Here is a 144,179-nt window from a genome sequence, read left to right as displayed (position 1 = left end):
TGCTAGAAATTAAATGAAGCAGTAGATCAAAGCTTAGAACAATTGCAGAGGAATTAAATTGCACAAAAAGTAAATTCAGCTCACAACAAACTCAAATGTAAAGTTGCAGAAAGTAGAATTGCGGAGAAGGAAATTGTAGCAGAGAATTGTAAAAATTAAAATTTTGCATAGAACTAAAATGTAGAAAGTGCAGAAAAATAAAAGTGTATCAAAGAGCCTTCTACTCTACTCCTACTCCTACTCCTATTGCTCTCTAGCAGAGCTAGCCTTCCTTTTTGAAATGAAACTGATGTCTTTATATAGGCTTTACAAAAAATGAAAATAAAATTGAAATTGAAAACAAATTACAATTTAAATAAAATTCCTATTCTAACTATCTCTTGTGCCTTTGAGTGATGATATTGGGCTTTGCTTGTTTGGATTTGAATGAGAGGTTGGATCCGGATTGTTTGGCTTGGTTCAAGTGGATTAGGATGCAATTGGTGCTCCCAGTGGAGCGTTCAGTTCACTTTGTGAACTCCATGTTCACTCCTTTAGTGTGCATTTGGTGCGCCAGTTGTTCCCTTTAGCGTTGCTTTAGTGAACGCTAAGTTCACTTATTGAGCGCTGGCTCTTTTGGTTCTCACTAGTGCTCTCCTTAGTGAATGCTGAGTTCACTTATTGAGCGTTTCTCTTTGATGCTTCCTCCCCAAGGCTTGAAATTCCCGAAAATGTTAAGAAAGTGAACGTTGGCCAAAATGTGTTTTTGGGGCCTTAAAGATTCCTATCACTTGTGCTTCAATTTCATGCCAAATATAGATTACTATATACTGTTGGAAATCTCTGAATATCAGCTTTCCAATGCAACTGGAAGCGCATCAATTGGACATCTGTAGCTCAAGTTATGGTCCTTTGAAGAAAGCATGGTCATGCTGGTTTGGAGGCCAAAAACGCTCAATTAGTGAGCGTGGCGTTCACTTAGTGAACGCTGCATTGGAGGCCAAAGTTAGCGCCAGCTTCTGAAGCCCAAACTTAATGTTCACCACATACTATTATATATCGTTGGAAAGCTCTGGATGTCTACTTTCCAAATCATTTGAGAGCGCATCATTTAAAGCTTTACAACTCAAGTTATCCTCCTTGGAAGGTGAAGAGGTCAGCTGGCCTTACTGCAGGTTGATACTATGTTCATCTTTGTACTTTTGGGATAAGTTTTCTTTCTCAGATTTAGTGTCCACCACGCAGTGTCATATATGCTTGGAAAGCTCTAGATTCCTGCTTTCTAATGCCACTAGAATCACCTCATTTGGAGCTTTGTAGCTCGAGTTATTCTTGTTGGAGTGTGAAGAGGTTAGGGTTGCAAATCCTCTTTGCTCCTTTTGAGCTTAATTGAGCTTAATTTGTGCTTCTTTGCTTCTTTTTCTACTTATTTCCTACAAAGTTTATCAAATCAAAAGATTAAAGAAATATACCATTTAAGCACTAATCATCAATTTTTGTATGAAAAAGTATAGAAAAATATGACATGATGACATGTCATCACCTACCCTCTTATCTCCCTTTGTTAACCACCTTTGAGCCTATTTCAATCCCCTTTTTGTTCTTAAAGTTAGCACATTACTAACCTTAAAGTGAAAGAACAATAAATGTCCTTTATTTGGATCTTTGATTAGCTTAGGCTAGTGAGAGTGTGTATCATCTAAGTGAGGGGAAGTTTGGAAACTTTGGTTAAGGTAAAAGTGGATTTTTGTGCCTTGTTAAAAATCTTGGAAATTGGGTACATGCTCAAGCATTAAATACTTAAACCATATGCATTGACACTTTTGTACATATGTTAGTTTGAAAAAAAAAAAAAAGAGAAAAGAAAATAATAGAAAGGGGACAAAGTGCCCCAAAGCAAAGTAACAATAATCATGCATATGAGTTGTGATTAAAAAGGAAACGCATTAGTGTGTAAGAAAAGTGAGGAATGGGTAGTTAGGCTTGCTTTGAGTTGTATAGGTCGTTAAGTAGGTTGGTGAGAGCTTAGGCTAATCAAAGATGAAAATATCAAGCTCGCTTTACCACATATAACCTTACCTTTACCCTAACCCCATTACAACTATGGAAAAGCCCTCATGATACTTGTATGCATGCATTGAATAATTATTGATTGTTAGATAAAAGACAAATCTTAGAAAGCATGATTAGAAGAGAAATGAGTGAATTGACCCTATACACTTTAGTGATTAGAGCGGATACACATCCGGTGAGGGTTCAATTGCTCAATTGCATGTTTCCACCTTTGATTATCTCCTTCTTGCAAGTTTATCTGTGCTTTTCAATAACTCTGATCAATTATGAATTGGACTTGATTGAGATTGTTTTATCCCTTATGTTTATATATGTATTCTTGGAAATTTATTTATTTTGACTAAGTGGTTGCATTCATATAGGTAAATTGCATATAGGTAGTTTCCTTGCTTTGAATAAAAGTTCATTCCCCTTCTCTTTTCCTTTAGTATAGCATGAGGACATGCTATTGTTTAAGTGTGGGGATGTGATGAATCCACATTTCATGATATTTATTTGCTCTATTTGGGTGGATTTCATCAACTTTTCCTACACTTATTCCTTCAAATAGCATAGTTTTGTAATTCTCCCTAGATTCGTCCTTAATTGTGAAAACATGCTTTTTAGGCCTTAAAATAGCTAATTTTATTTCACTCTTATTCCATTCGATGCCTTGATGTATTTGATGAGGGATTTCAGGTTTCCAAGGCAAGTATGGGATGGAAGAAGTGAAGAGAAAAGCATGCTAGGGGGAGAATCCTTGAAGAAATGAGCATTTGGAGCTTTTCAGCAGTGTGCGCGTGCGTACACACAAGGGAGATTTGCATGCGACGCGTATGCGTGGGTGAGATTTTGGGCAGCGACGCGTATGCGTGACCCACGCGTACGCGTGGAAAGCTGCACGTGACCTCATTAATGCAAATCGCTGGGGGCGATTTCTGGGCCTCCAGGACCCAAGTCCAGCTCGTTTTTCAAGGCTATTTCATGCAGAATTGAAGCTTGGAGAAAGGGGGGACAATTAGGTTTAGGTTTTCTATGTTTTTACTTTAGTTCTCTAGAGAGAGAAGCTCCCCCCTCTCTCTAGAATTAGGATTCTTTAGTTTAATTTCTTATAATTTCTATGTTTAATCCTTGTTTTCATTTACTTTTCCTTGTCATTTATTGTTATTACATCTTCCTTCTTCTTCATTTCCCTTGTTATTTCCTTTATTTTGCTATTTTTATGTTCATGGCTACTCTTGTTAACTTTAATTTTAATTAATGCAATTTATGTTTTCATGTCATTTATTACTTCCTTTAATTGTTATTGTCACTTTCTTGCTTTGGTAATTTTAGAATTTATTTTATTACAATTTAATATTATTTTATTCTCATGCACACCAAGTGTTTGATAAAATGCTTGGCTTAGTTTTTACATAGTTTTTTTCACTCTTGGCTTGGAATTGTTGACTTTGGTGATCCTTGAGTCATTGATGTCCATTCTTGCTTGATATATTAGAGTAGTTAGTTAATTTGGTTTCCCTTGACTCTATGTGACCCCTAGTGTTGACATAGGACTTAGGGATTGGAATTAACTATGCCTATTTGACTTATCTTCGATGTAAGGTTAACTAAGTAGGATTAACTCTTCATAATCATCATATGTTTGTGGTCAATGTCTAGGATAGGTAGTCTTAGCTCTCAATTACTTGCCAAGATGTTTTCTCGCATTTGAAGTTTCCTTTTCTTGCATTTAATTGCTTTGACTTTTATTGCTTTGATGTTTAATTTCTAGCATGTTTAGTTTTCACACTCTTGGTTGAGAAATTTGGGTGTTTGAGTTGAATTGAGTTGTAGATGTCCATTCCGCATTGTGTGAGAATAGTTAATTGGTTTGGTTTCCATTGACGCTAGTCTTTCACTAAGTAATTAGTGAATTGACTAGGACTTATGGATTGAGATCAATTACACCCTTTGACTAATTCTCAAATAGGATTGACTAGTTTGGATTGATTCCAAACTATTGCCATGTTTGTGGTCCACAACTAGGATAGTAAACCTAGATTACCCGCTTCTTGCCAAGAGTCCTTTTTAGCACTTAATTTCCATTTCCATTGCTTTAATTGCTTTCTATTTAATTCCTTGCATGTTTGTTTCAATTCTTGCTATTTACATTTCTTGCTCTCTCTTGCATTCACAATCCCCATGCTCTCTCACCTTCATAGCCAATAAATGTACATTTCATTGCAACTCCTAGGGAATAACAAACCGGGAGCTAAATACTCTCGGTTTATTTTGTATTGACTTTATTATTTGATTGATGATCAATTTGTTGGGTTTGGACTATACTTACAACGCCAATTCCATTTTGATCATCAAATTCCTAGCCCATGCAATTGCTCTTCGTCAAGGAGCGACGCGGACGCATGGCTGATGCGTGCGCGTGACTGACGCGTACACGTGACCAGCGCATAAGTTCAGATGACGCGTACGGGTGGCTAACGTATACGCGTGACAGAGCGTCACGTGCTGCACTTAATAGAACTCGCTAGGTGCGATTTTTGGGCTGATTTGGACCCAGTTTCAAGCCCGAAAACATAGACTAGATGCTGGGATGGAGCTGATAACACACTTCACTTTTCACTTTAGTTTTTTATTAGTTTTGAATTCTACTGAGAGAAACATCCATTTTTCTCTAGGTTTTTTGATATTCTTAGTTTGTTTTGAATTGGATCTTAAGAGAGCTGCTACTACCTTCAATTGGAGTCATTGTCCTTATAGTTTTCTTCTCCAATACCTCTATTACTCTTTTTCATTTGATTGCTTTGAATTTATTTTGGATCTTGTTACTTTTGAATTTTATTAATGCATTGAATTATTTTTATGGGCATTTTTATTGCTTGGTTGATCATTGTTAATTATTGTTAGTGTTAATTTTGATTTAATTAATTTCTCATAATTATCATGTCTTTTATTTACGCCCACCATGTGTTTGTGAAAATGGCATTCATGTTAATGGAATAAATCTCCCAAACTTGGGTAGGGGTTGAGTAATTGGAACCCCTTGAGTTGTTATACCCAAGTATTAATCTGTAATTGGAAATTGCTGGCTAACTCAATTCTCACCAACTCTAGTCCTCCCCATGAAGTGACTAGGACTTGTGAGCTAGAGTTAGTGAAGTCCACTTGACTTTCCTTCAATTGTTGGAGGATAACTAAGTGGGAGCAATGAACCTTTATTTTTACACTTGGAAAAGACAACAAGGATCTTCCCTGCCTAAGGCCTTTTATTTTGATTAATTATCCACTCTTGCTAGTTATCCATTGCTTTAATTTCTAGCTATTTAATTTTTCGTTCTCAATTTCAAAAAAATATTTAGGAAAATGCTAACCAATAATTTGCATCTTGTGTTAACTCTTAGGGAAACGACTCGGGATTCTACTCCTAGTTATTTATTATTAATTGTGACACATTCTAAATTGATAGTGGAAATTTTGTCGATTGAGGCTGTGCTTGCAACGCTGTTTTATAAAATACTTTTCAGAAATTCTTAATCGGCATTTCTCCACCCCCTCGAGCTACTTTCGCCGTCGTCGTGTCATCACGCAGACCACCGCCACGTTTTTGTAGTGCACTAAAAAAACATCCACTCGTATGAAAAAATATCCACATGCTACAAAAAGAAACATCCACTAATATATAAAAGAAACATCCAGTAATAAAAAGAAAAAACATCCCAAAATTTATACATCCAATTGAGAGTAAAGAAACGCCCACCGAATAAAAAAAAACATATGCAATCCTATAATAAGAAACATTCATCTACAATACAAAGAAACATCCATTTAAAGAGCAAAGAAACCTCCATCAATAAAGAAGGAACACCTGCAAACCTGCATTAAAAAATATCTAACTACAAGGGGCACAAGAAGAACAAATGCGTGGCTTGGCTGAGGGAAACAGAGGCGGTGCGACGCTTTGCTTATTTAGACGACGTGAAGTAGTGAGGAGACGGGCACGGAAGAGACGTGACGACGCAGCGTGGGGGCAGAGGCGGATGAGACATGGCCTGATGGAAGATGGAGGTTGTGGTGCGACGTTGCGGGTTTCTGAAGAGGAGGAGGTTGTGCGGCAACGTTGACGTGCATCGGAAGCGGCAACGACAGCGTTGAGATGCGTTGTTAAGGGCGACGACATGCTCACGGGCGGTGACGATGACGTTAAGTTGTGTAGGAAGTGGCAGCAGCCCGCTGAGATGTGTTGTCGACAGCGACGAAAACGGCGTGTGAGGGAGGGTGAGCGATGCTGCTTTGGTGAAAGAGGGGAGAAGTAAATGGCGTGGTTGTGGTGAAAAGGGGGGATAAAGTCTAAATTAGGGTAAGAATCGATAAATGAGGGGATTTTTTTGTAATGGACTTTGGGGTACAACCCAATAAGAGTTAAGAGGAGTTGATTGAACCCCATGTTGGTTACCTAGTGTGATTGGACTTAAAATAAGTGAAAAAAAAAGTATATGTTGCTAAATAATAGCATATTCGTGGCAAATTAGGGTAATTCACGTTATTAAACCAAACTCCATCTAATATTACACAAATCACCCAAAATGAATAACGTTACTTGAATCATCCAAAGTAGATTTCTATATAAATCGAAACAGATAGGCTAGATTTATGTTTGTACATAAATCGAAACAGCGATGTTAGAATTATATGTGCTCCTAGTAAATCTAATGAGACTGTTTCGATTTATATGTAAATGCAACGTTACCTAGTAAATCTAATTGGACCGTTTCGATTTATGCATAGGGATGGCAATACCACTCGAACCCGCGGGTACCCACCCCGCCCCTACCCGCTCGAGGCGGGTAATTACCTGCCCCGGTAGCGGGGTGGGTTCTTGGGAGGGACAGGGCGAGTCGGGTTTAGGTAATACCCGCCCCTACCTGCCCCGCTATATATATAATATATATAATTTTAATATATAATATATATAATATATGTAAAATAATTAGTAAATGATTAATAATATGGTATCATATTTAAATTTTTACTTTAATTTATGTTATGTATGTGATGATGGTTATATAAATTTTGAAATTTAATTTTATTTATTGAATTTTAATAATTATATGAGGGGGTAGGGGCGGGGCGGGTACCCGTAGGGGCGGGTTAGGTTTTAACATTTTACTACTCGCAGGTAGAAGCGGGGCGGGTTCTATGCAAGTTGTTGTACGGCGGGGCGGGGTCGGGTAGAGCAAAAACCCGTCCCTACCCTACCCGTTACCACCCCTATTTATGCATGCAATGTATGTGCAGTAAATCTACACCCACTGTTTCGATTTATTTTAAATCATGTTGTTTTGATTTATTCAGGAGCTAAACGATATACATCATGTATTTACCTAAACCACTAAAATATTACAAATTATTATAGTACTCCTAACATCTTTTAAGTCATTTTTCTAAATTATTTTTCATATGAAATAAATTTTTTTGTAGTATAACTTAAATAAATTTGTTAAAAAACGTATTTATTCAAATTTTAAATACAATACTCTTCTACATAATTTTAAAAATTAAAACAATTATTTTATTTCATGTAAAATAATTAAAAAAATATTAAATTTAAATATAAATATTTATACATATACTTAAATTTTAAATAAAATATTCTAGATAATCAATAATAATTTAAAAATTAAAAAAATTATTTTATTCTATGAAATAATTAATTAATACATCATATAACATTGGATTATTTTCGCTTCACATACATTTTCTTTAATTTATTATTATTATAATAATATAATGTTGTTGTCACTGTATATATTATTATTTTTCTTTACGTATGCCTGGAAGATGAGGTCTTGAAGGAAAATTGAAGGCTTCTTTTTCTATATTGTTTTCTAGCCAAGTGGATGAGGTCTTGAAGGAAAATTGAAGGCTTCTTTTTCTATATTGTTTTCTAGCCAAGTATTATCATAATAGTGTGTTATATATTGAATCTGTAAGTGCCCTACAACTTATTGGTAAATGGTAATGCATGAAAAAAATTTTTTTTAATTTTTAAATTATTATGAATTACGTAGAGTATTTTATTTAAAATTTGAATACATATATAAATATTTATATTTATAATCTCTACATATTCAATTAAGAGGTTGCGGGTTTGAGTCTCTTATCTTTGGTAAAAAAAAATATTTTTTTAATTATTTCGCATAAAATAAAATAATTATTTTAATTTCTAAATTATTAATTATGTAGAAAAATATTGTATTTAAAATTTGAATAAATACATTTTTCAACAACTTTTTATAATAAATTTATTTAAGTTATACTAAAAAAAATTTATTCCATGCAAAACAATTTGAAAAAATGACTTAAAAAGTATTAGGAGTACCATAAAAATTTGTAATATCCCAGTGGCTTGGGTAAATACATAATTTATATCGTTTAGCTCTTGAATAAATCAAAACAACATGATTTAAAATAAATTGAAACGGTCCAATTAGATTTATTAGGTAACATTGCATTTACATATAAATCGAAACAGTCTCATTAGATTTACTAGAAGCACATATACTTTAAACATGGCTGTTTCAATTTATGTACAAACATAAATCTAGCCTATCGATTTTGATTTATATAAAAATTTGCTTTGGGTGATTCATGTAACGTTATCTATTTTGAATGATTTGTGTAATATTGGATGGAGTTTGGTTTAATAACGTGAATTACCGGGCAAATTATTTATGGCAACTAATCTATTAATTTTATGTAATTTGAACTTATATGTGCAAGTTGTTGCATTGAAGCTACAATTGTATAAAACTCCTTATTGGTAACCTACGTGCTGCACAATTCAAACCCAATAACTTCTAAAGGTTGTGATAATCAACTGGGAACACAAACACGATATCCTTTTGGCAACTTGATTTCAAAAGTACGCAATGATTATTTACTATTGTTAAAATTAACTTGATCCAATTACCCCGCTAAATGCAATAATAGGGCTGGTAACCTGTTGTATTCCTTTCATTCCTATCTTTTCCTTTCAAATATACTTGTCACTGTTTTAGTTTATTTTAGTTTAAATTAATAAAATTTAAAATGTAATATGAAAATATGTATATAAGTAAATAAAAAATATACATCTCATACTGCATAATAAACTCGGCGGGAAAATAACATCCTGTACTGAGTTGGGTAATCATCTGCCCGAATCAGATTAGAGGGAGGCAAGTACAGCTGTAAAGGTGATGTTAGCATCTCCTAAATCAAGCTTATTTTCTATAAAATAAAAAATGCTACATGCTCTGATATACCGAATGAACACATTTAGATCCCAGTGCATCTTGATAAATGATAATCAAATATAAATACAATGGGCTGATCAACTTGTCAACTCTTCAATCAGGGACATCAGCATGGAGTAAGACGATCCATTCTCCATCAATGCTATTTTACATTTCTCACTCATTTTCTTTACCTTTCTCCTGATCTCATCAGCATCGTTCATCAAGAACCTAACACCTCGCTCCACTTCTTCTGCCCACACCAGATCCCCACCCATTCTATAATTCAATCTAATCTCAACCGCTAAACTTAACTCCTTAACCATCTCGAACGCATTCATTTGTTGTTCAGCGTACAATGGCCACGTGGCAATCGGCACACCATACCACAAGCTCTCTAATATCGAGTTCCAACCACAATGCGACACGAAACCCCCAATCGCCTTATGAGCCAATAACTTTGCTTGTGGGACCCAACCACACACTAAACCAATCCCAGCCGTTCGTTCCAAGAATCCATCTGGCAACACATTCTCGTGGTTTTCAAAATCCATTGGGTCCTCTAATTGGGACTTCGGGGGCTCCCTTAAAGCCCATAAGAATCTAACTCGGGCCCGCTCAAGCCCAATTGCAATTTGTTCAACTTGAGTTGCCTTAAGACTTCCCAAGCTACCAAAACAAAGAAGAACCACAGATGCCAGAGGCTGCTGGTCCAGCCACTCCATGATAAGCTTATATTGGGTTGGGTTTGGATTCCATTGGGCCGACCCATTAAGATCCAGAATCGGCCCAATTGGATAAACCGGTGGCAACTTTGAATCACGAGAGAGCGATTGAACTGCATGAGGCTCAAGCTCCTCAAACGTATTTACCACAATGCCCTTCGTTTCCCTGTACCTTCTGGCATGTTGTGAAATCCAAGAAAACCCATCGTTCCCCTTCATCACGAGGTTGGGCAAAACGCATCTCGGCACCGGGTTCTTGTAACTCGGGATGGACAACTCTTCCTCCGAGTCGAATTGGGAAAGGTGAAGCATAAAGCCGAGGAAGCTCGCCGGCGAGGCGAAGAAGAGGTAGCAAGGGATTGAGAGCTCGGCGGCGACGTCGATTATGTGGGTGGAGAACATGTCGACAAACAAACCGGCCAGTCGCACCGAGTCGCGTGTTGAATCGGTTGACTCAGTTGGGGTGAGTTGAAGGAGCGCGTCTCTGACGTGGCTCGTGTGTTTCTGTATGAGGAGAGAGAGGAATCCGACGGAAGATTGGTAGTCATCGGGTGCGGGAGGGTCTACGGGGGGGAGGCGGAGGAATCGGATGTTGGTTGGCGAGGTGGAAGCGAGGGATTGGGCATAGGTGTTGAGGAGTGGTCGCTGTGACATGGTTATGATGAAGAGGGTCGCAGAGAATCGAGGGTGGTGTTTAGTTAGGAGGTTAGCGAATTCGACGATTGGAACGAGGTTTCCCATGGCTGGTGCAGAAATGAAGACTAGCTCCAATCTGGTCATGTTGAGTGTTGATGACGGCCCTGTAGCTGGGAGAGAGGGATGATAATTGATGAGTTGTTGGATACTGGGATGATGGATGGCGGAAATGGATCCCAGTTTTTTTAACACAGAATAAAATGTCATCTCTAATTTTTAATCTCTAATTTTTAATTTTATAAGTGAGATCAAAAATAAATAAAAAAAAATAATAAAAAATGAGATTAATCAATAAACAATATCCAATTTTATTCCACCGAAAAAAATTCACTCCCATAGATAGGTATCAATATACAAAAACTAAAGAAAGAATTAAATAAAATAATATATTAAAAAAATATAAGATAAAATATTTTTAAAAAATTTAAGATTTTTTTATTTTAATTTAATTTATTTTTATTTTTAATATTAAAAATATGTTTTAATTTTATATTTATCGCTAATTTTTTAATAGTTAAAATAAAGTTAAATTTTTATTTTATTAAATTTTTTTTTATATTCTTCATCATCATTTAGCTCTTATTTTTTTTGTATCTGTTAATTTTTAAGAGACCATCTCACTATCCTTCTCATATTCAATTATTTGGCTATGATCATCATTGCCAACATTGTTATTGTTACGGACCCGACCATCGGATCCCGCACCTAGAACGGTCTCTGACCCAGATATCCAAGGTTGGCTCCATTCTCTCTCTCTAGAAGGCACAAATCGGCCTCCACATTTTCTAACCAATATTCAAATTCAAATACCTCTCTTAACTAAATAAGATAAGATGAGATAATTTTCACTAGCTATATAAAGGGGACGCAAAGGTCCTCTCAGGTACGTCATTCATCCCACATACTTTATATCTCTCAGATCTATTTTGACTTGGGCGTCGGAGTGTCTTTGCAGATCCATTTCCAATCCATCTCACAACCCGTACCAGAGACTTCTTGTACATTGGCGCCATCTGTGGGGAACTGAAACGTCGTGGCGGCATAGTGAATAACCCCGAGGAGCAATTCTCAAGCCACCACCACAACTCACACATACGAAACCCAACTCCCAAACACCAGGAGAGCACCCCTCCCACCCATGGAAAGATAACAAGTGATGTACATCGCCAACCAACCCCACCCCAATAACAACCAAGAGAAGACAACTGCCCACCCTCCGAAACCCGGGCCCCCGACTGCCTAGGAGAAAAGGCAGTCCAAATAATCCAAGAAATGTGCCTCCGGGTGCAAGACCTCGAAAGTCGGGTTATGACCAAGGAACGATATCACGCGGAACACGGAAGCCATGCGACTTCTAAAACCCGATCTCACCGTGAAACTAGGAATAACAGATCACCGGAACGACGACACAGCAAGAGACACCAACGTGAAGAAGACGACCGATGGCAGCACCGGAAAACCAAGCGAGCAAGAAGCAAACATATGATAATGGGAGCCACCCCTTTCACCGAAAGTATTCTAAGAGTCAAGCTTCAAAAGGGCTTTGACAAGCCTACAGACATGAAATACGACGGGACCAAAGATCTCCAGGAACACCTAACGGCCTTTGAGGCGAGGATGAATCTGGAAGGAGCCGCCGATGCAGTCCGGTGCAGGGCTTTCTGACGTTAGGATTTTTGCCCATAAAGAATGTCATAAAAACAATCGCGTTGTAGATATAGTCTCTAAACCGACGAAAATTCCTTCGTACAAACGTTTTAGTTGTCACAAGTAACAAACCCCTTTTTAAATTGATAACCGAGTATTAAACCTCGGGTCGTCTTCTCAAGGAATTGCAGGGAGGTGCTCTTTTTATTGATTATGAAAAAGTGTGTTTTTGGGGAATGTTGAGTTTGGGCAATGGACACAGATATATTTAAATGACAAGTAAAATAAATAAATAACTGTAAACTAAACTCTTGGCAAGATATTATAACTGGAAGTCCTATTTTGGTTATCCTTATCAATTGTAATGAGAATTGGATTTTTTTCCCACTTGTTAACTTTAACTATGAAGGTAAGTTAAGTGGATGAATTAATTCTGATTCCTCAGGTCCTAGTCTTTCCTTGAGAAAGGCTAGAGTTATTGGAACTTGAATTAATGAGATGAAGAAATCCAATTTTCAATCAACAATGAGTTTGATAACTCAAGTGTCTCCAATGACTCAACCAAAGCCAAAAGGGAAGAGAATCTACTTGAATGAAAATAATTTGGATAAACACAAAGCATTAACAAATTAAAGAGAGCAATCATAAGTGTGAAATACCTCAAATTATATTAAATAAAATATTTAAATCATGACATGGAAAAGTTCATAAATTAAATTGGGAAAATAAATAAAAATAAAGAACCTGGGATTGAGAGTCACTCTAAAACTAAGAGAAATCCTAAATCCTAATCCTAAGAGAGAGGAGAGAACCTCTCTCTCTCTCTCTAAAAAAACTACATCTACTCCTAAAATTATAAATATGAGAGCCTTCTCATGAATGGATGCATTCCCCCACTTTATAGCCTCTAATCTGTGTTTTCTGGGCCGCAAACTGGGTCAAAAACAGTCCAGAATTCGCTGGGTTCGAATTTTGCCACGCTGGATTTCCGTCATTGCGACGCGGCCGCATGGATCACGCGGTCGCGTTGCATAGCGTCAGGGGAACTATAGCATATTATATATCAAATCGAAGCTCCGGACGTTAGCTTTCCAACGCAACTGAAACCGCGTCGTTTGGACCTCTATAGCTAAAGTTATAGCTGTTTGAGTGCAGAGAGGTCAGACTGGACAGCTTAGCAATTTCTCCAACTTCTTGCATTCCTTCCACTTTTGCATGCTTTCTTCCCATCCTCCTAGCCATTCCTGCCTTATAATATCTGAAAACAGTTAACACACATATCAAGGCATCTAATGTTAATAAGAGAGGATTAATAATAAGCAAATATAAGATCAAAGAAGCATGTTTTCAATCAAAGCACATAATTGGGAAGGCAAATGTAAAACCATGCAATTAATATGAATAAGTGGGTAAAGAGTTGATGAAATCCACTCAATTGAGCACAAGATAAACCATAAAATAGTGGTTTATCAACTTCCCCACACTTAAACACTAGCATGTCCTCATGCTAAGCTCAAGAGAAGCTATAAAGGTGAAGAGGAATGATAGAATGTATGAAATGCAATCCTATCTATATGTATGCAACTAAATGTGAAATGATTCTACATACTTGGTTAAAAATAAACAAATCTTTCAAGAACAAATATGAACTGGATTTCACTAATTCAAATCATAAAGACGAAGCACAAATAGACTTGTAAGAAGAAAATAGCTTATGAAAGCAGGGAACAAGGAATTGAGCATCGAACCCTTACTGGTAGTGTATACACTCTAATCACTCAAGTGTTTTAGGTTCGATTCTCTGAATTCTCTACTAACCTTGCTTTCTAAGGCTTGCTCTTCATCTAACAATCAACATAAATTTAATGCATAAATACACAAATCAGGAGGTCTTTTAAGGGTTGTAATGGGGTTAGGGTCAAGGTAGGATTGTATTTGGCCAAGTGGACTAAAATCTGAATCCTTAATTAACTTAAACTTTCCACCTAACTTAAACAATCCATGTAATCATAATACAAGACCTAACTATCCATTAACCATGTTTTCCACATATTCATGCATTCTAATTCTAAATATCGTACATATGCATTGCTTTCACCACTTACTTTGGGACATTTTGTTCCCTTTCTCTTATTTGCACTTTTTCTTTTCTTTTTCTCTCTCTTTTTTTTTGTATATGTATATATATATATATATATATTTTTTCTTTTTCTTTTGTTTTTTTTTTAAATGCATATGATTAAATTATTGAATGCATGAATCATGTTCTAAACATTTCTTTCACATTTTCATAAAGATATATAATACCCATTCTTAAACCAAATATTTCCAAACCTACTTTTTCCACACTTAAATCATAAGCACTCTCACTAGTCTAAGCTAACCAAGGATTCAAATTAAGGACATTATTGTTTTTCGCTTAGAGTTAATGATGTGCTAAATAAAAAGAACAAAGGGGTACAATAGGCTCAAAATTGGTTTGCAAGGGATAATGAAGGGTTAAGGCCATATGGGTATGTAAGCTCAGTGAAACAAAGGCCTCAATCATATAAGTGCATGCATACATCAAACCATGGAAATATAGAATTAAGCAAGACAAAGATCACAATTTTAGAGAGAAAAACACACAAAAAAAAAATATTGGTTGATAAAATGCAACCAATTCAAATAGGCTCAAAATCTCACAGGTTTTGTGTGTTCGAGCTCTAAACCATGTTCCAATATAATATTTCTTCAAACAAGTGTAACAAAAAAATTTTATTCAAATTAGTGAAATACTTTAAAAGGTTTCTTGAAAAAGAAAATATTACTTCAACCAGGTGGTAAAATATGCAAAAAATCAAACAAATATGCAATCAAACATGCAAATACAACAATGAACAAACAAATAAAATAAAAATTTTGGTGTTGAGTCAGGAAATAACTAACCCATGGAGATCGGTATCGACCTCCCCACACTTAAAGATTGCACCGTCCTCGGTGCATGCTGAGATGTGCAAGTGGATGGGGGTTGTGGTTTCTCAGCTGGGCTCTTTTTTTGTTTCTTTCCTTGCCGGCGGTTTGGGAGTAGCTTTCTCCTTTCCTTCTTTGGTGGCCATCCTGAAGAAGGGAAGAGAAAGTAAATTAAAATTCAATAGATATATAGCAAGGAAGAGAATGGAAGAGTGGTGATGGATGCACATTAGGATGTAATTGACATTAACACATGCTCTCGAGTACATGTGAAAAGTCAGCAATGAAAAATAGCCAGTGCATCGAAAGATAAGTGGATGCAGGGTGTTTATTGGCATGCCGGAAAATGGCATGAGTAGCATAGTCCAAGCATTACTTGTAATAAATTACCATGTTTGTATTGACAATTATATTTAATTAAAATAGTAAAGGGAGTTTATGAAAAGCAAGCATTGAATAGTAGAATAACATAGAGAAATGCATAATGCCATATGAGCTTTTTCACAAACACATAGCATGCATGGTGAAGAAGGTATAGAAAGTATTACAGTGAACATGCAAGCAATCCTTTAAAGAAGATAATAATAATTGTCAAACATATAATGAGGAATAATGACTCAAATAAAATTCTAACACCAATGAAAATAATGCAATGAATGAAAGTATGCAAATAAATGAAATAAAATAGAATGGAAGTGAAAGAAAATAAGAAAGGAAGAAGAAAGAAATAAGAAAAGAGAAGAAAAATAAGGATTAGGGAAGAAAAGATAAGAAAATTGGCTGATCTGGATATTCTGTGCGCCGCCTGTGACGCAGACGCGTGAGTGACGCGGTCGCGTGGTGCGTGATAAGGTCAGGTGACGCGGACGCGTGGGTCACACGATTGCGTGGCCTGTTTTGTGCGATTGGCGCGAGTGCAGCCTCGTGGTCGCGCAACTCTCTGTTCGAAACTCTTTTTGCCAAAATTTTGGTTGACGCGATCGCGTGGGGCATGCGATCGCGTGAGTGACCATCATGGGGATATGATGCGGACGCGTGGGGCACGCGTTCGCGTGGTGAGGCTTGGGCTACTAGCATGAGTCCAGCCCAACTCCAGCTCAACTTTCGGCCATACACCCTTTTTACGCCGATTTCAGGTCACGCGGCCGCGTGGGTCACGCGGTCGCGTGGGAGGCCATTATTCCCATATGACGCGTTCGCGTCAGCGACACGGTCGCGTGGGGCGATTTGTGCCATTGGCACGCCTCCAGCGTTGCTCCTGTGTAACTCTCTGTTCATATTAATATTGTCTCCCATCTCCTTGCGACGCAGACGCGTCACTGATGCGGTCGCATCGCGTGCTCTTTTTTTTTTTTTTTGTAATCTGAAAAATGCAGAATGCAGTGTTAATATGAATGTGATGCAAATCTCCAGGTTCAATATAACAAAATAAAATAAAATTTAAAAACAAATAAAACTAAATAAAAATGAAAAAGGACGATCATACCATGGTGGGTTGTCTCCCACCTAGCACTTTTAGTTAAAGTCCTTAAGTTGGACATTTGATGAGCTTCCTGTTTTGGTGGCTTATGCTTGAACTCATCCAGGAATCTCCACCAGTGTTTGTGATTCCAGTAACCTTCGGGGTCCCAAACTAGGCATGTAAAACCCTTGAGCAGCTTTAAAAAGATTCTTAGGCTCCCGGGGTGCTGGATGTCAGAACAGATTCCAGGATCCCAAATCTTGCTTTTACACCCATCTTTGTCGGGATCTGTATTTTTCCAGCCGAGTGATAAGTAATTTGAATTCTCACTGCAGCTACCAAACAGCTTCCTAGACCCATTCAATTGAGCTCTACACCAACCTTTGCGTTTAAATTTAAAGCTTCCAACCATAATGAACCTTGCAGGACAATTCTTACCACTGGCCATCTTCCTCTTACTCTTAATGCCACAAAGAGCTCTAAGTTGACCATCCGTCTCCAGTAGCCCATATTCAAGTGGGATTAGAAAGCTATGGGATATGAATTTTACCCACTTGAATGTTGTGAAGGATGATGGCAACTTAGGGGGAGGTATTTTTAATGAAATTGCAAGCTCTACTCCCTTGTGCTCTTCTTTGATAATTACCACCTCTTTGCAAGCTTCTTCAATTTCAACCTCTTCCTCTTGGTAGCTCTCTTTCAATTCAATTTCTTCTTCATTGCTTTCCAGGGGCATGGGAGGTTGTGCTTCTTCTTCTTGAATCTCCATCTCTTGATCAACCTCTTCCAAGTCTTCAACTATGATATGCCTTGGAGGTTGTACACCCTCCTTAGCATCAATTTCAAATGTCTTGGAAGGGAGTCCTATGACTGGACTTTCCCATGGAGGTTCTGCATCTCCTAAGTCTTCAACCAACTCTTCTTCTTGAACAATGACAACTTCTTCTACTTGTTCTAGTACGAATTCATTCTCTGTCTTGTCCACTGGGGTTTCTGGTATCTCCTTCATGCTATGCTCTTCACTAGACTGTCCACATGGAGCTGTGGCTGATCCTTGTATATTTGAGCGTCTAGAAGCCCATTGAATTAATGCTTGCTCCAGTTGTTGAGTGGTTGCCTAAAATCGATCCACTGTTTTCTTGAAACGATCCTTTGTCTCTTGATGCACTCGGTTATCATAGGTAGGATCATAGTGCTCTTGGATTGATGGATATGGAGATGGCAAATATTGAGGTGGTGGTGGGATGGGGAGATCATTCTGTGATTGAAAAGGAAGTGCACTAGAGCTTGAGGGTTGATTGTTAAAGGTATTTGGTGGTCTGATTTGGGCGGCGAGAGCTCGTATAGTAGAGTTTAGATCGGTAAGTGCTCTCTCCATGGAGGTTTGGGGTGGATCTATGTATGGTTCATTTGGTTCATAAGGTGGTTGGTATGGTGGATGTGGGTTAGGGTCATATGGAGGTGAATGGCGGAAAGGGGCTTGTGAGTTTGGTGGTCCAAAGTTATGTTGAGGAAAGGGTTTATAGGTATATGGTGGTGGTTGTTGATAGTCCATTGGAGGTGGTTGTTGCCATGAGGGTTGATCAAGCCCTTGTGGCTCCTCCCATCTTTGATTGTTCCAACCTTGATGCCTGTTCTCATTGTAATTTCTTCTTCCTACAACATAATTGTAACCAGACTCATAGCCAAAGGGGTGAGAGTTCATAGTAGCAAAATAAAAATTAAAAATAAAAATAAATTTAAATTAAAAGGTTATTTAAATTTTGAATTTAAAAATTAAATTTTGAAATTTGAAATTTGAAATTTTGAAATTTGAATTTTGAAAATTGAATTTTAAATTTTTGAAATTTGAAATTTGAAATTTGAAAATTTTTAAATTTAAATTTTGAAAATTTTGAAAATTTTTAAATTTGTTTTTGAAATAAGATAAGATAAGATAAAAATTTAAAAATAAAAATCTGAAATTTTTTTTTCAAAAAAATTAATTAAAAATATTTTTAAATTTAATGAGGAAAGAGAAAAACAATAATATGACACCAAATTTCAAATTTTTAGATCAAAACGAAGAAAACAACTAAGAACAGCTTGAAGGTCAAGATGAACGTGAAGAACAACTTGAAGATCAAGATGAACAATAAGAACAAATTTTTGAAAATTTTTTTTTAATGACTAAATAAAAACAAATAACCTCTTAACTTAAGAAAAAAGCAAAAATAAAAATAAAAATAAAAACAAGCAAAAATAAAATATTTACAATAACCAATAATAAGGCACACGTTTGCAATTCCCCGGCAACGGCGCCATTTTGCGTTAGAATTTTTGCCCGTAAAGAATGTCATAAAAACAGTCGCGTTGTAGATATAGTCTCTAAACCGACGAAAATCCCTTCGTACAAACGTTTTGGTTGTCACAAGTAACAAACCCCTTTTTAAATTGATAACCGAGTATTAAACCTCGGGTCGTCTTCTCAAGGAATTGCAGGGAGGTGTTCTTTTTATTGATTATGAAAAAGTGTGTTTTTGGGGAATGTTGAGTTTGGGCAATGGGCACAGATATATTTAAATGACAAGTAAAATAAATAAATAACTGTAAACTAAACTCTTGACAAGGTATTATAACTGGAAGTCCTATCCTGGTTATCCTTATCAATTGTAATGAGAATTGGATTTTTCTCCCACTTGTTAACTCTAACTATGAAGGTAAGTTAAGTGGATGAATTAATTCTGATTCCTCAGGTCCTAGTCTTTCCTTGAGAAAGGCTAGAGTTATTGGAACTTGAATTAATGAGATGAAGAAATCCAATTTTCAATCAACAATGAGTTTGATAACTCAAGTGTCTCCAATGACTCAACCAAAGCCAAAAGGGAAGAGAATCTACTTGAATGAAAATAATTTGGATAAACACAGAGCATTAATAAATTAAAGAGAGCAATCATAAGTCTGAAATACCTCAAATTATATTAAATAAAATATTTAAATCATGACATGGAAAAGTTTATAAATTAAATTGGGAAAATAAATAAAAATAAAGAACTTGGGATTGAGAGTCACTCTAAAACTAAGAAAAATCCTAAATCCTAATCCTAAGAGAGAGGAGAGAACCTCTCTCTCTAAAAACTACATCTACTCCTAAAATTGTAAATATGAGAGCCTTCTCATGAATGGATGCATTTCCCCACTTTATAGCCTCTAATCTGTGTTTTCTGGGCCGCAAACTGGGTCAAAAACAGTCCAGAATTCGCTGGGTTCGAATTTTTCCACGCTGGATTTCCGTTATTGCGACGCGGCCGCATGGATCACGCGGTCGCGTCACGTAGCATCAGGGGAACTATAGCATATTATATATCAAATCGAAGCCCCGGACGTTAGCTTTTCAACGCAACTGGAACCGCATCATTTGAACCTCTGTAGCTAAAGTTATAGCCGTTTGAGTGCAGAGAGGTCAGGCTGGACAACTTAGCAATTTCTCCAACTTCTTGCATTCCTTCCACTTTTGCATGCTTTCTTCCCATCCTCCAAGCCATTCCTGCCTTATAATATCTGAAAACACTTAACACACATATCAAGGCATCTAATGGTTATAAGAGAGGATTAATAATAAGCAAATATAAGATCAAAGAAGCATGTTTTCAATCAAAGCACATAATTGGGAAGGCAAATGTAAAACCATGCAATTAATATGAATAAGTGGGTAAAGAGTTGATGAAATCCACTCAATTGAGCACAAGATAAACCATAAAATAGTGGTTTATCACTTTCCCAGTAATCTTAGCTAGTCTCGCAATCAAATGGTTCAATGCCCTCCCAAACGGCTCCATAGCCAGCTTTCATGACATCTCTAGGAAGTTTATGGCCCAATTCACCACTAGAATCACCAAAGTCAAGCACCCCATCAGCTTACTCGAAATCACTCAAAGAGAAGACGAATCTACTAGGAAATACCTCGATAGGTTCAACGATGAGTGCCTCACAGTCGACGGGCTCACGGACTCAGTCGCTAGTCTCTGCCTGACCAATGGCCTCATGAACGAAGACTTCCAAAAACACCTTACTACCAAGCTGGTTTGGACTATGCACAAAATCCAAAGCGTTGTAAGGGAATACATCAATGACGAAGAGGTGAGGCAAGTCGTGGCTGTCAATAAACGACAGCACCACAACACAGCACCTCGCAATAACCCGCCACCAAAAGAAACCCAGAAAGAACACTTCAAACCAGCAAACACCAACTGAACACCCAAGGTGGGAAAGTTATCGAGCTACACCCCCTACCCGCTCCCATCACAGAAATCTACCACCAAATAGTAGAACGGGATCCTCCCAAAAGCAGGACAACTGAAAGAGTGGACAATGGCAACAAAAGCCTGTATTACGACTATCACCAAGGATACGAGCATAAAATCGAAGGCTGCTTCGACCAGAAGGACGCCCTCGAACAAGCCATCCAAGACGACAAACTCCCCGAGTTCGCCAAAATCATTCGGGAACCCAGAAGAACGGAAAGGGAAAGAACCCCAGACCACGAAGGCCGCAACCGGAGGACATTACGACAAACACCACAGAAAAGTCCCGAGTCCAACCCTACCATAATCGTAAACATCATCACCGGAAAGCACGCGCCAAAAAAGCTAAAATCGGCACTGAAAAAGGACCTTAAAGTCCTGGCCGTAAGAAACCAAGCTCCAACACCCCCGGCCGTAGAGGCAATTACCTTCTCCCCCGATGACTGCCAACACGGCACCTCAGCAGAAGAAGCCCCATTCGTCATCTCGGCCAGGGTCGGGACCGGACTCGTAAAGAGAATACTGGTTGACACTGGAGTGGACTCCAACATCCTCTTTAGAGCAGTCTTCGACAAGCTAGGCCTCCGAATAAAATATTTGCAAACTCACCGCAACGGAGTAACCGGACTCGGGGACAACTTCCTGAAACCGGACGGATCCATAGTGTTACCACTCACTATCAGAATCGGGAACCAAAGGAAAATCATCCTTTCCGAGTTCATAGTCTTCAAAGATTCTGCTGCCTACAATATCATTCTCGGAAGGAAAACAATCAATGACCTTTCTGCCGTTATTTTTTACCAAATTTCTCCTCATGAAGTTTCCAGCCGATAATGGCACCATCGGAACAATTCATGGGGACCGAAAAGTCGTGGTAGAGTGCAACAACACCAGCCTGGCCTTTTGCAAGAAGTCCCGTGAAGGAGACTTGAAAAAATTACAAATAGGGCAAACCAAGGAATTCATCAACAAGAATTTACCCTATGACCTGAAAGGGGACCTAATCGAACTCCTAAAGCAGAACAGGGACCTGTTCGCGTTCACTTCGGCCGACATGCCGGGTATAAATCCCAACCTAATGTCCCATCATTTGGCCGTGGATCCAAAGGCCAAGCCCGTGATCTAAAGAAGAAGGAAAATGTTACCAGACCGGGCAGCCAAAGTCAGGAAACAAGTCAAAGCCCTGCTTGAAGTAGGCTTCATCCGAGAATTACCTTACGCGACCTGACTAGCCAATGTCGTATTAGTCATAAAAGCAAAGTGCAAATGGCGAACGTGTGTCGATTACACCGACTTGAACAAATCTTTCCCCAAAGACACCTTTCCCCTCTTGAACATCAACGGAATCGTCAACGCCACTTCAGGGCATCAATATCTCAACTTTATAGATGCCTACTCGGGGTATAATCAAATACCTATGCATTGTCCCAATGAAGACAAAACAACCTTGGTAACTCCTGACGGCACGTACTGCTACACAGTCATGCAATTCGGACTAAAGAACGCGGGAGTCACTTACCAAAGGCTTGTCCCCAAGATTTTCCAAGCCCTCTCCGAAAATAAGTTGGAGGTCTACATTGATAACATGCTTGCCAAAACATTAACCGGCGAAGAAATCATCTGTAACCTCGAACTCATGTTAAATACCTTAAGGAAACATCGAATGCGCCTCAATCCGACAAAGTGCACGTTCGGGATTGAAGCTGGAAAATTTCTGGGCTTCGTGATCACCCAACGGGGGTCAAAGCAAACCCAAAAAAGTGCAGAGCCATCCTTGAGATGAACATCCCAAATCTCAAGGACATCCAAAGACTAACTGGACGACTAACCGCCCTCTCCCGATTCCTCGGATCCTCGGCACAAAGGGCCATTCCTTTCTTCAAACTCATGAAAAAGGGCATCAATTTTAAGTGGAAAATTGAGCGCGAAGAAGCCTTTCGACACTTCAAAAAAGTACTGGCAGAACCCCCCGTACTCTCCAAATCCAAAATGGGGGAAACACTTTACCTCTACCTATCCATAATGGCAGAGACACTAGCTACGGCACTCGTCCGAGAAAACGACTATAAGGTACAAGAGCCAATATACTTCATAAGCAAGGTCCTCCAAAGCACGGAGACACGCTATTCTCGGCATGAAAAACTTGCCTTTGCACTACTCACGACCTTGCGATGCCTCCGACAATACTTCCAGGCCCATCCTATCACGGACCAAACCGACCAGGCAGTTAGGCAGGTGCTACAAAATTCAGACTTAGCAGGAAGGATGCTCGCGTGGTCCTTTGAACTATCACAATACCAGATTGGATTCAAATCCCAAAACGCCATCAAAGCACAAGCTATGGTCGACTTCATTGCCGAAATTACCCCGAGAAACGAACCCACAAAACTCTGGAAACTACATGTGGATAGCTCATCCAACACCAGTTCGAGAGGAGCAAGAGTGTTACTGGAAAATAAAACCAAAATCGTCATCGAAAAGTCCATTCGATACAAATTCTCGATATCTAACAATCAAGCCGAATACGAGGCCCTCCCAGCCGGACTGACATTAGCAAAAGAAGTCGGGTTGATAGCATTAGAAATCCGCAGCGACTCCCAGGTAGTCAGCTCCCAAATTATCAAAGACTACCAAACATGGGACTCCTTGCTACAACAATACCTAGTAAAAGTAAAAGAGCTAATCGCCAAGTTCGAGCGAGTAACCATCCAACCCATTTTCAGAGAATAGAACACAAGGGCGAACTTACTCTCAAAGTTAGCAAGCACCAAGCCAGGCCAGGGAAACCGGTCACTGATCCAGGAGGTCGTCAAAACACCGTCCATTTCGGTCACGACCACGGTCGACCTCTCGATCTTAAGCCAAAACTCGTGGACCTCCCCAATTCTTCAATACCTCATGAACGGAACATTACCCGAGGATCCCAAGGAAGTAAAACACTTGAAACGAAAATTCGAGAACTACACCACAATAGCGGGACAGCTTTATAAGCGCGAACTCTCGCAACCTCTCCTAATATTCGTAGAACTCGGCGACACAGACTACATACTTCGTTAAATCCACGAAGGATGTTGTGGCCACCATATAGGAAGGAAAACCTTGGCCCAAAAAGTCATCTGAGCAGGCTACTTTTAGCCTTCCATCATAAAGGACTCCCTCTAACTAGTCAAAAGATGCGGCAAGTGCGAAATCCATTCCGATTTCCACCAAGCCGCCCCACACCAGCTAAGCACCATAACGGCGGATCGGCCCTTTGGAACATGGGGAATCAACCTCGTCAGCCCCTTCCCCACGGCTCCCGGACAACTCCGACACCTCATCGTTGCCATTGACTACTACACTAAGTGGATCAAAGCCGAACCTCTGGCCTCCATCATGGCTGCCCAATGCCAAAAGTTCTTCTTGAGACATGTCATTACCCGATTTGGGATTCCCGAGGATGTAATTTCAGACAATGAAACCTAATTTGCGGACAAGTAATTCAGAGAATTCCTAGAAGGACTCCACATCTCCCACCGATCAGTTCAGTGGTACATCCACAGACAAACAGGCAAGTCGAATCCGCCAACAAAATAATAGTAAAAGGCCTTAAGAAGTGGCTCGACTAAGAAAAAGAACTTTGGGCCGACGAGCTCAAATCGGTCCTCAAATTGTACCGAACCTCCCCCCAAACTTCAACCTGAGAAACTCCCTTCCAGCTAACTTACGGCCTGGAAGCCGTCATCCCGGCTAAAGTTAGGGACCCCAGCCCACGAAGAACCATAAGGAGAAATGATGAAGAAGCAGAGCAGGACCTCACAGATGAGGTCAGAAGCATAGCCCACCTGTGAGAGCTAGCCTTAAAGCAAAGAATAAGCATAAGGTACAATCGCGGCCTAATCCGACGGGATTTCAAACCCGACAACCTCGTCTTACGACGAAACAACATCGATCCCCCCCACTCCTGGGGAAGGGAAACTCATCCCCAACTGGGAAGGCCCCTACCGGATAAAAACGGTAATCGAAAAAAGAGCCTACAAGCTCGAACGACTTGACAAAACCTAGATACCGAGAACCTGGAATGCCACCAATCTACGACACTACTTCACCTAGGAACATCAATCTCAAACTGGAAAAAATCGTATTTTAATTTCTCCTTGTTTTTCTTTTATTTCTTGTTCATTTTTTCTCATTATCGGATACTATTTCCTACCCATCTTGGGAGGTTTTAACGAGGCCCAACATCTTAATAAAAAAACTCATTTCCCCTTTTCTTTAAATACTACCCTAATCGACAGCATGAACCCCACACAGCTACCCCCAGGAATCGATCACCCTCAAGGCCAAACAAACACAGATATCCATGAAAATAAACAAGTCACAAAAAGGCTTAAACATGGCCTAAATGGCCCTATCAAAATAAACAAGTCTCAAAACCGGCTTAACACAGCTTGGACAGCCCCATCAAAACAAACAAATCACAAAACTGGCTTCACGTGGCCCGAACGGCCCTATCAATATAAACAAGTCACAAAACATGGCCCAGACGGCCCTAAAGCGAAATACACGAGTCATGAAATTGGCTTAAAAACATTAAAAAGGCAAGTATCATACAAATGGCCAAAGCAGCCCACCATAAACGAAGTCTTACAACATGAAATTGTTGAGCCAAGAAAATGGTCTACAAACTTACAAACATTAGAAAATAAGAAAATGCTCTACTCCAAATCGACGATCTGGTCATCTCAGAAGGTTTTGAACGCCCCCATCACGGACACATCCGCTTTCGGCGCAAGAACCAAAGCTTGGGCCCTCATTATCTCATCGGTAGCAGATATTGCACCTTTCACATCGGCTAGCAGCTCCCCCTTCTCCTTCCTCAAGCTCGCCACCTCAGCCCGCAGAGCCTCCCTTTGGCAAGAAAAATGGTAACTTGGGATTCAGCATCTGAAGCCTGCTTCCACTTACTCCTCCCAGCTGGGTCAAAAGCGAAGTCTCTAGCTCGGAAAGACGAAGCAACTCGGCCCTGGCACCCTCAGCATCCTTGACAGCCTTCAGCCGAGCTATCTCCAACACTTCTAGCTCCTTCTTTAGCTTGCCAATGTCAACGTGGGCCTGACGCAGCTTCGCGTCTAGAAAGCTCACTTAGGCCATTACTGACTTCGCCTGCCCGGCGACGTTGCAATCCACAAAAAATTCGTCACTACCCGGGAGGAGATGCTGATCAATGAAAGCCAGAGCATCAAAGCTCCGATCCATCACAGAGGGCACTGAACCTCCTCCTCGAAGTTCTCACTGCTACCCTCCACCGGCCTCTTCGGCTTTCAAGATGCTTCGGCAGCTGAAACCATAATGACTTACTCCTCGGTCCCCTCAACCATCAGACCAGCGGAAGCTGGACCCCCAAACGAGACCACCTCCTGAAAGATAGTCTGGGAGTCCTCCTAAGGTCGGGTAGAAGAAGTGGAATGGGAAGCATCCAAACCCGCCTCCTGGTCCATTATGGCCTTCAATCTCGCCAAGGTACTCAGACTACTGGCCATTTGAACTGAAAAAATCAAAAGGAAAAACGTAAGTCTCAATCCCAGAAAAATAAAGAAGAATAAAAGAAGAGTTATACACCGATATAAGTTTGGCACGTTGTCAGATCTCCCATGACATTCTGAGGATTCAAAGGACGCTCCCCAAAAATGTGACAAAGGACATCAACGAACCCCTCATAGGTGACCCGCGTCAAATACGACGCCCCGGCACCAAAGTTCTAATACGGTGCAAACCGACGCTCTCCTTCCAAAGTCAACCAGAAAGGATGGTGCCCCCCAGCAGAGTACACCTTAAAATACTCCCTCTTGATCCCGTGAAAAGAGTCCTCAAACAAGCCAAATATGCATCGATTAGGTTGAGTCGTAAACGACACATATCGCTCCCTGGTCACGGAGCCACTGGAGATCCGCCTCCGTTATCTGAGACGGCGTCCCCCAAACATTGGACGTCATCCAGTAGTACGTCGAGGGGACGCCACTGGCTGGGACTACTGAGCACCAACACCCTCACTCTTCTGCCGAGACATATCTAAAAAAGGAGGGAGCACCACCGTCAACCTACCAGAATCATACAGTGAAAAACGGTGGGAAAACACAAAACATCAAATCTACCATCTACCATAATCTAAAACTACGCCTAAAAACAGTGGTTCTCATCCCCTCCAAACAAACCTACTACCCCTATCTGAAACTCGATCCTAACATAAGAGCAAAATGCAAAGCACAAGTCGAACAAACAAAGCAAAAACCAAAAGATAAAGAGAAGAGCACCAACCTAATAAAAACAGAGAGTCGAAAAATGGCGCAAAGCACAGAACGAACGCCTGGAGTATTCAAGTGAAATAGTAAAATTCAAAAAATATCTAGAGAGCATGTGAAGCAAGAGAGAGCAAAGAAGAGAAACGGTTTTCCAAATGCTTTCAAAAAAGGAAAAGACAAAAGGCAAAAATGGAAGGGAAGGCCAAAACGTCCCCTCGCATTAAATGCCACATGACGCTTGGAAAAATGTAACTGACAAACTCCCCTTTAGGAACAACAACGGGCATATCATAAGATGCCCAAACCGACCAAAAGTCAAACCGGTCTCTAACACTGAACCACGGAACAACCAGAAAACTCCCACGACTCCCGACCTTGACCGGTAAAACTGGATTATGAGCCTCCCAAATCACGACTATGGAGAGCGATGACCCCAAGCCCGCTCGCTCCCTAGCTTACGGGCCCAGTTCCTAAGCCCCACAATGGAACGGCCTCTTGACCAACTTTCTGGACCCAGGCTCCTGTTCTAGCAGTATGACATAAAGCCACAAACGACAAACACAAATCCTCCAGCGACGAAATCGACCTTGCTCGCTCTCCCGCTGTGGGGGTAACTGTTATGGACCCGACCCTCGGGTCCCGCACCCAAAACGGCCTCTGGCCCGGATACCCAGGGTTGGTCCCACTCCCTCTCTCTAGAATGCCCAAACTAGCCTCCTCATGTTCTAACCAATATTCAAATTCAAATACCTCCCTTATCTTAGCTAAATAAGATAAGATGAGATAACTTTCACTAGCTATATAAAGGGGAGCCAAAGGCCCCCTCAGGTACGTCATTCATCCTACACACTTTATACCTCTTAGATCCATTCTGACTTGGGCGTCGGAGTATCTTTGCAGGTACCGCCCCCTAATTGCTCCAGTCAGATGATCCGTCAACCTCCTCAACCTGCCAGTTACCGATCCATCTCACAACCCATACCAGAGACTTCTTGTACAGTTATCAAAATAATACTTTCGCACCTCACTATCGCATCTCTCTCCCTCCTCTTTTTCTAGGATTTTTTAGGATAAAATATAAAAAAATTATTTAACCAAAAATATAATTCTCACTTTATTTTTTTAGATTTATTTTCTTTTAGCTTTTGGCATGGGTTTACCATTCACCTTGGCGAACCTTGACATTCTCACAAGGTTCACCGCTCCCTCTACAAACTTCACGAAATTCATGAAGTTTGTCGTATATCTCAACAAATTTTGAGCCACCTTGATGTGTGAGCATCTTATACCCTATTTCATAGCATTTTCTTAGTGTTTTTGGTTATATTTTATTCATTTTTAGTATGTTTTAGTACAAAATTCATCTTTTGGATGCTGCTTTGAGTTTTTGTATTATTTCTATGATTTTAGGTGGTTTTTGGATGAATTTGGTAGAATCTTGTTCAGAGACGAAGAAAGAATAGCAGATGCTGTCAATCCCGACCTCTGTGCATTCAAATGAGCATATCTTGAGGTATAGAGGTCTAATTGATGCAGTCTTAACAGCGTTGGAAAGCTAACTTTCAGAGCTTTCCAGCAATATATGATAGTTTATACTTCTTTTCCAGAATGACTGCCAAAACTGGCGTTAAACGTCCATCTCTGTGTTTAATGCCCAAGAAAGACTAACCTCCCAAGTTGAACGCCCAAAACTAGCGTTCAATGCCAGCCAGGGAGCAGAAGACAGCAAGCTAACCCCATAAGGGGCGTTTAACGCCCATTCTCCAAGTTGAACGCCAGGCTTGACCGAAGCACATGACCAAAGTGGGCCCAAAGTGGATTTTAGCACTTCTTAGCTTATCTAGTCTTATTTTTTGTAACTTTTAAATTAAAATTAACATTTTTAGGGTTAGTATTTTCCTATTTAAAGAGGAGATCACTCAGATACAGGGAGGCATTCACAGAGAAATCCTTTTAACATTTCTTTTGTTTTCTCCGTAAAGCATGAGTAACTAAACCTCCTGGTTAAGGTTAGGAGCTCTGCTTATTCCCATGGATTAATATGATTACTTTTCTATTTTAATATATGTTTGATTCTATTCTATGATGTTTTGTCATTCTTCATCTAGATGAATATGGGGTGGAATGGAAGTATAACCCCTTTTTCTACATGAGTTCTTGCGAGTCCCTCATCGGATAGTATTGAACTACAGCTTGAGAATACATCTCCTAAACTGTAAATTGCCTGGTCTAATTGGATATGTGACATGAAATCCAGTTAGGTTTGCGGTGATTGAGGTTTTGTGGTGCTAAAACTAGAATACTGAGCTTCATTCTCCAATTCAAAAGATCTGACCTTGTCTGTGGTGTTTGGTGCGGAATTTATAACCCACAATCTAACCGGCAAGTGCACCGGGCCGTACCAAGTCGTACTTCAAGTGAATGAAGGTCGATCCCACAAGGATTGATGGACTAAGTAATAATGATTGCGTGATTTACTTTGTTAGACAAACAGAAAATGGTGTTTTGAGAGTTCAAAAGTATTAACAGTAAATTCAGAATATTAGAAAGCAAGCAGTAAACGGGTTGTGAAATATATGAGTAAAATAGTTAAGGCTTCAGAGATATTTATTTTCCGGATTAACTTTTCTTACCAACTACTTTAATCATGCAAGATTCAATACTATATGTGACTAAACCCTAATTTCTTAGACCTTTTTAGTCTCTTATAACCTTCATCAACCGCCAATTCTTCGGTCACTTGATTCCAATTAGAGGGTTAAGTTCAATTCTAGTTTATATGCCACATAAAATCCTAATTACCCAAATATAAGAGGATTATATGTCACGTATCCCGTTAAGTCCAGATAATTAGAAATTCTGGAGAAATTATTTTCAAGCTGTTGTTCAAGTAAAGAGCTTTTCCAAGTTTTACAAAAACTCAAATAGAATAAGGGTCATACTTTCGTTCCACCCAGATTCATAAGATAAAGAACGAAAATAATTCTTGAAATTGAAATCAATACATGAATTAAAATAGAAAAGTAATAGTATTAATCCATAGAATAAACAGAGCTCCTAACCTTAACAGTGGATGTTTGGTTGCTCATGGTTCAGAGAGAAAACTAGGGTTCTGAAAAACTGTAAAGTGCGAAATGAGGTATGAGAGAAAAAGGAGAGCCCGAAGGGCTGATTCTTTTCCCTTTTATATCTAATCCTAGTTAATGTAAAATATATTTTCTAAAACTAAATAATATCTTTTCCTATTTGTAAATAAAATAAAGGTTTTAATCAAAATAAATAAAGATCTTCGTAGCATTTCTTTGATTGAGCACTAGGACCACCTTGATTCAATGAACTGGCACCTAACTTGGAAAATTCCAAATTAGGCGCCACCCTTGCAGCATGGTTTGGATGCCTTGAGTTTGTCTTGGTGCCTAACTTGGGAAAAGCCAAGTTAGGCGCCACCCTTGTAGCATGGTTTTGGCGTGTGGAGTCTCCTTTGGTGCCTAACTTGGGATTTTCCAAATTAGGCGCTACCAAGGCCGAATTTCTGGAGAAGAAGTGTGCACTATTATACATTGTTGGAAAGATCTAGACGTTAGCTTTCCAATGCCAGTGGAATAACGTCCATTGGACTTTTGTAACTCGAGTTATTTCTGTTGGAGTGCAGGGAGGTTAGGGTTGATAGCATCATTCACTTTCTTCTCTTTTTCTACAGAAACTCCATCAAATCCATTTGAATGCTACCTGAAATAAAAAGAATTGCACACAACTCAAAGTAGCATCCATAGTGTCTAAAAGATATTTAAATCTTGATTAAACTCAACAATTTGAATGCAAATTCACTAGGAAAAGATAGAAAAGATGCTCACGCATCACAACACCAAACTTGAATTGTTGCTTGTCCTCAAGCAACCAAAACTAATATAGGCTCCGGATTTGAATTTGCATGAGAAGTGAGTGTTCAATTAAGCTCATGTCTCTTCTTAAAGTGGGGTTTATACATTGCAATCCTGAATAGTTTTGGCATCTCACTATCCTTTGAATCAGAGGAATGTCGTTGTCATTTGGAACGAGAATTCGGATAATATTATGAATTCTTTGGCCTTTATACTTGGTTTAATCCTTGAACACAGTAAAATTTCTTTCATTCTCTTTTCTTTGGTGCTTTTTACCTTGAGCCTAGCCGTGACTTTAAATGTTTTGTCTCAAGCTTTACTTGACACAAAACACCACAAGCACTTAACTGGGGAACTTTCTTTTGGTTCTGATTTTTCTTTCAGTTACTCCGAGAAAGTGGTGTTCAAAGCCTTTGGCATACTCTGTTAAATGTACTTGATCTCGACTCTTAGTGCTCTATCTCAAGGATTACTTGACACATTTATACCACAAGCATATGACTAGGGAAACAACTCTTTGAGCTTTTAATCATGTCTGACCTCCCTAGTCATTGATGCTCAGAGCCTTGGACCTTGCTTTTATTTTTCTTTTGTTGTTTCTTTTACTTCAATGATTAAGCTTTTATTTAATTCAAAGAATTTATAATAGTTCTCTAAATTCCTGTTCCTTATGCATCAACATCCTTTGATTTAAACTCAAATATGCACTGTTCATATCATGCATTCAGAATCACAGATAATACCACCACATTTAAGTAAATAAGACTACTTTTAATATAAACTCAATTTCTCATGCAATACATCACTTCTTTTCTTTTTTTTTTAGATTCAAGCTCAATGAGCGGTACATGAGAAAACTTTTTAGAATTAAAAGCAAATAACAGAATTAAAATTAGCAAAATTAAACTAGAACCTGGGAATTGAACTAACCAAAGATCATGTAGACACTAAGACAAAATAGCAGAAAACAAGAATATAACATAATAAGAACGGAAGAAAATATAGAATGAAAGGAACTCAACCACCTCAGTTTCCATGGTGGGGATCTCTCTCCTCTGGCTGTGATCTATATGATCCTCTCAGGCGGCTATAATCCTGTCTCAGCTGGGAAATCTCCTGGCGCTGAGAGTCCTGAGCAGCTCTCATCTGATCAAGGGTGGTAGTGAGATACTCCCAACGATTATTTTGTGTCACCCTCATCTCCTCAATAGACGCAATGTACTGCTGCCAGCAGCTATCCTGCGTGATTCTCATCTGCTTAATAGAGGAAGTGAACTGTTGTCAGTATTCTTGAAGTGAAAAGTAGTGTCCTTGAGAGAAAATTTCTTTTAGTTTCCTTTTTTCTTTTGGACTGAATGAAAACGAAAAAGGATGAAGAAAAGAAAAGGGGATGGACAGAATGGGGTTGGTGGAAGGGGTGTAACGTATGTGGCTTATAGTGGGGGGGTTGGAGGGTTGTGGTGTAGAGAGAGGGGTGCAAGACGAAGGCTGCCTTTGTATGAGGAGTTGGGGAAGTATTGTGGTTGCGTGACTTGAAGTGGGATGGAGGAAGGCTTATATAGAGGAGTTGGGGTTGGGTTCCGTTGGTTGGAGTAATGGGAATGCATTGGGAATGGCATGAATCTTTGGGGAAGGGGTGGGCTCCGGACGTGTATGGGGAAGGGATAAAGGAAACAGGAAATAAGCGTGAAGGGGGGGTATAGGCAGGGATCACGGGCTAGTCTTGGGGAAGGATGAGGAAGGGGACAAGGGATTCGGACAAAGAATTTATGGGGAGGAGGGGCTGGGTTCACGGGGTTTAGGTTAATGGTTGGGAAAGGCTTGGAAAAGGGGAAAGTAGAGTTAGGAGGAGGTATCTTGGAATTGATTGGAAGGGATTTGGTGCAAAATTTGGTGATTTGGTTAGGTAATAGTGGGGGCAATGGTATGGGGCATAACTTGAGTGCAACCTCCAACCGGGCACTTAACTTGAAGCATGTGGCGCCTAGCTTCCCTTGGCATCTCAACCTTGGCGCCTAGCTTCATGCTTGTACACCACACGGCGCCTAACTTTGTGAACCTTACGCCTAACTTCACACCTCCAGTATGTAATATGATTCTATGGCTTGGTGTGGCGCCTAACTTGATGGAGCCAAGTTAGGCGCCACCCTTCCCGAGAGTAACACCAAACTTGTACGCAGCATTTGCGCCTAACTTCAAGTGGTGAAGTTAGGCGCCACCCCTCCAGTAAGCATCTTTAAATTTGGCATGAATGTGGTGCCTAACTTGAGGTTTTGAAGTTAGGTGCCACCCAGTCTGAACCTAGCTTCTCCAGAGTGTCCGAAACTCTGTCTTCAGGTACCTGTTTCTGTTCTAATTACTCTACATGATCCAAACATACGTAAAACAAAGAAAAAATAGTAGAAACTCAAATAAAACCAAACAAATAACAAAATAAAAGTAAAAGAAATCAAGCTAAAGGATACAAAAACATCGGGTTGCCTCCCCGACAAGCGCTTCTTTAACGTCACTAGCTTGACGGTCAGTTCTACTAGTTCAGCAGATGAGTGGACCTTTGGCGATCAATCTTGCCTCCAAGATAGTGCTTCAACCGCTGGCCATTAACTGTAAACCTTCTATCAGAATTCTCTTCATGAATCTCCACATGACCATACGGTGATGCTCTGGTTACCACAAATGGTCCTGACCACCGGGATTTCAGCTTCCCGCGAAAGAGTTTGAGCCTTGAATTGAACAGAAGCACTCTTTGACCTGACTCAATGACTCTGATGGCAATCTTCTTATCATGCCATATCTTAGTTCTCTCCTTATAAAGCTTGGCATTCTCATAGGCCGAATATCTGAATTCATCAAGCTCATTCAACTGAAGCATCCTCTTTATTCCTATAGCTTGAGCATCAAAGTTCAGAAACTTGATTGCCCAGTAAGCTCTATGCTCCAGCTCAACTGGCAAGTGACAGGCTTTACCATAGACCAACTGATAAGGGGACATACCAATAGGAGTCTTAAATGCTGTCCGGTATGCCCAGAGAGCATCATCAAGCTTCCTAGACCAGTCCTTCCTTGAGATACTGATGGTCTTCTCTAGAATCTTCTTGAGTTCTCTGTTAGAAACCTTAACCTGTCTACTCGTCTGAGGATGATAAGGGGTTGCCACTTTATGACGGACTCCATATCTCTGCAGAAGTGAGTCCAGCTATCTGTTACAGAAGTGACTTCCACCATCACTAATGAGTGTCCTTGGGATACCAAACCGGCTGAAAATATATCTCTGAAGAAAGCTCATCACTATTTTGGCATCATTAGTGGGCAGAGCCACAGCTTTCACACACTTGGATACATAATCAACTGCCACCAACATATAAGTGTTGGAGTATGAAGGTGGAAAAGGTCCCATAAAGTCAATACCCCACACATCAAACAATTCAATCTCAAGAATACCCTGCTGTGGCATTTCATGGTTGGCAGGGAGGTTCTCAGCTCTTTCAGATCTGTCACAGTTCTTCACAAATGCTCTTGAGTCCCGGAAGAGAGTTGGCCAGTAAAAATCGCTCTGAAGGACCTTAGTAGCTGTCATTTTACCACCAAAGTGGCCTCCATAATAAGAGCTATGACAGTGCCAAAGAATCTGCTGTATTTCCTCATCTGAGACACACCTCTGGATTATACCATCTGAGCATCTTCTAAAAAGATATTGTTCCTCCCAAAAGTAGTACTTTGCATCAGTCAGGAGTTTTTTCACTTGTTGTTTACTGTACTCTTTTGGGATGAACTTCATGGCTTTGTAATTTGCAATGTCTGCAAACCATGGAGCCTGCTGAATGACAAAAATTTGCTCATCCGGGAATGTCTCAGTCACAGTTATGGGTGGTTGCACTCCTTCTTCAGGTTCAATTCTGGAAAGGTGGTCAGCCACTTGATTTTTTGACCCCTTTCTATCCTTGATCTCAATATCAGACTCCTGAAAGAGTAGCACCCATCTGATCAATCTTGGTTTAGAGTCCTATTTGGTTAGAAGGTACTTTAAAACAGCATGATCAGTATAAACAGTAACCTTAGAACTAATTAAATAGGACCTAAACTTATCAACAGCATACACAATAGCTAATAATTCTTTTTTTGTAATTGTGTAATTCTTTTGAGCATCATTTAATACACGACTAGCATAGTAAATGACGTCCATAAGCTTGCCTTGCCTCTGTCCTAAAACAGCTCCTATAGCATAATCACTAGCATCACACATTAATTCAAATAGAAAATCCCAGTCAGGGAGAGCTATGATGAGAGCAGAGGTAAGGTTTGCTTTCAGAGTTTCAAAAGCATGCAGACATTCAGTATCGAATACAAAAGGAACATCAGCAACCAGTAGGTTGCTCAATGGTTTAGCAATTTTAGAAAAATTCTTTATAAATCTTCTATAAAATCCTGCATGACCCAAGAAACTCCTGACTGCCTTAACATTATTTGGTGGTGGTAATTTTCCAATTACCTCCACCTTGGCTCTATCAAGCTCGATTCCCTTGCATGAAATTCGGTGTCCAAGAACAATACCTTCTGTAACCATAAAATGACATTTCTCCCAATTTAAAACAAGGTTTGATTCTTGACACCGTTTCAAGACCAGAGATAAATGCTTAAGGCAGGATTCAAAAGAATTACCAAAGACAGAAAAATCATCCATAAATGCCTCAATAAACTTTTTAACCATATCAGAAAAAATTGAAAGCATACACCTCTGAAAAGTTGCTAGGGCATTACAGAGTCCAAATGGCATTCTCCGGTAAGCAAATACTCCAAAAGGACATGTGAATGCCGTCTTCTCTTGATCTTGAGGGTCCATTGCAATTTGGTTACACTACAAGAAAATGGAACACTTGTAACAAAAAATTTGTATCAAATTTAAAATTGTTACAAAAAAATAATTTTTTGTAATAATAATTAGTGATTGTTACAAAACATGATAATATTTTATAACAACTTATTTTATTTTGTTACAAATTATGTTAGTTTTGTAACGAGATGCAATATTTTGTAACAAAAAAAAAGAAGTTGCAAAAATTCGAAATATTTTGTAACAATTTTTTTTTTGTTTCAAAAACTCCAATTGTTTTGTAACAAAAAATTAATTTGTCACAAAATTTAGTATTGTTTGTAACAAGTTAATTATTTGTCATAAAATATAAGTATATTTTATATATTTATTTTATAATTTAAATTAAAAAAATATAACAACCCTAGTTTTTTAAAATCAAATAATTAGTTATTTGTGATTTTTGTTGATAATTTTATTTTAAGAAAATTCTTTTACTAATGGCAATTAAATATAATTTCATGATAATTAAAGTTTAGATTAATTAGAATTTTTATATAATTTTTATTAGATATTTGGTATAATTGAAATTATAATTTTGATAATTGAAAAATAAAAAGAATTGTATAATTTAATTTAAATAAATTCCATTTTGAATGAATTATGTTATTAATTTGAACTCTTAGGAATTAATTTATTAGAAATGATTAGATTAATTTTTATAAATACTTTAAGTTTAAGTTAGTTAATATTTATGTACAATTTTTATTATAATTAGTTATTTTATAAATTGAAATTATAGTTTCGGTGATAGAAAAATAATGAAAAGTTATATCATTTAATTTGAATAATTAATATTTTGAGTTTAAACTATATTTTATAAAATGTGATTAATATGTTCATTTTACAATATAAATTAGAAATAATTAATTGAACTTAGCAATATGTTGATAAATAATGTTATTAAATATTTTTAATGGAGTATATTTGATTTAAAATTATTCTACCTTCCAATTTATTAAAATATCTATTCATATCTATCCATATTTTTTTATAAAATTCTAATTTCTAATCCTAAATTCCCAAATTGGAAATCAGAAACCCTAACCCTGAAACCCTTAACCCAGCCTCTGAAACACACAGCCGCATCCCCACCCCTATTTCATCCCCTTCAGCGTAACACTCACCCTTAATACTTGATTCAGTGCCGTAACCCTCCTCACTCTCACTCAGCCTCACAGCCATTATCTCTCACGGAAAACACACACATACACACAATACAACTCACCCACACTCATAGACATAGAGAGGAGAAAGCTGGTCACGCCGCCGCTACCATACATCACCATCGCACCACCACGCCACCGTCGTCGCCGAGTTGGAAGAGAGGAAGCGTTCCAGCTGCCAAGTCCCCAGAGGGGAAAGTTCACGCGAAGAGAGAGCGTCCGCAAGGATAGGGAGGCCGTTCACATCCCGTCGCACCCGTCGTCGTCCAAGGAGCGCCACTGACCCGTCGCTGCTGCCAGGGCTCGTCGCCATCACCGTCGCAGGCATGAAAGGGGGGAAATTATCAGAAGGCAAGGAAGAGGAGGAGTTCTCGTCACTGTTGTGTGCCCAGTCATTGCTGCTGCTTCCAATCTCGTCGTTGATGCTGCCGCCACTACGACCGTTGAAGCTTGTCGGAAAAGGAGCTATTGATAGAAGAAACTACTACTGCTCTTACTCTATACTACACTGTGCTGCTCTGTTCAGCCTCTGCTTTAGGTTTTGTAGTTACTGGAGCCCTTTGCCACTAGGAACCAATATTGGAGCTGCCCAGAACCACTTTGGTTGCTGCCCAGGAAACAAAATGAGTCTTGGAACTGCTAACAGAGCTACTGTATTTGGCGATTTTCGTGAGTTTCGACACTCTGAGTTAGGGGATTTTATTTGAAGTTAACCATTTTTTAGCTTATGAATACCAATGAGGTTTAGTGAGTAAATGAAAATAATTCATAAATATGATGAATTGAGGTTGTGAAATTTGGATTAAGTTTGATGATGCTTTAGTGTTTCAATTAAATTATTGAATTCAGGTTTTGGCTGTGAATGTCATTGGATTTTGCTGTTGTGAGTGTTTTAAGCTGTAATTGGTATTGTTTTCTTTGATTTTGATAGAATTGTTGAAAACTCTAATTTTATTATGCTGAATTGGTTGAGTTGTGGTTGTATTATGATTATTGAGAATAAGTGCTTGTTGATTTTAGTTAGTTGATAAATCGGAATGGCTATGAAATTGACTTGTGACTGGTTGAAATTGGATTTGGTGATTATTGAAGGATTGGGATTTAAGAGATTAAACTGTCTTGAGAACCTGATTTTCTGAAGTAGAATAGCAACTTTAAGAGTATATAAATAGTTCTGTAATGGCTGGACTAATTTTCTGTGTCATGATTTATTGATTCTGATTATGGCTATGGAGTGTAACTACTATTGTTTCACATTTTTTTTGTTCTTGTTTTAATGTTTCACATTTTTCTTAAGACATTAATTTGTTATATGTTTTGTTTGCTTTTCTCAATGACCATAAACTTGTGTACAAGGCTGGATCTACTTTCTATGTTGGTTGTCATTGTTATATTTTCTTCTTCTATTTGTACTGAGATGTTGATTAGCACAAATCCTTGTTGGTTCTTTGTGAAAGGCCTCTTATGAGATGAGAAAACTTGGCCCCCTTTCTTTTTCCAGCTGAGTTAATGTTAGAAACCATTAAAAAAATAGGGAGTAGATTAGGTGATTAGGAGCAAGAAAATAAGCTGTTGCATTTGGTTTTCCAATATGTGAAATTGTAGTTTAAATTCTATCTATGTTTGAAAAAATATCAATGGTGGTATCTAGTGGATGTGGATCAAGTTGAGTAGTATAATTTTCTCCCATTGATTGCACGTATTGAACGTCTTTCTTTTATGTGTTATTTTTTAATTTTTGTTTTCATTGTTTATATTTGTAGGGGTACAAAATTAATGCCAACATACTAGACTTTATATTGACTAAAATATGCTAGAAGAGTCAAGAATTATAAATTCGATATGATACAATTTTATGTTAGGAAAAAGTTGTGTTTAGTTGAATTTGTAGAAATTATTTTATTGTAAAAGAATCTTAATGACATGTAAGATATTTTAATTATCTATATTATTATATATTATATAAATGTTGAGTTAGTGGGATTAGAAAATTAATTGATATATCAATTATTTACTTAAATATTTTAAAATCAACTTTCTATTTTTGTAACTAAGAATAAAAAATGTTACAAAAGTAAGTAGTATTTTGTAACAAAATATTATGACACAAAAATCTAAATTGTTACGAAAAATATTTTAAAAGTAAAAAAGTGTTACCACTTTTGTAACAAATTTTGGTTTTTGTATTAAAAAAAATTTGTTACAAAATATTACTTTGAATTGTAACAGTTCCATTTTTTGTTACAAAAACTTTTTGTAACGGGACATACTGCAACGGCCCCTTTTTTTGTTACAAAATTCTTTTGTTTCAAAATTCCGATTTTTTGTAACAAATTTTTTTGTTACTAATGTTGCTTTTTCTTGTAGTGTTATATCCGGAATATCCATCTAGAAAATAATAAAAAGCATGACCAGCTAACCTCTCAAGCATCTGATCATTGAAAGGCAGGGAGAAGTGTTGAGCCTCCTGTAATCTATACACATTCGCCATCCTGTGACAGTTCTTGTAGAAATTAGCTCATTCTTTTCATTCTTGATCATTGTCATCCCACCTTTCTTGGAAACTACCTGCACAAGACTCACCCAAGGGCTGTCAAAAATAGGGTATATAATACCGGTTTCCCATAGTTTCATTACCTCTTTTTGGACCACCTCTTTCATAGTTGGATTGAGTCTCCTTTGTGGTTGCACAACCGGTTTAGCATCATCTTCAAGAAGGATCTTGTGCATACACTTGGTTAGACTAATTCCCTTTAAATCACCAATGGTCCACCCAAGAGCTGTTTTATGACTCTTGAGCACTGTAATCAATGCCTCTTCTTCATCAGGCTTTAAGGAAGAATTAATAATTACTGGATATGAATCATTTTCACCTAGGAACACATATTTCAAAGAAGGAGACAAGGGCTTTAGCTCAAGCCTGGGGACTTCTCCCTCTACCTTAGGCGTGCTCACCATGTCCTTTTGAGGTGGTGAATCATCAATCTCAAGTAATTCATACTCAAAGAGACGATCCAGAATATCATCAAGTACCTCAGCTTCTAGTACCTCTTGAACAAGTGGTTCAACAACATCAACTCTCATACACCCCTCAAAATCATTAGGGTGTTTAATAGCTTCAAACACATTAAGGACCACATGTTCTTCATTGACCCTCAGGGTTAATTCACCCTTTTGCACATCAATCAGAGCTCTACCTGTAGCTAAAAAGGATCTTCTAAGAATAATAGAGGACTTTTTATCCTCTTCCATATCCAATATGACAAAATCAGTAGAAAAAATAAATGGCCCCACTTTCCCAAGTAAATCTTCAACAACCCCCATAAGAATTTTAATAGAAAGATCAGCAAGTTGAAGAGAAATACGAGTGGGTTTTACCTCCTCAATTTGGAGCTTTTTCATCACTAAAAATGGCATGAGGTTGATGCTAGCTCCAAGATCACATAAATCTCTCTGAATAGTGACATCTCCAATAGAGCAAGGAATTACAAAGCCTCCTGGATCCTGCAATTTCTCAGGAAGGTTATGTTGAATAATAGCACTGCATTCCTTAGTTAATACCACTGTCTCATTTTCTTTCCAATTTCTCTTGTTAGTCAATAGTTCTTTCATAAATTTAGCATAGAGAGGCATTTGCTCAAGAGCCTTAGCAAAAGAAATGTTAATTTGAAGCTTCTTGAAGACTTCTAAAAATCTAGAAAATTGCTTGTCTTTGGAAGCCTTTTGAAGTCTTTGAGAATATGGCATTTTAGGCTTGTACTCAGGAGCCTTAGGCAATGTAGAATGAGTGACAAGAGAGACTGGAAATGGATTATCTACACGCCTAGGAGGGACGTGCTTCACCTCTTCTTTCTTCTCCTCTGGAGCTTCTTTTCCAACTAGCTCCTCATTGACCTTAGTCTCAGAACCAGCTACTTTACCATTTTTCAATTGAATGGACTTGCAATCTTCTCTTGGGTTTACCACTGTATCACCAGGAAGTGTATTTGGAGGCCTCTCAGCTACTTGCTTGCTCAATGGTGCACGAAATTACAATCACACTTTTGTAACTCCGCACAACTAACCAGCAAGTGCACTGGGTCGTCCAAGTAATACCTTACGTGAATAAGGGTCGATCCCACGGAGATTGTCGGCTTGAAGCAAGCTATGGTTATCTTGTAACTCTTAGTCAGGATATCAATAATTCTCATATTTGATTGTAAAAAGTAAAAGAACATGAAATAAATACTTGTTATGCAGTAATGAAGAACAGGTTGAGGCTTTGGAGATGCTTTGTCCTCTGAATCTCTACTTTCCTACTATCTTCTTCTTCATGCACGCAAGGCTCCTTCCATGGCAAGCTTTATGTTGGGCATCACCGTTGTCAATGGCTACTTTCTGTCCTCTCAGTGAAAATGTTCCAAATGCACTGTCACTGCACGGCTAATCATCTGTCGATTCTCGATCATGTCGGAATAGGATCCATTGATCCTTTTGCATCTGTCACTACGCCCAACAATCGCGAGTTTGAAGTTCGTCACAGTCATCCCTTCCCAGATCCTACTCAGAATACCACAGACAAGGTTTAGACGTTCCGGATGTCAGGAATGGCTGCCAATAATTCTAGCCTATACCATGAAGGTTCCAATCTTAGATTAGAAACCCAAGAGATACACATTCAAGCTTGATTGCATGTAGAACGGAGGTGGTTGTCAGGCACGTGTTCATAGGTGAGAATGATGATGATTGTCACGGATCATCACATTCATCAGGTTGAAGTGCGAATGAATATCTTAGAATAGAAGCAAGCGTGATAGAATGGAAAACAGTAGTAATTGCATTAATTCATGAAGAACAGCAGAGCTCCTCACCCCCAACAATGGGGTTTAGAGACTCATGCCGTAGAGAATACAATAGGAAACGTGTAAAGTGTCATGAGGTACAAGATGAATCACTAAAAGTAGTTTTTATAGTAAACTGGTGACCTAGGGTTACATAAAATGAGTAAGCTAGGGTGTTTAGTGTAAAAATCCACTTCCGGGGCTCACTTGGGCTGAGCATTGAAGCTTTCTTGTGTAGAGACTTTTCTTGGAGTTAAACGCCAGCTTTTGTGCCAGTTTGGGTGTTTAACTCCAGTTTTTATGCCAGTTCCGGCGTTAAACACCAGAATTCTTGAGCTGACTTGGAACGCCTGTTTGGGCCATCAAATCTCGGGCAAAGTATAAACTATTATATATTTCTGGAAAGTCCAGGATGTCTACTTTCCAACGCAATTGAGAGCGCGCCAATTGGGCTTCTGTAGCTCCAGAAAATCCACTTTGAGTGTAGGGAGGTCAGAATCCAACAGCATCTGCAGTCCTTTTTCAGCCTCTGAATCAGATTTTTGCTCAGGTCCCTCAATTTCAGCCAGAAAATACCTGAAATCACAAAAAAACACACAAACTCATAGTAAAGTCCAGAAAAGTGAATTTTAAATAAAAACTAATAAAAATATAATAAAAACTAATTAAAATATACTAAAAACATATTAAAAACAATGCCAAAAAGCGTATAAATTATCCGCTCATCACTCAACTGGCCTACTTGCACCTCCAAGTTTCTGAGTGAAGCTCTAGTCTCTTGCATAAAACTAGCCAGTAGTGCTTCCAAATCAGTGTTCTTCTAGGGTTGAGAATTTTCCTGCTGAGGTGGTTGTTGTTGATGAGATTGAAACTGGCAGTTATTATAATTATTCTGCTGAAAACCGCCCTGAGAATTATTGTTGAAATTCTGTGGTCTCTAAGGTTGCTCTCTCCACCCCAAATTTGGGTGATTTCTCCACCCCTGATTATAGGTCTTAGCATATGGATCATTATTGGGGTTTCTAGGAGAATTCCCCATGTAGTTGACCTATTTAGAAGGAAATTGAGCATTATCATAATTCTCACCTTGCATAAAGCTATCGGTCATGTTATAAGGAGCCTCTTGAGGGGCATTTTGAGAATTAACAGCTGAAATCTGCATCCCACTCAATTGTTGAGTAATCATATTAATCTGCTGAGACATAACTTTCTGAGCAAGAAGAGCAACCAAAGCCTCTACTTCTAAAACGCCTTTCTTCTGAGGAGTCCCAGAGTTCACAAGATTCCTGTTAGATGAGTAGAGATATTGGTTGTTAGCAACCAATTCAATAAGCTCAGTAGTCTCCTCAGGCGTCTTTTTTATGTGCAATGAACCACCTACAGAATTATCTAAACACATTTTGGATATTTCACATAAGCCCTCATAAAAGATCTCCAGCTGAGTCCATTTAGAAAACATGTCAGGAGGGCATTGCCTGGTCAGCAGCTTGTACCTCTCCCAGGCATCATAGAGGGTCTCACCATCTCTCTACCTGAAGGTCTAGACCTCCACCCCTTAGCTTGGTCAGCTTCTGTGGTGGGAAGAATTTAGACAAAAATCCAGTGACTACCTTATCCCAAGTGTCCAAGCTTTCCTTGGGTTGAGAATCTAGCCATAGCTTTGCTCTATCCCTCACAGCAAATAGAAAGAGCATGAATTTGTAAGCCTGAGGATTCACTCCATTCGTTTTCACAGTATCACAAATCTGCAGAAAATTAGAAATAAACTGATTTGGATCTTCTTGCGGAAGTCCGTGATACTGACAATTTTATTGCACAAGAGTGACTAGCTGAGGCTTCAGTTCAAAATTGTTTGTAGCTATAGGAGTCACCACAATGCTTTCCCATAGAGATCTGCATTGAAGGTAGTATATGAGCCAAGTACTCTTCTAGGTTGTTCATTCTCATTCAGATTTGCCACATTAGCATTAACATCACGATTATGATCCATGGTAGACTCTGCAGCTTCCCGTTCAAAGGTCTCTGTCAGATTTTCACTAGCCTTATAAAGTTTAGCTTGTTGCAAGCGCCGCCTCAAAGTCTTTTTAGGTTCAGGATCAAAATCTGTAATAGGTTCCTTGTCTATGTTCCTACTCATAAATAGACAGAAAACAAGAAAGGTGGGATTCTCTACGTCAGAGTGTAGAGAATTCTCAATGAAGTAACCTGTGTAAAGAAATAAAATAAAACACTAAAAAATTAAACCAAGAAATTTTTGAAAATTATAAAAAAATAAGGCTAGAAATTTCGAAATATATAAAAAAAATGAACAAGACAATTAAAATAAAACTCACTAGGTAACACCAAACTTAATTTCAGAAATTAAGAAAAAATAGTAGTGCAAATTTTCAAAAATTATAGAGCAAAATTAAATAAAAGTTAAAGCTAAACGCCTAATCTAAGCACAACTAACAGTTGTCAATCACAGTCAATCTTCGGCAACAGCGCCAAAAACTTGGTGCGGACTTTATAACCCACAAACTAACCGGCAAGTGCACCCGGTCATATCAAGTAGTACCTGAAGTGAATGAGGGTTGATCCCACAAGGATTGATGGACTAAGCAACAATGATTGCGTGATTTACTTAGTTAGACAAACAGAAAATGGTGTTTTGAGAGTTCAAAAGCATTAACAGTAAATTCAGAATATCAGAAAGCAAGCAGTAAACAGGTTGTGAAATATATGAGTAAAACAGTTAAGGCTTCAGAGATGTTTATTTTCCGGATTAATAATAAACCACTATTTTATGGTTTATCTTGTATTTAATTGAGTGGTTTCATCAAGTATTTACCCACTTATTCATACTAATTGCATGATTTTACAATTCCTTCCAACTTATGTTCTATGGTTGAAAACTTGCTTCCTAGAGATCTTTAATTTGTGTATTTTAATTCTCCTCTATACCATTCGATGTCGTGATCCGTGTGTTAAGTGTTTCAGGCTTTATAGGGCAGGAATGGCTTAGAAGATGGAGAGGAAGCTTGCAAAAATGGAAGGAACACAAGAAACTAAGGAGATGACCAGTGAGCATCGACGCACACGCATGGCTCACGCGTACGCGCGATATGAAGAAATTTGCAGCGACGCATGCGCGTGCCTGATGCGTACGCGTGGATTAGAATCTGCAAGATGACGCGTGCGCGTGCTTGACGTGAACGCGTGACACGCCAAAACAACCAGCGACGCGTACGCGTGACTGACGCGTACGCGTGACATGCGCGATCTGCAGAAATAACAGAAAATGCTGGGGGCGATTTCTGGGCTATTTTTGACCCGGTTTTTGGCCCAGAAAACACAGATTAGAGGCTATAAAGTGGGGGAATCAATCTATTCATACAACATTCATAATTCATAATTTTAGGTTTTAGATGTAGTATTTAGAAAGAGAGACTCTCTCCTCTCTCTTAGGTTTTAGAATTAGGATTTCTCTTAGCTTATGGTTATTTCTTCATTCCAGGTTCAATGTTCCTTTACTTTATGTTCTCTTCTACTTTTATTTATTCTATTACTTTAGTTGATTACTTGATGTTGCCAATTTGGTTTATGGATTCCTATGTTTAATTTGATTTTCTATTTAATATAATTTGAGGTATTTCAGATTTATGATTGCTTTCTTCTATTTATGATATAAATAATTTGGATTTTTTTCCCTTTTGGCTTTGGTTGAGTAATTGGTGACACTTGAGTTGTCAAACTCAGCTGTTGATTGAAAATTGGAATTTGCTGATTGATTTGGATCCCTCTAAAGCTAGTCTTTCCATAGGAGTTGACTAGGACTTGAGGAATCAAGTTGATTAGTCCACTTGACTTTCCTTTATTTAGTAAGGGTTAACTAAGTGGGAGCAATAAACAATTCTCATCACACCTGATAAGGATAACTAGGATGGGATTTCCAGTTCTCATACCTTGCCAAGAGTTTTTCTAGTTATTAATTTACTTTCTCGCCATTCAATTTTCTTGTTCCTTATTTAAAAAACCCAAAAATATACTTTTCCATAACCAATAATAAATCATACTTCCCTGCAATTCCTTGAGAGACGACCCGAGGTTTAAATACTTTGGTTATAAATTTTATTGGGTTTGCTTAAGTGACAACCAAAATTTTTGTACGAAAGGATTCTCTGTTGGTTCAGAAACTATACTTACAACGTGATTATTTTTATGAATTTCTTTACTGGCAGAAATCTAATCGTCAAAATGGCGCCGTTGCCGGGGAATTGCAAACGTGTGCCTTATTATTGGTTATTGTAAATATTTGCTTTTTGCTTGTTTATTTGTTTTTATTTTTGCTTTTTCGTTTCTTTGTTAGTGTTTCTAGTTTTAAGAGTTTATTTTCTTTAATTTTTATTAATTTTTATTTTCCTGACTACTATGAATTCTCACCCCTCTGGTTTGAAGTTTGGTTCCAATGTTGTTGTAAGGAATGGAAACTATAATGAAAATAGGCATCAAGGTTGGAAGAATCAAAGATAGGAGGAGCCACAAGGATTTGATCAACCCTCTTGGCAACAACCCCCTAATGCGCTATAATCAACAACCATTATGTGATACATACCAAGACAATAGTTATGGTGGACCACCTCCACCAAATTACTATGGTCAAGAGCCATTCCAGGGTGCATACCAAGATGATGAATATGGCGGACCCCCTTGTCTACCAACAAGCCCCGCCATATGCTTATGAACCCCCTCCTTAACATAACTCTGAACCACCATACTCACAAGCCAATTTCCACCATTCACCTCCATATGACCCTAATCCTTATCCACCCACCACCCACCAACCACCATATGAACCACACCCAGAACCACCTCCGTATTATGAGCCCTCTCTCCCAACAAATGAACCCTCCTATCCACTCCAAACTCCATTAGATAACAACACACTCATCTCTAACATCATTGGTCTCACCTCTACACTCAAAAATCTTATATCCCGCATGAACCAACCCTCTACCTCCAATATTCAACCCTCAAGCTCTAGTGCATTTCCTTTTCAACCACATAATGATCTTTCCATTCCATCACCACCCTCCATGGAAGGGCACTCACATCCATCAATCCAAGAGCAAGATGATCCCGATTATGCTATTGATATGGAACAAGAAAGAAGAAATCATCTTCGCGAATCCATACTTCATAAGAAGCTAGAGGAGGCCCTACAGATGAAGGTAGTGGAGACCCTTGAAGTCGAGGGAGTGGTTGAAGAATTAGTGAAGGAAGACATCAAGAAGGAGTCTAATTTTGTCTTAGAGCAAGAGGAGGCCCAAAAAGCGGAGGTAGGAGAGACCCTTGCAGATGAAGGAGTAGTTGAAGGAAGTTGTCATGGAAAGGAAATCATCAAGAAGGAGTACGATTTTATACTAAAACAACTGGACAAAGCAGCAATTATTGAAGGGGAAGAAGCGGTTGCAGACTTCGGAGATTGATGACAAGTCATCTTAGCCTAGTTTCACTAGTCTTTTTCTTTTGTTTTCAATTGATTTTATGCACTTTCTTGAGCCATAAGCAAGTCAATTGGGTAGAATTTCATGTTTCCTTTGATTTAATCAACCATGGATAAATTAATGCAATTTCATGAGATTTTGTGCTATAATTGTCATATATTATGAAAGAATAACAATTTCATGATTTTGAGCATAGCTTTGATGTGCTTGGTTGATTAATGATAGGTGAAAAGAGCTTTGAAGAAGGTTGAAGAAAGAAGAAATGGTAAGGAGCAGGAGAGAACAAAAAGCTTGAGCAAAAGCTTGCCTCAAACTTTAGCTCAAACTTTTGGAAGAATTGAATTCACCCTGGAGGAGCAAAAGCTTGCGCCAACGTTTGCCCTCAAGCTTTTAGGCAAACGTTGGCGCCACAACAAAACACCCAGGAGAGCAAAAGCTTGCACCAACGTTTGACCTCAAGCTTTTAAGCAAACGTTGGCGCCACAACAAAACACCTAGGAGAGCAAAAGCTTGCGCCAACATTTGACCTCAAGCTTTTAGGCAAACATTGGCGCCGCAACAACATGAAGGGGTATACTTCCAACAAGAATAACTTGAGTTGTAGATGTCCAATTGAGGTGATTCCAATTGGGTTAGAAAGCTGACATTCAGAGCTTTCCAACCATATATAATAGTCTATAGTGGACATAAAATTGGCAACTTGACAAGAGGGTAAAGTAGTACCCCAAGAGGCATGCAAGAGGGATCCACGTTTGGCTCAAAGTTTGACCTCAAACTTTGGCTCAAACGTGGATGGCAGCAAGGAAGGCTAGCTGATATGAAAAGTTTGAGTAAAAGTTTGACCTCAAACTTTTACTCAAGCTTTTCTGGTTCATGGCCCAGTTCACAAATGGGTTTCTCTCCAACTCCAAGAGCAATCAACAGAGGCTTTTGTCAACCCAATTCCATCAAGAGCAAAGGCCCAATTTAAGGCTTGAAGATCATTTGAAGAGAGTGTATAAATAGCTTAGAATTTAAGTTTTTAGGGAGCTTTTCCGTTTTAGTTTTTACTAAGTGATTTTGGGAGAGCTTTTGGTGAGAATTTATTTTGAGATTCTGAGTCTTGGGGAAGGAGAATTGAATTCTCTTCCTCTTAGTTTTCTTGTTTTCAATTTCATTTACACTTGTCTTGAATCTTGGGTTGAAGAATTGAGGAAATTCTGTCTCAATCTCACCTTGAGATCTCTTTCTGTTTTGATTTACTGCATCATTGAGAAGTTGCGATTTCACCTCTTTTCTTCTACTGCTGGATCTTTACTTTTCTTGCAATTGAATTCTCAATTTGGATCTAGGAAGGCATTGAGATCTAGACTTGGTTATCTAGTCTCTTGAGTCCTGAGATCTACATCTTTCAATTTCAATTTCCTTGTTTCGTTGCTACACCAAGCTTATTTTCATTTTCATTTACGATCCGATTTAATTGAATCCATCTTTTACATTTCTGTTTGTTGAATTTTAATGTTCCTTGTTTAATTTCTGCAAATCACACTCCCAATTCCCTTTATAATTCAAGCCATTTACATTTCTTGCACTCTAAGAATCTGTAATTTACATTTCTTGCGTTATAAGTTTCTGCCATTTAATTTCTTATTCTTTAAGATTCAGCACATTTACTTTCCTGCTCTTTCCTTTACTGCAATTTCCCCTCTTCCCTTTTACTTTTCATGCAATTTAGTTTCTGCAAATTACAAATCACTCAACCAAATCTTGATTTGCTTGACTAAATCAACCACTAAACTAAAATTGCTCAATCCTTCAATCCCTGTGGGATCGACCTCACTCCCGTGAGTTTTATTACTTGATGCGACCCGGTGCACTTGCCGGTTAGATTGTGTGTTTGGAATTCATTTTTCCAAAAATACACATCAGAGATGCTGAACCTCCATGGAAAAGTCCAGTTATAGAGCCTCCTTCCAAGATGCTTAATGTTGATGTTGAGGAGGGTGTACAACCTTCAAGGCATATCCTGGTTGAAGACTCTGAAGAGGTTGATCAAGAGAAGGAGATTAAAGAAGAAGAAGCACAGCCTCCCATGCTCTTGGTAGGTAATGCAGAAGAGATTGAATTGGAAGAAAGCTACCAAGAGAAAACGGTTGAAGTTGAAGAGGCTTGCAAGGAGGTGGAAGAATTCAAAGAAGAGCACAAGGGAGTGGAGCTTACAAGACAATTGGAAACACCTCCCCCAAAGCCATTACCATCCAATACAACATTCAAGTGGGTAAAATCCTTATCCTTAACTTTTACTTTCCCACTTGAATATGGTTTGCTTGAGACGGATGGTCAACTTAGAGCTCTTTGTGGCTTTAAGAGTAAGAGGGAGATGGTTAGTGGTAGGAGTTGTCAGGCAAGGTTCAAAATGGTTGCACGCTCCAAGTTGAAGTGCAAGGATTGGTGTAGAGCTCGATTGAATGAGCCTAGGAAGATGTTTGGGTGCCTAAATGAGAATTCTAAGGCTGAATCACCCGGATGGAATCATCATGATCCACTTGAAGACGGGTGTAGAAACAAGATTTGGGATCTGAGAATATATGAGGATCAACTTTGGGAGCTCAAAGCTTGTGAGGAACTCCCTCAAGGCTTGGCAAATTCACTTGAGAATGATGAAGATTATTGGAAGTCCAAGCATTGGTGGAAGTTTCAGGATGAGTTCAAGCACAAGCCACCATGACAAGGAGCTCACCGAATGTCCAACTTAAGGACTATAACTAAAAGTGCTAGGTAGGAGACAACCCACCATGGTATGATCGTTCCCTTTCAGTCTTAGTTTTATTTATTTTATTCTACTTTATTTTTTTTTTTGTTAATGACTCTTCTCATAATCTCTGCATATAGCCTGCATTTGCATTTGCATTCCACATATAAAAAAAAAAGCAAGCACGCGACGCGCAAGCGTCGTTGACGCGTTCGCGTCATAAGTGCTTTCGAAACAAGAAGAAAAGAAGCAGAGAGTGGCTGAAGGCGTGCCTTAGGCACAAAACACGCCCACGCTTACTCGTCCCTGACACGTCCGCATCACTTGCAAAAAATAGCCTTCCACGCATGCGCATCACCCACGCGCACGCGTGACTCTGCAAAATCGACGTAAATGGGTGTATGGCAGAGAGTTATGATGGAGTGGGGCTGGAATGATGCTAGAAGCACAAGCCCTATCACGCGAACGCGTCACCCACGCGTACGTGTCATTTTTCAAAATTAGGCCATTCACGTGTGCGCATCACTCACGTGCACGCGTCACCCAAAATTTTGGCAATGTGCATATAATACAGAGAGTTGTGCGTACGCGAGGCCGCACTCACGCCAATAGCACAAAATCAGGTCACGCGTGCGCGTCACCCATGCGTACGCGTCACCTGAAATTATCACAAACCATGCGAACGCGTGGAGCGTCCACGCGAACGCGTGGAACATCCACGCGTCCGCATCGCCTGCACCGCACTGCTTATCCAGATCAGCGCCAGATATCTTATCTTTTCTTCCCCAATCCTAATCTTTTCTTTTCCCTACTTATTTCTTTCTTCTCCCTTCTTTATTCTTTATTCTTTCTCACTTTTTACTTTCTCCTCCCTTATTTTTCACATCGATTATCAAGGTTCTTTTCTTTCTTTCTTCCCTTTTTACTTTTCCATTATTATTTTTATTTTTATTTATGATTTCTTCTTCTTTTTCTTTTTATTTTTACATTCTTTTGATTGGTGTTAGATATTAAATTGGGTGATTATTTTCTTCTATAATTGCTTGTGGATTATTTAGAATTGTTTGACAATTAATATTACTTCTTAAAGGGTTGCTTGCATGTTTAATTTAATACTTTCGATAACATATTTACCATGCATGCTATGTGTTTGTGAAAAAGCCCGTATGGCATTGCACATTATTTTAAATTATTCTATTCTACTACACTAATGCCAGTTTTTCACAAAACTCCTTTTTATATTTTATTGATTGAATATAATTTTCAATACAAATAGATGGTTCATTTGAATGACTTGATAATCAAATTGAGAATTTAATGCTTGATCTATACTACTCATGCCTTTGCCTGCATGCCAAAAAATATCTTGCATCTACTTGCCAAAACATGCACTTGCTATATTTCCATTGATAAACTTTTCACATGTAGTCATGACCATGTGTTAACGACATCCTTCTTTACCATGCATTGATTATCACTTGTACCATCCTCTTCCTTGCTCAAACCCTTAGCTTTACATGGTACTTTCTTTTTTCCTTTTTCAGGATGGCCACCAAGAAGGGTAAAGAGAAAGCTACTCCCAAACAACCGGCAAGGAAAGGAACAAAAAGAGCACTAGTGGCATGGTGCACAGAAATTGTGATTACACTTTGATTATGTAGAATTCATCGCTCTTTCTTTCCCTGGTAATGGCGCCAAAAACATGATGCCAATACAATGGTTCACAACTTCGCACAACTAACCAGCAAGTGCACTGGGTCGTCCAAGTAATACTTTACGTGAGTAAGGGTCGAATCCCACGGAGATTGTTGGTATGAAGCAAGCTATGGTCACCTTGCAAATCTCAGTCAGGTAGGGTTAAATGTGATTGGATTAGATAATTAAAAGATAAATAATAAAGGATAGAAATACTTATGTAATTTATTGGTGAGAATTTCAGATAAGCGAATAGAGATGCTTTCGTTCCTCTGAACCTCTGCTTTCCTGCTATCTTCATCCAATCAGTCTTACTCCTTTCCATGGCTGGCTTTATGTGATACATCACCATTGTCAATGGCTACTTTCGGTCTTCTCTCGGGAAAATGATCCAAATGCCCTGTCACGGCACGGCTAATCGTCTGGAGGCATCACCCTTGTCAATGGTTTCATCTTATCCTCTCAGTGAAAATGGTCAACGCACCCTGTCACAGCACGACTATTCATCTGTCAGTTCTCGATCATGCTGGAATAGGATTTACTATCCTTTTGCGTCTGTCACTACGCCCGGCAATCGCGAGTTTGAAGCTCGTCACAGTCATTCAATCATTGAATCCTACTCGGAATACCACAGACAAGGTTTAGACTTTCCAGATTCTCTTGAATGCCGCCATCATTCTAGCTTACACCACGAAGATTCCGATTAAGAGATCTAAGAGATACTCATTCAATCTAATGTAGAACGGAAGTGGTTGTCAGGCACGCGTTCATGGGGAATGATGATGATTGTCACGTTCATCACATTCAGGTTGAAGTGCGAATGAATATCTTAGAAGCGAAATAAGATGAATTGAATAGAAAACAGTAGTACTTTGCATTAATCTTTGAAGAACAGCAGAGCTCCACACCTTAATCTATGGAGTGCAGAAACTCTACCGTTAAAAATACATAAGTGAAAGGTCCAGGCATGGCCGAATGGCCAGCCCCTCTGATCTAAGAACCAGGCGTCCAAAGATGATCAAAAGATCAAAAGATGATCCAAAGATCAAAAGATGATCAAAAGATGTCTAATACAATAGTAAAATATCCTATTTATAATAAACTAGCTACTAGGGTTTACAGAAGTAAGTAATTGATGCATAAATCCACTTCCGGGGCCCACTTGGTGTGTGCTTGGGCTGAGCTTTGAGTGTTGCACGTGTAGAGGTCCTCCTTGGAGTTGAACGCCAGCTTTTGTGCCAGTTTGGGCGTTCAACTCTGGTTTTGGCTCCTTTTCTGGCGCTGGACGCCAGATTTGGGCAGAAAGCTGGCGTTGAACGCCAGTTTGCGTCATCTATTCTTGGCCAAAGTATGGACTATTATATATTGCTGGAAATCCCTGGATGTCTACTTTCCAACGCAATTGGAAGCGCGCCATTTCGAGTTTTGTAGCTCCAGAAAATCCACTTTGAGTGCAGGGAGGTCAGAATCCAACAGCATCAGCAGTCCTTCTTCAACCTCTGAATCTGATTTTTGCTCAAGTCCCTCAATTTTAGCCAGAAAATACCTAAAATCACAGAAAAACACACAAACTCATAGTAAAGTCTAGAAATATGAATTTAACATAAAAACTAATGAAAACATCCCTAAAAGTAACTAGATCCTACTAAAAACATACTAAAAACAATGCCAAAAAGCGTATAAATTATCCGCTCATCACAACACCAAACTTAAATTGTTGCTTGTCCCCAAGCAACTGAAAATCAAATAGGATAAAAAAAAGAGAATATACTATAAATTCCAAACTATCAATGAAACATAGCTTCAATCATATGAGCGGGACTTATAGCTTTTTGCCTCTTGAATAGTTTTGGCATCTCACTTTATCCATTGAGGTTCAGAATGATTGGCATCTATAGGAACTCAGAGTTCAGATAGTGTTATTGACTCTCCTAGTTGAGTATGATGATTCTTGAACACAGTTATTTTATGAGTCTTGGCCGTGGCCCTAAGCACTTTGTTTTCCAATATTACCACCGGATACATAAATGCCACAGACACATAATTGGGTGAACCTTTTCAGATTGTGACTCAGCTTTGCTAAAGTCCCCAATTAGAGGTGTCCAGGGTTCTTAAGCACACTCTTTTTTTTTTTGCTTTGGACCTTGACTTTAACCGCTCAGTCTCAAGTTTTCACTTGACACCTACACGCCACAAGCACATGGTTAGGGACAGCTTGGTTTAGCCGCTTAGACCAGGATTTTATTCCTTTAGGCCCTCCTATCCACTGATGCTCAAAGCCTTGGAATTCTTTTTATTTACCCTTGCCTTTTGGTTTTAAGGGTTATTGGCTTTTTGCTCTTGCCTCTTGGTTTTAAGAGCTTTTGGCTTTTTCTGCTTGCTTTTTCTTTCTATTTTTTTTTCTATTTTTTTTGCCCCTTTTTTTTTTCTGCAAGCTTTGTTCTTTGCTGCTTTTTCTTGCTTCAAGAATCATTTTTATGATTTTTTAGATTATCAAATAACATGTCTCCTAGTCATCATTCTTTCAAGAGCCAACATATTTAACATTCTTAAACAACAACTTCAAAAGACATATGCACTGTTCAAGCATACATTCAGAAAACAAGAAGCATTGTCACCACATCAATATAATTAAGCTAAGTTCAAGGATAAATTCGAAACTTATGTACTTCTTGTTCTTTTGAATTAAAACATTTTTCATTTAAGAGAGGTGATGGATTCATAGGAAATTCATAACTTTAAGACATAAGTACTAACTACTAATGATCATGTAATGAAGACACAAACATAGATAAGCACATAACATAGAAAATGAAAAACAGAAGAAATAAGAACAAGGAATGAATCCACCTTAGTGATGGTGGCGTTTCCTTCTTGAGGAACCAATGATGTCCTTGAGCTCTTCTATGTCTCTTCCTTGTCTTTGTTGCTCCTCCCTCATTGTTTTTCGATCTTCTCTTATTTCATGAAGCATGATGGAGTGCTCTTGATGTTCCACCCTTAGTTGTCCCATATTGGAACTCAATTCTCCTAGGGAGGTGTTGATTTGCTCCCAATAGTTTTGTGGAGGAAAGTGCATTTGAGGCATCTCCGGGATCTCATGGTGATGAGCTTCATACGCCTCTTGAGCTCCATGAATGGGCTCTCTTGCTTGCTCCATCTTTTTCTTAGTGATGGGCTTGTCCTCTTTAATGAGGATATCTCCCTCTATGTCAATCCCAGCTGAATTGCATAGGTGGCAAATAAGGTGAGGAAAGGCTAACCTTGCCATAGTGGAAGACTTGTCAGCCACCTTGTAGAGTTCTTGAGGTATAATCTCATGAACTTCCACCTCTTCTCCAATCATGATGCTATGGATCATGATGGCCCGGTCTATAGTAACTTCAGACTGGTTGCTAGTGGGAATGATTGAGCATTTGAATGAACTCCAACCATCCTCTAGCTACAGGCTTGAGGTCCAATCTTCTTAGTTGAACCGGCTTGCCTTTGGAGTCAATCTTCCACTGAGCTCCTTCTACACATATGTCCATAAGGACTTGGTCCAACCTTTGATCAAAGTTGACTCTCCTTGTGTAGGGGCGTGCGTTCTCTTCCATGTTTGGTAAGTTGAATGCCAACCTCACATTTTCCGGACTAAAATCCAAGTATTTCCCCCGAACCATTGTAACATAGTTCTTTGGATCCGGGTTCTTACTTTGATCATGGTTCTTGGTGATCTATGCATTAGCATAGAACTCTTGAACCATTAGGATGCCGACTTGTTGGATGGGATTTGTTAGAACTTCCCAACCTCTTCTTTGAATTTCATGTCGGATCTACGGATATTCATTTCTTTTGAGTTTGAAAGGGACCTCAGGGATCACCTTCTTCTTGGCCACAACATCATAGAAGTGGTCTTGATGGACTTTGGAGATGAATCTTTCCATCTCCTATGACTCGGATGTGGAAGCTTTTGTCTTCCCTTTCCCCTTTCTAGAGGATTCTCCGGTCTTAGGTGCCATCAATGGTAATGGAAAAACAAAAATCTTATGCTTTTACCACACCAAACTTAGAATTTTGCTCGCCGTCGAGCAAGAGAAGAAAGAATAGATGAAGAAGAAGAAGAAATGGAGGAGAGGGAGAAGGTGATGTGGTTCGGCCAAGAAGGGTATAAAGGGGTTGTGTTGTGTGAATTTGAAGAAGAATGGAGGGCTTTATATAGGGAAGGGAGGGGGGAAAGGTTTCGGCCATATGGGTGGGTTTGGGTGGGAAATTGGTTTTGAATTTTGAAGGTAGGTGGGGTTTATGAGGTAGGTTTATAGGGAAGAGTGGATGGATGTGAGTGGTGAAGAGGTGATGGGGAAGAGAGATTGAGGTGATTGGTGAAGAGTTTTGGGGAAGAGTGTTTATGGGATTGTGTGAAAGAGGGGTGAGAAGAAGTGAGTGGAGGTAGGTGGGGATCCTGTGGGGTCCACAGATCCTGAGGTGTCAAGGATTTGCATCCCTACACCAATTAGGCATGTAAAATGCCTTTGCACACAACTCTGGGCGTTCAGCGCCAGGTTGGTGCCCATTTTGGGCGTTCAATGCCCATTTGTTGCCATTTCTGGCGTTGAACGCCAGAACCATACTTGTTCTGGGCGTTCAGTGCCAGGATGCTGCCCATTTTGGGCGTTCAGCGCCAGAACCATGCTCTGTTCTGGCGTTGAACGCCAGGCAGATGCTCCTCCAGGGTGTGATTTTTCTTCTGCTGTTTTTGATTCCGTTTTCAATTTTTATATTTATTTTGTGACTCCACATGATCATAAACCTATAAAGACATATAACTAAGAAAAATATTGTTAGATAAATAAAAATTGGGTTGCCTCCTAACAAGCGCTTCTTTAATGTCAATAGCTTGACAGTGGGCTCTCATGGAGCCTCACAGATGTTCAGAGCATTGTTGAGACTCTCCAACACCAAACTAGTTTGGATATGGGAGTTCAACACCAAACTTAGAGTTTGGTTGTGGCCTCCCAACACCAAACTTAGAGTTTGATTGTGGGAGCTCTGGTTGACTCTGTTTTGAGAGAAGCTTTTCATGTTTCCTCTCCATGGTTGCAAAGGGAGATCCTTGAGTTTTAAACACAAGGGAGTCCTCATTCCATTGAAGGACTAGTTCACCTCTGTCAACATTAATCACAACTCTTGCTGTGGCTAGGAAAGGTCTTCCTAGGATGATGGATTCATCCTCTTCCTTTCCAGTATTCAGGACTATGAAATCAGCAGGGATGTAAAGGCTTTCAAACTTTACTAACACGTCCTCTACTTTTCCATAAGCCTGTTTTCTTGAATTGTCTTCCATTTCTAATGAGATTTTAGCAGCTTGCACCCCATAGATTCCCAGTTTCTCTATTACAGAGAGGGGCATGAGGTTTATTCCTGAACCAAGGTCACACAGAGCCTTAAAGATCATGGTGCCTATGGTACAAGGTATTATGAACTTTCCAGGATCCTGTCTCTTCTGAGGCAATGTCAGTTGTTCCAGATCACTTAGTTCATTGGAGAACAAGGGAGGTTCATCTTCCCAAGTATCAATGCCAAATAATTTGGCATTTAGCTTCATGATTGCACCAAGGAACTTGGCAGCTTGCTCTTCAGTAACATCCTCATTCTCTTCAGAAGAGGAATACTCATCAGAGCTCATGAATGGCATAAGGAGGTTCAATAGAATCTCTATGGTCTCTAGATGAGCCTCAGAGTCCTTTGGTTCCTCAGAGGGAAGCTCCTTATTGATCACTGGATGTCCCAGGAGGTCTTCCTCCTTGGGATTCACGTCCTCCTCTCCCTCATTGGGTTCGGCCATGGTGCTTATGTCAATGGCCTTGCACTCTCCTTTTGGATTCTCTTCTGTATTGCTTGGCAGAGTACTAGGAGGGATTTCAGTGATCCTTTTACTCAGCTGGCCCACTTGTGCTTCCAAATTTCTAATGGAAGACCTTGTTTCATTCATGAAACTTACAGTGGCCTTGGATAGGTCAGAGACTAAGTTTGCTAAGCTAGATAGATTCTGCTCAGAATTCTCTGTCTGTTGCTGAGTAGATGATGGAAAAGGCTTGCTATTGCTAAACCTGTTTCTTCCACCATTATTAAAGCCTTGTTGAGGCTTTTGATCCTTCCATGAGAAATTTGGATGATTTCTCCATGATGAGTTATGGGTGTTTCCATAAGGTTCACCTAAGTAATTCACCTCTGCTATTGCAGGGTTCTCAGGATCATAAGCTTCTTCTTCATAAGAAGCCTCTTGAGTACTGTTAGATGCAGTTTGCATTCCATTCAGACTCTGAGAAATCATATTGACTTGCTGAGTCAATATTTTGTTCTGAGCCAATATGGCATTCAGAGTATCAACTTCAAGAACTCCCTTCTTCATAGGCGTCCCATTACTCACAGGATTCCTCTCAGAAGTGTACATGAACTGGTTATTAGCAACCATGTCAATGAGTTCTTGAGCTTCTGCAGGCGTTTTCTTTAGGTGAATGGATCCACCTGCAGAAGTATCCAATGACATCTTTGATAACTCAGACAGACCATCATAGAATATATCCAGGATGGTCCATTCTGAAAGCATGTCAGAAGGACACTTTTTGGTCAACTGTTTGTATCTTTCCCAAGCTTCATAGAGGGATTCACCTTCTTTCTGTTTGAAGGTCTGAACATCCACTCTAAGCTTGCTCAGCTTTTGAGGAGGAAAGAACTTGGCTAAGAAAGCCGTGACCAGCTTATCCCAAGAGTTCAGGCTGTCTCTGGGTTGAGAGTCCAACCAGATTCTAGCTCTGTCTCTTACAGCAAAAGGGAAAAGCATGAGCCTGTAGACTTCAGGATCTACTCCATTAGTCTTAACAGTATCACATATTTGCAAGAATTCAGTTAAGAACTGAAAAGGATCTTCAGATGAAAGTCCATGAAACTTACAGTTCTGCTGCATCAGAGAAACTAATTGAAGTTTCAGCTCAAAGTTGTTTGCTCCAATGGCAGGAATGGAGATGCTTCTTCCATGTAACTTGGAATTAGGTGCAGTAAAGTCACCAAGCATCCTCCTTGCATTATTATTATTTTCGGCTGCCATCTCCTCTTCCTGTTCGAAAATTTCTGAAAGGTTATCTCTGGATTGTTGTAATTTAGCTTCTCTTAATTTTCTCTTCAGAGTCCTTTCAAGTTCTGGATCTGCTTCAACAAGAATATTCTTGTCCTTGCTCCTGCTCATATGACAAAGAAGAGGGCACAGAAAAAATACTAATAATAATATGGATCCTTTATACCACAGTATAGAGGTCCTTGTGTTAGTAGAAAAAAAGAAGAAGAAAATCTGAACTCAGAGAGAGAGAGAGAGAGGGAGTTCGGATTTTTGGTGGGTGAGGGAGAGATGTTAGTAGATAAATTAAATAAATATAAGGAGATGAGAGAGAAGGAATTTTCGAAAATAATTTTTTTGAAAAAGAGTTAGTGATTTTTGAAAATAGTTTTTGAAGAATGTTAGTAATTTTCGAAAATTAAGATTTAAAATTTGAAATAATTAGTTAATTAAAAAGAAATTTTTAAAAAAGAGGAGAGATATTTTCGAAAATTAGAGAGAGGGAGTTAGTTAGGTAGTTTTGAAAAAGATAAGAAACAAACAAAAAAGTTAGTTAGTTAGTTGAAACAAGTTTTGAAAAGATAAGAAGTTAGGAAGTTAGAAAAGATATTTTGAAATCAAATTTTTGAAAAAGATAAGATAAGAAGATATTTTAAAAAGATATGATTGAAATTAGTTTTGAAAAAGATTTGATTTTTAAAATCACAATTAATGACTTGATTCACAAGAAATCACAAGATATGATTCTAGAACTCAAAGTTTGAATCTTTCTTAACAAGCAAGTAACAAACTTGAAATTTTTGAATCAAAACATTAATTGTTATTATTATTTTTGAAAATTTGATATAAAATTAAGAAAAATATTTTTTGAAAAATATTTTTATAATTTTCGAAAATAACTAAGAAATTTGAAAAAGATTTGATTTTTGAAAAAGATTTTGAAAAAGATGAGATTTTTAAATTGAAAATTTGATTTGACTCATAAAAACAACTAGATTTTAAAAATTTTTGAAAAAGTCAAATCTAATTTTCGAATTTATGAGAGAGAAAAAGGGAAAGATATTTTTTTTTATTTTTGAATTTTTAATGAAGAGAGAGAAAAACAAGAAAAATGATGCAATGCATGAGAATTTTAGATCAAAACATGTGATGCATGCAAGAATGCTATGAATGTCAAGATGAACACCAAGAACACTATGAATATTAAGATGAACACCAAGAACATATTTTTGAAAAATTTTTAATGCAAGGAAAATATGCAAGACACCAAACTTAGAATTCTTTAATGCTTAGGCACTAAGAAGTCAAGAATGCATATGAAAAACAAGAAAAGGCACAAAACATGCAAATGCAAAGATCAAACAAGAAGACTTACCAAGAACAACTTGAAGATCATGAAGAACACTATGAATGCATGAGAATTTTCGAAAAATGCAAGATGCACATGCAATTGACACCAAACTTATAACATGACTCAAGACTCAAACAAGAAACACAAAAAATATTTTTGATTTTTATGATTTTCTAATTTTTTTGGATTTTTTTTGAAAATTATTTTGTAAAAGAAAAATAAGGATTCTAAAATTTTTAATATGAATTCCAGGAATCTTGCATTCTTAGTCTAAAGCTTCAGTCCAGGAATTAGACATGGCTCACTAGCCAGCCAAGCTTTCAATGAAAGCTCCGGTCCAAAACACTAGACATGGCCAATGGCCAGCCAAGCTTCAGCAAGATATCAGAATATACTGCTCATTACTTATCAAATATGTAACTTGCCTCTATGCTGATGGTTTGAAAGCCTCAGTCCAAAAGAATTTAGACATGGCTTTGCAGCCTGCCAGGCTTCACATGCTTCATGAAACACTAGAATTCATTCTTAAAAATTTTGAATCTAATTTTTTTCGAAAACAGATGAGAAATTTTTGAAATATTTTTTTGCAAAATTTTGAAAAGAAAACAAAAAGAAAATTACCTAATCTGAGCAACAGGATGAACCGTCAGTTGTCCATACTCGAACAATCCCCGGCAACGGTGCCAAAAACTTGGTGCGCAGAAATTGTGATTACACTTTGATTATGTAGAATTCATCGCTCTTTCTTTCCCTGGTAATGGCGCCAAAAACATGATGCCAATACCATGGTTCACAACTTCGCACAACTAACTAGCAAGTGCACTGGGTCGTCCAAGTAATACCTTACGTGAGTAAGGGTCGAATCCCACGGAGATTGTTGGTATGAAGCAAGCTATGGTCACCTTGCAAATCTCAGTCAGGTAGGGTTAAATGTGATTGGATTAGATAATTAAAAGATAAATAATAAAGGATAGAAATACTTATGTAATTCATTGGTGAGAATTTCAGATAATCGAATAGAGATGCTTTCGTTCCTCTGAACCTCTGCCTTCCTGCTATCTTCATCCAATCAGTCTTACTCCTTTCCATGGCTGGCTTTATGTGATACATCACCATTGTCAATGGCTACTTTCGGTCTTCTTTCGGGAAAATGATCCAAATGCCCTGTCACGGCACGGCTAATCGTCTGGAGGCATCACCCTTGTCAATGGTTTCATCTTATCCTCTCAGTGAAAATGGTCAATGTACCCTGTCACGGCACGGCTATTCATCTATCGGTTCTCGATCATGCTGGAATAGGATTTACTATCCTTTTGCGTCTGTCACTACGCTCGGCAATCGCGAGTTTGAAGCTCGTCACAGTCATTCAATCATTGAATCCTACTCGGAATACCACAGACAAGGTTTAGACTTTCCGGATTCTCTTGAATGCCGCCATCATTCTAGCTTACACCACGAAGATTCCGATTAAGAGATCTAAGAGATACTCATTCAATCTAATGTAGAACGGAAGTGGTTGTCAGGCACGCGTTCATGGAAAATGATGATGATTGTCACGTTCATCATATTCAGGTTGAAGTGCAAATGAATATCTTAGAAGCGAAATAAGATGAATTGAATAGAAAACAGTAGTACTTTGCATTAATCTTTGAGGAACAGCAGAGCTCCACACCTTAATCTATGGAGTGCAGAAACTCTACCGTTAAAAATACATAAGTGAAAGGTCCAGGCATGGCCGAATGGCCAGCCCCTCTGATCTAAGAACCAAGCGTCCAAAGATGATCAAAAGATCAAAAGATGATCCAAAGATCAAAAGATGATCAAAAGATGTCTAATACAATAGTAAAATGTCCTATTTATAATAAACTAGCTACTAGGGTTTACAGAAGTAAGTAATTGATGCATAAATCCACTTCCGGGGCCCACTTGGTGTGTGCTTGGGCTGAGCTTTGAGTGTTGCACGTGTAGAGATCCTCCTTGGAGTTGAACGCCAGCTTTTGTGCCAGTTTGGGCATTCAACTCTGGTTTTGGCTCCTTTTCTGGCGCTGGACGCCAGATTTGGGCAGAAAGCTGGCGTTGAACGCCAGTTTGCGTCATCTATTCTTGACCAAAATATGGACTATTATACATTGCTGGAAAGCCCTGGATGTCTACTTTCCAACGCAATTAAAAGCGCACCATTTCGAGTTCTGTAGCTCCAGAAAATCCACTTTGAGTGCTGGGAGGTCAGAATCCAACAGCATCAGCAGTCCTTCTTCAACCTCTGAATCTGATTTTTGCTCAAGTCCCTCAATTTCAGCCAGAAAATACCTGAAATCACAGAAAAACACAAAAACTCATAGTAAAGTCTAGAAATATGAATTTAACATAAAAACTAATGAAAGCATCCCTAAAAGTAACTAGATCCTACTAAAAACATACTAAAAACAATGCCAAAAAGCGTATAAATTATCCGCTCATCATGGCAGAGCCATCTTCAACAACAGTAAAGCCCTCAACAAAGCGAATCAAGAGGATCATCAAGGTCGATGAAAAAGAAAAAGCCTTTCCAGCAAAGGATACTGCACGGTTCACTAACCGCTACTGTGAGCAGATGTTCCCCATCCTGGCTGAGAGAAACTATAACTATGAGCACCTTCTCATCCTCCCAACCCACATTGTTGAATTTGTTGAGCCCCGCATTGAGCGAAGACAATGAGATTCCTACGAAGACAGCCACGGCAGGTTAATCTATCATGGGTAGTTGAATTCTACTCCAATTTTCACATACCAACCCTGCAGTCTGTCTATGTCCGTCAGAAGCAAGTCCCCATAACTGAAGAGGCCATTCAGCGAGCTTTAGATCTTTCCCCTGCTCCAAAAGGATTAGACGCATTCCAAAAAGCCTCATTCAAGCGCCAGACATACCAATTTGACTGGGACGCCGTTCTAAGAGTTATAGCACAACCTGGCAGCAGATGGATCTATGGATACCATCGATCCAGACCTAAGAGCATATTGGCTTCAGCACTCACCTTGGAGGCTCGAGTATGGGCACAGATTATGTCCCATTACGTCTTTCTGAGCACTTACGAGTCCTCCTTCACTGCAGACATGGCTGTTCTACTCTGGTGTATCCTTACAGACCAGCCTCTAAACTTACCAAGACACATCCGGCATGACATAGGACACGTACAGATTGCGGGCAACCTACCTTTTCCCGCCCTGGTTTCAGATCTAGTCTCAGCAGCCGGAGTCTCCTACAGAGCTGGGGACACCAAGGCCATGATTCCACGGGATGATCAGTATGTCCCTAACGGGAAGTATATCAGACCTCCAGCAGCCACTACTGGCCGGCCTGCAGACCCGGCCGAAGATATTCCTTCTGCTTCCACATCACAAGCACCTTCAACAAACCAACTGTTCCATCAGATACTTGAGAGGCTAGACAGGCTTGACCGGAAGGGAAAGTAAAGGGAACGCCGTAACAAGTGCCGATTTACATACCTCAAGGAGCTGCTTGTTGGTAACCACCCACCTGAAGAAGACCCAGATATCCCAGACTCCACTTCATTTACCAGCACAGGGAGCCATGACGGTTCCGATTGTGGAGATACTGCTACCAGCCCCCCTTTGTTCCTGACTGATAGCACCGAGGACGGTGCAAAGCTTTGAGTGTAGGGAGGTCGGTCAGTACCTGACTTCCGGAGGTAATTTCTCTTTCTTAACACCAATAGAATAGGATATTTATTTATTTTCCTTTTGATAGAATAGGATAGATTGCATAGTAATATGTAGTTGCATGCATGTTCTAATTGGTTGAAAAACAATAAGTTTTTTAAGACCCTATTTTTGAAGAATTTCACTAATTTAAATCAATTTTTTTGTGTTAAACTTGTTTGGAAGTTGTATTTGGAATATAGTTTAAAGCTAGAACACACAACCCAGTGAGACTTGAGCTTAATTACATGGTTACACTATTTAACCATAAAAATTTTATTCTTGTGTGTTTTTCTTCCCTATGATTGTAATCTATATTTTGTTCCATCCTATATGTCCAATGTTTAATGTGTTGTATGCATGAATGTGATTGAGGCAATTGTTTGATTATTAACTCACTTATCCCAAATAGCCTACCCTTCCACTTACCTTTGTTAGCCACTTTGAGCCTATTAAATCCCATTTGTTCTATATTTTACCACATCACTAGCCTTAAGCGGAAAAACAAAGTAACTACCCCAAATTGAATCTTTGGTTAGCTTAAGATAGAGATTGTGTATCAATTAAGTGTGGAAAAACTGTGGGAACATAGGTTAACGAGGGAATGTGTTATATTTTTACAATTGATAAAATATTGGAAATTTGGGTACCTACTCATGTGAAACTAGAAAAATTAAAAATCCATGTGCATTGATAAAGTTATTTTTACTTTTATTATTTTAAAAAAAAATCCAAAAATATTCAAGTAATTAAGTAATTAAATAAATGAATAAGGGGACAAAATTATCCCAATGCTAAGCTAAGTTCAATAAAGATCAATGCATATGTGATACAAGTTAAGAGAAAAGTTAATGCATGAGTATGTAATACAAAAGTGGAAAAATTTTGGGTAGCTAGACATGATTTAAGAAGAATATAGAGTATGTTAGGTGATAGCTTAGGTTAATCAAGGATTCAATTTATAGCTCACTTAGCCATATATATACCCTCACCTTTACCTTGGCCCCATTACAACCTTGAAAAGACCTTATGATGTTTGTATTGGTACATTAAATACTTGTTGATTGGTTAGGTGAAGAACAAGGTTTAGAAAGCATGATTAGAGAAGAGTAGAGTGATTACCCTATACACTAGAGTGATTAGAGTGCATATACACCATCAGTAAGGGTTCAATGCTTAATTCTATGTTCCCTACTTTCATGAGCTGTCTTCCTACAAGTTTACTTGTTTTTACTGTATAATTTGAATTAGTGGAATTTGATTTATGTTTGAAGAACTTATTTACTTTTAACCAAGTGGGCAAAATCATTTTAGCATATAGTTGCATTCATATACATAGGTTGCATTGCATTGCATGAGTCTTACTTTTCCCTACTCATTTATTTTATCTCCTTAATGCTAAGCATGAGGACATGCTAATGTTTAAGTGTGGGGAGGTTGATAAACCACTATTTTATGGTTTATCTTGTGTTTAATTGAGTGGTTTCATCAAGTCTTTACCCACTTATTCATACTAATTGCATGATTTTACAATTCCTTCCTAGTTATGTTCTATGGATGAAAACTTGCTTCCTAGAGATCTTTAATTTGTGTATTTTAATTCTCCTCTATACCATTCGATGCCATGATCCGTGTGTTTAGTGTTTCAGGCTTTATAGGGCAAGAATGGCTTAGAAGAAGGAGAGGAAGCTTTCAAAAATGGAAGGAACACAAGAAACTAAGGAGATGACCAGTGAGCATCGAGGCGCACGCATGGCTCACGCGTGCGCGCGATATGAAGAAATTTGCAGTGACGCGTGCGTGTGTCTGATGCGTATGCGTGGATTGGAATCTGCAAGATGACGTGTGTGCGTGCTTAACGCGAACGCGTGACATGCCAAAACTAGTGATGCGTACGCGTGACTGACGCGTACGCATGACATGCGCGATCTGCAGAAATAACAGAAAACGCTGGGGCGATTTCTGGGCTGTTTTTGACCCAGTTTTTGGCCCAAAAAATACAGATAAGAGGCTATAAAGTGGGGGAATCAATCCATTCATACAACATTCATAATTCATAATTTTAGGTTTTAGATGTAGTTTTTAGAGAAAGAGGCTCTCTCCTCTATCTTAGGTTTTAGAATTAGGATTTCTCTTAGCTTATGGTTATTTCTTCATTCCAAGTTCAATGTTCCTTTACTTTATGTTCTCTTCTACTTTTATTTATTCTATTACTTTAGTTGATTACTTGATGTTGCCAATTTGGTTTATGGATTCCTATGTTTAATTTGATTTTCTATTTAATATAATTTGAGGTATTTCAGATTTATGATTGCTTTCTTCTATTTATGATATAAATAATTTGGATTTTTCCCCTTTTGGCTTTGGTTGAGTAATTGATGACACTTGAGTTGTCAAACTCAGCTGTTGATTGAAAATTAGAATTTGCTGATTGATTTGGATCCCTCTAAAGCTAGTCTTTCCATAGGAGTTGACTAGGACTTGAGGAATCAAGTTGATTAGTCCACTTGACTTTCCTTTATTTAGTAAGGGTTAACTAAGTGGGAGCAATAAACAATTCTCATCACACCTGATAAGGATAACTAGGATGGGATTTCCAGTTCTCATACATTGCCAAGAGTTTTTCTAGTTATTAATTTACTTTCTCGCCATTCAATTTTCTTGTTTCTTATTTAAAAAAACCCAAAAATACACTTTTCCATAACCAATAATAAATCATACTTCCCTGCAATTCCTTGAGAGACGACCCGATGTTTAAATACTTCAGTTATAAATTTTATTGGGTTTGCTTAAGTGACAACCAAAGTTTTTGTACGAAAGGATTCTCTGTTGGTTTAGAAACTATACTTACAACGTGATTATTTTTATGAATTTCTTTACTGGCAGAAATCCAATCGTCAATTAACTTTTTTCTTACCAACTACTTTAATCATGCAAGATTCAATTCATTGGAACAATATGTGACTAAACCCTAATTTCTTAGACCTTTTTAGTCTCCTCTAACCTTCATCAACCATCAATTCCTTCGTCACTTGATTCCAATTAGAGGGTTAAGTTCAATTCTAATTTATATGCCACAGAAATTCTAATTACCCAAATATAAGAGGATTATATGTCACGTATCCCGTTAAATCCAGATAATTAGAAATTTAGGAGAAATTATTTTCAAACTGTTATTCAAGTAAAGAGCTTTTCCAAGTTTTACAAAAACTCAAATGGAATAAAGGTCCTACTTCCGTTCCACCCAAATTCGTTGAACATCGAGTTGAAGACTTAGCATTCCTAAGAATGGGCATGACACTAATGGATAGGAATTCTTCTGTCTTCAAACATCTCAATCAAGGGCCTCGTAGCAATTTCTCCACGCGTGCACCACATTGAGAAGGAATGCAATGGGAGTTAAGTGGATAATATCGTCAACTTCAAACACTTCTTAACCCATTGCACAGAAGTAATTCTACAAAACTTCAGTGCATTGTCTTCAACATTTCTACATATTCTCTGACCTCCAATTTGTCTTATTTCCAAGTGTCCAATATTTTCTGATATGTCTATTTTAGCTTCATGCGTTTTATCTTGAACTTCTTTTCAATTTTGAGATCAAATTCAGCCCTTTTAAGAGAGGTAGAAGCTTTATTATTCTGAGCTTGTCCCTCAGCTACTTGCACAGTCTCAGCTTGTAACTTCTCAAATTCTTCTTTCTTAAAATGAATATCAACTTGTTGGATATTAGCACTTCATCAATGACCTCTCTCAAAGCAATTTATGTTTAGACACTCTAGAACAGGAGCTACTTCTTCTTGAACAATAGGCACTTTAGAAGCTTATGCCACAATATAGCTGCTGATGTAGGTTCTAAGGAGTGGACTTCAGCAATGATAGTCTCAGACTTTCCAACCTTTTTAACTAGTTGAGCTACTTGCGCCTTTTGAGTTTTTAGGGTTCTTTTCTCATATGGTAAAGACTCAAGATTTAAAATATAGACTTTTTATAAAGTTTTTTTAAAATTGTTTTTGAGATTACTAATTTTAATAAACCAGCTTTTGAGATCTTAACAGATCTTAGATTAGTTTGTGAAATGTTTTTGACCATACGGATCAACTTTAAAACACATTTTTAAATAAATCTCTAATTGAGGAACAAAATAAAGGATTTAAAATAAAAGAAGAAGGATTCAGAAGGTACACGCAAGAAGTATATTGGTTTGGTTAAACAATGCATGTATTCATTGCTCTATCTTGAGAATTTCATCATTTGAAATATGTACACAGATAGATATTATTTTTTCAAGTCTTCTTAAATTAAGTAATGACTCAATATTTTAATAAATTTAAAAATTTTAGATATTATTTTCTCAAAACTTATGCTAATTTATGACTTATCTTCCCAACAAATTTAAGAATCATAGATATTTATTACAAGAAAAACGTTGAATATTGTCAAATTTATTATAAAAAATAAAAATTTTTTTATGATAATTAAATTACCGTCGGATTTACCATTGGAAGGAATCAAACGATATAAACCATATTGGTAAATGTTTACTGTCAGAACTTTTTCGTCTGATAGTAATTACTGTCAGATTCTGCGATAGATTACTTGTTCGAAAAACTATTTGGTTATCGACAAATTTTTTCAACAGTAATATTGGGGCCAAGATATGTTGCTTCCCGCACTATTACTGTTGGATTATTCTCTCGATAAATCTGACGCTAATGTCAATTTTTCTAAAATAAATTGAAATAAATGGTTAATTTTAATTTTTATTTAAATTTATTTTTCCCACAATTAAATGCCAATCCATAAATAATGAAAATCTATTATTTAAAATAAATAATACAATGTTCAAATAAATTAAAAGTCAAGTACATCAAATAAATACAATGAACCAATCAATGAAAAGAAACACTAATAACTACAGATCCAGGTAGTTCTCGTCGTCATCGTTGGTCCTGTGGCCCTGAATCGGTGGTGCAGAAGGCGATGATGTCTGTATGCCACCAGCAAGACTACTGCCACCAAGGTTGATGCTAGCGGCGTACATCTGGACCTGGTATACCTCCATCTGAGCCTTCATACACTAAAGCCACTCTAGCAACTCCCTCCACTCCAGTCTGAGCTCATCCGTAGACGTCACACGAGTGAAGATCTCCTGATACCTTTTTTGATAATCGTTCAGCTCCTGAGCCTACTGGTGAAGGTTGCGCTGGAGCTCCTGCACCTACAGCCTCAAATTCATGCCTTCCTCAAGCTCGACGGCTCGAATAGTAGCAGAGCCTAACGACGACCTCAACGTAGAGGTGCAGAGGCTGTTGGCGAAGAATGATCCCAGTCCGTATACGAGGTTCTTGTCCAGCGCTAAGGCGGTATCACGCCAAACCACATCGGGATTGACGACTGAAGCTGCAGAACCATCAGTGGCTTCCTCCCCAGTTTACTAAGACTACTGAGTCACGACCTCTAATTTCTGTGTAAGAGTCCTGTGTAACACAAATTATTGTAATTAGTATAACAGATATACAGTTAATTTCTAATAATTTTATAACAGAAGATCATATATATGTTAACTCAAACCTTCTCAGACTAAAAAAGGCTCAAATTACACTAGAATCTAAAAACTTTAGATATTGTTAAAATACCGTCTTAAGCATTGAACAATGATCCAAATTTTCAACGTATCTTAAAAACCTTAGATATATATTCTTGGATAGTCTTTTTAGGCTTAGAGATAATCTCTACTGGATCAATTTATAAAAAATGTTGTACGAATAATTTCAAAAACTCATATCTTCTAATATATGTTCAAATATATTTTCTAATAAGTATAAACTATCTCAAGTTTACAAGAAAGAGTTTAATTTAGTCTAAGATATGAAATAAAAATTTGCCTATCTTATAAACTTTTTAAATCTCTTTTGAGATTAGAAGAGCCAAAGAAAGAAGAGAAGAAATAAGAATTTAAGGAAATATGTTCACTTTCGATTTTTGAAGTACTTCATTCTTGTTATTCTAGGGTTTTAAGGTTTTGTATTTATAGGCATGAAAACATTAAAGATCAATTGAATCACTTTATTCTTTATTTGAGTATGATAAAGGACGCTTGCTCTTTGAGAGAGAAATTTCCAAATGATTAACTAGTTGAGCATAATCATTAATATGTTGGAGCCAAAATACACTATTTTTCATGGGTTTCTATTTTTGAAGTTAGATTTTCACCGTCTTCACTCTTCAGTAATATTGAAATGTAGAAATGTGACTATAAACTATTTCTGATGTGTGGCAAATGAAGACAAACTACTTCTAAGATTATCAGAATACTTTAGAATCGTTTCTAAAGTTAAACAAATGCTGTATAGTTTTTCTCATGTTTAATTTTACCTATCTTTTGTTTTGATTAATTAAGAAAAAGATTCATTATATATTTAAACACTTGAGTGAACGTACGTTAGATAATAACTAATAAATTTTTTTAATTATATTTGTACTTGTTAAATATCAAAATTTAATTTAAAATGCAAATGGAGCTACCAATCTTTCTTTTTTAGAATGACAAAATAAATATAATTCTAAAAATTTAATTGATTCTTAGAAATTTTAAATAAGATTTTAAAGAATACCTGAGCTTGTATTTTAAATGGAGAGTGCATTATTCATATATTATTTGTTAGTTAGTACACATGAGATAGTAAAGAGAAAGTGAATTTAATATATAAAATATACAATGATAATTTTTTTATAAATGGAAGCATATATGAAATAAATACACTAATGGATTCATACCAATATTTTTGAAAAAGTATAGGGAACCAAGATAAACCAGCCAACTTTTTAAAGAATTTCATTTAATAATTAATTTTAAATTTTTTTAAAATTTAAAATTTGAATAATTAAAAGTTGATTAACCTAATCCTAATAAAAAGGTGTAAAAACGCTCCCCTTCTCTCCCCCACTCCTACTCCTGTAGTTACGCACAGAAACCATTTTCCTTCTCCCATTCCCATAGTGATGCTGTCTACACTCCACTCCAATTGGCGCAGCTGCCCCGACACCGAACACTGCATCGTTAGGCGACATCCCCCAGTCACCAGTCTCGCCTCCATGACCACCGCATTGTTGTCTCCTTGGTGCGCCAAATTTTGTGCCGATAGGTAGTTTACTGCAAGAATCATTGCCAAATTTTCTTGGTCCACCGCAAGAATCATTGTCCCGTTGCCATTCTCGCTGATTGAAGATTTCTGTCTAGCTATTTACTGCTACTTCATAATTTTTTAAGTTATTTTTCTTGTCTTCTATAAGCAGGTTTTTTTTATTTCATAATTATTGCTAGTGCTTACTTGGTTTTCATATTTTTATTTGTTGGATTTGGTATGAATTATTTCAAAAATTCAAAAAGGAAGACAAGCAACTTTCAGGAACGAACAGAAGCATATATGCGAAGACCTAATTCTTTGCAAAGAGTAAGTTCATGGTTGATCACTATAGCCATCAACTCTCATTCTCCCAATATACTTAGATACACTCTTAAATAATGGACTAATCAACTTGCTATGCATAACGCATATAGATAATAGGCTTATGTTCATTGCCATGGGTTAGGTGAAAATTGATTAATTGATGGAATATAATTAGACTAGGATGAAATATGCCATTGTAAACTAAAGATGAATGTGAAAAATTGAATAATTGATATTTATTTTTATATTTTTCGGATGTTCTTTTTTGACACATTTTTTATGTTTTTTAGGAATGGTATTATCATTATGTGTTTCTATTTTGATTTGGTTGTTCTCTTTGCAGAGTAAATTGAAAAAAATAGATTTATAAGAGCAAAGGACAACCCACAATTCATAAGGGATACATGTTTTCTATGCTCGTTAGCAAGTAATTTAGATAATTGGCTAGAGATAAACTTCAGGAAAAGAAGATGGATGGTTGTGGCAGAAGTAAAAGAAACCTGTCATTGGATGAAGGAGACTTTAGATATATTGATTCGAAGATAAATTCAGTTGTAGATTGTAAAAATTGTAGGCATCACTTGCTTTTGGAACTGCAAAGGTGTGGAAGAACAAGAAATTAGAAAGGAGATATGAGATTTTTGGAATTGAATGAGTCAAAATTGATTATCAACTTGAAAAATTACAATTAGATGTTTCTTTTGTTAAACAAATAGATGTTTTTTTATACTAAGTGAATGATTTTTTTTTATTAATTTTGGTCATGTTGAATTCTTGTATTGACAGTATTACAAATTGTATAGATAAGTTGAATGAATATTATGATTCCTTTCATTGTATCTTAGCATGATGACAAAATTATAGTTACTTATATAGGATAATTTTTTTTTTCATTCACATGATTTTTATTAAAGTAACAGCTATTTAGTATGAAAAATGAACATCTTGATACTTGACAGAAGTAGCATCCACTTATATTTTTGTAAAAATAATTAGGTACCTAATATAAGTTACTTTATTGTAGAGATGATTTATTTGATAGTGATTATAAGTATCACAAAAGAAGGGAAAATTTTTGAATTTATCCTGTTGCTTGATTAAAAAAATTTAAGTAAGGACAAAAAAAAAAGAATAACAATATCTTATTTTCAAACTTAAAGATATATTATACCAAATATTAGTACCTTAAATAGACAGAGTAATTTGCAACCTCCACACAAATAGCATTCTAATTTTGCACTTCTTGTTTGAACATCTTAAATTTCTTAGTCGGGTCTAGACAATCAATCTTTTGAATTTTGAAATTATCATCCAAATCAAGAAAATAAAAGTCAAGAGATTGACTAAAATCATAACAAAAAAAAGAAATTATTTCTTCATGCTATACTTGGTTTCTAGTATCTAAATAAAAGGATTTTCTTTATTCTTCATCTTTCCACTTGAACTCAATGAAAAATACAATCACTTCCATTGGTTTGGCTTTAAAACTGAAAAGTATGCATCTAATCTACAATTGTTCAAACACATACATAGAGATATAATAATTAAAACTCAAAGCCAACATGCACAAGTTAAAAAAAAATCAAAAAAGAGACAAATGAGGAGATTCTTAAAAGTAAAAGGATCAGATTCTTCAGTTTCAACAAGCTTCCATAGTTTCTCTTGAAGATTCCTTATTCTGTCCTTGGTTTTTAAAAGCTTTCTCCATCTATATGCAGTCCATAGACCAAACTCACAATATACAACAATATAGGAAGTCCATACATAAAGGTAGATTTTTGCATGCTCTTTGATTTTGAGATACTATTTTTGCAATGAATCTATCAAGTTCACAATAAAAGAGCCACTTGCTACTTGATTATCATTCATCAGTATTCTGGATCGGTGTATCAAAACTTGTTGCTTTTGGCTGATTTACCATACTCCCTGCCTGTAATATCCGGTTATGGATAGTATGATAGTTGCATAACCAATGATCCTTTTATAATAGAGTCCTATAAAATAACATCAAAACATAAACACACAGCATGCATAATCAAATAAATTTCATCTATTCACGATAAAATACAACATCCAATTTAATTTGAAAAGAACCATCCATCTATTAATTAAAATGAACATCTGTTTTAGTTGATAAGAAACATCTAACAAATTAGAAAAAATTTTACCCTTGCACTATGTTTAAATAACTACACTCAAACCCAACTTCAATTCAAGAAAATTTAAACTAATTTTTTTCGTAACTCCCAAATCACATAAAAAAGAAACCAGGAAAATATGTCAATGTAGAATTCAACAATTCAGGTAGAACCAGTAACATGCCGAAGTCGATTCAAATCATATAATCAACACAAACTTCTACAACAATTTAAGAGAGACATCAAAAAAAAAAGCAACAACCGTTTACCTTTAAGAACTTGAAAAATTAATTTTGGGAAACATCCATGTACAGGAACAAATGAAACATCAATCTAAGCCAAAAAGTGACATCCGAGATCATCTGTAGACCATCTCTTTACGATAAAATGATAAAATGCAACATCCAATTTACTGTAAAAAGAACTATCCACCTATTAATTAAAATGAACGTCCTCTTTACATTTAAACCTAAATTCAATTCGAAAAAATTAAACTTACTTATAACTACCCTAACCATCTACTAACCTGTCTGAGACCAATGTGGTGAATGACGAGCTGCAGCGCACAACGGAAAAGGAAGAGACGTCTCGGCGCGTCGTGGAGTCAGTGGCAGACTTGATGCAGCACGGTGGAAGGTTGAAGGTGGCAGCACGACGACGCGAGTTTGGGAAGATCACGAGTTTGTGGTAGCTACGTTGACCAGATTCTGAACCAGTGGAGGAAGTCATGAGACTCGCTGTTGATGACGACAGTGTCCTCGCGTGCAGTGGCGACGTCGTCGAGTTGGGAGACGGAGACGGCGCTGAGCAGTGCTGTTGAAGATGACGGAGTTGCGTGGAAAGGAGGTCAGCAACGCTTTGCCGTTTGAGGGAGGTTTATCAACGGGATAGAGAGGGAAAGGAGATGAACGGCCGTGGTAAAAGAAGAAATAGTGAAATAGTGAAATGTAATTTTAAATTAAGGTTGGGGTAATGGAGAGATGATTTTTTTGTTGTAGTGGGCTTTGGATCCAGCCCAATAAGAATTGGCAGAAATTGGCTGAATACTTTCTTGGTTTCTAGCAAAATTCTTTATATTTTTTAAGGGTTTGGAAGCAAATTTTAATTAAGTACTTATAAGGAGTTGTATGTTTTATATCATTTTAAATATAAAATTAACTATATGAGAAGTGAGGACAGAAAAATTGTAAATGTAAATTTTATTCTAGTTAAGCACATTTCTGTACCTAGCAGAAATTTATTATCTATTAATCAAGCTTGAAATACTTAATATAAATTTGAATTATTATTTTATTGGTATAAAATACAATAAATTAAGAATTAAAATTTGTTCAATTAACAAAAAAATATGATATTTCTTTATATAATAAAAGATGTTTAAGAATAAATATTTTTTAAATTTATTTTCTTGTAATTTTTTTTGCATAGTTATTGTTTGAATAAATAATCATTTCTGATATGAAAGATCTAAATACTAACAAAATTAACCACCGAATATTTTAACTAACTTTGTAACCATTAAAGTTTGGCTCTAATTTGCAATTCTAACCAAACATAAATTTTGGAGTGACACCGTTAGTTATATTCCAATACAAAAATAATTCATTTAGTTAACAAAAGTTTGTGAAATGAAATAAATATTAGTTTAACAAATCCATCCTTATCTTATCAAATCACACAAAAACTAAGAACCCAATTTGGAGTGCATCGAGATATTTTCACAAACTACTATTACTAAGCCTATAAATAATATGTCCCTTGAAAGAATCATAGCGACTGACCTCAACCTTGGCGCGATCTCAAACAATATTCTGACGAAACTCTTTCGAATTTTTCCAGAAATATATTCGAGAATGAGATCTTTGTTGTCGAGACGAAGACAAAGCTTGCCGTTGGGGAGGGACTCGATGATGAGGCCCACGTGGACCCACTTCTTTTTGTCAAACTTGTCGGGCGTGGGGGCTTAGCGTGCAGCACGAAGAAGGTTGCTGGCGGCGATGAAAGTGGAGGGAGCCAAGGGGCAGAGGAAAGAGGGAGTTATGCAGTGATGAAAGATGAATGAGTGAGAGTGAGAGGAAATTTTTGATCTTTTCACAATTTTTTTAATTAAATGAATTATTTTTGTATTGGAATATATGATACTTAACTAACGACGTCACTTTAAAATTAACATTTGGTTAGAATTGTCAAATGAAACCAAACTTTGACCGTTACTAAATTAATTTAAATCTTCGATGGTCAATTTTGTCAGCATCTAAATCTTTTATAGTCAGAAATAGTTATTTACTTTTATTGTTTACTTTACACTACACTGAACATTCTTTAATTTAATGCATTATTGAAGGGGAAATAAAAAAACTAACTAGCTATGTGTCACGGTAAATTAAGGTTAAATTTAACGATATTTGTATAGTTTTTTGGAGTGTTTGAGAATGTTTTAGAAGGCCCCAAAATACCTTAGAAGATTTTAAAAGACTCTGGAGGGTCATAGAGTATACTAGAAGAGTGTGAGTGTATATAGAAGTATCAAGAGTAGTATAGAATAATCTAGAAGTATTTAGAAAGTTGTGGTATGATAAATATTTGTAGTAAAGATTCTAAATGATAAATCTAGACCGTTGATTAGATTTAATCCTAACCATCCATTAAGGAGGTGGATGACTACAAATAGGGGTCGAAAGTTAGAGTTTGGATGTGTGAGTCATTCGTAATAAACACTTGAGTAATAAAGTGTTCTTTCTACCAAAGCTTCCTTTCTCTTGTGCTCTCTTGTGTTCTTAACTTTCCTACTAAATATTGAGGGTTAGGCTAACTTGGTCTTAGCTCAAGAGGTTGAGTAAGTCCGAGTGTCGACATGGTAGCGTTAGAGTGTATCCAAGGTTGTGAGAAATTTGGCATCAGAACAAGGTTCGAGAGGGAGCATAAGTAGTTTGTGGGTATTACATCTAGTGTAATCATGGAGCATGTGGAGTCTCAAAGGGGAAGGGATGCTATTCCTTCTCAATGGAGAAGCAAGAAGGCCCATTCTTCAAGTGAGCCTAGAGGTAAGGACTCTAACTTTTTAAAAGAGAGAGTTTCTATGTTGGAGAATGTTCTATCATCTATGGATGAGCGCTTCCAAAGGATAGAACATGACAAGGAGACCCTCGAGGCTCACGTGTTAGGAGAACTAGATGCTTTCAAAGAAAGTATGCTCTAAATCAAAGAAAAGTTTGAGAATTTCTTGAAGCTATTTGAGGAAATTCGAGTTTGGTTCGAGGAGGCAAAATCTTGACCAGCCATTATAAGGGAGACGACAAAGATTGATCTCCTAAAGGTGAAGGAGTTCAAGGGCATGACGGCCGCTCAAGAGGTAGAGAACTTCCTATGGCAAATAGAGAAGTACTTCGAAGGGCCAACAGGTGGTCAAAGAAGCAATAAAGGTACGCATTGCAGCTCTCTGCCTTTCTGATAATGCTACTTTATAGTGGAAGAGAAAGTGCGTAAATATGAAAAAGGGTACTTGCAACATAGCCACATAGGAAGATTTCAAAAGGGAGTTAAAAAGACATTTTTTTCCTGAGAATGTGATTTATGAAGTAAGGAAGAAGTTGAGGGAGTTGAAGCACAAGAGTACGATTAGCAACTACGTAAAGAAATTCACTACTCTCACGCTTCAAATTTCCAACTTAGCATCAGAGGATGCATTGTTCTTCTTCATTGATGGACTCCAACCTTGGACAAATCAAGAACTACAAAGAATGAATGTTAAGAATGTTGATGAAACCATTATGGTGGCTGAATCGCTCACCAAGTATTATCGGAGAGACTCTATATAACACCCTACGACACAGAGCCATACGCTTAAGTCGTAAAGCAGAGGTGGCGAGATATTACGATATCTAAAAGTAAAATAGGTACATAAGTATAGTTGAAAGGATTTTGTAACTAGGAGCCTTGAAGAAGAAGCTAAGAAAAAGCGAAAACAGAAAATCGTGTCACACTCGTACGAATAAGCATAAAACGGATAAGTGAGATCAAAAGATGGCTAAAAACATAATATACAAATCAAAATTCCAAAACACATATATCAAGCTTTATACTCGACCTGCGAAGCTAAGGCCGGTCAGAGTATATAATTATATATATTTATACAACCCAAAATATAACTCAAACTACAGAATAAACACCTGTTTCTCCAAGTCAACCTCTAGGAGGGACAAACATAAAATATATACATGAGAGAATCTATATACATATATACATAGCATAAATACAAAATATAACATCCCAAAATAACCAAACTTTGCTTGCACAGGAAACTCCAGACCCTCAACGAGGTGCCTCTTGACCTACATCTAAAAAACAACAGAAATATGTATCGAATGAGAACTGGAGGTTCTCAGCATGGTAAAGGTATTCACATAGTTAATATAAAAGGTTCCGAGAAAGCCAAGGGCATTCCTAGAACTCCGACACTTTGATTTCAGCTTAAAGGTCCAACTAAACCAGAAATTAAGTAAGTTATCTAAGGTATTCAAGCTCTAAATCTAACTTTAACCTAACACTTCACTTTTTGTCTCCTCCAATCCTCCGAATCACCGGTGGAACAACCCCTCCCCCTCTCACACCTCTACCAAGAGGGGTCTCTCAGAAAACATACACATACAATTCAAGCAAGGAAAACACAGAAAAATGTGCAATTACAGCAAAAAGAACAAGTAGCAGATAAGCAAAGTTAAGCAATTAAACAAACCAAAAAAATGCACACCCAAGAAAAACATATAAATGCACATGATGTATGTCTGTCCTATGGCTGATGAGTCTCATCTGTCGGTTATATAGTCAACCCGACCTATCCTAGTAGTTAGCCATTGGACAGTCCCTCTATGCATACATCCCGAAGCTCAAAAATAATATCCATGGAGTCAAACTCCAAGCTCAAATATAATATTCCATGGAGTTAAACTCCAGGCTCAACAATATTCCATGGAATCAAACCCCGAGCTTATTAATATTCCATGTTATCAAACTCCAAACTCAAATATAATATTTAAAATTCGTATATATAGGCATGCCCATGGAAGAAACCGAAGAGTTAAAGTGCCCGGTCACATCTTGCGACAGAGGGTCAATGAATACTCTCAAATATACAAGCCACTTAATAGTCTTTTTCTTTTTAAAATAACACATCAAATCAAAACTCTAATTTTTATAAAAATTTCGGCACTCTCCTTTAAAACTCAAATTTTTGCCACCCTTTAAGGGTCCCAACCACTATGTAAGAACCTGATTTTCAGTAAACAGATTTTTCTGGCTTAAAATTTATTTCGCAAAATTTTGAACCATGAGCCAATAAGAAATAGTGAGGCTGGTCCAATGGTAAAAAAAAATAAAAATTAAAGAAAAAAAAAAGAGAAAAGATAGAAAAAAGAAAAAAAATTAAAAATTAAAAATTAAAAAGAAAAAGGTGTTTGAAGTCCACACTAATGCTTCTAACCACGCTATTGGAGGGGTTCTGATGCAAGAAGGACATCCTATTGCCTTTAAGAGTCACAAGTTGAACGATACAAAAGAGGTGATATACCGTCTAAGAGAAGAAGATAACCGCCGTGGTGTATTATCTGAGAACTTAGTGTCACTACTTGCTTGGTTTACACTTCATCGTCAAGACAGACAATGTGGCTACAAGCTACTTCTAAACTGAGAAGAAGTTAAGCCCAAAACAAGCTATGTGACAAGATTTCTTAGCTGAGTTTGATTTCAAATTTGAATACAAGTCAGGCAAGCCTAATGTGGTAGCAGATGCGTTGAGTAATGGCAGATTTTATAAACCACAAAAATTGACAAGTGCACCGAATCGTATCAAGTAATAAACTTAGGTGAGTGAGTATCGATCCCACGAGGATTAACAGATCAAGAAAGCAATAGTTAATTGATTATTCTAGTCAGACAATCAAATCAGGGTTTTGAAAACTTTGAAACATAAACAACAATAAAATAAAGCAAGACAATGAGTAATGTAAAGATAATATGATTAAGAAAGTTAATGTTTCAGAAATATTAAAACTTCTAGATTAATATTTTTCACTTTCCACCTTAATCATGTAAAGATACTTTTATGGAAAATCATTAGTAATCAAACCCCAATCCCTTGGTGATTTAATTTCTCTTTAACCTAATTAATCACTAATTTCTTAGTCAATTATTTAAGAAAAGAGTTGAACGTCCACTAATTTATAAAACCACACAACTCATAAGAATCTTACCTAGTTGATTTTATGTCACCTATCAATCTAGTTTCAAAACTTAAGAATTATGAGAATTGGTTTTCAAGCTTAATTCAATTAATCAACTTTTCAAGAGGTTAAGAGAATTCAAATCAGAGAAGAATTATTTTTCAACATATTCAAATCCTTTAAGATGAAGACCGAAAACCTTTTCTTAAGAAAAAATCAATTGCATGAATTAAAGATAGAAAAGCTAATATATTAAACCATGGAATTAACAAAGCTCCTAACCTTAACTGAGGAGAATTAAAAAGTCATGTTCTTCAGAGAATCCTTAAGAAATTAAAATTGTAAATTTTAGAAGCAGAGAGAATGAGAGAGGTGAGAGAGAGCCTTTCTCTGTGAGTGATCTCACTTATTTATACTAAAATTTCTACTAATTGAAATTCGAATTCAAATTCTAAAACTAATCTTATCTTAACTAGAGTGGTTAAGATAACTTCCTAATTTAAATTTAAAAAACCTAAATAATATCTTTTTTCTAATAAAAAATAAATTCAAATATAAATTAAATACACGAGATTGCCTTACTGAAGACGTGGGGACCACCCTGGGTGCAGAAACTGACGCTTAACTTGAAGTCGTGGCATTTGGCGCCAAGGTTGCTTTGCAGACTGGTGCTAAATCCAATGTCACGGCATTTAGCACCATGATGTCAGAGAGAAAGTATGACTTATTATATATAGTTAGAAAGCTCTAGAAGTTGGCTTTCTAATACCACTAGAATCACATCATTTGGACCTCTGTAGCTCAAGTTATGCTCGTTAGAGTGTGAAGAGGTCATGGTTGACAGCATCCACGAATTCTCTTTGTACTTGTCTTCAATTCTTGGTTCCTCCATGTGCTTTTGTTTCTCTTTTCCTAAAATTTACCTATAAGAATCATGAAACCAAAGAAATTAAGGTACTAATAGAATAGTCTTGAAAATCATATAATTACCAAGCAAAAGTCATGAATTTTTTATAAGAAATACCCAAAAAAAGCGTTTAAGATGCTCATGCATCACTGAACTGCAAGGTTGAGTTGGCAGCCATTTCTATGGTCGAAGGAGATATTGTGTATACCATCAAGAAATGGTTACATCATGATTTATTAGCCAAGATGTTGGTGGAGTTGGCTAGAAAAGGTAAAATCAAAAGATTTTGGCTAGAAGATGACTTTCTATACACCAAAGGAAGAAGACTATACGTCCCTAAATGAAAAAATTTGAGAAGAAAGTTAGTGAAGAAATGACATGACACTAAGTGGACTGGTCATCAAGGACAACGAAGGACCTTGGACTCATTGAATCTTCTTATTATTGGCCTCAAATGAGAAATAAAGTGGAGAGTTATGTGAAGACTTGTCTCGTATGCCTACAAGATAAGATTGAAAACAAGACACCAAGTGGGTTGTTGGAACCTCTGCCTCCGCCGGAGTGACCATAGAAAAGTGTCTCTCTAGATTTCATCTTTGAATTACCAAAGTCTGAGGGGTTTGGATCTATCCTCATAGTAGTGGATCGTTTCTCGAAATATGATACCTTTATACTTACCCCTACTGATTACACTGCAGATAAAGCAGAACGATTATCCCTCAAGAATGTAGTGAAGTACTGGGAATTACCTAAGAGCATTATCAGTGATCGAGATCTACGCTTCACAGGATGACTATGGATAGATCTGTTCAAACTTCTTGGATTGGAACTTCCACTTCTTGACAAGCTTCCATCCTCAAACTAATGGACAGACGGAAAGAGTGAATGCCTTACTCGAGTGTTACTTAAGACATTTTGTAAGCGCTAATCAGAAGAATTGGACAAAACTCCTAGATGTTGCCCAGTTTTCATACAATCTGCAAAGGTGTGAGTCCACAGGGAAGAGTCCGTTCGAGATTGTGATAAGACAACAGCCGCTTACATCACACTCTCTTTATTCCTCTTACTCAGAAAAGAACCCTGGAGCTTATCATATGAATATATGATTAAGTCTTGGAAAGAACAAGCAGGTGTCGCTTGTTCTTACCTTGACAAAACCGTAAAGAGGATGAAGAAATGGACAAATAGGAAGAGGAGGCATGCAATCTATCAAGTGAGAGACAAGGTAATGATTAGACTTCTTCCACAACAATTCAAAGCCTTTCGCAAAGTTCATAAGGGCTTGATATGCAAATATGAAGGACCATTTGAGATCATTAGGTGTGTTGGCAAAGTTGCTTATAAAGTACAACTCTCTCTCTATGAAGATTCATCTCGTCTTCCATATCAGTATGCTTAAACCATATCATGGAGACCAAGAGAAACTGAGAAGAGGTGACTTGAATCGTGCTCCTCTCGTGATGATTAGATCATTTGATAAGGAAATCAAACAAATCTAAACTAATCACATTACGAGGGAAAAGGAGTACCACCAAGTATCCAATACTTAATCAAGTAGAAAGGACTCCCGATAAACGAAGCTAGTTGAGAAGCTTGTGAAGATCTGTGGCAATTCCAAGAACACCTAGAGTGCTATTATGAACAGAATGCGATGAGGATGTCTACGCAATAGGTGAGGTAGAATGTTACGATAAATTTTAGAAGGTTAAATTTAGCGGTGTTTGTATAGTTTTCTGGAGTGTTTTAGAATGTTCTAGAAGGTCGCAAAATGCCCTAAAAGATTCTAGAAGACTCTGGAAGATCATAGAGTATTCTAGAAGAGTGTGGGTGTATATAGAAGTATGAAGAGTAGTATAAAATAATCTAGAGGTATTTAGAATGTAACAACTATAATTTTTTTTTTACTAACACGAGTTTCTCTTAAAATAAAATTTTAAAGCGATTAGTTTTATTTTGACGAGTCGATTTCAAACCTCGAAGTAAAATAGAAGGTAATATAATTTTACTATTATCTTCTTTATCTATTTTACTTGCTCTAATTATAATGAAGCCTAGATAATAATATTAATATTATTATCAAGTCCGACTTTTACCGATAAAACTAACTATTGGTATTTCTTGATGAGCTTAGAATTGCTAATGCTTCATCAAATATTTTTTATTTCTAAGTTACTAATGTCATTTATATTAGTAACTCATATACATTTAACTTTATATATTATTATTATTATTATTATTATTATTATTATTATTCTGGTATTATCTATATTATTATTATTACTATTCTCATTACTATCATTATTATTACATTATTATAATTTCTAGGTTCCTTCAGTGGTTTCACTAAGGAAACAAAGAAAAAAACAAAAAGGCAAAGGCTTATGCATGCATGTACATATATATATGACGGAAGATCAAATGGGTCACACATAAGCATCCATTTCTCAACAAAACTTTATCATTCAGTTTCAAACTCATTGCATGCAAAAGGGAAAGGGTGACCGAGAGAAAAAGAGAGAGAACCGTAACCCATCAAATTTCTGCCTTCGATTTCTTGCGATCTGTAACTCTAATAAAAAATCTAATTCGATAAAAGTGTTCGTATCTTCCTCTTCTATGTGTTGGCGTTATTTTTATCCGATAAAAGTCGACAGTAACGTAACTCTCCTACCCCTTGAGTTTGACCAACTGGAGTTCTAAGAAGCACGGAAGATTCCAGACGTTTTTCTCTTCAGCAGCTCGGTCAGAAAACTTCTCCAAAACTTCGAATATTTCGATTTCGTACGAAAGTAGGGTTTTTAATAAATTTTCACCAATTAAATGACATTTGATAAGTGAACTGATGTTTGGATTGAGTGTTATTGAAATTTAATTGCATTTCATGTTGAATTTTGTTGATATATTGATATTTTGATGAGGTTGTGTTTTAGTCAGCTCGAGAATGGATAAAATTTTAAGTTAATATTTTGATAACAAATAAAATAAGATTTCGGTCTCGTTGGAGGACAAGAAATTAATTTGGAAATTTTATTTTTAAGGGTGTCATTTTATTTTTATAAAAAGATTGAGGTTATGTTTATAATTATAACAAGTTTTTCGGATATTTTAGACCCTAAATAAAGAACAGAAGTAAAGTGGATATTTTATTTAAAATTAAGATTATTTTTATAAATATAAAAAAATATATATACGTGAGGGTTCAGATATAATTTTGTAAAATATTGAGGATAGAAATAGAATATTAAAAAGTTTGTGATTTAGAAAGGAATTAGTAAAAGTTTTAGAAATAAGGTTTTATAAACTAAATTTTAAAAGAAAAATGCTATTTTGAGTTTTTATTCAAAATTACTCTCTATATTAAAATAAATTATTTTCATCAAAGATAATTTATATCGTGGAATGATACAAAGGAGAAGAGGAAGAACGAAAAGTAAAGGAAAGAAAGATAATTAAAGGAATCTCTGCCATAGGAGAGCAGAGAACAAAGATTAAAGGAATATATTAATTAATAAAATGACTGCCACAGGAGAGCAGATGTGACATTGTTTGGGCCTTAGTACCAAATGTAAAGTGGGACGCCCACACATTGAGAACTGTTTTCTAGATGTACGCTTATTGATTTGGAAAGTCACACTGTATGCGGCCTAGCCGTATGACTTATAAGCACACTGTATGCATCTGGAAAGCCATATCTGAGACTTGTGTCCGGGTAATGTCGAGAGCGGGTAGACAACCGACACATGAGCTCATGGCCTGCGTTAGGAATAGACATGCATCATCCTTGTTGCGCATTTGCATTTTACTTGACATTGTGAAATTGTTTGTGATTGTCTTCTTGTGTTTATACATTCCTTAATGTTATTCTGAATTGTGGTGAATAGATATTTCTTTGTGACACTTGTATATTTCGTTGTGAATTACTTGAACTGTGGTAGTCCTGACTAAATTAACTACCTCCAACCTTATTAAGAACCCCCCAGTTTTTACCCCTTTCTTCCTTCTCCATCAGATGTGATCGAGATTTCCTCCTTTGACGACAGTTGATGCTGGACAGCTGAGTATGAGACTTTTGGGGAGTTTTTGTGATAGCCTAGCTTTTATGTTTAGTCTCTCACTTTTAGTTAGCTCACTGAAAGAGTAGGATGTATATAGTTGACTAGGCTAGTTTTCGGGCGCCAGCTTAGAGACTTCCTATATAGACCAGGGCGCAAAGTGTTGATCATGTATATAGTAACCAGATGTGAAGGGTTGTATGCTAACTTAAAACCCATATGACCATATATGTATGTATATGTAAATAGTATGTATGATGTATATTATCTCTATCTCTGATGTTTGTGTTATTTTATTGTACTTACTAAATTATCTTTGTTTGTTTACGAAAATTTGATTCGCGCGTTAATACGATTACATGCTTAATAATAAATATTTAGTTAACTATTAGGTAAACAAGTTGGTGACACTTGGTTTACAGTATGATCATGACGTACTGGGAATTGGGTCGTTACATAGAAAGTTGTGGTAAGATAGATATTTATAGTGAAGATTTTAGATGATAAATCTGGACCGTTGATTAGATTTAATCCTAACCTTCATTTTTTACAGAAGAAAACATATCATTCAAAGGAAAGCCAAACGGCACTTACAGATAACAGAGATAAATTAGATGTAAAATTAGAGAAGATGATTAGATGAATTCTATGCTGAACTATAAACTAAAAATAAGCCCAACATTCGATTACAAAGAATCTTAACAAGTAGAAACATAGACAGATCTGAATCTCTATGATTTTTAAATTAACACTAAAAGTGATGTAACATGTTGAAAAATCTGTTCTTCTTCTCTGCTTAAAACCGAATCCTCCTCTAGTCTAAAGATATTTCCATGAACAACAAGTAAACTTCAGTGTATACTCTAAGATCTGTACCAACGTATCCACACTACCCATAAAGGAAGGATAATAAATCACCACAAAAGGAAAAAAATACATCACATAGGGATATTAAAAAAATAGAAACTAAAATAAAATAAAAGATAAACAGAAAGGCGTGGGGAAGAAGTAATAGAGATAAAGAAAAGAGGGATCATAGATGAAAGAAGAGGGAAAAAATTGAAGGAGGAAAAAGAAGGTGCGAAGAGAAACAGAGTTAAGAAAACTAAAAGAAACCAAAAGAAGAAAAGAAGAGAGAAATAGAGTAAGAAGAAGGAGAAGGGAGAGGGAGACCACCACCTTACTAAGTTAGCGGTGGCGGCGGCCGCCTCCCTCCAAAACGACACAAGGATAAAAAAACTTTAAGTCCTAGCAGAGAGACAAAGTATTGTGTTTGAGATGACTTTTGGTATGGGATGATGATATTTGATGACAAAAAAATGTGTTGATTGAATTGTTTTGGTTAATCATAACCATTCATTAAAAAAGTAGATAATTATAAATAGGGGTTGAGAATTAGAATTTGAGTATGTGAATTATTTGTAAAAAATATTTAAATAATAAAATGTTTTTTTATCAAAGTTTTTATCTATTTTTTTTTGTATTTTCTTGTATTTTTAACTCTTTTACTAAATATTAAAATAGGAAGTATAGGGAGCTAATTGAATATCTGTACAATGTCTACAAGGGAGGTTTAGGGATGTCCGATTCAGTATTAGAGATATAACCATTAGTGTTATATTTTTCTATCAGTTTAAGCTTTTGGGATGAGTGGTTTCATGACATGGTATCAGAACTCTAAATCTAAAAAGTCGAGAGTTTGATCTTTGGTGAATTCCAAAATCAGCTTAAACTTTTGGAATGAATGTCTTCATAACATGAAATGTTTATGGTTATTCTGGATAGTATAAGTGATATTCATTTTTTAACTCATAACCCATTATATATATTGTATAAATATTTTATTAACTCTCTAGTAGAATTTATATTAAAAATTAAATTGACTTAATTTTAATTTAAGAAGTTGAGTAAATCCAAATTTCAATCCTAAAGTGTTAAGAGTATTAGAGTGTATCCAAAGCCATGTGGCATTTGCATAGCAAGAAGCATCATCTTCCTGACTTCAACTGCCAAGTAATAGTAATAGTAATACATTACACACATTCACAAAGCAGGCACCGTTCTTAAATTTCTTTTAATTGATTATCCATTCAGACAACACCGCCAACCACCCACTCACTACTCTCTCTCTCTCTCTCTCTCTCTCTCTCTCTCTCTCGATTCGGAACCGTCGTTTTCTTACACCTGCGGGTACCTCCTCGGATTTCTTCTTTTCTTTGGGGGTACCCTTCTCTCTCTCTCCCTCTCTCTCTCCACAGATCGGATCAACGCTTAGGCAAAAACACTGTCCATTTCTCTTCAACTCTTCCCCACTGTACATTACTCAATCTCTTCTTCAATTTTCACTTTGTAATTTATGTGCATTTCTTTTAGCTCCTTTTCTGTCCATTCCTCTCTTTCTTTCTTTCCTTTTGTTATTTCTCCCCCTTTTGCAGTGTTCACTTCTTTTCTCATTGCAAAGTTTTCGGTGCTAGGAAACGAACCTTGCTGCTCCTGGATAACTTAAGCGAGCTTCAGGTTCTTGATTTCCTGCGAATCTGCTTCTAAGTCGTGTGCTAATTCGCCATTGCTACATGTTATAGGTAGCAGAAGAAGCTTTTGCCTTTTCTCTTCATATTTTGGTGGGTTTAGGTTTATTCATTAATTTGTTTTGGAATCCCAAAAATCAAAGTCAACAGAAGATGGTGATTAACAAAACGCTTTTCCTCACTTACTTCTACTTGTTCATCTACATTTTGCTTTCTTCTGGGGTCATTTTGTACAACAAGGTAGATAGCTACCCCCTTTTCTTCTCTTTTTGCTTAACTAGTGTTATTTAACTAATCTTTGTGACTAAGCATTTTTTGTTTAATTACTGTGGTTCTTTCTTTTTCTTTGCAGTGGGTTCTGTCTCCGAAGTACTTTAACTTTCCTCTTCCTATAACGCTCACCATGATTCATATGGGATTTTCTGGGGCAGTGGCATTTTTGCTTGTTAGAGTCTTTAAGGTATGTATGGATGTTTCTAATTCTGTAAATATTTATGTTCATTATGTGATAAGTGTCTTTGCTTTGGTTGTAATTACGGATTTGTAGGTTCGATTCTTGTCATGACGTCAGATTTGGAATTTTGAATGTCATGATTTTCTGTTAGTTGTGATTATTAATTATGAGATGAGAGTGATAGTTGTGTTTTGGAGGATCATCATTGTAAATTGGACTTCCTTTAGTTACACTCATCTTGTTCGATTTTTAATTATTGTAGATGATTGGTCACTTTTCTTTTTACTCGCTCCTTTCTTTATCATTGTCTATAATTAACCAACATTGTTAAGGACTAAGTGTTCGATTTGTTAACAAAGATGTAACATTGCATGGTAGGTTTGAATTCTTGGTATTGCCATGCTCTTGAGTCTTGACTGTAGGATGTGATCTTCATTGCATCTACTTTACCAATACTTCTTATTAGATGATGCTAGTTTAAATACTACATAAGTATTAATTGTATCAAAAAGAAAGAACAAAAAATAATAAATCCTATATAACAATTCTTAAAGTTGAGCTTACTCATTTTTGTTAACATTTATACTATCAAGGATAAAATGTTAGCGTTTTTACATTAGCTTCCTTTCATGTGTTATATTGTTATTAATATTTTATATCCACCCTTCACTAAAAAAGAAAACTTACCGATTTCCTCTTCATGTTAGCAAAACTAATAAGCTACTAAATACAGGTTATGTTGGTTGATCTGTCAATTCTATAAATGAATTCCACATGACTTAAGTTATTGCGAGAAATGCATCCGGTCCATAGGAGAATTACAGATAAAGTGCACATATTAAGTGCAAGTTGGTATATGTGTTGTGTTATTAGTTTAACGTATTCGGCATGGCGTGACTCTCATAAGTTATCACAGCGAAAAATGCTTTACTTAGTTGGTAGTTCATGTATTTTCTTCTTTTTTGTTTCTTTCTTTTTCTTGTGCATATTATTCACGATTGAACATGTTTTAACTTAAACTAGGATTTTATACTGTTATGGTGTTACCTTATGAAAAAAGCTATCCTATATGCCTGTTTTCCTGCCTCTTCTTTTACTTCCCTTGCTTGATTGCTTTTTTTTCTGCTGATTTGATTGGTAAGTTAACTTATAGTACTCCATTCTGTAATTTCAGGTTGTGACACCTGTCAAAATGACATTTGAAATGTAAGCATTTGATTGATTTGTATCCTTATTTATATTTAGTTGTCCTTTGTTAATACTTTTTTTCCTAAATCACTTTTCTTTCGGTTGCAGATATGCAACATGTGTGGTACCAATAAGTGCCTTCTTTGCATCAAGTCTTTGGTAAGCACTGCAATATGGGTAAACTGAAGTTTTCCTAATTTGGATTCTGTTCATCAAGTTTGTTTTGACAATTGGGGGGGCATAAGCCTTGAGTATGTGCTTTCATCCCCCCCCCCCCCCCTCTCTTTTCTCTGCATTAGATAGTGTGAACATAAAAAAAGGTTCAGTTGTGCCTTTCAATCCTAGTATGACAGTTTTTTTGGGTTATAGGGCATCGGTAGCAGACTGAAAAATGCAAATCCATGTACCATGTGAACTTGCACTTTAAATTATGTTCAAGATTAGAAAAAGTAATAGATAATAGATGGTGTCCCTTCCTTGCCAGGTTTGCATTGAAGGTTTCCGAATCAGTAGCAGTTCCCTTTGCCAACTTTGTGAATAATGCTTTTAAAGATTTTATTTTCTGCATTTGCAATGCAGACCAAAGACATTTTTAAATAGCCAAAAATTTTGGAGTTAACATCATATTGTCCAAAAAGCTTCAGATCTCAGGAAAATTAGACTTGTTCAGGCATGTTCTAGAAAGACGTGGTGAAGTTTCTTATATCTCGTGGAATTAATGACATTAATAGTTTCTCGCCTACTCAGTCAAGTGTGTTGCATTCAATCTGTTTGTGCTTGAATAAACATGGATGAAGTATCTATCAGATTAATCTTGGTCTATAAAAATCTGTGTATGCAATCTCAATATCGCTTTTAAGGATAGTTCCGATACCTTCAAATTGAGATATTCGCTCTCTAGCTCGTTTTAATTTTTTTCCAGTCTGAAGTTGATACTACCAGCATTGACTATTCAAACCAGTACAAAGTACAAACTTCAATTCCTAGACGTTCCCTTTGTTTAATTATGACCATCATTTGGTACCTAGCATTACTTTTCATTCTATAGACAACAGGCAATGAAATGTCAATATCAGATATGACAGAAACCTTAAATAAAGCTGGCTAGCTTCATGTGGGCTATTGTAATTCCTTGCCTTGAGATACTGTAACATGTTCATGGCTACAGCTTACTGTCTGTTATCTCCCACCAATATTTGAAAATTTTTCATTTTCTGTTATTTACATATGTTCCAAGTATGTTGTTTCTATGAAGTTGTGGTTGCTTATTTGTATGGTTGAAATATTTCTTAGGTAGTGGGCAATACTGTCTTTTGTATTCTAAAGATGCCTATTAATATCACTGAAGCAACAAATATAATGAGCAAACTGTTTTTGGTTGCTACAGGTTTGGTAACACTGCCTACTTGCACATCTCTGTAGCTTTTATCCAGATGCTCAAGGCTCTAAGTACGTTTTTTGTGAAGTTAAAATGTTTCTCTTCTTTTGCTGAAGTTTTTGCTTACTTCTAAGGTTCGATATTTCAGTGCCCGTGGCAACTTTCATCATGGCTGTTTTGTGCGGCACTGACAAAGCAAGGTGTGATGTGTTCTTGAACATGGTGCTGGTCAGTGTTGGAGTTGTCGTTTCCTCCTACGGGGAAATTCATTTTAATATAATTGGTACAGTTTACCAGGTCACGGGCATCTTTGCTGAAGCATTGAGACTGGTCTTAACACAAGTTCTTCTGCAGAAGAAGGGATTGACATTAAATCCAATTACGAGCTTATATTACATAGCACCATGCAGGTATTTCTGTTGATAATTCCAAGATACTTATCTCTGCAACAAACATTTCATTAAGACAATATCACAATTTTCGTATATTGTAAAGTGCACATCTTGCACGTATGATAGGTATCCTTTGGTTTCTTTGACTAATTTATGTTATATATATAGTTGATCATTTGACTTATTAGGTTCAAAAGATAGCTGTGCTTTTGGGATTGTTGATGTTTTGCATATAAGCACACACATGCAATGTGAGCTGCTAACTTCTGCAGTTTTATATGCAGTTTTGTGTTTCTATTTGTGCCTTGGTACCTACTGGAGAAGCCTGTGATGGAAGTTTCACAGATTCAGTTCAATTTTTGGATCTTTTTCTCCAATGCTATATGTGCTCTAGCCTTGAATTTCTCCATTTTCTTAGTAATTGGTAGAACGGGTGCTGTAACTATCCGGGTTGCTGGTGTGCTAAAAGACTGGATATTGATAGCCCTTTCAACCGTCATATTTCCGGAATCTACGATAACTGGGTTAAATATAATTGGCTATGCTATTGGTAGGTTTTGTTTTAATTAGTATGTCTTTCAATCTTCCACCATGCCTCTCATCTTTTACAAATTTTACCGTGCAGCGCTGTGTGGAGTTGTGATGTACAATTACATAAAAGTTAAGGATGTCCGCACCTCTCAATCGCCTGCTGATAGTTTACCAGATCGAATCACAAAGGTCTAGTCTCTCTATATTTTATTAAATCAGTTTTTTTCGTAAAACATATGCTATCCTTTGTTAACTTGATAATTAGTTATATGGGGTTAGAAATCAAGTATGCAAATTCTTATGATGTTCTTGTCAAATAATTAGTTTAACTGTTCAAGAATGCATTAAAGTTAAAAAACCTTTACTCTCTTAGCACCTTAACTCAGTTCCCTAACATCTGTGGGTTAGTAAGTGCTAAATGTATATTTCAGCATGCCATTTCCATGTATAGTTTCGTCAGATCTCATTAAGAGGTGCATTGGCCATTTATGTTGTACAGGATTGGAAATTTGAGAAAAAATCATCTGATATTTATACACCAGACAATATTAGTGACAATGAGGGAAGCAGTGGAGGCAATGTTTCAACATCTGAAAGGGACATCGATGAAGAAGCACCACTAATTACATCATCGTCAAGGTTATCTCATATTGGACGCACACAGCTAACCAACCATCCAACAGGAAAATGAAAAAAAAAAAAAAACAAAAAGAGAAAAAGAAGAAACCAAATATAAGATTCATTTTAGAGTACCCGTTTGGAGAAAGGAGCTAGAAAGAGGAAGCTGAGTCAATTGCACCCTATTCCTCTCATTCTTTTTTAGACGATAGGTTCTTATAAGGCGATCATAATATGCTTTGTTCTTTGTAATTACTTTGTTGAGTAGAATGCATCATTTCTAGCTTGTGCATTATCTTTGACCAGAGGTGGAGGACATAACTGGCCCTTATAGAAAGTCCCCTGTTTTGGAAGCTCAGTTGTTTCATTATTCTTTCGGTTTTTTAATGCAACATTCCAAAGTTGAGTAGTTTTATGTTCTGCAGTAGTCAATGCATTTATGTATGTGCTTATTACCAAAATATTCATTGGGTGCCAAATTTCTGCTGAAATTAAAATTGGACGAGTGACATTTCATAAGTAGCCAAGTAGGTAAAACTGGTTACATGGTTGCTTATTCTTGGACTCTGTCAAACTGTTTTCGGTGGTATATTGCTGCTATCCGTTGATTTTTATTAGTAAGTTGTTTATTTAAGAAACACTGTAGAATGAAAGGTCATTCTACCAAGAATATACTCAATATAGCTCTGATTCCTGAGTGCCAGCTTCGAACCAAGTTCACTTGGGTTAAAAGTACATGCTTTCAACCAACAAACTACTTGGGATGCTAGCAGAATATAGCTAATCGAGTATTAAAAGGGATAGAAACTGTTCCCACATAGGCCTAAAACACTAAGGTCCAAATCCACTTTCTTGAGTCCACCTGGCCAATCAAGGCCTTTTGCATCCAACCTTCCCCAATAGCCTGGGCAGGACGACACCCCCCCCCCCCCCCCCAAAAAAAATGGATTGGCCATCGTGCCAAATAGGTTCAATTCGGAATTTACAACCCGAGATCTGACTTAACTTGGAAAGCAAGCAAGAAACTTTTCTCTACCTGGCTTTGTATCTTGTTTTGGGCTTGGCATTTGGGTCCCAAAACTAGCCAAATAATATCCCGACTCCCAAGCCCAAGTCTTTCGTGCGGCCCAAACCAGGCTAGAAAACTGGAGATCAGTAATTAACATTTAAATTCAAATACAAATACTTTACTTATCTTATCCAATAAGATAAGATAACTATACAAAAATATATAAAGGGAGTCAGAGGCTCTCTTAGGTAAGTTACACATTCCTAACCCTCACCTCTTAGATCCATTCTGACTTGAGCGTTGGAGTGTCTTTACAGGTGCCATCTCTCGCTGTTCCGAAGGTCTGATTGCGTCATCACCAAGAGCGGCGAATCCCCGATCCTTCCTTCAACCTGTACCAGCGAGGTCATATACATTGGTGCCGTTTGTGGAGATTCACCAAACCTTGACAACATGATAGATGGGTGCTACTCCTTGAGAAGCTTGACATTGAGATCAGAGACAAGAAGGGGTCGAAAAATCAAGTAGCTGATCATCTATCAAGGATCGAACCTGAAGAAGGGACGTCGCCCGTCACTGTTGTGACTGAGACCTTCCTAGACGAGCAGCTATTCATGATTTAGAGGACTCCTTGGTTTGCAGACATTGCAAACTATAAGGCCATGAGGTTCATCCCCAAGGAGTATACTAGGCTACAAGTTAGAAAGCTTTTGAACGATGCTAAATACTACTTATGGGACGAACCTACCTCTTTTAGAGTTGCTCATATGAAATGATCTAATGTTGTGTCTCAGATGAAGAAGCACAGCAGATCCTCTAGCATTGTCATAGTATGGAGGACACTTTGGGGGTGTAAGGACAGCTACCAAGGTCCTTTAGAGCGGTTTTTACTGGCCGACGCTCTTCCGAGACTCACAGGAATTTGTAAGAAATTGTGACAAGTGTCAGAGAGCCAGGAATCTCCCTTACAATTATGAGATGCCACAGCAGGGGATGCTAGAGATTGAGTTTTTTGATGTATGAGGAATTGATTTCATGGGACCTTTCCCTCCCTCATACTGAAACACTTACATTTTGGTGGCAGTAGATTACGTGTCCAAGTAGGTGAAAGTAGTGGTGCTGGCCACCAACGATGCCAGAGTCGTGTTAAGCTTGTTGCAAAAATACATTTTCAGCAGATTTGGTGTCCCAAGGACACTGATAAGTAATGAGGGGGGGGGGAAGCCACTTCTGCAGTAACAGTTGGACTCACTCCTGCAAAGGTATGGAGTCCGTAATAAAGTGGCAACGCCTGATAGGTCCATATTTGATGATAATTTTTTGCGTGAATTGGACGAATTTCACACATAAACTCACACTTATTCACTAAAATAGCATACTTTGGTGTTTTATCCCTAAATTGAACCTAAATGTGAAAATTTGCATTGTTGTGCTTAAATAGATCATTTTAATTTCACTTTTATTTCATTCGATGCCGTGATATATTTTGTGAGTGATTTCAGGTCCAATAGGTAAGAATGGCTAGGCAAAAGTGGAAGGAAACATTCTAAAGGGGAGAACACATGAAGAAAACAAAGAAAAAGCACACATATGTGCGTATGCACAAATCCCAGAGCGTGACTTCATTAATGAAGCACGTGACTCGCGATTTTGAGGCCTCTTGGCCCAATTTTTGGTGTTTCTAAAGCTGATTGGGTGCTATATCAAGGGGAATTCATTCCATATCAAGAGAGAGCTCACTTTTAGGATAGAAAACACATTATTAGGAGTAGGAGTAATGTAGATTAGAAAATGCTCTCTTAGGATTTTTAATTAGGTTTCATTGTAGAATTTTATACTTCAAGTTTTGGTCTTGGAGGAAAGTGTATAAAAGAGTAAAGTTAGATTAATACTGGAACTCCAAAGTTGAGAGAAAATGAGAGTGCGAGAGGGAGATCGAGAGCGTGTGAGGCGGGGAAACACAGGGGGGGGGGACAAATACACAGGGTAAACGGGGTAGAGATCCTCGGGTTTGGAACAAAGAAGAGTACCAACGTTTGGAGCTTGATTCCTTCTCAATCTTCGTCGATAACTTGCCGGATGATATATCAAAAAGTGAACTCTTCAACACGTTCAAATGGACGGGTCGAATCATTGACATCTATCTGTCGCAAAAGAATAAAAATGGTCACATATATCTGTTTACTTTTATACGGTACACCACAAAGGGAGGAGCTTTGAAGGCTGCCGCAGAGATGAACGGTATGGCATTGAGAGGCAAAAGACTATTCGTCGGTGAAGCCAAGTATAGAAGAGGAACTGGAGTGCAAAATGCGAAAGATAAAGTAGTCGAGGTGGCCACCCAGCATAACGCTGGAGGGAGCCAGCTACCGACAAAGAGTGGGGGAGTAGCTAAAGTGAAAGTGGCGGGGCAGTCGTCACGTGCACCCATCAAAGATCAACAGAGTAATGGATGGACTAAGAGGCTAGAAGTACCGATAACAAGTGAGAACTTCGTCTGGTTACAGCGAAGTATTATTGGAGGTACAAAATCAGAAATTGATCTTCGGTCACTGAAGCAAAAGATACATAAGAATTGGCCATGCGTAACACAGGTAAGGGAGTTGGGGCCGCATAAAGCAATGATTACGTTCGACACGGTGATTAGTGCTGAAGAAGCTTACACATTTAGAATGAACGACCTATTAAAATTGTTTCATATGGTCTGGAGATGGGATGAGACGGAGAAAAGTGAGTCTAGAAGGGTTTGGTTGGAGTGTTATGGAGTTCCGTTACATGCATGGTCGAAGAATACCTTCTGCAGAATAGGAGAGCAATGGGGCGAAGTGGTGGAATGTGATAAACTAATGGAAGCGTGTAACTCATTCAGTGCAGGCAAAGTTCTAATTGATACGTGTGTGTTCGATATGATAAATGAATGGATCCATGTTAAAGTAGGGGCAAGTGGATTTGACGTCATGGTAAGAGAAGTGGGTGGAGAGGTGTATCGGGAGGAATGCTTTCGAGATAACCGGACGGAGGCAGAAGATCGACACATTATAAACATAGAAGAGATGAAGTATGGAGGTTTGAGTGGCATATCAAAGTATGGAGATGAACAGAGGGTGGTAGATTGGGATCAAGCGGCGGTGCTGATGACGGCTGATCATAGAAACAACGAACAAGATGAGGACATGATAGTAATTTCGAGTCTGGATTTGAATGAATGGAATCACAGAATATCAAATTTTCCAAATGAGAACGGTAGTTATGCGGAGTTAGTGGATAAAGCAGATTCTTAGGGATCATATGAAATAAATAAAATCAATGATTCGGAAGAAACAGTTTCCTATATTTATGAAGGAGGATTTGGTTGCCAATTACATTTTGGAACAATGTTTGGTAGTGGGCTGGGAAATACAAGGCCCAACAAGGCTACCATGCAATGTGCTTGTTGGGCAAGGGATAGGGCCTGCTGCACTAGGCCTACTGCTGGTCTGCCTGAGCGGGTCGGATCTCACCCGGCTCCTTTTGTGACCCGGCAGGAACTCACGCCCCTGCATCCAGGTTTGTTGAACGCGGCGCCTCCAAGGGTGTGGCATGGAGCTGACGGGAAGAGGAATGAGAGGGAGCCGGACCCTAGGTGCCTCGAATCGGAGGAGATGGGGTCGTCCGCGGCAACAACCAGGCAAGGGAGGAAGCAAGTAAACGGGACTGCTGAGATTGGATGCTTGAACGGTGCAGGGAACGGTCCGCGGAACAGCGTAGATGAAGAGTATGGCCGAGCGATGGGAGAGGGTACTCTGGTGGCGGTGTGTGGTGGACTCGTGGAGGACTTGAGCGCTGCAGCGGCTGGCGAGCTTGATGAGGCTTTGACTGCCGAATCAGAAGACGCCATCAACGAGAAGGAACAAGGAAAAATGGCGGAGGAATCGTCACTCATCACCAAACCTCAAAATGTTGAGCGCACCTCTTGGCCTGTATATGACTCGCAGAGGATGCGAATGGCAGAAGCTATGGGTCAGGCTAACGTAGAAGACAAGGCCAGGAACCGTAATGCACCAGTGGCGGTCAGGAGGCAAATCCGAGACATGACTGGGTTGGAGGAGGGGGAGATATTACCGGTTGATTTGACTCAGAATGGAAACAGTCAGGAGGCAGAAAGGGAGCATGATGCAGAAGCAAACTCAAAGAGGGGGGACAAAGTTGATGATGGCAAGGAAACAGAACAAGAGGAACAGAGGACAAGTTGGGAAGAGGAGATGGATGAAAACAAAGAGGCTTGGAAATTAGCTGTGGAATCAGGTGCTCAGTGCAGTGATGAGGAGAATATCATGGCGATTTTGCAAGAGCAGAATGAAGCTATCGCTTTGAAACGTCGGCAGGCTAAGCAAAAAGAAAAAGCTCGAAGAAGCTGGCCTAAAAACCGTAAACAGGTGTGTAATATGTTGGTTAAATGATTTTTAGTGCTTGGAATATAAGGGGGTTGGGAGGTGTTGCAAAAACTAGTATGCTAAAGACTTTCAAAAATAAGTTTAGACTGGACATGTTGGGACTGATAGAAACAAAAAAGGAATTGATAACTAAATTTGATGTTGTGCGTATATAGGGTAGTGACAGAATATGTTGGGAGTCTGTAAGTTCTACTGGGACTTCTGGGGGGTTGTTGCTCGTTTGGGATGAAATGGCTTTTAAACTGTATAATTGTTACAAAGGGGATAGATGGATGTGCATTGAAGGAGTTGTGTTAAAAGAGAACTGTCATTGTGCTATTTGCTTAGTGTATGGACCGCATAATAGAGAGGAGAAGATCTCCATGTGGGAAGAATTGAGTTACATAGCAGGATTGTGTCAAGTACCGATATGTTTTTTGGGGATTTCAATGAAATTCTGCACTTGGAGGAAAGGAAAGGAGCGAATACTTTATCAGCGTCTGCGGCAGACTTCAGGAATTGGGTGAATGATATGGAATTGGTTGATTTGGCACTGAACGACAGGAAGTTTACATGGTTCAGAGGACAGTCGTGCAGTCGTATTGATAGGAGCCTTGTTTCAGTGGAGTGGCTTGACGTGTACCCGGAGACGCGCCTAAGGAATGGCCCGAGAGGATTATCAGACCATTGCCCTTTGGTTATGGAAGACAGCAGAAGATCTGATGGTCTAAGACCATTCCGTACCTTGGACTCCTGGTTCACGCATGATGGGTTCTTGAATATGGTAAAGGAAGAATGGAGGGAACTAGGTGATGTTCATTTCTTACAGAAGATGAAAGCACTATCAGACCCACTACGTAGGTGGCATAAGCAGCACTTTGGGGATATGGCTGAGCGAATTAAGAAGTTTGAGGATGAAATAAGGAAGGTGGATGATATGGTGAGCAGCGGATGGTATGATGGTACAATAGAGGCAAGGAGGAGGGAATTAGTGAGGTGCTGCAAAAAGTTGTATATAAGGCAGGAGTTGCATTGGAAGCAAATGTCAAGATCTCGGTATGCCAATGAGATGGATCGGAACACAAGGTACTTCCATAATATAGCATCAGCGAGAAGAAGGAATAACCGAATTGAGTCGCTAGTGATAAATGGAAGGGTAGTGAGGAATCAAGCAAGAATCAAGGTGGCTATTCGGGACTTCTACAAAGGCCTGTACCACCAGGAAGCGTCCCCAAAGGTGAGTTTTAGGGAAGGATTAGTGAACCGGTTGGAGAGGGAAGAAGCGGAAACATTAGAGGCATTACCTTCAATAGAGGAAGTAAAGGAGGCAGTATGGGATTGTGAATCTTCGAAGGCTCCAGGGAGTGATGGCTACAACATAAATTTTATTAAAAAGTGCTGGAACGAGATAGGGACGGGATTCACTGCAGCTGTGATGGGGTTTTTTGAGATAGCACGACTGCCAGAAGACGCTAATGTCACTTGGGTAGTGTTGGCTCCGAAATTCATTGGGGCTAAAGAGATAAAAGATCTAAGGCCCATCAGTATGGTGGGATGTGTCTATAAGGTTATCTCTAAAGTGTTAACACGAAGAATGAGAAGGGTTATGCCAGGCTTAGTCGGGGAATCACAGAGTGCCTTTGTAAAGGGGAGAAAGATACACGATGGAGCGTTAATTGCTTGTGAAATCGTGCAATGGTTGAAGCTGAAGAAGAAGAAATCAGCGATTATTAAACTGGATTTCCAAAAAGCATATGACAGAGTCAAATGGGGCTTTGTTGATACTGTGCTGGAGAAGATGGATTTCGGAAGAAAATGGAGGGCGTGGGTTAGGGAGTGTGTTACTTCGGCTTCTATCTCTATCCTGGTTAATGGTTCACCATCGAAATCGTTCAAAATGAAAAGGGGACTACGCCAAGGAGACCCATTATCTCCGTTCTTGTTTGTCCTAGTGGTGGATGTGCTCAACAGGATGATCGGAGAGGCAGTTAGAAATGGTCGGGTGTCTCTATTATTAGTCGGTAGGGATATTATAGAGTTATCACACTTACAATTTGTTGATGACACTATATTATTCTGTCCAACAGAGGAGGAGACGCTGAGGAACTATAAGAGGCTTCTGAGGTGTTTTGAAATGATGTCTGGATTGAGCATCAACTTTGAGAAGTCTAACTTGATACCAGTGAACTGCAGCCAAGAGTGGGTTAATCGGATGTGCCAGCTACTAGGATGTCAAGAGGCAGATTTACCGGTAAGGTACCTTGGCATTAGCTTAGGAGCAAATCTGCGGTTGGTAAAAACTTGGAAACCGGTTATAGAAAAGGTGGAAGAGAAGCTCAGCTTGTGGAAAGCAAAGATACTTAGTAAGGCTGGAAAGTTGGTACTTATTAAGTCGGTAATCAACAACCTACCTATTTATTACTTGAGTCTATACAAAATGCCTAATGCAGTTGCTCGAAGACTTATATCCTTGCAGAGGAGGTTTTTTTGGGGGAAGGATGATGGTCGACCTGGCATGTCCCTTGTGAGGTGGGAGCTGGTTGATGAGCGGATAATTTATACGCTTTTCGGCATTGTTTTTAGGTAGTTTTTAATATGTTTTAGTCACTTTTTATTATATTTTTATTAGTTTTTAATTAAAAGTCACATTTCTGGACTTTACTATGAGTTTGTATGTTTTTCTGTGATTTCAGGTATTTTCTGGCTGAAATTGAGGGAGCTGAGCAAAAATCTGATTCAGGCTGAAAAATGACTGCTGATGCTATTGGATTCTGACCTTCCTTCACTCAAAGTGGATTTTTCGGAGCTACAGAACTTCAAATGGCGCGCTCTCAATTGCGTTGGAAAGTAGACATCCAGGGCTTTCCAGCAATATATAATAGTCCATACTTTGCGCGAAGATAGACGACATAAACTGGCATTCAACGCCAGTTCCATGTTGCAGTCTGGCGTTCAGCGCCAGAAACAGGTTACAAGTTGGAGTTCAACGCCAGAAACAGGTTACAACCTGGCGTTTAACTCCAGAAACAGCCCAGACACGTGAGAAGCTTAAGTCTCAGCCCCAGCACACACCAAGTGGGCCCCAGAAGTGGATTTCTACACTATCTATCATAGTTTACTCATTTTCTGAAAACCTAGGTTACTAGTTGAGTATTTAAACAACTTTTAGAGATTTATTTTGTACCTCATGACATTTTAGATCTGAACTTTGTACTCTTTGACGGCATGAGTCTCTAAACTCCAGTGTTGGGGGTGAGGAGCTCTGCTGTGTCTCGATGAATTAATGCAATTACTTCTGTTTTCCATTCAAACACGCTTGTTCCTATCTAAGATGTTCATTCGCGCTTCACTATGAAGAAGGTGATGATCCGTGACACTCATCACCTTCCTCAATCCATGAACGTGTGTATGACAACCACCTCCGTTCTATATTAGATTGAATGAGTATCTCTTAGATTCCGTAATCAGAATCTTCGTGGTATAAGCTAGAATTGATGGCGTCATTCATGAGAATCTGAAAAGTCTAAACCTTGTCTGTGGTATTCCGAGTATGATTCAAGGATTGAATGGCTATGATGCGCTTCAAACTCGCGATTGTTGGGCGTAGTGACAGACGCAAAAGAATCATTGGATTCTATTCCGACATGATCGAGAACCAACAGATGATTAGCCGTGCTGTGACAGAGCATTTGGACCATTTTCACTAAGAGGATGGGAAGTAGCCATTGACAACGGTGACACCCTACATACAGCTTGCCATGGAAGGAGCCTTGCGTGTGTGAAGAGGAGTACAAGAGAAAAGCTGAAATAAAGAGGACAAAGCATCTCCAAAACTCTAACATATTCTCCATTATTGAGTAACAAGTATTTATTTTATGCCCTTTGACTTTTTACAATTAAAACTAAAAATTATTATTGATATTATATCCTGACTAAGAGTTACAAGATAACCATAGCTTGCTTCAAGCCAACGATCTCCGTGGGATTCGACACTTACTCACGTAAGGTATTACTTGGACGACCCAGTGCACTTGCTGGCTAGTTGTGCGAATTTGTAAGAAATAGTAATATTGACATTGACATATACAAATTCGTGCACCACTGGTACAGACACCGAAGAAGTTAGGAGGATTGGGGGTGGGTGATGCGGTAGTCCGTAATTCGGCTTTACTGTTTAAATGGTGGTGGCGGTTCTCTAAGGAGGAATGTCCTCTATGGAAGAAGGTTGTATGCTCATGTAATAGCTTGAACCCAAATCACTTGCTGTCAACTCAGACGTTACCGAAGAAAGGGGGACCGTGGAAGGACATATGTCATGTGCAAATAAGGGATCAACATGTCAAGCAGAAGATGATTGATGGCCTGGCTATGGAAGTAGGAGATGGAAGATCCACCAGATTTTGGGAGGATACATGGTTGCAAGTGGGAAAGCTGAAAGACTTCTTTGTAGGTTTTGGGATGGGATAGAGTGGGTATGGCAATTACAATGGAGAAGAGAGCTGAGACAATGGGAGACAGATACACTGAACCAAATGCTTAATGTCTTGCAATCTGTTAGACTGATAGCGGAAGTGCAAGACAGAGTGGTATGGAAATTTGATAAGGAAGGCATTTATTCTACTAATTCATTTGTGCAAGTTTTGCAGGAAGAAACTTTGGATGAGGAGCTTATGCGATTCAGATTCACAAAGGAGATATGGAAAGGACTAATTCCACCTCGAATGGAGTTGTTCGCGTGGTTTGTCTTGGTAGGTCGGGTCAACACAAAGGACCGACTAAGTAGACTGTGAATCTTACAACATAATGATCTGGTGTGCGTGCTGTGCCAAAAAGAGGTTGAAAATTTACAACATTTGTTTATTACATGTGAGTACTCTTGGCAGGTGTGGTGTGCTTGAATCTTGGCATTTGGACAAACCTGGATTGTCCCTGGTACGGTGAAAGAGCATTTTGAGAGTCGGAGATCAGTGCCTATGGGAAAAGAGAGGCGAAAGCATTGGCAAGTTGGATTCTTCTCAGTTATATGGAGTATCTGGAGAAGCAGAAATGGCTCCATCTTTCAGGGCAAGACAACAGGAATTGGTGATTGTGTGGAGCAATCATTCTCATGTGCTAAGGAATGCTGTTGTAAATAACTCATGTTGTTGATGGCTATGTCGGAGATGACATAGGAGTTGTTATGTCTTTATCGTTCTTATTTTGTTACAATGCTCCACTTAAGTGTTGAGCTATTACTTTCAAAAAAAAAAGTTTTGATCTTGGATTTTGCTCATCTCATTGTAAATACTCTTTAATTTCTTCTTTAATTACACTACTTTTTCTACATTTTCTTATGGTTCAAGCTACTTTATTAATATATGCAATTTTGATTTCTTGAAGTTTTAGTTGATGAATTTAATGTTTTATGATTTCTATTTGCTTGATTGAATGTTTATTGTTGATTTTGTGAATAGTTTGGTTATAGTTTTTATTATCTTTTACAATTTCTTATGTTTTGTTTTTATGCCCACCAAGTGTTTGTGAAAATGCTATTTGGAGATTGTGAGTAGATTTTCACACCTTGACTTGGAAAATGAGTTCCTACTAGAGTTATAATGTCTGACATTTAGTAGTAATTCTTGGGTTGTTAGTTGATTCTTATTTCAATTGACGCTAGCTTTTTACTAAGTTAATTAGTAAGTTAGCTAGGACTTATGGATTAAGGTTAATTATACTTGCTTGACTTACTCCTCGATGTTAGGGGTTGACGAAGTGAGATTAACTCATCATAGTTACCATAGTTGTGGTTATGACGATGATAGGATTCCTTAATCCCCATTCCCAAGTCAAGGCTCTTTTATGCATTTATTGCATTTTCACTAGTTTTGACCTTGTTTCCTTTTGATTTGCATTATTTTTTTTTTTTATCATTTTTTAGTTCTTTTATTTTTTTTGTTCTTTTAATTTTTCGTTCCACAATTGAAGAAATCCCTTATTTCACAACCAAGAGTGTGACATCTTAATTGCATATTCCGAGGGAGACTATACTTAAAACTCCAGTTATTTTGTGTTAATTGTGACTTCCTTTATTTAAACTTTGATTGAGTGCTAAGTGTGGGTTTGGACTATACTTGCAACGAAGAGATTGTATAATTTTGTGAAATTTCAAATCCGCTTTGGCTCCTCTCATCAAGTTTTTGACGCCGTTGCTGGAGAATATGCAATTGGTATTGTATTTTTTGTTGTTGTAAATATGTCAATAGTGTAAATAGCTTACTTTTTGGTTATCTTTTGTTTTTGTTAATACTTAGGTGTTTGTTTTCCTTGATATAGATGTCTTTTGCTTTTTTTTTTTCTACTTTCTCTATGAGTTATCACCCTTATTGCTTGGAACTTGGTTGTGATTATATTGTAGGGTATGATGATTTCAAATGTGGATTGCATCATGGAATGGGAGAACCAATTAAGAGAGGAACCGTATGCATTTGAGCAACACTAATGGCAACCACTTCTCCCATGTTACAATGAGCCAAACCGTCTCCAATGTGCATACCAAAGCTAAAGATATGAAATGTACCCCCTATACAACCCTCAACTACCAAACCTTCAAGCACTACACTATCCACCTCCATAGAATCCAAATGTTTATATACCTTGCCACTAACCATATGAATCATCACCTCCTTACACACCGCCTCAATACATTTACCCACATAACAAACCTTCCAACTATACAACCTTTCTCCCAACTATTGAACCTTCTTTTTCACCTAAATGTGAAGTTCTCCAGCCCTTGCCCCAAGAACAACAAGACCTTCAAGCTTTTCTCCAAGAGTAAGGGAAATTTCGAAAGCAGCAATGGGAGTTCATGGCTACTATAGCCGAAGCGGTGAACCGCTTAGCCCTACTATGCTTAAGCAATCAAGACATCCCCTTGAGGAATATGGAGGATCAACTAAGGAGTGTAGTAAGGAGGAGAACATGGTGCCTAAAATAGAAGAAGTGGAGTTAAGGCTTGAGTTGCAAGAGGAGGGAGGTAAGACAATTGAAGAGGTAAACGGAGAATTAAGGGAAATTGATCAAGAAGTGAATTCCATCATCAATGATTTTTTGTCCACTTTGGTCAATTCCCTCAATGATCTTGATGAACTTTCCCCTTTTGAGTTTGAGCGAGATATGGAAGTAGACTTCACACAACCTTCTAAGTATGGATTGAATGATAGTAGGGAAAAATTAGAGGAGGTTGGTGAGAAAGAGCTAGAAAAGGGTGGTGAGGAAGAGGTAGACACCCAAGAAGTAGAAGCATTCATGCGAGAGTCCAAGAGAGCAATTCCATTTCAAGGGCAATTTGACTGGGTAACAATTTTCTCAATGAGCTTCATCGGCCCACACCAATATGCTATCTTGAAAATGGATCATCAACTTAAGGTCTTTCTTGGAGTATTAAATGGTGAAGGATCAGATGTCCGTTGCCACAAGAATCCAAAGCTTATCAAAGAAGCCAATCCAAGATTTGGAATTCAAGTGTGGTGCAAGGTTCAAGTAGGAAGATTCCAAGATTTATTTGGGTGCTTCAAAAGAAATTTGGGAGGTTGTTCATCCAAGTGCAAGAGAAAGAATCAACAAGAGGATGACCGAAAAACTAGAATATGGGATCCCGGAGGATTTTGGAAGAGCAAACATGGGTGGCAACTCAAGGGTGAGTGGAAGCATAAGCTACCTTGACATAAGCATCACTCAAAAAATCTAACTTAAGGACTTTAAACCAAAGTGTTAGGTGGGAGACACCCCACCATGGTAATATCCTTTCAACCTTTTTTATTCTTTTAGCTTTTGTTTCTTGAATAATTGCTTCTCTTGCTTAGCATAGTTTAGTTAAATTTGGTGTTAATTTAGTGTTTTTCATGGAATAATACATTTTTGGGGTTTTAATATGTTTTGAAATTTGAAAACCTAGCTAGGATGTTATGTTTGGTGCCTTAGAGGCATTAAAATTATTTTGCAGAAACAGAGCATTGTGCCTGTGCGTTGATGCATGCGCATCTTTCCTATTTTTTTCTAGTGAATTTGTATTTAATTTGTTGAGTTTAATCAAGAATTAATTATATTTTACCCACTATGGATTCTATTTTGAGTTTTGTGCAATACTGTTTATTTTAGGTAGCATTCGGCAGAATTTGGTGGAGTTTCTGCAGCACAAGAATCAAAGGAGATGGCAGCGAGGAGCGACGCATACGCGTGTCTGACGCGTGCGCGTGATTTGAAAGTATCCATGGCGACGCGTGCGCATGACTGACGCGTACGCGTAATTTGAAGATTTGCTCAGCGACGCGTGCGCGTGACTGACGCATACGCGTGACTCGCGGAAAAAGACCATTGACGCGTGTGCGTGCCCGACGCGTACGCGTGACATGCGCAACGTGCAAAAAAATGCAGAAAGACGCTGGGGGCGATTTCTGGGCTGTTTTGACCCAGTTTCAAGTCCAGAAAACACAGATTAGAAGCTGCAGAATGGACAAATCAAGTGGTCTCCACCCATCAGTTGAAGACTTGTTAATTAATTCGAATTTAAATTCAAAATTGATTTTTAAATAGGAAAAGATATTATTTTAATTTTAATTTTAGAAATTTGATTTTTAAAATTATTAAGATTAGTTATAAAAGGGGATTCAGATCCATCAGATTAGAAGGAGAGTACATTTTTACCTGAATCCTTATTTTCTACTTTGAACCATGAGCAACTAATCCTCCATTGCTAAGGTTAGGAGCTCTGTCTATTTCTATGGATTGATTTTATTGCTTTTTCTATTTTAATTTATGTATGGATTTATAATTTAAGAATTATTTTTGCTCTTTATTTTATGAATTTGGGTGGAACGGAAGTATGACCCTCTTTCTATTTGAGTTCTTATATAACTTGGAAAAGCTCTTTACTTGAACAACAGCTTGAAAACATATTCTCCTAAATTTTAATTATCTGGATTTAACGGGATACGTGACATATAATCCTTTTATTTTTAGGTAATTAGAATTTTTGTGTCATATAAACTGGAATTTGATCATCACTCTCTAATTGGAATTAATTGACCAAGGAATTGGCTGTTGATGAATTTTAGAGGAGACTAGGAAGGTCTAAGGAATTAGGGTCTAGTCACATATAGTTTGTCATAAATTAAATCCTACATGATTAAAATAGTTAGTAAGGAAAATTAATCCGGAAAAATAGATAACTCTGAAACCTTAACTATTTTCTCCATATTTTATTCCCAACATATTTACTTGCCTTTCTTCAATATTCTTTATATTGTTTAATGTCTTTTATATTGTATCTCAACACTATTTTCTGTTTGCTAACTAATCCTATCAAACACTATTGTTGCTTAATCCATCAATTCTCGTGGGATCGACCCTTGCTCACGTAAGGCATTACTTGGTACGACCCGGTGCACTTGCCGGTTAGTTAGTGGGTTATAAATACCACACCAAGTGTTTGGCGCCGTTGCCGGAGATTGATAGTGATTGACAATTATTCGTTGTTTGATTGCTTATATTATATATATATATATATATATATATATATATATATATATATATATATATATATATTGGTGACTGAACATAACACAAAGAAAAAACACCTAAGAGAAAGAGTAGCACTCCTCTCTAATGATAATGTCTAAATTATTAGGGGGTTGTAACCACTCTAGGTACACCTGCTTGTTTAAAGCAGCAGTCTTAGCCATTAAATCAGCCGCTCTGTTTGCTGTACGCTGGATGAGCACTAATATATATATATATATATATATATATATATAATTTTTATTTTACATTTTTTTTACGTTATTTTTTCTTTTTTTCTTTTACGTTAATTTTTTCTTTTTTTTCATTTACGTTATTTTTTTTCTTTTTTCTTTTTCCTTTTCGTTTACTTTCCCCCTTCCCTTTATACCGTATCTTTTTTTTTTATTTTATTTTACTTTTATTATTTAAAAAAAAAACAAAAAACAAAAAAATTTAAATTTAAATAAATAAATAAATAGCACCAATATTTTCCTTAATTTCTGAAATTAAGTTTGGTGTTCTCTAATTAATTTTATTTTTATTTTTTTTGGCTTAATAATTTCAAAATTTTTATCTTAATTTTAATTGCAATTTTCCATTTATTTATTTATTTATTTATTTAGTATTTTTATTTTATTTCTTTACACAGGTTACCTCATAGGGACTTCTCTACACTCTGACGTAGAGAGTCCCATCTTTTCTTGTTTTCCGTTTGTGTATGCGCAGGAACAGAAACAAAGAACATCTCTTAGACTTTGATCCTGAACCTGAAAGAACTTTCAGGCGGCGTTTACAACAAGTAAGACTTTACAAGGCTACAGAATCCACTATGGATCCTAATAACAATGCTAATGCCAATGTGGCAAATCCGAATGGAGATGATCAACAGAGGAGAGTGCTTAGCTCTTATTCTGCTTCTACTGCAGATCTTTATGGAAAAAGCATTGTGGTGCCCCCTATAGCTGCAAACAACTTTGAGTTGAAGCCACAATTGGTCACCCTGGTGCAACAAAACTGCCAGTATCATGGACTTTCTCATGAAGATCCAAATCAGTTTATATCTGATTTTCTGCAGATATGTGATACTGTGAAGACAAATGGAGTGAACCCAAAGGTGTACAAACTCATGCTTTTCCCATTTGCTCTGAGGGATAAAGCAAAGCTATGGCTAGATTCCCAACCAAAGGAGAGTCTGAATACTTGGAAAAAGGTTGTTACGGAGTTTCTCACTAAATTTTTCCCACCAAAGAAGCTGACTAAGCTTAGGTTGGAGGTTCAGACCTTCAGACAGAAGGAGGGTGAAACTCTTTATGAAGCTTGGGAGAGATACAAGCTATTGACTAGGCAATGCCCTCCGGACATGTTCTCCAAATGGACCCAACTAGATATCTTTTATGAAGGCTTGGGTGAGATGTCCAAGATGAGCTTAGATACTTCTGTAGGTGGTTCACTACACAAGAAGATACTAGAGGAGACTATTGAGCTGATTGAATTGGTTGCAAGCAACCAATATTTATATTCATCTAACAGGAATCCTGTGAACTCTGAGACCTCTCAGAAGAGAGGCGTGTTGGAAGTAGAAGCTATTAATGCTCTTCTTGCTCAGAACAAGCTTATGTCTCAGCAGATAAATCTACTTACTCAACAGATGGGTGGCATGCAAGTCTCAGCTATCAACACTCAAAATTCACTACAGGAAGTCTCCTATGACATGGCAGGTAACTTTATGCAAAATGATCATTATGATTATGCTTAATCTTCTTCTGAACAGGTCAATTACATGGGGAGTGGTCCTAGAAATCCCAACAATGATCCATATTCTAAGACATACAATCAGGGGTGGAAGAATCACCCAAATTTTGGATGGAGAGATCAACCTCAGAGACCTCAGAACTTCAACAATAGTTCTCAGGGCGGTTTCCAGTAGAACAATAATTTGGAAGCAATATTGACAGGTTTTAGATAGGAAACTAGAGCATCCATCAAGAACCTGGAGATTCAAATGGGTCAATTAGCCACAAAAGTTAATGAAATTGATCAGAGGACCACTAATAGCCTTCCTGGTAACATAATTCTAAATCCAAGAGAGGAATGCAAGGTTATCACCGTAATAAGTGAACAAGTGGCAAGTACAGAAGCACAAGTTATATAGGAAACCAGAGCCTCCATTAGAAACTTAGAGGTGCTAGTGGGCCAACTGAGCAAGCAAATACTTGAGAGGTCTGCAAGTACATTTCAAGGTGATACAGTGGTGAACCCAGGAGAAGATTGCAAGATTATTCAATTGAGAAATGGTAAAGTAGCTGGCTCTGAGACCAAGGCCAATGAAGAGCTAGTTCAAAAGGAAGCTCCAGAGGAGAAGAAGGAAGAAGCAGAGCACGCCCCTCCAAAGCGTGCGGACAACCCATTCCCAGACTCTCTTGACACTTATCCTACATTGCCAAAGGCTCCTGAGTACAAACCAAAAATGCCATATCCTCAGAGACTTCAAAAGGAGACCAAGGACAAGCAGTTTTTAAAGTTCTTGGAAGTCTTCAGAAAGTTGCAAATAAATATTCCTTTTGCTGAGGTTTTGGAACAAATGCCTCTCTATGCCAAGTTCATGAAGAAGCTGTTGTCAAAGAAAAAGTCTTTAAAGGGAGATGAGACAGTGGTCCTGACTAAAGAATGCAGTGCCATCATTCAGAATAACTTACCAAAGAAGATGCCAGATCCAGGGAGCTTTCAAATTCCATGCACCATTGGGAGCACAACCTTTGAGAAAGCGTTATGTGATCTGGGAGCAAGCATAAATTTAATGCCCTTGTCTGTGATGAAGAAGCTGCAGATCCAAGAGGCACAACCCACAAAGATAGCATTACAGATGGCAGACAAATCTATGAAGCCTGCATACGGATTAGTGGAGAATATCTTGGTCAAAGTGGGTAAGTTCTTCCTCCCATCAGATTTTGTAATTCTTGATACAGGGGAGGATGAGAATGCCTCTATAATTCTAGGAAGACCATTCCTAGCCACTGGAAGAGCTCTGATTGATGTAGAAGTGAGTGAATTAGTGCTTAGAGTGCATAATGAGCAACTGGTCTTTCATGTCTTCAAAGATATACATTCAACAGGTGAAGAAAAGAGGTGCATGCAGGCTGAGCTTATTGATCCAAACCTTCAAGAACCCCCTGATGATGCACACCAGAGTCTGCAACTCAAACCTCCTTTGGTGACAATCAGTAAAATTCCTCCTGACATCAAACCTAAGTTTGGTGTTGGAAATGCATCATCCACCAAGGAGGAGGTTCCCAAAAAGAAGAAAATACCCAGGGGATGGAGAAACAAAAAGATCCCCACTGAAGGTTTCTCCCCAGAAATGAAGGTGGTGTTGACTGAGACTCCAGCATGGATTTATACAGTAAACAGAATTCTTTCTCTGGAGCATATTGAGCTAATTTATGAAGACACAGGAAAGAAGTTCAAAGTAAGGGGTGCAGAGCTGAGCCCCTATGATCCCCTCCTTAGAGGAGCTAACCGTCAAGCTAGTGCCGTTAAAGAAGTGCTTGTCGGGAGGCAACCCGATAATTTCGTATCCTTAGTTATTTTTCGTAGTAGTAGTTTTCTTACTTATTTGATTTTTATTAAGTTCTTACTAATTTTCTAATTATGCAGCTATTTTAGAACAGGAGCTAGAAAAAAAAAAGCACCCGACGCGCAAGCGTCGCTGATGCGTACGTGTCATCTAGGGGTGCGAGAAAAATAAAAAGCTACAGATTGTTGCGCGTGCGCGCGGCTGGCTTCGTGCGAATCGCACAAAACCCAGGGCACGCGGACACATGCCTGACGCTTCCGCATCATTAAAAAAAAATCTCGCGACCCACGCGTACGCGTGCCGTACGCGTACGCGTGCCGTACACGTACGCGTGCCGTACGCGTACGCATCGCCTGCGCCGCACACCTCCACCAGTTCACCGCCAGTTTTTTTTAATTTTTTTATTCTCTCTCCCAAATCCTAATTCTCTCTTGTTCTTTTATCCTTTTATTCTTATTTCAGTATAATATTTGTTTCTTTTTATTTTCAGTTCTTCTTTGCTTGAGGACAAGCAAACCTTTAAGTTTGGTGTTGACGCTTTGCTTATAGGGTTTTCTGTCTATTCTTATGGCACCAAAGGGAGGCAAATCATCTTCACAAAGGAGCACAACCTAAAGAATAAAACGACCGCTCGGATAACTAAGGTGGTTGAGTTCCTTTCATTTTTTTCCTTCCCGCTTTTATTATGTTATGTTTTGGTTTCCTGCTATTTTGTTTTGTTTATTGCATGATCCTTTATTAGTAGATTCACAGGTTCTAGTTTAATTTTCTATTAAGTACTTTAATTCTGAAAGATGTCTCATGTATTGCCCACTGAGCTTAAAATAAAAAAGAAAGAAGAACAGATGTAGTGCATGAGAATTTGAGTTTAATTTTTAGAGTAGTCTCATTTACTTAGATGTGGTGATACTTTCTATTTTCTGAATGAATGCTTAAACAGTGCATAGTTTTGATAGTGAAGTTTATGAATGTTAAAATTGTTGGCTCTTGAAAGAATGATGAAAAAAGAGAAATGTTATTGATAATCTGAAAAATCATAAAATTGATTCTTGAAGCAAGAAAAAACAGTGAAAACTACGAAGCTTGCGAAAAAAATATAAAATAAAGAAAAATAAAGAAAAAAAGCAAGCAGAAAAAGCCAATAACCCTTTAAACTAAAAGGCAAAGGGTATAAAGGATCCAAGGCTTTGAGCATTAATGGATAGGAGGGCCCAAAGAAATAAAATCCTGGCCTAAGCGGCTAAATCAAGCTGTCCCTAACCATGTGCTTGTGGCGTGAAGGTGTCAAGTGAAAAGCTTGAGACTGAGCGGTTAAAGTGGTTATCCAAAGCAAAAAGAGTGTGCTTAAGAACTCTGGGCACCACTAACTGGGGACTCTAGCAAAGCTGAGTCATAATCTAAAAAGGTTCACCCAGTTATGTGTCTGTGGCATTTATGTATCCGGTGGTAATATTGGAAAACAAAATGTTTAGGGTCACGGCCAAGACTCATAAAGTAGCTGTGTTCAAGAATCAACATACTGAACTAAGAGAATCAATAACACTATCTGAATTTTGAGTTCCTATGGATGCCAATCATTCTGAACTTCAAAGGATAAAGTTAGATGCCAAAACTATTCAGGATTGCAGTTGTAAACTCCACTATAAGAAGAGACATGAGCTTAATCGAACTCTCATTCTCATGCAAATTCACATCTTAAGCTTATATTAGTTTTGGTTGCTTGAGGACAAGCAACAATTCAAGTTTGGTGTTGTGATGCATGAGCATCTTTCCTATCTTTTCCTAGTGAAATTGCATTTAATTTATTGAGTTTAATCAAGAATTAATTATATTTTAGCCACTATGGATGCTATTTTGAGTTTTGTGCAATACTATTTATTTTAGGTAGCATTCGGCGAAATTTGATGGAGTTTCTGCAGCACAAGAATCAAAGGAGATGGCAGCGAGGAGCGACGCGTACGCGTGCCTGACGCGTGTGCGTGACTCGCGGAAAAAGACCATTGACGCGTGTGCGTGACCGACGCGTACGCTTGACATGCGCAACGTGCAAAAAAATGCAGAAAGACGCTGGAGGCGATTTCTGGGCTGTTTTGACCCAGTTTTCAGCCCAGAAAACACAGATTAGAAGCTGTAGAATGGACAAATCAAGTGGTCCCCACCCATCAGCTGAAGACTTGTTAATTAATTCGAATTTAAATTCAAATTTGATTTTTAAATAGGAAAATATATTATTTTAATTTTAATTTTAGAAATTTGATTTTTAAAATTATTAGGATTAGTTACAAAAGGGGATTCAGATCCATCAGATTAGAAGGAGAGTACATTTTTACCTGAATCTTTATTTTCTACTTTGAACCATGAGCAACTAATCCTCCATTGTTAAGGTTAGGAGCTCTGTCTATTTCTATGGATTGATTTTATTGCTTTTCTATTTTAATTTATGTATGGATTTATAATTTTAGAATTGTTTTCGCTCTTTATTTTATAAATTTGGGTGGAACAGAAGTATGATCCTCTTTCTATTTGAGTTCTTGTATAACTTGGAAAAGTTCTTTACTTGAACAATAGCTTGAAAACATATTCTCCTAAATTTTAATTATCTGGATTTAACGGGATACGTGACATATAATCCTTTTATTTTTAGGTAATTAGAGTTTTTGTGGCATATAAACTGAAATTTGATCATCACTCTCTAATTGGAATTAATTGACCAAGGAATTAGCTGTTGATGAATTTTAGAGGAGACTAGGAAGGTCTAAGGAATTAGAGTCTAGTCACATATAGTTTGTCATAAATTAAATCCAACATGATTAAAATAGTTAGTAAGGAAAATTAATCCGGAAAAATAGATAACTCTGAAACCTTAACTATTTTCTCCATATTTTATTCCCAACATATTTACTTGCCTTTCTTCAATATTCTTTATATTGTTTAATGTCTTTTATATTGCATCTCAACACTATTTTCTGTTTGTCTAACTAATCCTATCAAACACTATTGTTGCTTAATCCATCAATCCTCGTGGGATCGACCCTTACTCACGTAAGGTATTACTTGGTACGACCTGGTGCACTTGCCGGTTAGTTAGTGGGTTATAAATACCGCACCATGCGTACACACACAACCCCTTGTTTTCGCCATCTGTGTGTACACACACACGTTGTCACCCCTTCTGTTGGGAGCTTTTGCACATGCTTGTGTGCTTGCACAGACCTAGTGCGCACGCACATATGAACAATTTCTTAAAAAAGAAAAAAAAAACTTCTGTGTGTACGCACCCACCTGTGCGTACGCACCCACCTATGCGTACGCACACTTCGTAATTCCCTCTCTACTGACTGCGCTCGCACACACTTGTGCGAACGCATAATTTCATCTTCCACCCAGTGTGCGTATGCACACATGTACGTGCGTACGCACAAGTGCTGTTTTGGGCATAATTTTGATTGCACTTTGAATTAATCCCTAACTCACTTCCACCCCCTCCATCCATCTCTTTTCTTGCTTTTGCCCTGCTTTCTACTTATCCTAGTAGTTTTAATTGCATCTCATTTTGATTTTAGTAATTATATTTGGTTTGGTTTAGTTATTTATTAATTAAATAAGTTGCAAGTATTTACTTGATATTAATTGGCTTGCTACTTGCTTGAAATTTGGCATAATATTTTATGAATATGTGCACTGCATGCCATGTGTTCAATGAAATGCATGAATGAAATTTTTGTTTAATGCATGTGTTGTAGCTACCATATGTGTTAGACTATATCCTTGTTTGGCATTCAATTCCAGAATGGTGCACTATTGCATGATTATGATGCTATCTTGGATTGAAATTTCAATAATGTACTTGTTTATAACATTGAGTTGCGAGCACCAAATTCATATGAAAATTGACATTTGATTGCTTATTTGGTGAAATTTTAATAAGTACATATTGAATTTAGTGAATTGAATTGAATTCCTTATTCATCATGATTTTTAAATCAATATAATCATATAACAAGGTACTTGTTTCTTGTTAATGCTTTGCATTTGTTTGAGTTGACTCGACTTGATTCTTATCAAGCTTGTCACTTTTTGTAACAAGCACCTTATCTATGTGATTATATCATTATTTTTTAGGATGAATAAGTAGTTTTCTTTTCATTAATAGATTGGTTATTGTTTATTGTGCTTTTATACTAATTTTGCGCTTTCACTTGCACAATTTCAATATCCAATATTTTCTAAATTCAATTCACTCTTGTTGTAATTACCTAAGCTTGCTTGTGTTTAATTGATGCTCATCCATTCCGTGCATCTTAGGCCATTTAATTGAGGAACTCATGCTTACTTTTTGATTGTGTGGATGCTGTTTTAGCTGGCCGTTGTGTATGTTCTAACCGCGCGCATAATTGGAATATGCAACCAGCTTATTTTTATCATACCACACCACTATGCACACTTCCTAAATTAAATGCTTGTTTGTTTTATATTGCCTCAAAGTATACATTGTATTTGCTTCCTCCTTTGCCTTTTTGTGCCACTTGCCTTATGATTCCTAATTATACTCTATTCATTCTTTTTGAGGATGAACCGTAAAGGTAAGTAGTCGGTAGAGGAGGAGGACGTCGAGGATGGAGAGGCCGATCCTGCATTAAACTTGGCAATTTTTCAGCAGCCCGACCGCTCGCATCTGCCAGTTGAAGGTAGAGTGCTTTAGAGCAGTCTCCCCAAATTGTATTCATGCACGGAAGACCGTGCAACGCTTAAGTGTGGGAGAGGATTCACGATTTTGGGGTATAAACTTTTTTTTTGAACACTTTACACTTTACTTTTGTTTTCTTTTAATTATGTTTCTTGTAGATATTTGTTAGTATTTTTTAGTATTGCACCTTTACTTTAGTTGTATATATATATATATATATATATATATATATATATATATATATATATAGAAGTTGTGATTAGATGTTGTGAATAGTATAGTGCCTAGTTCAATTTTGTCCTAATTGTTCATGATGATTTTTGGATATTGAAAATTAGGAAAAGAACTAGGAAAATTTTGAACTTTACATCCATCACATCATACATATATATATAGGAAATAATTTTGGTGAAAACAACAAAAATTTTCAAGAAATCTCTTTTAGAGCATTCCATTGTTTTGATACGGAAAATTATTTTTAAGACTTGCTTGAATGGTTTTTGTGGAACATAGAAAGGAGATAGAACAAGACACCAAGTGAGATTTGAGCTTCTAATGTGTGGTTGCTTATTTCAGCCACAATCTTTATTCTTTTGTGCTATGCTCCTTCTTTGATTGTGATCTTAGATTTGCTTGATTCTTTATTTACGATATTTGATGTTTTGAATGCATTTAGCATGATTGAGGCTATTTTTGAAGTTAAGCTTACTCACCCATATAGCCAAACCCGTATATCTACATTTGTCAACCAATTTTGAGCTTTTTAATCCTCTTTTGTTCTAATTGTTATCACATCACCAACCGTAAGCGAAAACCATGAATTGCATCTTTGATTGACTTAGGTTAATGTGTGTGTATCATTTAAGTGTGAGGGAAATTTTGGAAAATAATGCTAGAAGAAATGAAAAATTTTATTTTGGGTATTCATTAAAAAATTTAGGAAATGGGTGCACATTCATATGTCAATTTTCTTTAACCATATGCATTTGTCTTAAAAGAAAAAAAGAGAAAAATGGGACAAAGGTTGCCCCAAAGGAAAAAAATATGAATAAGGAATGCATATATGGATTTGGATGAAAAAGAGGCATGAATGTGTGTAAAAAAAAAGTAAAGGGTAGTTAGAATACATTTTAGAGAGTAGGTTGGTATAGGTTGAGTGGGATACTTGAGCTAATTAAAGATTCAATTTATTAGTCCACTTGACCATATTAATCCTACCTTCACCCTAATCCCATTACAATCCTAAAAAGTCCTCATGATATTTGCAATCATGCATCATATGTTTGTTGATTGTTAGATGAAGAGAAAATCCTTGAAAGCATGATTAGAGGAGGATTGAGTGATTAAACATTAAACACTGAGCATTTAGAGTGTATATACATCTAGTGAGGGTTCGATCGCTTAACTCTATGTTTGTGTTTAGGATGAGGATATGCTATTGTTTAAATGTGGGAGAATTGATGATTCATATTTGATGATAATTTTTGGCTTAAATTGGACGGATTTCTTCACATAAACTCACACTTATTCACTAAAATAGCATACTTTTGTATTTGAGTAAACTACTATTTGTACCCCACGAAAGTTGAAGACGCTGACATATCTACCTATAGAAAAAAGAAATTACCATTTGTACCCATGAAATATAAACTTTTGCTAATAAAACTATCCAAATCCAAAAAAATTATTTAAAATTCCCAAATTACCCCACCACCACCACTTACTCCACACCACCACTTTTCCAATCCCAAACCCACCACCGAAATTCTTCCTCACCACCACCCTAAACCCTAATTACCATTATCACTCAATCCAAAGGCACCACCACCTTATTTCCTTTATCACTACCATCATCACCACCACTATTATAACTCCATTATCATCTTCTTCACATAAAGCAACAACAACAACAATAGAAAAAGTAAACTGTCTGAGACCACCGCACCACCACCGGCGAACACCAAGCTGCCCCCTCACCCAATTTCCACTCTTCTTCCTCTCTCTCGCCCCTTCTTAGCTCCTTTGCATAACCACCGCCGCGGCACTCAACAATCGCTGGCGCCGTCAAGTCCCACCCAACCTCCACTCGCCGCCGCCGCATCCTTTCCCCCTTTCTTTCCTCCTCCACCCTTTCCCTCTCTCTTTCTTCTTCTTCCCCTCGCCTTACCTCCGCGAGCCCAGAACCATCGTCGCCTTCTATTTTTGCCGCCTTTTACAACCCTAGAGCCACTGCCATTGCCTGATCGCTACCGCTGTCCCAACCCATTCTAGCTAGCCCTCCATCTCTCGCTGACACAGAGCTCTAGTCCCTGTCCAGTCCGCAGTTCCACTCTGCTCTTCCCCAGTCTACAAACCCAGAGACCACTAAACCTACATCACGCAACCATTCGAAGAAGTAGAAGAGAGAGAAGCAAAATACAGAAGGAAAGAGAGAGAAAGAGAGAGAGGAAGGAGTTGGCAGAGTTGACGGACTCTGGCGGTGGCGACGAGCTCAGAAAATGGAAGGAGAAAAAGAGAGAGAGGATGGGGTTAGTGGTAGTGGTGGTTGATGAGCGGATAATTTATACGCTTTTTGGCATTGTTTTTAGTATGTTTTTAGTAGGATCTAGTTACTTTTAGGGATGTTTTCATTAGTTTTTATGTTAAATTCACATTTCTGGACTTTACTATGAGTTTGTGTGTTTTTCTGTGATTTCAGGTATTTTCTGGCTGAAATTGAGGGACTTGAGCAGAAATCAGATTCAGAGGTTGAAGAAGGACTGCTGATGCTGTTGGATTCTGATCTTCTTGCACTCAAAGTGGATTTTCTGGAGCTACAGAACTCGAAATGGTGCGCTTTCAATTGCGTTAAAAAGTAAACTTCCAGGGCTTTCCAGCAATATATAATAGTCCATACTTTGGCCAAGAATAGACAACATAAACTGGCATTCAACGCCAGCTTTCTGCCCAAATCTGGCGTCCAGCGCCAGAAAAGGAGCCAAAACCAGACTTGAACGCCCAAACTGGCACAAAAGCTGGCGTTCAACTCCAGAAAAGACCTCTACACGTGCAACACTCAAGCTCAGCCCAAACACACACCAAGTGGGCCCCGGAAGTGGATTTATGCATCAATTACTTACTTCTGTAAACCCTAGTAGCTAGTTTATTATAAATAGGACCTTTTACTACTGTATTAGGCATCTTTGATCAGTTGTATCTATCTTAGATCACATTTGAGGGCTGGCCTCTCGGCCATGCCTGGACCTTTCACTTATGTATTTTCAACGGTAGAGTTTCTACACTCCATAGATTAAGGTGTGGAGCTCTGCTGTTCCTCAAAGATTAATGCAAAGTACTACTATTTTCTATTCAATTCATCTTATTTCGCTTCTAAGATATTCATTCGCACTTCAACCTGAATGTGATGAACGTGACAATCATCATCATTCCCTATGAACGCGTGCCTGACAACCACTTCCGTTCTACATTAGAATTGAACGAGTATCTCTTAGATCTCTTAATCGGAATCTTCGTGGTGTAAGCTAGAATGATGGCGGCATTCAAGAGAATCCGGAAGGTCTAAACCTTGTCTGTGGTATTCCGAGTAGGATTCAATGAATGAATGACTGTGACGAGCTCCAAACTCGCAATTGCTGGGCGTTAGTGACAGACGCAAAAGGATAGTAAATCCTATTCCAGCATGATCGAGAACCGACAGATGAATAGCTGTGCTGTGACAGGGTGCGTTGACCATTTTCACTGAGAGGATAAGATGAAGCCATTGACAAGGGTGATGCCTCCAGACGATTAGCCGTGCCGTGACAGGGCATTGGATCATTTTTCCGAGAGATGACCGAAAGTAGCCATTGACAGTGGTGATGTATCACATAAAGCCAGCCATGGAAAGGAGTAAGACTGACTGGATGAAGATAGCAGGAAAGCAGAGGTTCAGAGGAACGAAAGCATCTCTATTCGCTTATCTTAAATTCTCACCAATGAATTACATAAGTATTTCTATTCCTATTCTATTATTTATTTTCGAAAACCCATTACTGTTTTATATCCGCCTGACTGCGATTTACAAGGTGACCATAGCTTGCTTCATACCAACAATCTCCGTGGGATTCGACCCTTACTCACGTAAGGTATTACTTGGACGACCCAGTGCACTTGCTGGTTAGTTATGCGAAGTTGTGAAGATATGTTTAGACCATGGTTCTGTGCATCCGTTTTTGGTGCCATTGCCGGGGAATCAATTTCGAACAACAATTCACAACCTGAGTAGCAATTTCGCATACCAAGTTTTTGGCGCCGTTGCCGGGGATTGTTCGAGTTTGGACAACTGACGGTTCATCCTGTTGCTCAGATTAGGTAATTTTCTTTTTTGTTTTGTTTTCAAAAAGTTTTTTTCAAAAAAAAATCTTTCAAAAATTTTCTCATCTGTTTTCGAAAAAAAATAAAAATGTTTTCAAAAATTTATTCAAAATTTTTAAGAATGAATTCTAGTGTTTCATGAAGCATGTGAAGCCTGGCTGGCTGTAAAGCCAAGTCTAAATTCTTTTGGACTGAGGCTTCCAACCATCAACTGTTATACGACTGTAGGGTATGTCAGGCATGTCATGCCTGAATTACATGCTGAAGCTTGGCTGGCCATTGGCCATGTCTAGTGTTTTGGACTGGAGCTTTCATTGAAAGCTTGGCTGGCTAGTGAGCCATGTCTAATTCCTGGACTGAAGCTTTAGACTAACATGGCAAGATTCTTGGAATTCATATTAAAAATTTTGGAATCCTTATTTTTCTTTCTTTCTAAATAATTTTCGAAAAATATAAAATAAAAATCCAAAAAAATTAGAAAATCATAAAAATCAAAAAAATATTTTGTGTTTCTTGTTTGAGTCTTGAGTCATGTTATAAGTTTGGTGTCAATTGCATGTGCATCTTGCATTTTTCGAAAATTCTCATGCATTCATAGTGTTCTTCATGATCTTCAAGTTGTTCTTGGTAAGTCTTCTTGTTTGATCTTTGCATTTGCATGTTTTGTGTCTTTTCTTGTTTTTCATATGCATTCTTGAATTCTTAGTGTCTAAGCATTAAAGAATTCTAAGTTTGGTGTCTTGTATATTTTTCTTGCATTAAAAATTTTTCAAAATATGTTCTTGGTGTTCATCTTGACATTCATAGTGTTCTTGGTGTTCATCTTGACATTCATAGCATTCATGCATGCATTCATTGTTTTGATCTAAAAATTTCATGCATTGCATCTTTTTAGTGTTTTTCTCTCTCATCATAAAAATTCAAAAATAAAAAAAAAATATCTTTCCCTCTTTCTCTCTCATAAATTCGAAAATTAGATTTGACTTTTTTCAAAAAATTTTAAAATCTAGTTGTTTTTATGAGTCAAATCAAATTTTCAATTTAAAAATCTCATCTTTTTCAAAAATCAAATCTTTTTCAAATTTCTTAGTTATTTTCGAAAATTCCAAAAAAATATTTCAAAAATTTTTTTCTTAATTTTACATCAAATTTTCGAAAATAACATCTCCAATTAATGTTTTGATTCAAAAATTTCAAGTTTGTTACTTACTTGTTAAGAAAGATTCAAACTTTAAGTTCTAGAATCATATCTTGTGATTTCTTGTGAATCAAGTCATTAATTGTGATTTTAAAAATTAAATCTTTTTCAAAAACTAATTTCAATCATATCTTTTCAAAAATATCTTCTTATCTTATCTTTTTCAAAAATATGATTTCAAAATATCTTTTCTAACTTCCTAACTTCTTATCTTTTCAAAATTTGTTTCAACTAACTAACTAACTTTTTGTTTGTTTCTATCTTTTTCAAAACTACCTAACTAACTCTCTCTCTCTAATTTTCGAAAATATCTTCCCTCTTTTTCAAAAATTTCTTTTTAATTAACTAATTATTTTTATTTTTGATTTCAAAATTTTTCGAAAATTACTAACCTTTTTCAAAAACTATTTTCGAAAATCACTAACCCTTTTTCAAAAATTATTTTCAAAAATTCTCCCTCTCCCATCTTATTCTATTCATTTATTCATCTACTAACATCTCATCTCACATCTCTACCCTCCTCACAGTTGTGTTTCTTCCATTACATTACATTCTTTATCTCCCTCTTTTCTTCCACTCACAAAGGGATCCCTATACTGTGGTATAAAGGAACTCTATTATTATTATTTTTTCTGTACCCTCTTCTTTGTCATATGAGCAGGAGCAAGGACAAGAATATTCTTGTTGAAGCAGATCCAAAACCTGAAAGGACTCTGAAGAGAAAATTAAGAGAAGCTAAATTACAACAATCCAGAGATAACCTTTTAGAAATTTTCGAACAGGAAGAGGAGATGGCAGCCAAAAATAATAATAATGCAAGGAGGATGCTTGGTGACTTTACTGCACCTAATTCCAATTTACATGGAAGAAGCATCTCCATTCCTGCCATTGGAGCAAACAACTTTGAGCTGAAACCTCAATTAGTTTCTCTGATGCAGCAGAACTGCAAGTTTCATGGACTTCCATCTGAAGATCCTTTTCAATTCTTAACTGAATTCTTGCAGATATGTGATACTGTTAAGACTAATGGAGTAGATCCTGAAGTCTACAGGCTCATGCTTTTCCCTTTTGCTGTAAGAGACAGAGCTAGACTGTGGTTGGATTCTCAACCCAAGGATAGCCTGAACTCTTGGGATAAGCTGGTCAAGGCTTTCTTAGCCAAGTTCTTTCCTCCTCAAAAGCTGAGCAAGCTTAGAGTGGATGTTCAGACCTTCAGACAGAAGGAAGGTGAATCCCTCTATGAAGCTTGGGAGAGATACAAAGGACTGACCAAAAAGTGTCCTTCTGACATGCTTTTAGCATGGACCATCCTGGATATATTCTATGATGGTCTGTCTGAGTTATCTAAGATGTCATTGGATACCTCTGCAGGTGGATCCATTCACCTAAAGAAAACGCCTGCAGAAGCTCAAGAACTCATTGACATGGTTGCAAATAACCAGTTCATGTACACTTCTGAAAGGAATCCTGTGAATAATGGGACGCCTATGAAGAAGGGAGTTCTTGAGATTGATACTCTGAATGCCATATTGGCTCAGAACAAAATATTGACTCAGCAAGTCAATATGATTTCTCAGAGTCTGAATGGAATGCAAGCTGCATCCAACAGTACTCAAGAGGCATCTTCTGAAGAAGAAGCTTATGATCCTGAGAACCCTGCAATAGCAGAGGTGAATTACTTAGGTGAACCTTATGGAAACACCTATAACTCATCATGGAGAAATCATCCAAATCTCTCATGGAAGGATCAAAGGCCTCAACAAGGCTTTAATAATGGTGGAAGAAACAGGTTTAACAATAATAAACCTTTTCCATCATCCACTCAGCAACAGACAGAGAACTCTGAACAAAACACTTCTAATCTAGCAAATTTAGTCTCTGATCTATCTAAGGCCACTGTGAGTTTCATGAATGAAACAAGATCTTCCATTAGAAATTTGGAAGCACAAGTGGGCCAGCTGAGTAAAAGGATCACTGAAATCCCTCCTAGTACTCTCCCAAACAATACAGAAGAGAATCCAAAAGGAGAGTGCAAGGCCATTGAATTAATTACCATGGCCGAACCTGTAAGGGAAGGAGAGGACGTGAATCCCAAGGAGGAAGACCTCCTGGGACGTCCAGTGGTCAATAAGGAGCTTCCCTCTGAGGAACCAAAGGACTCTGAGGCTCATCTAGAGACTATAGAGATTCCATTGAACCTCCTTATGCCATTCATGAGTTCTGATGAGTATTCATCCTCTAAAGAAAATGAGGATGTTACTGAAGAGCAAACTGCCAAGTTTCTTGGTGCAATCATGAAGCTAAATGCCAAATTATTTGGCATTGATACTTGGGAAGTTGAACCTCCCTTGTTCATCAATGAACTAAGTGATCTGGATCAACTGACATTGCCTCAGAAGAGACAGGATCCTGGAAAGTTCATAATACCTTGTACCATAGGCACCATGATCTTTAAGGCTTTGTGTGACCTTGGTTCAGGAATAAACCTCATGCCCCTCTCTGTAATAGAGAAACTGGGAATCTATGGGGTGCAAGCTGCTAGAATCTCATTAGAGATGGCAGATAATTCCAGAAAACAGGCTTATGGACAAGTAGAGGACGTGTTAGTAAAGGTTGAAGGCCTTTACATCCCTGCTGATTTCATAGTCCTGTATACTGGAAAGGAAGAGGATGAATCCATCATCCTAGGAAGACCTTTCCTGGCCACAGCAAGAGCTGTGATTGATGTGGACATAAGAGAATTGATCCTTCAATTAAATAAGGACAACCTTGTGTTTACAACTCAAGGATCTCTCTCTGCATCCATGGAGAGGAAGCAGAAAAAGCTTCTCTCAAAGCAGAGTCAAACAAAGCCCCCACAGTCAAACTCTAAGTTTGGTGTTGGGAGGCCACAACCAAACTCTAAGTTTGGTGTTGAACTCCCATATCCAAACTCTAAGTTTGGTGTTGGAGAGTTTCAACAATGCTCTGAACATCTGTGAGGCTCCATGAGAGCCCACTGTCAAGCTATTGACATTAAAGAAGCACTTGTTGGGAGGCAACCCAATGTTTATTTATCTAATTTTATTTTTGTTTTTCATGTTTTATTAGGTTCATGATCATGTGGAGTCACAAAATAAATATAAAAATTGAAAACAGAATCAAAAACAGCAGAAAAAAATCACACCCTGGAGGAAGCAGCTGCCTGGCGTTCAACGCCATAACAGAGCATGGTTCTGGCGCTGAACGCCCAAAATGGGCAGCATCCTGGCGCTGAACGCCCAGAACAAGCATGGTTCTGGCGTTCAACGCCAGAAATGGCAACAAATGGGCGTTGAACGCCCAAAATAGACACCAACCTGGCGCTGAACGCCCAGAGTTGTGTGCAAAGGCATTTTACATGCCTAATTGGTGCAGGGATGCAAATCCTTGACACCCTACGATCTGTGGACCCCACAGGATCACCTCAGGATCTGTGGACCCCACAAGATCCCCACCTACCTCCACTCACTTCTTCTCACCACTCTCTTTCACACAACCCCATAAACACTCTTCCCCAAAAACCCTTCACCAATCACCTCAATCTCTCTTCCCCATCACCTCTTTACCACTCACATCCATACACCTACTACCTTCAAAATTCAACATCTCTCTCTCACCCAATCCCACCCATATGGCCGAATACACACATCCATCCATCTCCTCCATACCTTCTTCTTCTTCTTCTATTCTTTCTTCTTTTGCTCGAGGGCGAGCAACATTCTAAGTTTGGTGTGGTAAAAGCATAGCTTTTTTGTTTTTTCCATAACCATTGATGGCACCTAAGGCCAGAGAAACCTCTAGAAAAAGGAAAGGGAAGACAAAAAGCTTCCATCAAGGGTCTATAGCTCAGTGGTAGAACATTTGACTGCAAATCAAGAGATCCCTGAGATACCTCAGGGGAGACATTTTCTTCCACACAATTATTGGAAGCAACTAAGGGTGGAACATCAAGAGCACTCCATCATCCTTCATGAAATTAGAGAAGATCAAAAAGCAATGAGGGAGGAGCAACAAAGACAAGGAAGAGACATAGAAGAGCTCAAGGACATCATTGGTTCCTCAAGAAGAAAACGCCACCATCACTAAGGTGGATTCATTCCTTGTTCTTATTTCTTCTATTTTTCGTTTTCTATGTTATGTGCTTATCTATGTTTGTGTTTTCATTACATGATCATTAGTGGTTAGTAACTTTGTCTTAAAGTTATGAATGTCCTATGAATCCATCACCTCTCTTAAATGAAAAATGTTTTAAATTCAAAAGAACAAAAAGTACATGAGTTTCGAATTTATCCTTGAACTTAGTTTAATTATATTGATGTGGTGACAATGCTTCTTATTTTCTGAATGTATGCTTGAACAGTGCATATGTCTTTTGAAGTTGTTGTTTAAGAATGTTAAATATGTTGGCTCTCGAAAGAATGATGACTAGGAGACATGTTATTTGATAATCTGAAAAATCAAAAAAATGATTCTTGAAGCAAGAAAAAGCAGCAAAGAACAAAGCTTGCAGAAAAAAAATAATAGGCGAAAAAAATAGAAAGAAAAAGAAAAAGCAAGCAGAAAAAGCCAATAACCCTTAAAACCAAAAGGCAAGGGCAAATAAAAAGGATCCCAAGGCTTTGAGCATCAGTGGATAGGAGGGCCTAAAGGAATAAAATCCTGGTCTAAGCGGCTAAACCAAGCTGTCCCTAACCATGTGCTTGTGGCGTGAAGGTGTCAAGTGAAAACTTGAGACTGAGCGGTTAAAGTCAAGGTCCAAAGCAAAAGAAGAGTGTGCTTAAGAACCCTGGACACCTCTAATTGGGGACTTTAGCAAAGCTGAGTCACAATCTGAAAAGGTTCACCCAATTATGTGTCTGTGGCATTTATGTATCCGGTGGTAATACTGGAAAACAAAGTGCTTAGGGCCACGGCCAAGACTCATAAAGAAGCTGTGTTCAAGAATCATCATACTGAACTAGGAGAATCAATAACACTATCTGAACTCTGAGTTCCTATAGAAGCCAATCATTCTGAACCTCAATGGATAGAGTGAGATGCCAAAACTATTCAAGAGGCAAAAAGCTATAAGTCCCGCTCATCTGATTGGAGCTATGTTTCATTGATAGTTTGGAATTTATAGTATATTCTCTTCTTTTTATCCTATTTTATTTTCAGTTACTTGGGGACAAGCAACAATTCAAGTTTGGTGTTGTGATGAGCGGATAATTTATATGCTTTTTGGCATTGTTTTTAGTATGTTTTTAGTAGGATCTAGTTACTTTTAGGGATATTTTCATTAGTTTTTATGTTAAATTCACATTTCTGGACTTTACTATGAGTTTGTGTGTTTTTCTGTGATTTCAGGTATTTTCTGGCTGAAATTGAGGGACTTGAGCAGAAATCAGATTCAGAGGTTGAAGAAGGACTGCTGATGCTGTTGGATTCTGACCTCCCTGCACTCAAAGTGAATTTTCAGGAGCTACAGAACTCAAAATGGCGCGCTTCTAATTGAGTTGGAAAGTAGACTTCCAGGGCTTTCCAGCAATATATAATAGTCCATACTTTGGCCAAGAATAAACGACGTAAACTGGCGTTCAACGCCAGCTTTCTGCCCAAATCTGGCGTCCAGCGCCAGAAAAGGAGCCAAAACCAGAGTTGAACGCCCAAACTGGCACAAAAGCTGGCGTTCAACTCCAGAAAGGACCTCTACACGTGCAACACTCAAGCTCAGCCCAAACACACACCAAGTGAGCCCCGGAAGTGGATTTATGCATCAATTACTTACTTCTGTAAACCCTAGTAGCTAGTTTATTATAAATAGGACCTTTTACTACTGTATTAGGCATCTTTGATCAGTTGTATGCTATCTTAGATCACGTTTGAGGGCTGGCCTCTCGGTCATGCCTGGACCTTTCACTTATGTATTTTCAACGGTAGAGTTTCTACACTCCATAGATTAAGGTGTGGAGCTCTGCTGTTCCTCAAAGATTAATGCAAAGTACTACTGTTTTTTATTCAATTCATCTTATTTCGCTTCTAAGATATTCATTCGCACTTCAACCTGAATGTGATGAACGTGACAATCATCATCATTCCCTATGAACGCGTGCCTGACAACCACTTCCGTTCTACATTAGAATTGAATGAGTATCTCTTAGATCTCTTAATCGGAATCTTCGTGGTGTAAGCTAGAATGATGGCAGCATTCAAGAGAATCCGGAAGGTCTAAACCTTGTCTGTGGTATTCCGAGTAGGATTCAATGAATGAATGACTGTGATGAGCTCCAAACTCGCGATTGCTGGGCGTTAGTGACAGACGCAAAAGGATAGTAAATCCTATTCCAGCATGATCGAGAACCGACAGATGAATAGCCGTGCCGTGACAGGGTGCGTTGACCATTTTCACTGAGAGGATAAGATGAAGCCATTGACAAGGGTGATGCCTCCAGACGATTAGCCGTGCCGTGACAGGGCATTGGATCATTTTCCCGAGAGATGACCAAAAGTAGCTATTGACAGTGGTGATGTATCACATAAAGCCAGCCATGGAAAGGAGTAAGACTGAGTGGATGAAGATAGTAGGAAAGCAGAGGTTCAGAGGAACGAAAGCATCTCTATTCGCTTATCTGAAATTCTCACCAATGAATTACATAAGTATTTCTATTCCTATTCTATTATTTATTTTCAAAAACCCATTACTGTTTTATATCCGCCTGACTGTGATTTACAAGGTGACCATAGCTTGCTTCATACTAACAATCTCCGTGGGATTCGACCCTTACTCACGTAAGGTATTACTTGGACGACCCAGTGCACTTGCTGGTTAGTTATGCGAAGTTGTGAAGATATGTTTAGACCATGGTTCTGTGCATCCGTTTTTGGTGCCATTGCCGAGGAATCAATTTCGAACAACAATTCACAACCTGAGTAGCAATTTCGCATACCAGTGGTGGAGGGGAAAAGATAATGTAGATGATGATAAGGGTAATTTGGGATTTTTATGTGATTTTTTAGTGTTTGGATAATTTTGTTATATGGAACTCATGTTTTATGGATACAAATGGTAATTTTCTTTTTTTATGGGTAGATGTGTCAATGTTTTCAACTTTCGTGGGTAAAAATAGTAGTTTACTCTTTGTGTTTTATCCCTAAATTGAACCTAAATGTGAAAATTTGCATTTTTGTGCTTAAATTGATCATTTTAATTCTACTTTTATTCCATTCGACGCCGTGATATCTTTTGTGAGTGATTTCAGGTCCAATAGGCAAGAACGGCTAGGCAAAAGTGGAAGAAAACATGCAAAAGGAGAGAACACATGAAGAAAACAAAGGAGAAGCACACACTGAAGTGTGCGTACGCACAACCTCCTATGCATACGCACAAGTGCAGAAATCAGCAAGTGTGCGTACGCACAATCTGTGCATACGCACAAGTTCCAGCGCGTGACTTCTTTTAAGCACGTGGCTCGCGATTTTGGAGTCCTCTTGGCCCAATTTTTGGTGTTTCTGAAGCTGATTGGGTGCTATATCAAGGGAAATTCATTCCATATCAAGAGAGAGCTCACTTTTAGGATAGAAAACACATTATTAGGAGTAGGAGTAGTGTAGATTAGAAAATGCTCTCTTAGGGTATTTAATTAGGTTTCATTGTAGAATTTTATACTAAGTTTTGATCTTGGATTTTGCTCATCTCATTATAAGTACTCTTTAATTTCCTCTTTAATTACACAACTTTTGCTACATTTTCTTATGGTTCAAGCTACTTTATTAATATATGCAATTTTAATTTCTTGAAGTTTTGGTTGATGAATTTAATGTTTTATGATTTATATTTGCTTGATTGAATGTTTATTGTTGATTTTGTGAATAGTTTGGTTATAGTTTTCATTATCTTTTGTAATTTCTTATGTTTTGCTTTTATACCCACCAAGTGTTTGTGAAAATGCCACTTGGAGATTTTGAGTAGATTTTCACGCCTTAGCTTGGAAAATGAGTTTCTAGGATACTAGAGTCATAATGTCCTACATTTAGTGGTAATTCTTGGGTTGTTAGTTGATTCTTGTTTCCATTGACGCTAGCTTTTTACTAAGTAATTAGTAAGTTAGCTATGACTTATGGATTAAGGTTAATTAAGCTTGCTTGACTTACTCCTCGATGTTAGGGGTTGATGAAGCGAGATTAACTCATTATAGTTACCATAGTTGTGGTTATGACAATGATAGGATTCCTTAATTCTCATTCCCAAGTCCGGACCCTTTTATGCATTTATAGCATTTTTCACTAAGTTTTGATCTTGTTTCCTTTTAATTGCATTAATTTTCTTTTTAATCAACTGCTAATTCTTTTATTTTTTTAGTTCTTTTAATCATTTGGTCCTTAATTGAAGAAACCCCTTTCTTCACAACCAAGAGTGTGACATCAAATTTGCATAGTCCGAGGGAGACGACCCGAGACTTCAAACTCCCGGTTATTTTTTGTTAATTGTGACATCCTTTATTTAAACTTTGATTGAGTGCTAAGTGTGGGTTTGGACTATTCTTGTAACGAAGAGATTCTATAATTTTGTGAAATTCCAAACCCGCTTTGGCTCCTCTCATCAACATTCTATCACCCTCAGACAAGTGGACAGGCTGAGGTTTCTGACAGGGAACTCAAGAGGATCCTAGAGAAGACTGTGAGTACTTCAAGGAATGACTGGGTAAGGAAACTTGATGATGCTCTCTGGGCATATCGGACTGCTCACAAGACCCCTTTTGGAATGTCTCTTTACCAGTGAAATTAGAGCACAGAGGTTATTGGGCAATAAAGTTCCTAAACTTTGATGCCAAGGCTGCAGGAGAGAAAAGGCTGCTCCAACTGAATGAGCTTAATGAGTTCAGGAACTCTGCTTTTGAGAATGTCAAGCTCTACAAGGAAAAGACTAAAAAGTGGCATGATTAAAAGATTGTCTCAAGAGTGTTTGAGCCTGGTTAGAAGTTTCTACTTTTCAATTCTAGGCTCAAGCTCTTCCCTGGGAAGCTCAAGTCCCGGTGGTCAGGACCTTTTGTGGTCACCGGAGTTTCACCCTATGGTCATGTAGAACTTCAAAAAGAAAACTCAAATCACAGATTTGTAGTCAATGGCTAGAGGGTGAAACACTATCCGGGAGGCGAGATTGATCGCCAGAGATCCACCCATCTGTTGACTTAGCAAAAACAACTGTCAAGCTAGTGACGGTAAAGAAGCGCTGGTTGGGAGGCAACCCAACCAAGGGTATCCTTTAGTTCTTCTTCCAATTTGATTTTATGTTATTTTTTAGCGTTATTCATAGTTTTTCTTGGTTTAATTTTGTTTGTGATCATGCAAAGTTCTTAGAATAAGGATAGGAAGACTCAGAAGGAAAAAGAAAACACCCTAAAGCATGGTTAGCTCGAAGTGTTCTAACACTAAACGCTAGGCTGGGCGTTTAGCACCAGGGATGGGGCATAAGGAGCTAGTGTTCAATGCCAGGAAGGCATTTAACACCCACAAAGGACCCAATTTTTCCCTCACCAAGGGCGCTCAACACCAGCTGGGTGTTTAGCGCCACCTACACTCGTCCCAAAAAAATTAAAAATTTTTACCCTTTTTTGGCATTAAACGCCATGCCCAGAAGGGTAAAGGAGCTTGGTCATATATGGCGCTAAACGCCCGCTTCGACGTTTAGCGTCAGCAACGATCATTTTGGTTTTCTTTGAAAAAAATAAGACCGTTGCAACAATCATATAATCCTACCTCCTCCATTTTAACATTCTATCTCTTTTTCCCCTCATTTAAATTTTAAATCCTTCTTTTTCAAACCAAATATTCTTCTTCAATTCCCCATATTCCCCACTACAACCTAATTTCTTATCATATCTTTTAAAATCCTCACCAAATCTCCCATCTCCATTCTTCCTCCTCCCAAACCACCCCCTAATATAAATACCATAACCCTCTTCTCTTTTCCCCACACCTCTCCTCTACACCTCTCTTCCCCCTCCTTCTTTATTCCTTTTTGAATTCTTTCTTTTTTTTGCTCGAGGATGAGAAAGAGCTTTAAGTTTGGTGTCGAGGCGCTCCGTTTTTCAAATTTCTCACACTCCTTATGGCACTATGGTGCACGAAATAGAACTCGCACAACTTCACTGACAAGTACACCGGGTCGTCCAAGTAATACCTCAGGTGAGTGAGGGTCGATCCCACGAGGATTGTTAGATTGAGCAAGCAGTGGTTATCCTGCAGATCTTAGTCAGGCAATAAAAAAGTAATTATTGTTGTTGAATGTGCATAAACAATAAAGAAAACAATAAATAACTAATAAAAAAACAATATAAGAAATCAGTTAAAGCTTTAGAGATGCTTTGTCTTTCTGGATTAATACTTCTTACAGACTACTTTAACAATGAATGATTCGTTCTATGGCAAAGCTGTAAGTGATTAACTCATGTCCTCTCATCAATTTAATCTCCTCTAATTCATACCAAACGCCATTATCAGTGGTCATTTAATATAAACGGGGGTGAAGCTCACGCAATTCATTCTCCTTTGTGATCCTACTCAAAATGCCACAGACAAGGTCAGATCTTCCGGATCGAAGAATGAAGCTCAATATTCTAGCATTAGCACCACAGGAACCTCATCACCCATAACTAACCAGATTATATGTCACTTATCCTCGATTAGCCCAGATGAATTATTGGTTCAGATGATGTATTCTCAAGCTTTAACTCAATACTATCCGAGTTAGGACTCGTAAAGAACTCATGTAGAGAAAGGGACACACATAGTATCATTTGGATAAAGAATAAAAATATATCATAGAATAGAATCAAACATAAATTAAAATTAAAATAGTAACATTATTAATCCATAGGAATCAGCAGAGCTCCTAACCTTAACCTAGGAGGTTTAATTGCTCACAATTTACAGAGAAAACTTAGATCTGAAAAGTATGATACAAGTTGATTTATTTGAACCTAAGTGATCTCCTCTTTATGTAGGAGATGATAACCCTAAAATATGTTAATTTAAAATTAAAAAGTACAAAGATAAACAAAACTAAGCTAAAGAGTGCTGAAATCCACTTTGGGCCCACTTTGGCCTTGTGCTCGTCCAAGCCTGGCGTTCAACTTGGAGTATGGGCGTTAAACGCCAGTAAGGGGGGTGAACTCATGCTCCCTTAGTCCCTTGGTGGCGTTGAACGCCAGTCTTGCGCATTCAACACTGGGTTTTGATCCTTCTTGGGCGTTGAACACCAGATGTGGCCGTTCAATGCCAGTTATGGGCAGAGATCCGAAAGAGAAGTATAGGTTATTATTTATTGCTAGAAGCTTTTCAACGCCGTTGAGAGCGCGTCAATTAGACCTTTGTAGTTTAAAATATGCTCGTTTGAGTACACAGAGGTCAGGATTTGACAACATCTGCTATCCTTTCTTCCTCTCTGAACAAGACTTTGCTAATTCTGCCATTTTTGCCCAAAAATCACCTAAAATCATATGAAAAATCCAAAAACTCAAAGTAGCATCCAAAGAGTGAATTTTGCACCAAAAAAATATTAAAACATAATAAAAATTAATGAAATCTAACTAAAAACACCATGAAAATGCTATGAAAAAGCGTATAAGAAATCCACTTATCACACTAAAAGTTGGAGAATCCTCTTCAAGGAAGAGGAAGGAAAAGGCTTCATCCACAATCCCACATGATGTCAACCGGTTTTACACTAAGATTTATGAGGAACACTATTAATAGATTGTCACAAAAAAGAAAGTGATCCCGGAGGTGAGATTCGACTTGAAGCCAAATGATTATCCAGAGATCCAGGAATAGATCCAGAGCAGAGGTTGGGAAGTTCTGGCCAACCCGGTGACTGAGGTTGGAGTTCTGAAGGTCAGAAAGTTCTATACAAATTTGTGGGTGACTGAAAAGCATAGCAAGGATGCGCATCTCGAGTTCAAGACTTGGCGCACCATGGTCCGAGGGAAGACCCTACAGTTCGGTATGGAGAGAGTGAGGGAGATACTTTAGCTGCCTCCATCTAGAGATGACCCTCACTCCTACACTAGGAGGGTCAGAGCTGATTAGAGACTGGATCAAGTTCTTAAGAATATATGCCTACCTGGAGAACAGTGGAGAAAGAATTCCAAGGACCAGCCATACTAGCTGGGAAGGCACGATCTAAAGCCAGTTGCTAGAGAATGGCTAAAGTTCATTCAGCGCTCTATCCTCCTCACTAGTAATCGGTTCGAGAGTACTGTGGACCAAGCTGTGACGATTCACTACATCATGCTCAGCAATGAGATAGAAGTTCACCATGTGATCCCTCTGGAGATATACAACATATCAGCAAGGACTTCTACCTCATCTTTCGCTTATGCGAGGCTATGAATGTCTAGATTGATAGAGACATTCTTATTGCAGTTGATAGACCGATCACTAGGAGGGGTATGGAGTATGCTCAGGAGCATGGACAAGCACCACCTCAGGAGCCAGTTCTCCTTCCTCAGCAGGAGCTCCCTGAGTTATCTCAGGGAAACTATCTTCCTCTGCACGAGTACTAGGCTCAGCTGGCAACATCCATTGGACAGCTAATATCTGCTATGGATCAGCTGAGACAGGAGCATCAAAGCCACTATGTCCTCATCCATCAGCTGACAGAGAAGCAGCAGAGGCAGGGGCGTGGGCTAGCGGAGCTGAAGCACTGGAGTGGATTCAAAGAGGGAGCAGCAGCCACCATGACTGAGGTGGTTGAATTTCATTACCTTATGCCTATCCTATTTCCTATTTTTCAGTATTTTATCTTATTTTCTATTTTTAATTTTGAGTCTTTTCATGATCGTTAGAGTCTTTTATTTCTTTCTAGTCTAGTATAGACTTTGTTATGTTATATTTACTTTGAAAGATGTCTCATGTATTGTTTACTAAGCTTGAAAAATCAAAAGAAAAAAGAAAAGAAATAGTAAATTGCATGAGGCTTGAGTTATAGATTATGAGTCTTTCTAGTTACTTTGATGTGGTGGCACTATCTTTAATTTTGAATGTATGAGTAAGCAGTGCATATTTGATGTTGAAGTTAGGAGTGTTGGTTCTTGAGGCACAGGAACCTAGAAGTATTATGGACTCTTTAACTAAGTAAGACATTGATCCTTGAAGCAAAACAAATAGCAAAAAGAAAAAGAAAATAAAAAGAAAGGTCCAAGGCTCTGAGAATTAATAGATAGGAGGGTCAAAATTGATCTAAAGCTCAAGAGAGTTATTTTCCCTAACCATATGCTTGTGGTGTGAATGTGTCAAGTAATCCTTGAGACAGAGCACTAAGAGTTATGACTGAGTATAATTACAGAGTATGCTAAAGGCTCTGAGTACCACTTTCTGGGAGAAATAAAAAGAAAGATTAGAACTCAAAGAGTCCCCAGTTAAGTGCTTATGGTGTTATTGTATCAAGTTAAGCTTAAAGAAAAAACACTTAGAGTCACGGCTAGGCTCAAGGTGCAAAGCACCAAAAGAAAAGAAAAGTAAAAGCTATATTCAAGGATCTATTAAAGCTTCATGAGAAAGAAAGTCCATAATATCATCCGGGTTTTAGTCCTGAGAGACATCAATATTTCTGAGCTTCAAAGGATAGCGAGATGCCAAACCTATTCAGAGTAAGAGTGTCATTAGCCTCACTCAGTACTTAGACATGAGCTTAAAGGAACACTCAAGCCTTAGGCGTTTTTCTCTTCTCTTCTCAGTCCTATATTTTTTTAGTTGCTTGAGGACAAGCAACAGTTTAAGTTTGGTGTTGTGATGCGTGAGCGTCTTGCACCAATTTTTCCCTTGTTTTCTAGTCATTTTTAGTTAGAATTTATTAAGTTTTATATTATTTTAGTGTTAAAATTCTCTTTGGATGTTACTTTGAGTGTTTTAGTATTTTTATTTATTTCAGGTGAAATTCAGAGCAATTTGGCAGAGTTTTGTGCTAAAAAGAGAAGAGTTGATGTTACTCCTCTGGGCACTAAACGCCCAACTGGCGTTTAGCGCTAGCAACACCCCTCTACTAGGAACTCTTCTGCCCATTGGGGGCTGGGCATTTAGCGCAATGCAATCCGAACCAAGCCCACACTTTTGGAGCATCTCTAGTGGATTTAGCTTTTATTAGTTATCTTATCTTTTATTTTTGTAATGTTTATTTACAAACAATATATTTTAGTTATAGGATTTATTATTTTATTTTATCTTTAAATCAAAATTAGTTTAGATATAAAAGGGAAAAGATTCACCATTCAGGGAGATCTTTTCACTTCCGCACTTTCATACTTTTCAGAACCCATATTTTCTCTGTAAGTCATGAGCCACTAAACCTCTTTGGTTAATGTTAGGAGCTCTGTTTATTTCTCTGGATTAAGACTATTATTTTTCTATTTTAATTAATATACTGATTCAGTTTCAAGGATTACTTTCGTTCTTAATTTTATAAATCTAGGTGGAACCGGAGTATGACCCTTATTCTAGATGCGTTCTTGTGACCCTTAGGAGAGGTCTCTCACCTAAGTACAACTTGAAATTAAATTCCTCCTAAATTGCTAATTACTTGTACTAATCCATTTAGCTTTGGGTAACTAGGGTTTTTGTGGCCATAAACTAGATTTGAATTTAACCTTCTAATCGGAATCAAGTGACCAAGGGATTAGCGGTAGATGAAGATTAGAGGAGACTAAATCACTAAGGGATTAGGGTTTAGTCAATTACAATTTGCCATGAAATGAATCTTGAATGATTAAAATAGTTGGTAAGAAAGCTTAATCCAAAAGAGTAAACATCTCTGATATCTTAACTGCTTTCCCTTATTGATTTCTCACTAATTCTCTTAATTGCTTTCTTTACTCTTGAATTGTTATTTAATGCTTTTTCAACCCACCAAACCAACTCTACTATCTACCTAACTAAACCAATCAGTCGACCATTGTTGCTCAGTCCATCAGTCCTCGTGGGATCGACCCTCACTCTCCTGAGGTATTACTTGGACAATCCGGTGCACTTGCCGGTTCAGTTGTGGATATTTTCAAAATCTACACCATCTGTCTTAGACATAGTCAATGTAAAATCTGAGAAATTAGTAAATAATTAACCAATAAATTAATTAGTAATCTAAGAAATTAGAAAATAAAATTTTATAGTTTAATGAGATAGGAAAAATTAAAATAAGAATTTTAACACTAATTTTAAAGAATTTGGCCCAAGATTGGGCTGAACAGGCCGAACCGGTTAGACTGGGCCCAATAGCCCAAGATATATGAACCTAAAGTTAAGAAATTCAGCCACAAACCCTCCCCATATGTGATTCACACTGAAATGAAAGAGAGGTGAGAAGTGAGGGTTCCAATTTCAATTTCAATCTTCAATCCAACATAACTTTTGATCCGGAGCTCCGATCGCCGCACTGTTTGTGGCCATGCATCTGCAGTGTTAAGCTCTACAAAGCCCAGTGGTCAATTAGGTAAGGAAGTCTTAGTTTCAATCTCAATTTTTCCTTCCCTAATTTTCAAAAATTATATGAATTGGATGTTGAGATTTTGGTTAAATTAATGTTCTAGGGCCAAATTAACTTGATGGATTAATGGGTTTTGTTTAATTGAGGCACGAGTGAGGTAAAGGCTCTATAAACCTTGTGGATTCATGGATTAATGTATGTTGGGTGTTGAATTTTTGTATATGGATGTAGTAACGTGTATTAGGTAGTGAATATATGATTGTGGAACACTCTTAAAGAGATTGAGAGCTTGAATTGGGTATCTTAGTGGCTAAATTTTGTTCGGAGTGACCTTGGGGCTATGGAATTTTGAGGATTGGAGTACTTGAGTGTCTTTGGGCTAGACAAAAAATTTGAACAAGGTATGGTTTTGGTTTCTCGTATGTAATATATAATGTGTGAAAACTTAGGCTAGATGACCATAGGTTAGGTGTGAATGCATAAAGATGTTAAGTGCTTAGTACCCTTGATGATAATTGATAAATATTGAAATATGTTGAGTATTGGCTTGGTGATTTGTGTTGGAAATGGAAATAGAATGCTAAATGATGGTTTAATGATGATTGTCAAAGTGATAATAATGAATATGCATGGGTGATGCAGTGTTGATGAACTTGTTAATATAATTGCGAAATTTATGTATGATAATTGTTTAAAATTGAAGTATGATGGATAATGGATGGGTGTAGAGTTATGTTGTTATGATTTTGTGTGTGTTGGTGCTGATTTTGAGTATAGGAAATTGATATTGAATGGTGAATTGATGAAAATAGAGGTTGGAACACTTTTGTGAAAAACTTATTTTTGGCCAAATTTTGGCAAGCCATAACTTGGCTTCCAGACCTCTAAATTGTTTCAAACTTTTTTCATATGAAAATTGGGTTCGTGAAGTTTACGCCGTTCAAAGAACAGATGAAAAATGTTTTAAAACAAAAAAGTTATGCGCGTCGGAAGTTCAGTATGTAAGATTGAAATTCTGTAGACTTAACCATTTTTGAGTAATCTGCAATGCATGCATACGCAAACCCTTCCATACGCGGATGGGCATTTCTGTTTGGCATGCATGCGTATGCAGACGAGGTAAATTGCACTCCCACACGTACGCGTGGCCCACGCGTACGCGTGACCCCCTATTTTTCAACAAATGAATATTTGTGTTTTAAAACCTAATTTCGAACCTCTAAACCTCTATTTTTACTCTTTTAGTCCCTAAACCTTAGTTGTATGATTAGTGATGAGGTAAAGTTAGGGAAGGTGAGGAAGCTTGGAAGTGAAGAAAGATTTGGGTGATAAATTGTGGTTAAAGAAGTGTATAATTGATGATGATGTATGATTAATGATAAAGTTGAGAATGATAAGATTTGATTTATGATGTGATTGTATTGAGAGGATAATAACTTGCGAGTGAAGAAAGATTGTAAAGGGGTGATGTAAGTTGAAAAGCTTAACGGGGATGCTGGTTTGTAAATTAATGTGATTGTGGCCCCGGGTAGTAGGTAGTGGCGATGTCCACTTGTTCCGGATATGAGATAGGGAAGAAGAATTATGAAAAATAAATTTAATTATGGAGTTTTGAATGGATGTATGTTTGTGATACCTAGGTAATAACAAGGATGGCGGTTTGTCCCGCTTGCTCTAAGTTAATGTTTGAGATTTGATAACGATAATGCTTGATTTAAATTGAATGAATGTATGTTTAAGACCCAAAGAAGTAGCAAGGATGGTGGTTCATCCCTGGTGCACGAAATTAGAACTCGCACAACTTCACCGACAAGTGCGCCGGGTCGTCCAAGTAATACCTCAGGTGAGTGAGGGTCGATCCCACGAGGATTGTTGGATTGAGCAAGCAGTGGTTATCTTGCAGATCTTAGTCAGGTGAATAGAAAGATAATTGTTGTTGTTGTAGACGCATAAAATAAAACAATAAAGAAAGCAATAAAGAACTGATATAAAAGCAGTAATGAGAAATCAGTTAAAGCTCTGGAGATGCTTTATCTTTCTGGATTAATACTTCTTACTGTCTACTTCAACAATAAATGATTCATTCTATCGCAAATCTGTAAGTGATTAACGCCATGGATCGTGGTCAATTAATCTCCTCTAATCCATATCAAACGCCATTGATCATGGTCATTTAATATGGACGAGGGTGAAGCTCACACAATTCATTCTCCCTTGATCCTACTCAAAAAGCCACAAACAAGGTCAGAACTTCCGGATCGGAGAATGAAGCTCAATGTTCTTGCCTTAGCACCACAGAAACCTCATTACCCATGGCTAAAGAAATTATATGTCACATATCCCAATTAGCCCAGATAAACTGTTGGTCTAGGTGATGCATTCTCAAGCTTATAGCTCAATACTATCCGGGTCAGGACTCGCAAGAACTCATGTAAAATAAGAGGTCATACTCTTGTTCCACCCCAGAGTCATTAGATGAAAAACAACAATACATCATAGAATGGAATCAAACATATATTAAAATAGAAAAAGTAATGATATTAATCCATAGGAATCAGAAGAGCTCCTAACCTTAACCTAGGAGGTTTAGTTGCTCATAATTTACAGAGAAAATAGAGAAGATCTATCTAATGTCTATCTCCCTTCCGGGAAATGTGATTAATTCCTAAATGATCTCCTCTTTAAATAGTAAAAGCTAGATTAATTTTAAATTAAAAGTTACAAGGATAAGATAAAATAAGCTAAGGAGTGCTAAAATCCAATTTGGGGCCCACTTGGTGAGTGTTTGTGCTGATGCTTGGCATCCAACTTAGGTTCTGGGTGTTCAACGCTAGTCCCTACTCCCTGGCTGGTGTTGAACGCCAGTTTGGGCGTTCAACTTGGGAGGTTGGTCCTTCTTGGGCATTGAACTCCAGATGTGGATGTTCAACGTCCATTTTGGGCAGTGATTCTGGAAGAGAAGCATAGATTATTATATATTGTTGGAAAGCTCTTGAAGTTAGCTTTTTAACGCCGTTAAGAACGTGTCAATCGGACCTAGGTAGCTCAAGATATGCTCGTTGGAATGCACGGAAGTCAATATTTGACAGCATCTGCTATGCTTTCTTCGTCTCTGAACCAGACCTTGCCAAATTCGCCAAATTCGCCCAAAAATCCTCTAAAATCATAGGAAAAATACAAAAACTCAAAGTAGCAATCAAATATGAATTTTTTCACTAAAACATACTAAATCATATTAAAACTTAATAAAATTTACTTAAAAATACTATGAAAATGCAATGAAAAAGCGTATAAGATTTTGTGGATCATGCGTACGCGTGAGCGAGGCGTACGCGTGAGCAAGGTGTACGCATGGAAGGTTGGGATTCTTGGGATCACGCGTACGCATGGGTGATGCGTACGCGTGGCTGGGTACTCTGTTTTTCAAAATTTTCCAATTCTTTGCACCAAGCCAAGCATTTAAAACATCCAAACAACTACCAAAACACCATCAAACCTTATTTAACATACTAGACTACCAAATAAACTCAACTAACTAAACAAAACATAAAATTAAACTAATTTTACCAATATTTACAGAAGAGGAAAATGAAAAGATTTTACTATGGTAGGGTGTCTCCCACATAGCACTTTTGTTTATTGTCCTTAAGTTGGACTTATGGGGTGCTCTCATCAAGGTGCCTTGTGCTTGAATTCGTCCTTGAACTTCCACCAATGTTTGAATCTCCAATAAGCTCCAACATCCCAAATCATTTGCATCAAGCCTTGATGGAGTTCTTCACAAGCTTGGAGCTCCTAAAGTTGATCCTCATGTTCTGGGATCCCAAACCTTGTTTTCACACTCATCTTCAAGTTGATCATGGTAATTCCCTCCGGGTGGCATGTGATCCGAATTTTCAATTAGGCACCAAACTATCCTCCTACACCCATTCAATTGAGTAGCACACCAATCCTTGCTCCTAAATTTTGAGCTTCCAACCATAATGAGCCTAGATTTACAACGCCAACCACTAAACATCCTTCTCTTACGCTTCATTTCACAAAGCGCCCTAAGTTGGCCATCCGTTTCAAGCAAACCAAATTTAAGTGGGATAATAAAGCTAAGAGTAATAAATTTTACCCACTCAAATGAAGGATTAGATGGTAGCCTAGGTAGAGAAGTTTCCAATGATCTTCATAGAGCACATTCCACTCTCGTCCATCCCCTTCTAAGGGCTTCCACTACTTGACAAGATTCTTCAAGCTCTACCTCTTGCCAAGCTTTCTCAAGTTCATATGCTTCTTCACCAATGTCCTCTAGCTCTTCCCCATCACTCAAGTCATAAATAAGAGGTTGAGTGAAATCTACCTCAACATCAACTTCAAATTCAATGGGGAAGGATTCCTCGAGCTCAAAAGGATCATATGTTGATGCGGAATCATCATAAATAGGGGGACTTAGTACTTGTCCCATTTCTTCCAATTCTTCACTCACAATATGCCTTGGAGGTTGTGCACTATCCTCCTTAACATCACTTTCAAACTCCATGGAAGAAGGCTCTTCAACTTGAGATTTCTTTTTGCATTCAACATCTCCTAGATCTTAGATCTTCAACCACTTCTTCCGGTTCAATTATCTCTACTTCTTCCTCTTCTCGCAATTCTTGCTTCAACTCCTCTTTTTCATCTTGAATATCTAAATTCACTCCCTCACTATGCTCCTTGGTTGAGTCTCCATATTCGTCAATGGGAATGCCTAGATTGCATGAGCTTAGGTAGGAGGTTATATGGTTAGCCACTTCATTCATGGTAGCCAATATGGTTCCTAACTCCTTCTGCTTCTCTTCTTGCTTTTGGAGACGAGAGTAAAGGTCTCTTTGTTCTTGCATGAAGGGTTGGAAAACTTCATTCGATGAAGGCGGTGGCGGAAGAGAGGGTTCATTGTTTGGAGAAAAGGTGTCATAGTTGGAGGGTGGTTCATGTTGGTGAAAGTCTTGAGGTGGTGTATAAGAAAATGGTGGTTCTTGGGAGTATTGGTATTAGAATGGTGGTGGCTCTAGGTATGGTTCACATGGTAGTTGGTATGGTGGATATGGGTTAGGATCACATGGAGGTGAATTGTGGAATGGGGCTTGTGAGTAGGGTTGTTGAGGGCCATGTTGAGGACAATGAGGGTCACTACATCCATTAGGTTGGTAAGTATTAGAAGTTGGATTGTACCCATAAGAAATCAGAGGAGGTTGTTGCCAAGAAGAGTACCTATATGCTTGAGGCTCCTCCCACCTTTGATTTCCAAATCCTTATTTTCCATGAATTCTCCATCTTACATGCTTTTCTCTTCACTTTCTTGATCCATTCCTTGCCCTTTTAATCCTAAAATCACTAACAAACATATCAAGACATCAAGTAGAATCAAAAGTGAATTAAAATTGACTAATTAAAGGCCTAAAAAGCATATTTTTAACCATTAAGCACAATTAGGAGAAATTAATGAAACCATGCTATTTCATTGAATAAATGTGGGATAAGTTGATAAAATTCCCTAAATTCAACACAAGATAAACCACAAAATTGGGATTTATCAAACTTAGACGTGACTCTAAGCGTTTTGTTTTCAAGTATTACCACCTGATACATAAAGCCACAAGCACTTAACTGGGGGAACCCTTTGGATTCGAATTTAACTTTGCTTAAATTCCCAGACAGTGGTGCTCAGAGTTCTTAAGCATACTCTTTATTGTCTTGGATCACGATTTTAAATGCTCAGTCTCAAGGTTTTCTTGACACCTTCACACCACAAGTATATAGTTAGGGATAGCAACTCATTTGGGCATTTTAGGCCAATTTTGACCCTCCTAACCATTGATACTCAAAGCCTTGGACCCTTGTTCTTTTGAGTTTTTATTTTCTTTTTCTATTTTTTTCGCTGTTTTTTTTTTTTTTTTTTTTTTTGCTTCAAGAATCAATCTTTTTTATTTTTCAGAGAATCAATAATACTTCTCTAAATTCATTGTTCTTTAAGAGTCAATATGCTCAACTTCAATGTCAATTATGCACAATTAATTCATACATTCAGAAAATAAAGATATGGCCACCACATCTTAAGTAATTAGAATAACTTATGATATACTCAAGACCTTGTGTATTTTACTACTTCTTTTTCAAAAATTTTCTTTTTAAGCTTAGTGGGCAATTCATGAGATATCTTTAACCATAAAAATTTTGAAAATAAACTACTAAAGCAAAGAGATCCTACGAGTGATCATGCAAAAGCTAGAATAGGAAACAGAAAATAGAATGAATTACTGAAAAATAGAAAGAAAGGGGGACTGAAACTCAACCACCTTAATGATGATGGTTGCTCAGGCTGTGCTCTTCTGTGAAGATGATTCACCTCTCTTTGGTACCATTGATGATAATATACACCCAGAGCTCACTCTGCAACACCAAACTTAAAAAGTTTTCTTGTCCCCAAGCAAAGAAAATTTGGTCCCTCCTTAGCGTTGAACGCCAGGGCTGCTTCCCTTATGGGTGTTGAACGCCCAAGCTTTCTCCTCCCTTCTGTTCTCCATTTTGGTTTCGTCTATCCTTGTTCTAAATACTGTGCATTACCACAAACATTAGAAAAGCTAGGAAAACTATGAAAATCAATGACAAAGAAAAATTTACTAAAAGAAATTTAAAAGAGAATTGAAATCAAAACATAATTAAAATAAGGGATACTTATAGTTGGGTTACCTCCCAACAAGCGCTTCTTTAATGTCATTAGCTTGACACTTGATTGTTGAATTTTCTTTCTCTTCTTCCAGTTGGTTAAAAGAAATGACTCTATGGGAGAAGAGGAGAAGATTAGTGCCCTCGGATATGAATTCCTCCTAACAAGATTTCTGGTATTGTTATCAGCTTGATTCTCCTTGCTTGTTAGGGTAGGGGTTGGATTACTTCTCCATCCCCTATGCATCTTCCTCTTGGGACCTTCCTTCTTGGTGGATAGTGACTGCTTAACACCAAACTTAGGTTTGATCTCTAGGAAAATTGTATGAGTTTCCACCAAGGGAGGAGTCTTCAGTATTGTACTCTGCATACAAGTACCTCTTTTGTCAGGGGGTATTGGAGGTTTAAAGACCTTGAAAACCATGTAATCCTTATGTAACCTCAGCACCAATTCGCCTTTCTCAGCATCAATGAGGTTTCTTCCATTAGAGAGAGACCTTTGTTCCAAAACCTCAGTAAAAAGAATATTGATTTGTAGCTTCTTAAAGACCTCTAAGAATTGTGAGTAGTGCTCATCCTTAGTCTCCTTTTGGGGCTTCTGAGGATGTGGTACTTCAAGCTCTTGAATGGGTGTCATAGAGGAGGCATGTGACAATGTAACCTTAGCCTTTTTAGGGGCTTCTTTCTCGTCTGACCCTTCAGCAACTTGTACTTCCTTCTATAGTATGGATTTAGCATCCATTGTGATGTCTATACACTCTTCTCTTGGAGTAGGCACTGGGTTATTGGCGAGAGTGAGAGGTCTCTTAAGTTTCTCGGGAAGGTTCCTCTAAATGACTGCACTGCACTCCTTAGTAATCACCACTATCTTTACTTCCTTCCAATCTCTCTTGTAATTCAGTATTTCCTTCATGAACTTAGCATATGAAGGAATTTGTTCAAGAGCCTCTGCAAAGGGGATTTTGATCTCAAACTTCTTGAAAACTTCTAGGAACTTGGAGAATTACTTTTCCTTTTCTTTCCGCTGAAGTCTCTGAGGATATGGTAACTTAGCTTTGTATTCAGGGGTCCTGAGTGGTGTAGAGTGGTTATCCATAGTGACTGAGGAAGGGTTGTCAGCCTTCCTCGGTGGAAAGTTTCCTGAAATGGCGTGTATACTGCCCTCCCTTTCTAGGCGTTAAACGCCAATGTTGCTCCCTTCTGGGTGTTGAACGTCAGGAGCAGGAGTCTGGGGTGC

General features: G+C 37.8%; 2 protein-coding genes and 3 non-coding genes across 11 annotated transcripts; 2 read left to right on the top strand and 3 right to left on the bottom strand.

The window, feature by feature from the left end:
- Positions 1-9,114: 9,114 nt before the first annotated feature.
- LOC112738420 (UDP-glycosyltransferase 43) lies at positions 9,115-11,000 on the bottom strand. The gene has a single exon (XM_025788875.3). It carries the CDS (start codon positions 10,931-10,933, stop codon positions 9,404-9,406), a length of 1,530 nt encoding a protein of 509 aa, XP_025644660.1. The 5' UTR covers positions 10,934-11,000; the 3' UTR covers positions 9,115-9,403.
- Positions 11,001-58,583: 47,583 nt separating this feature from the next.
- LOC112739048 (small nucleolar RNA R71) lies at positions 58,584-58,691 on the top strand. The gene has a single exon (XR_003169988.1). It is a non-coding gene; the product is annotated as a small nucleolar RNA R71 (small nucleolar RNA).
- Positions 58,692-86,873: 28,182 nt separating this feature from the next.
- LOC112738419 (probable sugar phosphate/phosphate translocator At3g17430) lies at positions 86,874-92,354 on the top strand. 7 transcript variants are annotated; one of them, XM_072211992.1, is made up of 11 exons: positions 86,877-87,226; positions 87,387-87,494; positions 87,584-87,680; positions 87,793-87,900; positions 89,069-89,100; positions 89,191-89,241; positions 90,470-90,531; positions 90,609-90,870; positions 91,137-91,402; positions 91,478-91,572; positions 91,883-92,354. In XM_072211992.1, exons 3-11 carry the CDS (start codon positions 87,594-87,596, stop codon positions 92,072-92,074), a joined length of 1,155 nt encoding a protein of 384 aa, XP_072068093.1. In that variant the 5' UTR covers positions 86,877-87,226; positions 87,387-87,494; positions 87,584-87,593; the 3' UTR covers positions 92,075-92,354. The 7 variants fall into 7 exon arrangements, with proteins under 7 accessions (XP_025644654.1, XP_072068093.1, XP_025644657.1 ...); XM_072211993.1 differs by having other exon boundaries at positions 87,005-87,226; positions 87,348-87,494; XM_025788872.3 differs by lacking the exon at positions 87,387-87,494 and having other exon boundaries at positions 87,495-87,680.
- A 15,866-nt stretch (positions 92,355-108,220) lies between these two features.
- Positions 108,221-108,327, bottom strand: LOC112739473 (small nucleolar RNA R71). Its single transcript, XR_003170409.1, has one exon. It is a non-coding gene; the product is annotated as a small nucleolar RNA R71 (small nucleolar RNA).
- A 13,634-nt stretch (positions 108,328-121,961) lies between these two features.
- On the bottom strand, positions 121,962-122,069 carry LOC112739923 (small nucleolar RNA R71). The gene has a single exon (XR_003170858.1). It is a non-coding gene; the product is annotated as a small nucleolar RNA R71 (small nucleolar RNA).
- Positions 122,070-144,179: the final 22,110 nt, after the last annotated feature.

This window comes from Arachis hypogaea, chromosome 13 (genome assembly GCF_003086295.3).
Source record: "Arachis hypogaea cultivar Tifrunner chromosome 13, arahy.Tifrunner.gnm2.J5K5, whole genome shotgun sequence".
In the NCBI taxonomy this organism is placed as follows: Eukaryota; Viridiplantae; Streptophyta; class Magnoliopsida; order Fabales; family Fabaceae; genus Arachis; species Arachis hypogaea.
The sequence above is the reverse complement of the archived record's forward strand: the minus strand, read 5'-3'. Positions and strand labels throughout refer to the sequence as shown.

Excerpts from the sequence above, each read along its gene's own strand:
- LOC112738420 (XM_025788875.3), bottom strand. The coding sequence starts at position 10,933 with ATGACATTTTATTCTGTGTTAAAAAAACTGGGATCCATTTCCGCCATC.
- LOC112738419 (XM_025788869.2), top strand. The coding sequence starts at position 87,594 with ATGGTGATTAACAAAACGCTTTTCCTCACTTACTTCTACTTGTTCATC. Across the intron at positions 90,532-90,608 it reads CCAGATGCTCAAGGCTCTAA|TGCCCGTGGCAACTTTCATC; the intron begins GTACGTTTTTTG and ends TCGATATTTCAG. Across the intron at positions 91,403-91,477 it reads TATAATTGGCTATGCTATTG|CGCTGTGTGGAGTTGTGATG; the intron begins GTAGGTTTTGTT and ends TTTACCGTGCAG.